The sequence below is a fragment of the Ursus maritimus genome, unplaced genomic scaffold (genome assembly GCF_017311325.1).
Source record: "Ursus maritimus isolate PB19 unplaced genomic scaffold, ASM1731132v1 scaffold_11, whole genome shotgun sequence".
Lineage (NCBI taxonomy): Eukaryota > Metazoa > Chordata > Mammalia > Carnivora > Ursidae > Ursus > Ursus maritimus.
This window is the reverse complement of record NW_024423453.1, coordinates 20,439,012-20,557,406: the sequence shown is the minus strand read 5'-3', so window position 1 is coordinate 20,557,406 and position 118,395 is coordinate 20,439,012. Positions and strand designations below refer to the sequence as shown.

General features: G+C 36.6%; 2 protein-coding genes across 2 annotated transcripts; both read right to left on the bottom strand.

Moving 5' to 3' along the window:
* Positions 1-6,247: 6,247 nt before the first annotated feature.
* SLC25A31 (solute carrier family 25 member 31) lies at positions 6,248-30,033 on the bottom strand. The gene is made up of 6 exons (XM_008684396.2): positions 29,790-30,033; positions 20,215-20,342; positions 14,531-14,648; positions 12,312-12,466; positions 10,620-10,745; positions 6,248-6,519 (listed from the first exon to the last, which is right to left on the bottom strand). Exons 1-6 carry the CDS (start codon positions 30,031-30,033, stop codon positions 6,319-6,321), a joined length of 972 nt encoding a protein of 323 aa, XP_008682618.2. The 3' UTR covers positions 6,248-6,318.
* Positions 30,034-35,736: 5,703 nt separating this feature from the next.
* INTU (inturned planar cell polarity protein) lies at positions 35,737-108,328 on the bottom strand. Its single transcript, XM_008684397.2, has 16 exons — positions 107,431-108,328; positions 95,913-96,451; positions 87,309-87,394; positions 77,663-77,866; positions 73,371-73,489; positions 67,193-67,282; positions 59,690-59,767; positions 56,178-56,367; positions 54,641-54,694; positions 49,477-49,539; positions 48,425-48,646; positions 47,304-47,786; positions 45,776-45,873; positions 42,078-42,267; positions 38,772-38,929; positions 35,737-35,848 (listed from the first exon to the last, which is right to left on the bottom strand). The coding sequence occupies exons 1-16, from the start codon at positions 107,574-107,576 to the stop codon at positions 35,737-35,739; spliced, it is 2,832 nt and encodes a 943-aa protein (XP_008682619.1). The 5' UTR covers positions 107,577-108,328.
* Positions 108,329-118,395: the final 10,067 nt, after the last annotated feature.

The following is a 118,395-nucleotide window of genomic DNA, read 5'->3' as shown; positions in this document are numbered from 1 at the left end:
GAAACTGGAATGTATGGTATTGTTTTGATTCCAGTCTTTCTATATTAAAAAATCCCATCTCGCTTCCATTTCACCAGCACACAGGAAGACGGGTAGCTCCTAGCTGACGCCGCCCTCGGTCCTCTTGGATGTGGCTAGACTGGGTGGAGGGGCCTCCCGGCACGCAGTGCGTCAGCAGAACAGGGATTGGGTACTGCTGCCCCCAACAGAACCCTGGGCACCCAGTCCTACTGGGTGCCTCATGGCCTCTAGCTTCCCTCCTCAGTTGCCTCTTCAGCCATCATCCTTTTGAGCCCGCCACCATCTAGATTTTTTACAGAATTATCCTTAAACTCTCCTAGGACCATTTATTTATCCATGCTTTCTGTCTGTAAAATTTGAGGGTGTGAGAGTGATGTTTCTACTAAAGAACGCTTAAAATATTAGGGTAAAAAGAAACAGTTGAGGTCAGGAGCAAGTGGTTATCACCGCATTCTTTACATAATTAAGGGGAGGAAATCAAAGAATCTAGTGGCTAAAAGCATGACAAGCTTTGGGGTCACATAGACTTGGGTTGTAGTCCCAGGCTCACTTAATTTATAGCAGTTGGACCTTTGCCAAATTGCTTAATTCACCAAGTCCCAGGTTCAAAGTCTGTTAAAATGATGATAAATATATTATCATCCTCTTTTTATGATTAAATAATGTAACAATAGTGCCTTACTTGCTGGCACTGAAAAGGCCAAAAAATGGTAGTTATGTCTGTTGCTAGAATATAGGAATTATATTGATTTATTTACATTGATCCATGTATACAGCAACCATGCTGTACTCTCATAAATTCTAGTATTTGTAGTTTCTTGAATTTTCTGTGTGTAGGATATGGTCTGGGAAATAACTAATTTTTTTTCATTTTTAATCCTTCTACTTCTCATTTTTTTATGTTCCCTAAACTCTCTGATGTTGAATATGAGCAGTAATGATGAGCATCTTGTCTTGTGCCTGACGTTAAATACTTGTTTATGATGTAAGAAATTAAAATTATCCTCTTTTCCTAATTTGCTAAGTTTTTCTCATAAGTGGACATTGAAACTTAACAAATGTTGTTTATCTATTGGTATGACCTTTTCTCCCTTAATCTATTAATGTGGTGAATATTAATAGATTTTTCTAATATCCTTGTGTTCCTGGGATAAACCAGTTAAGCCATGACATTCTGATTATTTTTAGATATGTTGGATTTGGCTTGTTATTTTATTTAGAATGTTTGCATTTATAAGTAAGATTAAATTTTCCTTTCTTTACTCATCTTGATGATATCAGGATTATATTAGCCTCCTAGAAGTTGAGAGGTTTTTCTTTTCTCTGGCAAAGTTTTGGTAAAATAAGCCTGTAAACATCTTGACCTGGAATTTAGGAGATTTATGACCACTGGTTAAGTTTTTTTAGTGGTTATAGTCTATGTTTTCTATTATTTCTTGAATCAGTATTGATTTATTTTTTTATTGACAATTTGCCATTTCATCTAAGTTTTCACATTTGTCGGCATAAAGTTGATTATTCACTTATGAGTTTTGAAACTCTCTTCTGTAGTTATAGATCCACTTTTTGATTCTTAATATTGTTTATTTGAATCTTTTTCTCTTGGTTCTTATTACTACTGCTTTGTTAGAAGAACCAGCTTTTGGTTTTCTTGCCTCCTTTATTATGGCTTTGTTTTCTATTTCATCTGCTCTTTATTATTTCCTTCTATTTTTTTATGTTAACTTTGTTTTTTTCCTAATTTTCTGAGTTTAAGACTTCGCTCATTAGTTTTCAGTCTTTCTTGTTTTTTTGTTTTTTTTTTTTTTAAAGATTTTGTTTATTTATTTGACAGAGATAGAGACAGCCAGCGAGAGAGGGAACACAAGCAGGGGGAGTGGGAGAGGAAGAAGCAGGCTCATAGCGGAGGAGCCTGATGTGGGACTCGATCCCACAATGCCGGGATCACGCCCTGAGCCGAAGGCAGCCGCTCAACCGCTGTGCCACCCAGGCGCCCCTTTCTTGTTTTCTAATACGTATATTTGTAACCACAAATTTCTTTCTAGATACCATTCTAATGTGAAGCATGGTATCTATAGTTGAATAATACTGTTATTGTATAATTGAAATTTGCCAAGAGAGTAGAACTTAAAAGTTTTCACCAAGAGAAGAAAAAGGTAAGCATGTGAGGAGATGCACATGTTAATATGTTAAGTAACTGCATGGGATAAATCCTTTTACGATGTATACATATATCAAATCACCACTTTACACTTAAAATATCTTATAATTTTATGTCAGTTATGCCTCAATAAAGCTGGATTTTAAAAATAAAATAAGAAAATACAGCACTTACAATCTATTTTTTAAATACATTTTATTTATTTATTAGGGAGAGAGAGGGCACGTAAGCACCAGCAGAGGGAGAGGGAGAAGCAGACTCCCTGCTGAGCAGGGAGCCCTAAGCGGGGTTGGATCCCAGGACCCGGGGATCATGACCTGAGCCAAAGGCAGACACTACCCAGGTGTCCCAGCACTTACTATTAGATCCTTCTACAGTAGGTAACCAGGCTTATCTCGCAAAAAGAAGCATAGGGCCCCCGGAGTAACAACTTGCATTGCTCCCTTCCACCGCAACCCCTCCGAAGAGCATTTATTGAAATTGGAGACTTTTCTCCAAGATTTCTAGGACCTTTACAGAGAAAAAGAGAATAGATGTTTTTCCAGCTTGAGACCTGTTCTGAACTTTCTTTTTATAGCTCAATAATACTTCCATTAATTTTTAATTTTCAATCTGATTTTTAAAATATTTGTTTTTCAGAGAGATCAATGGGGCACATCATTATCCTCTCACTTTATCTTTGGGCCACCAGAGGAGAGATCACCTTTACTCTCTTCATACTTCGCCTGGTTTTCCACCATCAAATGGCAGCACCCAGGGAGGCCTTTGCCAGATCCTCACTTGCTCTGACTTTCCTGTAGCATTTGGGGCCATTTCTTTTTTTAAAAGATTTTATTGATTGATTGATGATTGACTGATGGCTCTAAGTAACAGAGAACCCATGGCTATTCTCATGGCAAAGCTGAAAGAGGACATTTCCTGCTTCACGCTGCTTTTTGTTGGAGGCCTGGGGGAAGGAGAAAACAGGAGCCTTTTATTCTCTTCATACTTCGCCTGGTTTTAAATTTATGTATTTATATATAAAATACTTATATATAAAATATTTACATATATAATGTTATATATATATATATATATATAATGTTCATGGCATAAAATGGAAACCCTGTTCTAAGAGATTAGAGCAAAAAGCCTGAAGGAAGGTGGGTCTCTGAAGGAGTTTATAGAGCATACCCTGATATCTTAGACTGCTCACCTCCTATTACTTAAGAGAAAAACCTATCTTGCTTAAACCACTATATTTTTTAGTCTCTTTGTTACAGAAGCTTAGCCTTTACTCTCACTGAACTTACTAAAGTATCTTGCATGAGTGACAATGAATCCTCAAGGTAATGGCAGTAAAAATGGAAAGAAAAGAAAAATAAGAAACTTTTAGGAAGTAGAATTTACAAGAGCAAGTGATCTATTTGCTGTTTGAATGAATTAGAAGGTTGGGCCCCAGGCTTCTAGTGTGGGTGACTGGGTAGAATTGGTATATACTGCTAATCAAGGTAGGGGTTATGGAAAGAGAAGCCGGTCTGATTTGAGACAGTGAATAGGTTTTAGAAATGTTGGATTAGAGAAGTCTGTAGTACATAGAGAGAGAAAGGGGTGTAATAGTCAGAATTGCATCTGGAAACAGGAATCTGGGCCAGGCTAAAGAGAAATCTTGAGTGTAACTGGCATATAGATGGTATCTGAAACTAAAGGTATAGAAGAAATGAAGAAGGGAGCATATATAAAGTAAGAAGAGCTTAGGACTGGCCCCAGGAGAATACTAACATTTAACATAGAGTGGAAGAAAAGTAGCCCCTCTGAATTTACATTTAAGTCAATCAGCTAAAGAGAACAAAGGTATCATTTCTTATTTATATAGCACAATGTTCATTTGTGGACAAAAGAACTATTTCAGAAGTTTTATTCAAGCATACCAAAATTCTATTAATGAAAAGTACCAACCCAGAGCAGAAATATAAAATAGTAAAAATTTCTTCAGGGCTTTCTTAGTATAGATTCTTAGTATATATTTTTTGTTGCTTTTTTGCCTTTTTTTTGTTTTTTGTTTTTTTCCCTAGCAAAACTTGCTGTGAGAAAACCATGTAAAATTCGCCAAAATAAATGTAGTTTTATTAAGTATAAATGACTACAAACTTAAAAAATCTTTTTTTTATGGAGGATCTATTTTAATGAAATAAGTAAAGATGAGCTAAAAGAATGAAGCTCTAAGGATGAAATTTCAGGTATTGTTTGGGGATATGGTTTTAGGATGGGAAATTAAAACTCCAACCCAAGAAAATTCTACTCAAGAAGATGCAGCACTAGTAATTTAAGATGAAAAATTGCACACATTTTAAATATACTTTAGCTATGCATTTTCCCATCATTTGTGTTAACATTAAAAAAATTATTTCCTTATGAAATCTCCATTATGATTTTGCTTACTTTAATCTATAGTTAATAACAGCTTAACATAATATATGGTCTTAGCTCAGCCCAGGATACCGAGTACCATTTTACTTCCTTTTGTCCTAAGTATATATCTTTCAGACTTCAAAAATAGACTTTCTGGTCTAGTGATTTAATAATTAAATTCCCGTTTGCCCTCTATTCAAACCATTCAGGATTTTAAAGACCTCTTTCCTCTAAGCATGTCTCAGTACAAATTGAAAACTTTTACATTTTCTTAATCTTTTTTTTTTTAAGATTTTATTTATTTATTTGACAGAGAGACAGCCAGTGAGAGAGGGAACACAAGCAGAGGGAGTGGGAGAGGAAGAAGTAGGCTCACAGCAGAGCAGGGAGCCTGATGCGGGACTCGATTCCAAGACCCTGCCATCACGCCCTGAGCTGAAGGCAGACGCTTAATGACTGAGCCACCCAGGTGCCCCTCTTAGTTAATCTTTATATAGGAGACTATTATTTTAATTGTTTTTCTGTGGGCAAATATATCCTCCTTTTCTTATGGCAAATACAACTAACTATAGTATAGAAGGAAAGGAAATTATTTTTTATTTTGTTTCTGTAACTTTCTGTATTATGTTGACCACTGCAAAAACTCATGCTGAGAATTTTCAAGAGTTAATTTTTTTCCCTCATGATAACACTAATATATTAAAAAGTATAGTTTGGATTATTTGCCTTAAAATGTACTTTTGCCACTGTGCACCAGGAAGTTCACCTACTCCATTTCTGCTCCTTCACAGCCTCCAAAATCTCTGTATAGTTTACCCCTCTAGCTTAACGTTCCTTTACCTGCTAAAATGTTAAAATCTTGGGGATTTCAAATGTACTATCTTCTACAACATTTCTGAAAAACAAGACAAACTCTTGTATAAAACCTTGGAAACCCTGTTTTCTGTCTTTAAGTCAGTTCCAAAGTATGACAAAATTTTTTTTAGTTTCTGCTTATTAATGAAGTTAGAATCAAGGAAAAAAGCTCATATACAACAGTTTTAAACTTTATTATCAATACAGAGTACACAAACTAATTTTCAAAGGTATATTTTTTTGTTCCAAGATATATTCACATTAGCCAGATTTTATTTATTTTAAAAATAAAAGCAGACACACCATTCTACATCTTTTCCATCTACATGTTTATAGTGTTATAAAGTCATCAATTTTTTATGATCAGATCTAGAATCTGTGCTTATAACAGGTATATGATAACATAAACTATACATAGTAATATCTGAGCTGTCTTAATAGAGATGTTGTAGAAGAAAGTTTACTTCTGCCCATAAATATGATGACATCTCCTGATAAGCTTTTAAGAAATTATTTGTCATATCATATGATTTTAAAAGATGAGAAGGCAGTTATATTAAAAGAATAGCATTTAAAAAGAATATACTTTCATTTCTTAGATTTAGTATTATACATTTTAATTTTCCATCACAAAAGAAAAGGATTTTAAACTAATAGAAATAACACATACTACTTCTAAGTCAAATGTCTCATTAAAGTAAGTTTGAGTCCAAATGGGAAAGAAACCCACATTTATCTGATTTTTAGCATTTAAAATCCTTGAAAAAGCATATGCTTTATTACAGAATTAGGATTCCAAAAAATACTGACAGTAATAACACTCTATCAAATTGTATACAAATGGCAGCTATATAATTCGTATGTTTAACAAGTTAAATACATTTCTTAATTTAATCTCCTGATGAACTACCTCCAATATCAATATTAAGGAATTCTTTAATTTTATCATATAGTACCAACACCAAAGCACCCCCTGTACCACGAAGGATATTGGAGAAGGCACCACGAAAAAAGGCATTGATTCCCTCATGTTGGTATATCTTCATAAAGCAGTCTAAAGTTCCTTTATATTGCCGTTCAGCCTCACCACTCTATACAAAGGAAGACAAATAGTTTGTCATTATTTTAATATCTTTCATTCTAAGATAGATTTTTTTCAGCACTAAGGACAGATAAAATTAATACTGTGTTGAATAAGTATGTTGCATTAATGGGCATATATTGAATACTGTACCTCGTGGTTGAAGAATACTCATACTTCTCTGGCCCACTTGAAAACTGATCATATATTAGGTTTAACAAATTTCAAAAGATGGTCATCACATACTATGATTTACCCTCTCACTACATTGCAATTAAGTGAGAAACTGACAGCAAAAAAGATAACTAGAAAACTATCAACTGTTTGGATATTAAGAAAAACACGTCTTAGAAGATATTTAAAACCTAATAATAACCATGAAACTCCTTAACTAAATTTGTAAGATGCAACTTGAGTGGTAACTTATAAGGAAATTAATGACTTTGAAATATTAGAAAGGAAAAGCTGAAAATTAATGAGCAACCTAAACATTTTTAGAAAAGGAATAAACCTAAAAAAAGTAGAAATAAGAAAGTAGCCAGAAGAAATTATGGAATTAAGAAGTAGAAAATAAATACAACAGAAAGCATACAAAGTCAAAGTTAGTTATTTGAAATACTTTACTGACAAATTCCTAGAAACACTGTTTGAGGAAAAACAAGAAAAGGCCCCCAAATTATTAGAAACATCAAAGGTATTAATCATCACTGCAGATGATTCAGAGATTAAGAAAAAGCAAGGGGATATTACAAACAACTTCATGATACCTATTTTGAAAACTTAGAAGAAATGGAAAAATTCCTAAAAAAGTATAATTTACCAACAGAATAAAAAATAAAACATTAGAATAATATATGAAATTCACTAAAGCAATCTAATCAGTTGTTGAAAAATCTTTTATAGAAAACCATGTGTCCAGATGGCTTTATATGTGAGTCCTACTAAATATTCAATGAACATTTAATTCCAATCTTACAGAAGTTTTTCTAAAGAAGAGAAAAAGCAGAAGATTCCCCCATATATTTTACAAGGCTTACATAACCTTGATACCTAAATTAGACTAAGACAATTCAGGAAGGAAAAATTACAAACCAAAAGTCACTGAAACAATGCAAAACCCCTGAACAAAAACTAGCAAATCAAACTCAGCTAAAAACATAAAATACAATACATAATGACTAAGCTGCGTTCATACTAGACATACACGGTTGGTTTAGCTCTGGAAGACAGCTTAATGTAATATGTTAACATATGAAAAAAGAAAAATGAAATCATCTCAACAGATAGAGAAAAAACATGACCACCATTCATGATTAAAAACTGTTGTAACCCAAAACAGAAAGGAACAGCCATAATATGATAAAGGATAACTATAAAAACCCCACGGCTAACATTAATTTATGTAACTTTGAAGTCATTCCTATAAGATTAGCAAAAAAGGTTGCCAGTTTTTACTTCTTTAATACAACACTGAATCAGAGGTCTCAGCCAGTGCTGAGGCAAGAAAAGGAAATAAAAGGTATAAGAACTGATAGGAAAGGGAAAGAAACCTAGTATTATTCACAGATTATATACCTTTCTGTGTAAAAAAAAAAAAAAAACCCACACAACTTCAGAGTGTACATATAGATTAGCGTTTGTAATAGGGTTTAACAAAGTTGTTGGATATAAAATGAAAATACAAAAATTAAAGTACTATTATGGGTTTGCACTGTGTCCCCCCAGAATTCATATATTGAAGTCCCAATCCCCAGTACCTCAGAATGTTACTATATTTGGAGACAGGGTGTGTATGTACGTATATATGTATTTATGATGTTTTATTTGTTTCAGGGGTACAGGTCTGTGATTCATCAGTCTTACATAATACCCAGTATTCATTACAACACATACCCTCCCCAACGTCCATCACCCAGTTACCCTATCCCTGCACCCCCCTCCCCTCCAGCAACCCTCAGTTTGTTTCCTGTGATTAAGTGTCTCTTATGGTTTGTCTCCCTCTCTGGTTTCATCTAGTTTCATTTTTCCCTCTCTTCCATTATGATCCTCTGCCTTGTTTCTTAAATTCTCATAAATATCAGTGAGATCATATGATCATTGTCTTTCTCTGATTGACTTCTTTCACTTAGCAAAATACCCTCTAGTTCCATCCACATCGTTGCAAATGGCAAGATTTCATTTTTTTGATGATTGCATTATATTCCATTGTGTGTGTGTGTGTGTATATATATATATATACACACACACACACACATCTTCTTTATCCATTCATCAGACAGGGTCTTTATAAAGGTAATTAAGATTAAATGAGCTTGTTAGGGTAGGCCCTAATCCAATTTGGCTATCTTTATAAGAAGAGAAACAGAAAAAGGACCGTGGGAGAAGGACAAGGAAAAAGACAGCTATCTACAAGCCAAGGAGAGAAGCCATCAGAAGAAATCAACCCTGCTGGACACCCTGACTCAGATTTCTAGCCTCCAGAACTGTGAGAAAAAAATTTCTCTTGCTGAAGCCACCCAGTCTCTGATGCTTTGTTATGGCAGTCCTAGCAATACACACATATATCTAAAACCCCATACACTCCCAATTTTTTTTCTGAATTATTTTGATTGTAAGTTGCAGATTATCATGTTCCTTATCTTTAAACACTTCCATGTGCATTTTCTAAAAATAAGAAAATTTTCTTGCAAACCCAAAGTAGTTAGCAAAATCAGAAAATGTATATCAATACAGTACCATTTACCTAAATCCACAGTCTGTATGCAAATTAATTTTCCATTTAAAAATGTTTTTCAATGTATTAGACTAGAGCTAGATATAGATCAAGAGGAAACACACATGTAAAAGGAGTAACTTTAAAAATAGTCTACGAGTGAAATAATAATAGGTATGCTTTACCTTTTCAGGTGGCCTACAGGGCTCTCCCAGGACCAATTTGTAGACATAAAATGAGGTTGAGGATAATGATAGTAACTATACCTCACAGCTTTGTTTTGAGAATTAAATGAGTTAAAGTGCAAAATGCTTAGGACAATATCTGGAACACAATAAGCATTATATTACTATTCTAGCTTTCTGGCCTCATTATTTTCAATTGCCCTCATGAAACCTATCATCTAGGTATACTGAACTACCACTCAAGCCATACCTCTATGTATGTTTTTTCCCCTCTGCTAAGAACGTTCTCTCACTGTCCAGAGAAAAAAATCTATTTACAGAGATTTAGCTCTCCAAGGGGCCACATTTGATCACTTTAAGCATTTAGGTATCCTTCTTCTATTGCATTTCTGGAACCTATGCACATTTCCATTTAAACCATTAACTGTATGCATTCAATGCTATGCTATGAATTTGGAAGCAGATTCTACCTTATTTTGTGTTGCCATAACTTAGCATAGATTAAGCACTCAAATATTTGCTGAATAAATGAATATAACAAGTAACATCAATGAAGACTGAATGTACCAAAATTTTGATTTGGAGATTTATGTTTGTTTATTTATTTTGAAAGATTTTATTTATTTATTTGCCAGAGAGAGAGAGAGAAGGGAGGAGGGGCAGAGGGAGAGGGGAGAGACGTAAGCCCAACACAGAGCTCAAGCTCACAACCCTGAGATCATGACCTGAGCAGAAACAAAGAGTCAGACACTTAACCAACTGTGCCACCCAGGTGCCGTGGAGATTTATATAATTTTAAACAAGTTTTCATCCTTGGAGTTAAAAATTACTTACTTTTATTAAAATATACTACAACAAATAATGACATATGTCAGTGGCTTGTAACACAGTTTATTCTACTTAGCCTAATATTCATTTAGGATAGACATACTCACCCAATCCCTGCCACCCCCCTTCAGTTTTCAAACAATATGTTACAGGAGTGGAAGGCATTTCTATTCTGATAACAGAAGAGGAAGAAACTTTTGCTGGATGATGGCTGTTTTGGGATGGGAAAGGATATAAGACAGAGCACATCATGTATTTATTATTGTAAGTAAAACAGATGACTTGCCTTTCAGCCAAAATTTCTCTAAAATTTGAATAAATTATACTTAAATATCAAAGATATTGGAAAATTCAATTAAACTCACAAATAATAATATAAGATACCTGCATCATCATGCGTCTTCTAACTGTGTCAAAGGGATAAGAAAGAATTCCAGAGCATGTGGTCACAACTTGAGCAATGAAAAAGGAGACAAGAAATGGGGTTTCCTTTGGTTTGGGTAATAAGCCCTAGAAAAGAAAAACATGTCAAAAAACGACCTAAATTTCCAAAATATCTTAAATTTTTAAGTCAAAGGATAACTCCTATAATGAAAAGTGTTCAATTATACTTAAAATGCAATAAAACACAGTTGGTTTTAATGTGGAAAGATATAAAATAATATCAGATCAATAAGAAAGAAATATGCCACACATAGCTTTACTTTAAAAGCATATCTGAAAAAAGAAAGCATACTTGCTATTACCAGAGATTTGTTATTAATGGCAAACACTAGGGGAGATAGCTGTCAGTGACCAAAAAAGTTCTTAGCTCTTCTTCACAGAGTTAAAAAAATTAATGCCTGATCTTATTATCAACAGTTATTTGATAAGCATCTTTAAAGCTCTAAGCTAGTGAAGAAACACGCTTAAATTTCATAACTACTACGGAGGATAATAGAGGAAAACAGAGGGAGAGCATACATAAAATTTTCCATGACTAAATAAACATACATTAAAACTTCTTAATTTGCATTAACTTAAATCTGTCTAAAAAAACACAAAAGGAACTAAAAGTAACATGTCCAGACCACAATAAAAATGACCTTCAATTACATTTATACTAATGAGGGAAGGCAGAGACAATATATAAAACATATAAAATTTCCCTCAAGTTTTTATCTTATTTAGTAAGTAACACTGATATTAATTTCACTGCTTCCTTTTGGAAGTAACTGAGAGCATGAGATTTTTGTTTACCACTTAACACAAATTACTTAACTATTCCTAGGTTGCTTTAATATGGGGATATTAAAAGCTATCCTATCCTAACTGAGAGCATGAGATTTTTGTTTACCACTTAACACAAATTACTTAACTATTCCTAGGTTGCTTTAATATGGGGATATTAAAAGCTATCCTAGGATACTGCAAGGAAGTACTTAACAAAGGTCCTAGAACTAAGTAATAACTCAAAATATGGCAGCCATTATAACAATCTTCCTCTTTCTTACTTTATGGAAATGCTGTTAAAATCTGAAATTAAAAGGCAAATTGCAGAACAACCTGGAGAATACAATATAGAATCTAAGAATACCCAAAAGATAACTGAGCTGTAGTATCATTTATTACATTTTACTAATTAGTCATGCTTTGCCTACTTTCTAAAATGATGAGATAGTAAGCTGATTATCTGCATGTAAGAAAGTGATAATAAAGTGAATGTAATACCAGAAAAACTGTTAGAAGATGCCTTTCTATATGCTAAAGATTTGATTTGATGATGTAAGCCTAATTAGCATGTTTTCTATTTGCAACATGATGTATAGTGAGTCTTTCAGTTGCAAACAGCACAAAAACTTAATGTTTGGGTTTATGCTTTATATCTAAAGTCAGATCCATAATACAGTTATAATTCAATAAGGTTATGGCAAAGTCATGATTAAACAGGATTCTATAATGTCTCTTATTTCATCATTTATTTTGAGTTCTATAATTAAAGGCAAAAGTTCATATCTGCTGAACAAACTACTAATTAAAACAATAAAAAGAAACAAGCTATGTATTTAATATATACCAGTTAAAGCCCCAAATTACCTTAACTGTGTCATATGCTCCAAAATAGGAGGCTCGGTACACAATGATACCCTGAACTGAAACACCAAACCCTTGGTACAAACCAACAATTCCGTCTGATTTTGCTATTTTTATAATACAGTCACCTAAACCCTTGAATTGTCGCTCTTCAGGACCTAAAATAAAGCCATTTAAAATGTATTAGCAACATTATATATCAGATAAACACTTTAATCAAAGTAAATTAATCTTACAGATTTAAATATCTGAAACTGCCATTTAGAAATTTTTCTAATAAAAAAGGACACAAATCAAAATCCTCCCATTTCTTTAAAGAGAATTAAAGTTTCACAATAGATTTTAACTGAAAATATCAATCTCTTATAAAAACAATCTAATTCAAGCAATGTGACTGGCTTAAAACATTTCAATAAAATTACCAGAAGCTACTAATTGGGGTTCAGAAAATATTTGGGAATGAAAAATTCTATGACTTGCTTCAGTTGAAAGGCAGAAAGACAGATACAGTAAAAGGACCAAGTTAAAAACTAGCAACTTTAAGAATCATTAACACTTTAGATGAGTTATCATATTTTTCTAGTGTTTGCTGGTTTCGATTTTATTTCCCTTCACCTAGAACTCCTTGACAATATTTTTAAAATATTGTATATAGAATATAATCTTCAAAATGAACTAAATTCTTCCAATTCTGAGAGAAAAGAAAACTATAGAATGAAACTAAAAACAAGATACAGGAGTTTTTGTCACTTTCTTAACAATAACGAGAAAATTTGAACTGCCAGTTAAACATGTTAGATGGAATTCATTATTTTCATCTTTGCTCAAACCGCTATCCCTTCTGATGCATTTTCTCTAATCACTTATCTAAAATTGATGTCACTCCCTGCTCCTAAATATTTTTTCATGTCATTTATTGCTAAATGGCAGTGTATTTTGGTCATTCATTTCTTTATTACTTGTGTCTTCCCCTAGACCATAAGGTACATGAGCCATGAGCTCCACGTTTTATATGGGGTGTCTATGTGTATGTCTCTCATCTTATATCTGAGGCAGAGCCTGGGTCCCAGCAGGCAATCAATAAGTATTTGTTGAATAAATCTCTGTTTTCTTAAGAAATTCTACTAAAATGATAATAAAAGAACAAAACAGGTTTAAAGCCATATAGGTAAGAACAGTACAAGGCAGAGAATGAAATCCAAAATTTTTAGCAAGATGGAAAGGAGATGGAGGAGTGGTAACTCACTCAGAGCAGAAAAAGCTGAAACCTACATTCTTGCAGAGAGAAAAGCAAGCCGTTTTACCCCAATAACCTCAGAAAGACTTATAAATTAGAGGAACTAAGTATTGCTCTTATGGTGAAAGCAAAGTAGCATCTGGATGCTCAAAGCCTCATCCTTGAGCGGCCAAGTGACTTACTCCTCGGCCATACTCAGAACCGAACACAAGGCTCCAGACTGAAAGGGGCCAACTGAGTTACTTCCACAATTGATGAAAAAAGCCTCACACAAAGATACATCATTGTAAAATGTCAAGATCATCAGGGACATAAGGTAATTAAAAGAAAAAAAAGTCACATACAAAAGGATTAGCAGTTAGGAGATCAGTTTCTTAAGAGCAATATTAGAAACAAGAATCCAGAGAAGTGCTTTCAAAATCGTGAAACAAAGTAACTTTAAAGTAGAAATTTACAACTGGCCAAATATTAGGTAAAAGGGTAAGACAGAGACATTTTTAGACAGATCTCAATATGTCTCCTATCCACTCTTCTCAAAAAGTTCAGAAAGCTATTAAAGAACATAATCTACCAAAACAAGAGTAGAACAAAAACACAGGAAGATGTGATAAATAAAGTAAGTAAAGAGAGAGGCAAAGGGAATTTCTGGGATGAGAGCGGTGTATGTAACCTAGAGAGCAGCCATAGTTGAAACAGGAATAAATTCATGGAGGGATAGAAGAGGTAGCTCTCTAGGAAAAAACTGCAAGTAAGTTACAAGAAGTCTTTGTATTTGCTCTTTTGTTACTGCAGTGTTGGCCTTCCTCTTTCTTCTTTTGAGGGAAAAGAAAAAAGTAGTAATCTTTAGGCCCAATGCCTCTACCATTTGGTTGAGGGTAAGGTTTTTAGAATATTCCATGCTGTCTTTATAGCATAACTCTACAATAAATAATACTTCATTCAAAACACAAGGAAGGGAGAGTTAGTATTTTTGAAAATCCTCTACCTTTTCCAATATCAGCACCTAATCGGGTTCGGGCAAAGTCTAGCGGATAAACTACACATAAGGATGTTGCTCCAGCAGCTCCACCAGAAGCCAGGTTTGCCAAAAACCACCTCCAGAACTGAAACATATTAATTACAAAGTGGTTATTAAACTATAGAATCTGTTTAAAATTCTTATTTTTATAAAGGTTAAAAAGCCAGGTTTACAAACTGCTTTTATAAAGTAAGCTATACTTTACTATAAAAATGTGTATCATATTATCCAAAATATTTCCCTTATGTCCATGAAGCCTTTGTTTCTTTCCAGGCAGTCTGGGAGATACAGTTTAAATGCTATATACAGAAATTCCAAGATATTTTAATTGCCTCCAGCAAAACTAGCCCAAATTAGCAAATGAGGCCACATATGATAATCATCTCTTTAGACTATACAATTTTTTTGTTTATACTCGTGTTAGTTATGGTTAAAATGTCAGGCATCTATAGAGGCTCTAATTGTACCCTTTTTTTGGTATGGGGGCAATAATACTTCATAATGCCATAAGTTCACTTTGCAATTTTAGTAGATATTTAAACAGCTCAAAATTTAACAGCTCAAAAATATATTATTTTCAACTGCTGACATGAAAATTGGCAGAAATAAATTATAATATAGTTGAGCAGCATGTAAGTTAGGCCTTACTCATGAACCTCACATGGACTGTTGAGGTTCTTTCTGATAAATATTTTAAAATGTGCCCTGCTTAGGTCCAATAAACTGCTTTTCAACATCTAGAGCTTACTGGAGAAGAAAGGAATATTTGAATTGGAGTGGTTATAGAAAATCTAGGGTATGAGGCCACTGTAACCATTTAAAACACATTAAAATGAATAATATTCTAGTCAAGTTTAGTTTCTTGCTTTATTCTCTGGCTTTTATTTCTAACAATAGTTTTAAGTCTCAGATAGCTTTGGAACTCTCAATTTTCTCTTGGCCTAAAAGGACTTTCCTATTTTTTTTAAACAAAAAGTTACTGATTTATACTCTAATTCAAATTCTACTTCTTCTATGAAACCTCTGATCTCTAAACCTACCCAAAACTGTATATAATGATCTCTGTCCATAAATACTTCAGCTCCCAGAGAATTAAAGGTGAATCCTGTGACCAATATGTAAAATATGTCAACATGTTCCAGATTCTCATTTAAATAAAGTATTTATAATCACTTTCTACTTTCAATTTGTAACTATTTGTATATATGTCTTATCTTACATCGTACAGTCTATAAATTTCTTTTTCTTTTTTTTAAAGATTTTATTTATTTATTTGACAGAGAGAGAGAGACAGCCAGTGAGAGAGGGAACACAAGCAGGGGGAGTGGGAGAGGAAGAAGCAGGCTCCTAGCAGAGGAGCCTGATGTGGGGCTCGATCCCATAACGCCGGGATCATGCCCTGAGCCGAAGGCAGACGCTTAACCGCTGTGCCACCCAGGCACCCCCAGTCTATACATTTCTTAAAGTCAGAATTATTATTATTTATTTAAGAGTTTTACTGAGATATCTTTATATATCATACAATTTACTGATGTAAATTCATCATACAATTCAATGGATTGTTAGTATATTCAGACTGTGCAACCATCACCAGTTTCAGAACATTTTCATCACCCCCCCCTAAAGAGCCCTATACCCACTGGAGTGACCAGCAGTCACTCCACATCCTCCCCATTCCCCTGAGTCCTAGGTAACCATTAAGCCACTTTCTGTCCCTATAGATTTGCCTATTATGGACATTTCCTACACATGGAATAACACAGTATGTAATCTTTTGTGACTAGCTTTTTTCATTTAACAGAATATTTTCAAGATTCATCCACCTGGTAGCAGGTATTAGCATTTCATTCTTTTTATTGCCAAATAATATTCCATTACATGGATTTACCACCTGTTACTTACCCATTCATCAGTTTATGGACATTTTGGTTTTTGTACTTTTTTAAGGCCAAGATTCTTAATTCATCTGTTTATTTCACAAAACAAGTCATGGCCTTGCCCAGAATAATAGTAATGCATTCAATAAACATCTGTTTAATGAGGTACTAGTAATTCCACATACTATCCTAAGAATCTCATGGCTCCTTTTCAGTGAAACTCCTAGGTTTTGTATGGGTAGCCATGCTTCATAATCACCCAGGGATAATTAGATCAGGAGAGTGCATCTGACCCCAAGGTAGCTAATCCATAATCTAGTAGATAATCTGTAACCTGGTAGAAAAAGATAAGCTGGACCAGAGTCTATTTCTTGGGAATTTGACTCTAAAATTCTATGTCAATTAACAGTAAGGACAGAAATAGAGAAGATATTAATTAACTTTTTTAGGTCTCAGTCCTTTTTGAGACTGTTGCAAGCAACAGATCCTCTTCCAATAAAAATCATGTATGTAAAAACACAGTTTTAGTGGTTTAATGTATTCCTCAAACATGCATGGATCCCAGGAAGGCAGATGAATGACTTTCTCCATGGATGATCATATAATTTATTATTTAAACCATGACACTTCTGACAGTGGAAGTGGGGCTTTGGAAAAAATGACACAGGCAGGCAGAACATGTATAAGTAGTATGGTCAACCTTCTGATGGAAGAAAGGAAGGGAGAAGGAGGAAAGAATGAAGGGAGCAAGGAGAGGAAGAAAAGAAGTATCTATGTTGAATCATAATCTTGCAAGTGTTCGTAAACAAACAAAATCTATCTCTCCACAATTAAGCTTGAAAATAAAACAGACCAAGAGGAGGTGGTATATCAGTATAAACGAGAGTTTCAGTTATTAAAAGTCTGTCATTTCAGATTTTACTATATTGTAAAAGGAGAGGGCAAGGAGAGGAATCAGGGAGGGAGAGGAGGATGAAAAAATTTGAGGGTTTTGAAGGAAAATAATCTTGTTTATTTTCAACTGTAGACAAATAGATATTGTGTTAACAGACTCAATGAAGCACCAAAGAACAAATGCCCTAGAACCAAAGTTGTTTCTAACAAAGTTTGTCTCGGCATGAAAGAGAGCTGGGAGAAGTTCTAGTCTTCCTTGTCAAGGGTTGTACTGGAAGCTACTAAAAGGTGGCAGAGAAATATTTTGTGCCCAGGCTCAGCTAAGGTTCACTCAGTCTAGTCACCTCAGCTGACAGAGAAATAGAGTACAGTTGAAGGATCTGAGTTTGGGAGTTAGAAAGACCTGAACAAATGATTTGGTCAAGTGCTCTCACCTCTGATCTTGTTTTCCTTACCTTTACATTTAGGGTAAAAATTACTACCTCAAAGGGTTAGCTGAAAATTCAATGAAACAATATATAATAGGAATATAGCTTCCCATCACAGTTATTATTATTATTTAAAGTAGGCTCCGCGTTCAGCATGACCCAACACGGGGCTTGAACTCACGACCTTGAGATCAAGACCTGAACCAAGATCAGGAGTCTGATGCTTAACTGACTGAGCCACCCAGGTGCCCCCCCAAATGGTTATTTTTTAAAAATTTCTTATTTTGAAACAATTGCAGATTCACATGCATCCTAAGAAATGATACAAAAAGAACCCTCCAACTAATTTCCCCTAATATCTAGCATAACTATAGAGGAAATTAACACTGATAAAAACTTGTCTTATTCAGATTTCACCAATTTTACATGCATTCGTGTGTGTATTTAGATATATGCGGATTCATGTGCCCACCGCCACAGCCAACAGTTCCATGATAAAGATCCCTTGATGCTACCCTTTCACAGACATAACTACCTCCTTCTCTTCTGGCAACCACTACTATGTTTCATCTCAATGATTTTGACATTTTAAGAATGTTATACAAATGAAATCAGAAAGCAAATAACTTTTGAGATTGAGTTTTTTTCACCTAGCATCCAAAGTTGCTACACGTATCAAGTTTGTTCTTTAAAAAATTATAGAATATACATAACATAAAATTTACCATTTTCGTCATTAAAAAAAAAAGATTTACTTATTTATTTGAGAGAAAGAGCATGCAGGGGGAAGGCAAACGGAGAGGGAGAGAGAGAATCTCAAGCAGACTCCCCGCTGAGTTCGGTTGCCCAAACCCTTTATATACTGAGATCTTTAGGACCAGCCCTTGACCAGTTCCTTCAAGATAATGTCTAAGCCCTTGGAATATCCTACCTGGTAAGAGTCTCTTTGTATGCTGGAGGCTTTGGGCCATACCAGATTGTTTATGCTAACATGAGAATTTATGGTGAACACCTCTTTTGTATGCTTGGAACACTGAGCTAACTTATATATCAGTTTGATCTCTAGGTTAGGGGGCAGTGGCTGGAGTCTGAGTAGCTAAGGACAGTCACATTCCATGCCTACGTAACTAACTCCCAAAAGAATCCTGGACACCAATGTTCAAGTGAGCAACTCTGTTTGGTAACACATCATATGTATTCTCACACATCACTGCTGGGAGAATTAAGTGCTATCCATGTGACTCTACTAGGAGAACATAACTAGAAGCGTGCATCTAGTTTCTCCGGGACTCTGTCCCTATGTGCTTTTTCCCTTTGCTGATTTTAATATATAGCTTTTTTGCTGTAAAAAACCATGAATGTAGTAGTTTTTCTGACTTCTTTGAGTCCTAGTGAATCACTCAACATGAAGGTGATCTTGGGGACCTCTGATGAAGGTTCTGAGTCAAGAAAAGTTGCAATTATTACAGTTGTCAGCTAAAAAATACAGGAATATTTTTCCCAGTGCCTACCATAAAGCATAGTACTGTGATAAACACTTTACAAGTAATCTCATCTAAACGTCAAAAGCTTTTTTCAGATAAGAAAACTAAGGATCACTGAGGTGACTTTTAAAAAACTCACACAGCTAAATAACAGAGCACTAGGATCTGTTGCTAAAAAAATCCAGATCTTCTAAGTCTAAAGAATTTTCCTCATTACCTTTATATCTCCCACTACATAAGAGACAGTGCAAATTACTCATTAAACATTTGTTAATGAAATATAAATTGTGAAAAAATGGGAATAAAGGATATGAAAAGAAATTTAAACAGGCAGCAACAAAGAAATGTTCCAAAGACAGCTGCTTTTATAAAGAACCTCCTAGGACACCTCAGTTGGTTGGTTGGCTGGTCGGGGGGGGGGAAAGAGACAGAGAAAAGATAAAGGGGAAGAAAGACTTTGTAAGGGCAAAGGGAAGACTTTAAGAGTAACAGAGGTGGTATAATGTATATGGAAGCAACAAAACAAATAGAAACCAAAACAAATGACATATAGTTCATACAAACAGGAAATTTTGAAATCGAAATTCTGTAATCAAGGGAGTAATTACCTTGAAAAGAGAAAGTACTTTTTCAATAAAAAAAGAATCCTCCAACTTCAATTTACTGCTTTTCTGTTTTGTTTGATTTGATCTTCCTATGCACTTTCATCTCGGCTAAATGGAGCCTTAGTCATAAAAATGAAACCATGTACTTCTTTAGGAAATTAATTACCTCAGATATGTATGAATATAGATCCGTTAATTGCTTTTTTTGAACTTTCCTAGTGTAGTAGAATAGTGATTATAACATGTATTTGTTTAAATTATTATTTCTTCTACCACTTGGCACCTCCTCCCCAAATAAAATATCATAGGTGAAGGCAAATCCAACTATTTCTTAGAAAATAGTAGATATTAAAATGTACTTACCTGTTTTTCTTTATTAACTCCAGACATGAAAAGTTGTTTGTATTTGTCCTTAAAAGCAAAATTTAGAGCTTGTGTTGGAAAATATCGGATAACATTTGCCAAATTGCCACGCCAATAACTGAAAAAACCTACAGAAGAAAACATTAAATATAAACTTGTATTATTAAAAAATTCCTATAGTTTTAACAAACTTAGTTATTTGAGTTATCTAAAACTTACACCCTTTCTCATGAGAAAAAATTAAGTCTACATGTAAATCCACTGAAGAAAAAAGGCAGTGTTAACTTCATGTACCCCATTCCAATTTTGTTAATTTCCAGTAAAAAGCCTCAAATACCTTAAAATCTATGGAAAGTATCGTCATTTGAATATAAGGCTTTTTACTAGTAGAAAAACAGAGCTCCCTAATATTTGTCAGAGAAGCTAGTAACCCTTAGCCTCATTTACAAATCAGGATATGCAATTCCTATGGTTAGAACAAAACTGGTTTGTATATATACATATGCGAATGAGAAAGCGTTTAGTCTAAAGTGGGGGCTCCTGGGTGGCTCAGTCAGTTCAGTGTCTGACTCTTGATTTTGGCTCAAGTCATGATCTCAGGGTTGTAAGATCGAGCTGTGTGGGGGGTTCTGTGCTTAAGAGCCTGCTTAAGATTCTCTCTCTCCCTCTGCCCCTTCCCTCAGCTCCCTCTCTTTAAAAAAAAAAAAAAAAAAAAAGAGTCTAAAGTATATTTACCTTCTGGGACCTAGCCAGAAAGGGATCAATTTACAATTCAAGGCATTCTACAGAGGCCTGATGGAGACACTGGAGAAAACTTTCAAGTCAATAATCTTCCCATTTCAAATCTCCATGGATTGACCAATCCTTAAAATTCAGTCATTGTGTTACCCCTATAATTCAGCTACCTTTATAATCGAGCTGCTCTAGAATACAATAGGCTCTCTCTTCAGCAGCCACAGTTGTTTCTACTAGATTGCAAATTGTCCAATGGTTTGATCTGGCTACTCTGAATAGGATACGTCTAGTCCCAGCTTGGAAAATACCCAGAATCAGTCTTCTAAAGATAAAGATTCAAATGAAAATAATCTCAGTTGACTGGGCTGATGCTCAGAAACTGAAAGTTATATTTATTTGTTAAATAAAGTCTGCTTTGTGGAAAAAAAAACCACAGAATTTCGGTGAATCCCAAACTGGATGTAAAGCAATTGCACAAAGATAATTAAGAAGCATATTTAATAGCCAAGAAATAATCTCTGTACTCAAGTCTTTACTAGGACATGGAACATGGATGGAAATGCTACCATTTCCTGAGTGTTTAATATGTTCCAGGCACTGGCCGAAGACTATATTTCATTTAATCACCACATTATACTTATGATGTAGGTTCTTCTATAGTACCTATATTATCCATGCACAAACTGAAACTTTAAAAGTTTAAAAATTGTCTACAGGCATGGTTAATAAATAGCCAACCAGGATTTAGTCAGGTCTTGTTGTGTTGGACTCCAAAATTCTATTCCAGGTTTGGGTTTCTGGAGAAATAAATCTTAAAAGTCCTAAAATTATTAAAGTGTGGTAAATAAAGCTCTTTTTTAAAAAGGAAACTGATTATTATAAAAAAAACTTTTGAGGCAATATTAACAAAAACAACAATACTAAATTCTAGGAACTTCTTATTCATTCAATCCTCATAATCACCCATGAGGAAGGTATTATTAGTCTCTCCATTTTAAAGATGAGGGAATGAGTTAAAAAAAAACTTCTAAGGCAGAGGGAAGTTAAGTAACTTGCCCAAGTTCACTTAGAAAATTGTAGTTGTGGAATTCAAACCCAAGCAATCTGGTTCAATAATTAAGTTCCTTATCTACAACACTTTTCCATATATACTTTAATCAAGTGAATATTTTCTATACTAAGAAAGGTCAATTGTTTTGCTTCAATGGAAGCAAAATAAAAATCTTAAAAACATAAGAAACATAAGCAAATTATACAGGGATATTTCTTGCTAGTTATGGCCACATTGAATTATTATGGGAGATTGGTGAATCTAATTTTTGGAGGTATTTTTAGGGATTTTTAAGTTCTTCATTGTAAATGAAAACATTTAAGAAAGCATTTGTATTTCCTTTTTTTTTTCTTTTTTTTTTTTTTTTTAAAGATTTTATTTATTTACTTGACAGAGAAAGAGACAGCCAGCGAGAGAGGGAACACAAGCAGGGGGAGTGGGAGAGGAAGAAGCAGGCTCCTAGCAGAGGAGCCTGATGTGGGGCTCGATCCCAGAATGCTGGGATCACGCCCTGAGCCGAAGGCAGACGCTTAACGACTGAGCCACCCAGGCGCCCCGCATTTGTATTTTCTTAGAGGTTAGACCTCCGGAAGAGAAATATAGAGAATGAAATATGATTGCATCAATGATATTGAAGAATATGATTTGATTTTCTAGACTATGTTTTATAGTAACACAATGATGGGTTACTGGCAGAGGACAAAGTCAATTTTAAAAGGATGAAAAAGAACAAATTGGCTGGAAAATTGCCAATATGATCAAATGGGATTTAAGTTGCAAAAAATAATTTGTTTTAAAAAAATAAAGGGAGTAATTACCTTAAAAAATAAAGGAGGTCTAGAAAAAGTGCCATATATCAAAAGATATTAGAGGGGTGCCTAGGTGGGTCAGTCGTTAAGTGTTGGCCTTTGGCTCAGGTCATGATCCCATCGTCCTGGGATCGAGCTGGCACTGGGCTCCCTGCTCAGCGGGAAGCCTGCTTCTCCCTCTCCCCCTCCCCCTGCTTGTGTTCCCTCTCTTACTGCCAAATACATAAAATCTTAAAAAAAAATGATATTAGAATTTCCATTTTATACATAGCTCTTAAATATTAATAGTAGTTTTGGAAATGGCTTACTCAGCTGAATTGTACTGAGATATTATGGACTTAGATTATGAGTTATTAGTAATAATTCTGTAATTATGATTATAGTCCGAATCAATATTTATTTCGCAAAAGAGTGTCATAGAGGGGTGTGGGGATGGCTCCATCGGTTAAGCATCTGACTCTTGATTTCAGCTTAGGTCATATTCTTAGGGTTGTGAGATGCTCCATGCTCTGCAGGGAGTCTGCTTGAGATTTTCTCTCTCCCTCGCCACCCCCCCAAGGAAGCTTGCTTTCTCTCTCTCTAATAAATATATAAATCTTAAAAAAAAAAAAAAAAGAGTGTCATATATAAGAGCAGTATAAAGGTTTGTAATTTTGGCTAATTAATTAAGTATAAGGGAAGATTTTGATGACAAAAACATCTGGAAATTAACCTGAGACCGTGACAGAGTGCTGGATTTATGAGTCAAAGGGTTTGTGAGAGTTGGCTGAAGAATATATTCTTTTTAGCAAAAATACATTTGAATGAAAAAAACCTAAAAAATTCACCAAAACAAATGTCAATGTCTCAATGAAAATCTAGAAATAAATAAATCCCTAGAAATATAACAGGAAAACTGACAGCTTTTAATGGGTTATGTCTGAAAAAATATAATCTCACATACACAAAATACTTTTGCATATATTTCACAGAATTCATGGATTTCCTGAAGCTACAGAGTCAGGTTAAGAACTCCTCTTTTGAGGGGTCTGGGTGGCTCAGTTGGTTAAGCCTCTGCCTTCTGCTCAGTTTGTGATCCCGGGGTCTTGGGATAAAGCCCAGTGATGGGCTTCCTGCTCAGTGGGTAGCCTGCATCTCCCTCTCTCTCTGCCCTTCCCACCGCCTCCCCCCACCCCACTGCCGCTTGTGCTCTCCCTCTCTCTCTCTCAAATAAATCTTTTAAAAAACCCATTTTAATCTTTTTCCATAGATCACCCTTAATAAATTTATTCTTATTCCTTTCTTTGCATCTCACTGCTATACCATGCTTTTAGGGGCTTCGAGGTCCCTGCTAAGAGTGCAAAAAGAAAGGAACTTCCAAGTGAAATTCTGAATGTATTTTCTACAGGAATATTATTTCTGGGGGCCAGGTTTCAGGGTTTTATTCAACTATACTTTAGGTACACTATGTATCTATGTAGGTTGCCTCAGACAGACTACAAAAACCTATTCTATGTGTAATGCAAGTTTATCCCAAATATATTCATTTACAAATGCATATCAGGAATATATGTCTGTAAATTTAGGAAAGCATACATACAGATTAAAGAGTTAAAATTTATTGAGCACTAATTGCAACAGACACATGGTTGAATATTTTACAGGTATGACTTTGTTTAACCCTCACAACTACCATATTGGGTAGGTACTATTACTATACCCAGTATACAACTGAGGTGATTGAGGCTGACAGAGGTTAAATAAAATTGCTGAAGGTCAGAAGGTGAGGAAAAGGCTGGGACTTGATTCCAGAATCTGACTCCAGACCTAGAACTATTGAATCTCTACTGCCTCTCTATAAAAATCCACTCTGGGTAAAAACAATAGTATTCTTTGGTCAGTATAATCCATTCTGGAGGTGTCTAGGAGCCTATTTAAAAAAAGCAAGTAAAATCCATTCTGGATAAAAACAGTAGTATTTTTGGTCAGAATAAAACAAGGGAAAAGAGTGATGCATATGTAGGAGTATTTTGACTCTCTCTAGTCCATATAGAATAAAGGACAGTTTCCTAAGATATACTCACAAAATTGGTAGAGAAAACCATAGTGATTGTGGTGTCTTTCTCTGTTAATAACAAAATATCTAAGTTTTTTACTTAATTGCTATGAAAAAAAATAATCTCTTCAAAATCTAAGGCTGAGAAAAACTATTATGAACTTAATTCTGAGAAAATAATTAAGAATGAAAATAGAACAAACAAATGAATATGGGGGGGAAGAGAGAACGAGGTAAACCATAAAACAGACTCTTAAATATAGAGGAGGAGGAGAGGTGGGTGGGGGCATAGTTTAAATGGGTGATGGGTATTAAGGAGGGCACTTGTAGTGATGAGCACTGGGTGTTGTATGTAATTCTACACCTGAAACTAACATCACACTGTATGTTAACTAACTGGAATTTAAATAAAAAGTTGAAACTAAAAAAAAAAAAAAATTAAAATAGATCTAATGGGAAAATGAGAAAAAGTTACGGGGCCATTTACTGGTGAACTTATTTGCCAAGAATGAGAATGCTAAGCATTTCTGGGTATAAATATTCTAGACTGGTGGGGTACAACATGTTTTGACAATATGCCTATCTGTGAAAAATATGTAAGCATGACGTTCAAATACATATATATATATATATTTATATATATGTGTACACATTAAAAAACTATATACTTTTTCACTATACTACTCTCTTATGCACATTTGTAAAATATACCCAAAATAGAAATTAAAGGATGAAATAAAGAATTTTCATTTAAAAACCTCTTATTTGGTACCTAGTACATAGCAGACTTGCTGGGGATAGCATTAGGAACAAATTTCTTGGTCTTATAGAGCTTATATTTTGAGGGAGAGGTACCAGGGAGACAGACAATGAACTAATAAATATTTCAAGTGGCTATAAAAACAAAAATAGAGATGGAATGAGGAAGGGCTATTTAGATTGGGTGGTTGGGAAAAACTTCCGGCTAGAAATTAGAGTAAACTTAGCATTCATTTGAACAATTAAACAATATTTTTAGATATCTTGCTAATCATGATGTTCTCATACCATCATCTGCTATTATCTCAAGGCACCATTAGGGTAATGTTCATTCTTAAGAACAGTATACATGAATCTATATTTCAAATAGTCTTCTTCATAATTTCGAATATTCAAATAGTCTTCTTGCCTCTATAAATCCACTGAACAAACATAAACTATGTTTATTCTATAATAATTGAGGAAGGGTGCCTGTCATCCCCTCTCCACTGTGTAATTCATACTTTTTTCAGAATACCTTAGTGTCCCGTGATATATAATTCACATTTGGCCCAAGCATAGGTGCCAGTGCCAACTCATATACCAAATATCATAAAGCTTATTTTCCCATTTTATTTAAAGTGAATGCCTAATATTTTCTTTCCATACCCCAAAACACTGTTTTTAAGATATAAAAAAACCTCATGGCCAGAAACTCCTAAAAGAAGAGTTCTGGTAGGTGCTTAAAAATGAGCTGCATAGATCAGATCTTTAAAAGATTAGGTTTCCAATATATTAAATAAAACAATTATTTTAATTTAAAATAGTCTTACATATATGCATACTGTGTCCAGTGAAAAATTACTGCATAGACACCAAAATGTTAACTGTGGTGATTTTAGCAGTGATTTGTTTTACTTTCTGCTTCTTTATATTTTCTAACTTTCTATAATAAACATGCATTATTTGTGTAATAAAAGTTTAAAGAGCATTAAATTAAATGCACACAAAGTTGGAAGGTCCTACAACCAACTAAAGAATAGAATAAGTCTTTAAGAATAGCATCAGCCAAGATAAATCTAGAAGTTTTTATAAGCCAAGGAAGGCTTACAGAAAGTATGAAAGGTACCCAAAGAGATGTTTAAAGCCAAGTTCAGAGCTTTAAAATGAAGAGATTTATCTTTGGGGTAGAAAGAAAGCAGAGATAAGGTAAGAAGATAGTGAGAGAGCATCTGCTTGTGCCTAATGAGTTCATGTCTCTCAGGTTCATTTCATGTTGCCTAAAGAAAAGTTATCAGAAAATTAGAACAAACATGAAACACAAAAGAAACTTCAGAACACTTGAGATGGGAATGTGTCTTGATTTTCAAAAAAGCAACAGAAGGTAAATTCCAGAAAATAACAATTTCAGAACTTGATTGCCTAGTAAAGTTCCAGAATGATCTACCACAGTGATTCTCAAACTTACCGGGCTCAAGTCTTCTATACAGAATAAATATTTTACACTACCTCCTTTACTATCTAGAAATAGAATTCAAAGACTGTGACCTCTTCAACAATTTTTTATAAATCCATACTATTCCCTCTCTACTATACAGGAAGAGAAAATAAAGACATTTTGAATAAAATAGGTATTTTAATTAGTAAATTGGTGAGTCATAAACACACCATAGACAAAATAGTCAGATGTTTGCTTCTACTTAATAATGAATGTTATACTTAAGCTACCACTAACATTTCTTTTAAAAGGGCCTAATAAATATATTTGTGTATATGTATGTCCAATCATCATGAATGCAATAGTTAAGTGGTGACCATATATCACAAGAAGAATTGGTGAGTTTTCCCAATGGTGAACAACTCTCAGTACAATTTTTTTTGGGGGGGGGGCAGAGGAAGTGGGAGAGAGAGCATCTTAAGCAGGCTCCACGCCCACCCAGTGCAGAGCCCAGACACAGAGCCTGAGGCGGGGCTCCATCTCACTGCCCTGAAATCATGACCTGAGCAAAAATCAAGAGTCTGACACTCAATAGACTGAGCCACCCAGGTGCCCCTTAGTACAATTCTTAACAAAACAAAGTACAATATTCCCTCTACTTACATGGTAGCTACATTTCTGGAATCAGCGTGAATGGAAACTATGTCCCAGATAGTTTGTGTTTATAACTAAATCAGAGTTAGGTTCTAGGCTTAGAAAATCATAATCAGGTTTTACTGCTAAAAGAGTGTCCAGTGGGAGAACTAAGTCATTCAGGTTGCAAGTAAGTATTTGTCATGTAGGACTGGCCATGTGCAGCAGCAGGATGTTTATCATCCCTGGCTCTTGCCTTTTACATCATTGCAATTCAGGATTATACCCTTCTATCTTTGTGCTAAACAAAAATTCCCTACAAGTTTGTAAGAAATGCCCCTAGATGGCAATATTATCCCTGTTGTGAATTCTAATCTCTTAGCACAGGATATGCCATGATGTGTGTATTCATAACAAAGCCCTGTATGTAAGAATAGAAAACATCTTAAAGTTCTGTTTATGATCATCTCATTGGAAGGTAAAGAAAACAGGGACTGGGATACTATTCAGAATGATCTCAATTTACAAGAGCCATATTGAATATGTTTAGGTTTAAATATCATTTAAAACACATAAAATATAAAATAAATTAGTGCTGATCAGCATAATCAGACCAGGATATTTAACTTTACCTAAGTATTTAAAGCAGATTAGCTAAGAGTCCTTTACTTCTCTGAAGAGGTCCTAGAATATCAGCCAAGAAGAGGTAGTTCCCACTTTTCCTTTAAAAACTCTGGGGGAAATGGGAAGCTTACTCTGATAAAACAAATGCGAATGGAGAAATGTGAAGCACTATGAAAGATCTGAGCTCAGCTCCCAGGTGGGCATTCTAAATTTACAGCTTAGGTGATGCTTTAAGAGTTAACACTCAGGGGAGCCTGGGTGGCTCAGTAGGTTAAGCATCTGCCTTCAGCTCTGAGGCATAATCCTCATAACCTCATAATCTGAGGGTCCTGGAATTGAGCCCCACATCGGGCTCCTGGCTCAGCAGGAAGTCTGTTTCTCCCTCTGCCTGCTGGTCCCTCTGCTTGTGCTCTCTCTCTCAAATAAATCTTAAAAAAAAAAAATGAGTTACACTCCACCCTAAATACAACACTCAACAGCTCAAGAGGAGTTGTAACTACATATCTAGGGAGAGAATACTTTTTTCATTAAATAGTAACCACAGCCATAGGAGTGGAAGAAAGGATGGCACTGGAGTTGAAGCCACTTCACGTCTTGTTCAGAATACACAATAAGTAGGCCTATTTCCTTTTTTAAGTTCATATAGAGTTTTCAATTGAATACAACTACACGGGTGAATCATAGAAAATTATTGACAAATTTATCCTCTTATCCACTTAGCTAACTTAGGAGCAATTCTGCAACAGGAGGGTATTTAATGGTTAACAAAGCACTTTCATTATTTATTCCTTGAAATCATTTCAGTAATACTGGGAAAAAACCCTCCACGATGAAAAAAACCTCAAAATTTTAATTAAGGCAGGGCTGAAGCAAAATACTACTGTCTTTATTTAAAATTTTGATATTTTGCTCATCTTGGATTTTTCACATTTTCACTTGTATCATTTGTCTTTCCGAGTTTTGGGAGGCCCTCTACAAATTTGTATAGCGGTGAATGCCTCTTTAGTTTCAGCCCTGGTCTTCAGTAGTTCTCAAGAATAAACAGAACCTCTTTTCACCGAATAGAACTAGAGTACTGGGAGGCTCCGATGCTTTCATATTTGGAGTACTTCTCTTAAAAGTACTATTTCAACAAATATTTAAGCACCTTAAAGCACCTGTTAACATACAGCAAAGTACCTAACAGCAGTTCTCTCAATCCTGGGAAGTCAACCACTTTCCTTCTGAGCCAGGCACAAGTGCACCAAGGTGTAAATCCTGACGTTGAGGAGAAACTTAAGAGAAAGAGGATGTGGTGGTCTCTCCTACCCAGGACTGGTCACATAACAGGCCTTCTCGCCTCTAGGAAGCCTAGCCTCTTAAGACTGGTTAAGAAACTGATTTCTCAACGGTGAAGAAACTCATCACCGACAGATGCGGCTGTGGTGCAGTCCATCCCCTCTCGCTCCACCCCCTTCTCTGGAAAGCTGACCTAGAACAGGACCGGCTGGCACGGTGGCCTCCGGTACGCACCTTGCTCTCGGGGAATCCGCACCAGGCAGTCCACCATGCCTTTGTACTGCGCCTCGGCACTGATCTGCTTGGATGACGCCTGCACCTGCAGCAGCAGCTTCACCCGCTCAATGGGGGCCACCGCGGTCTTGGACACAGCCGCTGCGACCCCGCCTGCCAGCAGGTCCTTCCCGAAGGATGAGGGGTCAAAGAGCCGCTTTTCCGACTTCTTCTCTTGCTTCTTCTTCGGAGGTTCACGCTGCATCGTAGGACGATGGAGGTAAAAACAGGCAGTAGCCTGGGAAACACGCCTGAGAAGGACGACGAAGGGAAGTGGAAAACCGCTTCAGCGTCGTCCTGGCGGGAAAGCGGCGCTCAGGATGCCGGGATATCAGCGTGCAGGGCCAGGGTTCCCCGGAGCTGCGCAGGCGCCTCCAACCGCCTCCCGCCTTCTGGCACCAGCCACGTCACTCCCGACACGTGGCTCTTACACGCTGAGTGCTGTCTTGATAAATCTCGTTGTAATTTTTCCTTGCTGCCTGCTGGGTCTGCAGCCGTGGGTAACTGGATCGCAGAGGTGCAGGAAGGGAGTCGGGAGGGCTAGTCCAGTATAAGGATATTTAGGAGCTAAAACGAACGGAGTAGTAAGCCAACCACGTGGGTTAGCCAAGTTTAGTTTTAGTTACGAAGCCTATCTTTCCATTTTCTCTTTACAAATCGCCTCAACCTGTGCTCCTTAAATTTGTCAGAGATTGTTTATCTAGTCACGTTTTCAGTCTGCCTTTGTGGAGAGCACCCCAGTAGCTTAATTTAACATGTTCCTCTTTCTAATGTATTTTATTTAAATTGGTAGTTTTATCTGGAGCAGTGGTTCTCAATCCAGACTGACCGAAGAAGACAGGGCTATGCGGTTTTAACTAATGCTTGGGCTTAGAGAGTCTAATGTGCAAGGCTGAGAACCAATGACCTGTTCTAGAACAGTACTTCATAACCTTTTTATTTTATGACCCCTTTTCACTCTTAAAAAATTAGGACCACAAGGAAGCTTCTGTTTTTGTGTTAAACATATTGATACTGTTTCAGAAACTGAAACCGAAAATTTAAAAATATTAATTCACTTAAAATAACCCCGGATATAAATAACATTTTAAATAAAAAGTAACTTTTTCAAAACAACAACAAAAAAAGAGAATAGCCTTGTTTTGTGTTTTTGAAAATCTCTTTAATGCCTGACAATAGAAGACAGCTGGATTAACACGACTGCTTTTGTCCCCACTCTACTGCGATACCACACACCGTGTAGCTGCTGGAAAACTCCACTGCACACTGAGAGAATGAGAGCAAAACAAAGAGGTCTCAGTATTATTAAGAAAAGTTTTTCTCATGGTGTCTTAGAAGAGGTCTTGGTGACATCTGTACTTGACATCTACACCCATACCACACTTTGACAATTTATCTGGAAGCTTATCAGATTCAGGTCTGACTCTGGGCAAAAATACACACACAGATGTACATCTATCCTGCACATAATGTCTTGCTCTGTTTTCTTTCACCTTGCAATTTTTCACTTTGTACATCCTGGAGATCCTTCTGTAGTAGCATATAATATATTCCTGATTTCTTTTTATAGCTTGTTTGATGGTTTCTAATAAACAGAGATTCAGTTTTATCATCTCTTACTCTGTAGGACATGCAGTGTTGAAACACATCTACAAAACATGAGATGAGTTCTGTTTTTGAACTTGAGGTTCTAGTTTTTTATTATCTTAAGTGTGTTTTTACACTTTTAATACTACCTGTCACTAGGACAAAACCACATATTTAGGCCAGGATTCCAGAATGGGAATTTTGTTTAAATTTTGATGACCTCCTATAAAACCAGTTAGCAAGTCCTACTGGTACCATGTTTAGTGCTATCTTCCTTTCCATAGCAGCTTATTTGACTCTTAACTGGTTTTTCAGCTAAATCTCTCTCCATTTTACATGCTGTTGCCAGATTAATCTTTCTGAAGCAATTGCATTAATCATTATTTCTAGACTTAAAAGATTTAAAGTCTTCTCATTGCACGGACTTCAAAATCCTTTGTGAAATCCACTGCAAATTCAAGAAGTGATTGATGTTTTTTTTATCTGCAAAAATATGAATAATGAAAGGTTGCAGTCTCCTTTAAGGGAATTTGAAGTATTAACAAGCATACAGGGAGAAATTTAAGGGGACTGGGGGAATACTTGAGTCACGCTCCAGGCAAGACTCTTTTTAAGGTGCCAAAAGAGGTCAAAGGAACATCTCTGGTCACAGGGATCATGGACATCTCAGACAGAAAAAGCAAGTGTTCTGTTGCTCTCCAGGGAGATTTTCTCTTCCTTTCTTGCCTCCCTTTCCCCCCCAACCCCTTCTGACTATATAGTTGACAATGTTTATAGCATATTGCTTTATGATATCCTCAAGCTTATTTCTGACATATATTCATTCATAGAAGACAGCAAAAGTACTTAGAAATGTAGCTTTTTTTTTTTTTTTTTACCTTAAGAGCTATGAATCAGCTCTTTTCAATACACTGAGCTGAAAATGTTTAGCCACATTGCATTTTATTTACTGATTTAGGGAACAAAAAGAGTTCTGGTGATTTACATGTTGATATTAGAAGTACAGAGTCTCAGGGCCTTTGGGTTGTTCACTCTGCTTTCCTTAGAAATCAGCATGGTTAGTTTTCTTAGTTCAGGTCTAGAGTCATTTCAGCAACCCTTTTCCTGGCCACCTTATTTCTCACACTTCATATCCCATTTTCTTCCTTCACTTTTTTTTCCCCTCCTAGCTTTTATCAATATATTTTACTTGTCTTATTTGTGGCCTGCCTCTCCCACGGGAACATCAGGTCCATGAAGGCAGGAATTTTTAGCTGTTTTGTTCACTGCTCTATCCCCGGCTTCCAGAACAGTGCTTGGCACAGAGTAGAAAGTCAATTATTTGTTGGATGAAAGCATGAAAAGACAACACAACTACAAATTAACCTCCAAACCATCTTTATTAAAGACTATCAATATAAAAATAGCTTCAATTATATAGAATATAGAAACACAACTCTACAAAATTATTTTCACACAGTTTAGTGTATAAAGTTTTAGTAACATTTAATAATATATTTTAAAATATCCAAAGTATACATCCTTGTTCTCAAAAGTGTTTAGTGCTGAATATTTTTTCTCAGCTTCTTTCCAACATTTTGTACAGTAGCAGGTATGATTTAGCTGACACCTTGGTTTTTAGCCAATGGACATTTAATAATAATAAATGGTAGTAGTAGGAGTAGCTAACACTTTCAGAACACATAATATGTGCCAGGCACTATTTAGAGGGAACTTATAGGGACAACAATTATTCACAATATTATTTTCAAGAATGTTCAAAGCAGACAAACCTAGTAAACTGGTTTCACGACTTTTCCCATTTGTGTCAGAAATATTAAAAAAGCAGCCACTGCAAATTTACTATCTCGACAGTACGCATCATCATCAACAGTTCCTTGGCACAAATAAGAAACTCTCCCTTGCTAAGTACAGTTCTCAAACCTGACAAAAAGAAACAAGAGAACACTAAAGAAAGGGGAGGGAGGGAGAAGGGAGGAAGGTGTAGAATCTATAATGTAATTTTGGGGGACTAAAAGATATATGATGGTGATAAAACAGTACTTGGTATTTCCAAAAATGATAGTTCTATAATCTTTTGCATTAATAGTCCGGTAAAAGGGAATATGTGTAGAATGCTAATAAAATTCAACTTAAGAATGTTATCAGCCAAAGCACACCTCTGGGGTATCTGCACTGTCATGTTGTCCCCTTTTATTTAATAAAGTGACAGGTAGGCACTCATTGGCCAATAATTAAATTGATCTTTCAGATGTGAATCTGAACATATTTGGAAAAATGGGCAGCGAGGTTTAATTACAATGCTTACTTCAATATCCATTTAGAGATGACAACCATGATGTTTGGTTTTATTTCTTAAAAATGCAATGTCTCAAAAAAATGCCATTTCTCTGCAACATGGACATTATAGTATACATCTACAATACAGCAAATGATTTTCCTCTAAGATAAGTAGTCTATTTTGTCTTTTTATTTTTGTTATTGAATGGTGGTCTGAAGATGCTTTGACACCAGGAAAGTAGTTCAAAAGACCAAAATTTCAGTAAATGAAACAAAAAAGTCCCCTATAATAAAACCCCAGGTTTCAGTTCAGTCTGTTTGAAAATCTGAGGTGACTAATAGCTACATTTATTAATAAATCTCAGTACGGAAATAGCTCATGGTGTTTTGGGGGACATATTAAGAAATTTAAGACATTTAATAAATACTTTTAAACAAAGTACCTTATTACCCATATAGGTACACAAGCAGAGCTAAGGCAGTGGTTAAAAGTCTACCATTCTGACCAATATTAAGGGGAGGAGGATATTTCAAGACATTTTGTACATTTCAAGAACCAAAGTTTCTTGCTCTGATTTAAATGTTAAATTTAAGGCCCACAAATTACTAACAGGACAAATACAGTGGTTCGCATTTTAAATACCTGGGTGAAAATCTCTTGAACTGATTATATAGAGGTAACACTGCTTCTTCTAAGACCAAATGTTTCAAACGGTGCACCCACTGTGTTTTACAGTTAGTTCTAACCTGGAGGGCTCATGTTGCAGGTGCTGGGGGAGGGGGGGGCGGGCAATAGAGACTGACTTTAGATGTGCTGGCATAATTCGCCTTCCAAAGCTTAAGTCCTGAAGGAGAAAAAACCCAGTATTGTAGTCTCGGGGGCATCTGAGACTTCAGGAGGATCCACTCGGCAAATGTTAATTAAAAATGCAGTATTTGTTACGTTTTTCCTTCCTTCTCAATCCACCAAATTCTCACAGCCAGAGAAAATTCTAACCCCATTAGTTCACTCTCTACTAAAGGTCAAGTAAACTATTGTTCATTAAGATACCTTCCTTTGGGAAAACCCAATACATAATAAACCATATTTATAAGGCAAAAGTTAGTATTTTAACAGAAGAAGTCACCACAGGATTTCTTTAACCCAACTTTTTCAGTGTTTTTAACACGATTAGGTTTTTAGAAAAGATTTACGTATAGTTGTCCTTAAATTCATGAACTATATAAAATATGTGTGCAGACCTGAATATATTTCACTAGAAGAAAAATAATAAAAGTTTATGCATAAATAGTTTAAAAACTATATCCTAGTCAAAATAGAGCTGACCTGAAAGAGTAAAGAAAATCAAATAAATAGAAAAATAAGTTTAATCTTCATTCCTCAGTTCTTCTACCCCATGGTGAGGTATTTATTAAAACAGTTAAACTAAAGAAAAGTATTTGATCTAATAAGGAATCAGTACTTGGACATTATAAATTTAGGTACCGAGCAGTAGGCAAGAAGAAAAAAAACCTGTACGTACATTTTACTTAAGAGGGACTTTAGAAGTCTCAATACAGTCATCTCACTTGTAATGAAAATTCTGAACTCAGAGAGGTACAAAAACTTGCTCATGGTCCCAGCACTAATTAGTTACAGGACCTGGTCACACCCTCCTGATTTTGTGATTCTTTTACCAGATATCATCTTGAGAACAATACACAGTTTATGAATTATGAATTTCAAGATAAATATGTCCTCTATTAATTTTATATAAAACATTTCACATTATTTCAAACTAGTCAATAAATTAACATTATATACCAAAATGGAAATAAATTAAAAATCCCTTCTTCATATTTTGATTATCTTTTCAAAAGTCTCACTGCATAAGATTTAGTGCATCAAATCCAAGAGCGTATCATCTCAATATTTAACAATATTATGTTCAAAATTGAACAGTTAAGAGAAGCTAACCCTTATCTTCTTGTGTGTGGGTTTCAGCAGTTCCAACACCGCGCAATGTTCCGTGCACAGCTGCTGTGCATCAAGAAAGCACAGCTACAAGGTTAATCCAAAGAACAATTTAAAAGCCATTTCTATGGCAATTTCTGTGACTGAATCATGAAAACAGACATAAAGTTCTTGAAGTTTGGGATGAAGAAAGAGTCTCCTGTAGAGGAAAAGAACACACTCATTTCAGAAATTCAAAAAACAAAAATCAAAGGGAAAAAACTCCAACCTTTCAATTCATTTTATTTTAGTTTCTGACAGGATTCACAGTGAATTAAAAACCACCAATCTAAATCTATAGTAGAGGGAAATACAGCTAGATTTATTTTTAAGTAAATAATATATGCCTTAGGTAAATTATTTTTATTTTTCCAGAGTCTAAAAAGCCTATTTTATCAATATATATTACCATATACCTCAGTTTCAAAATAATAAATTTAGTCATTATTATTTCAATAAAGCTAACTGTGTTACCATCATTAAGTACAATAGCTATTAAACATTACCATTTACTTTCTAAATGTCAATTATTATTAAAACATTATATGTGAGGGTGCCTGGGTGGCTCAGTTGGGTAAGTGTCTGCTTTCTGCTCAGGTCATGATCCTAGGGTCCCGGGATTGAGTCCTGCATTGGGCTCCCTGCTTATGGGGGAGCCTGCTTCTCCCTCTCCTCCCTGCTCATGCTCTCTGTCGCTATCTCTATCTCTCTCAAACAAATAAGTAAAATCTTAAAAAAAAAAAAACCAACAACAACAATACAACATTTTATGATTGCTCTTTTTGCAGACAGTATTGAATTGGAAATACCACTGAAACTTTGATTTTTTAAAGAGTTAAAATTTTTATATATTTAGTCAACACTAGTATACATAAATCAGACAATTTAAATCAGGGATATTTTGTCTGACTTCCTTAAATTTCTCTATCTGATATAGATCTGCATCATCATAATTCAATACCTCGATTCTTTCTAGTCCAATTGTCATGAATGCGGTTCAGGCTCCACTATACACCTGCATGTATCCCTAACTGTTTTTATCTTTATTTCCTCTGTGTCCACACCACAGACCCTTCGCTGCTCCTAGCTTAATCTTGTAATAGCACATCTCTGATCACACTACACTGAGTTGAGCTTATGCTGATGACCCTCCCAAGCTTGGTTGGTTACACATCACAATCACAAGGCGCTTACTAAAAACACAGAGTCCCACTACCCTAGATTCTGTTAGTAGGTCTGGGGTGGGCCATAGGCATTTCTGATTTTAACAAGTGACTCAGGTGATTCTAAATCTATTGGACTAACACACAAGATTACTGCTTTGGATAATGCTTGTCCTATAGTTCAGTACTGCATGGTAGGTGTCTAGCAACACTGGTCTCACTTAACTGTGTCCCTTCCTCCACCAATTCTTTACCCCAATTCAAAGAACCTTCTGTGCCTCAACATTTCACTCAAAATTAAATTCCTCAGTCAGAAATTGAAGGCTCTCTGCAGTGGTCCTAACTTAGCTTTCCAGCCTGATCTTTCATTTTATCTTCACATATATCACTCCCTTATCATCCTGGCAAATCAGTCTACTCAACTGCTATGCCTTATGATTTCCTTTTTTTCAGTTTTGTTCATCCCATTCTTTTCCTAGAATGTTCTATCCAAATCTAATTCATTTTTGAACTAGATCGAAGGGAATCTATACGCTTTTTTTTTGTAATCCCAATGTAGATTTCTGCCCCTTCCTCAGAAGTCCCGTGGCATTTGGTTGTATCAACTAATTTATTCTCTCTAAAAAAAACTCTCTATCATATATATTTGAGCATATTTCATATTTCTTCTGGGGGGTTTAAGACTGTTGATGCAATGACTATGACTTCATCTTTGTGTTTGCCATACTACCCTCCCACCACAACTCCATTTACTAAATTGTTACATATTTATCAAGTGACTATGTGCCAGCTGCTGTTGCAGTTGCCAGTGGTGGACAAGCCAGATACATTCCTGACCTCATACAGCTAACTTTCAAGTGAAGGGGAGAAAGACCATAAACAAACAAGAAAATAAATAACAACTGAGATCCTGGATTCTCTTTTTGAGGCTAGCACTGATCTGAATATCAAGGAGCCAGACATACAAAGGTTAAGAGGCAGAACATTTCACACAGAAGGAATTGCAGGAAGAAGATTCAATGGATGCCAATGTGGCTGTGCACAGTGGATGGAGAAGGAATGATAAAAGATGGAAAGAAGTGGGCAAGGGCTAGGTCAGGCAGGATCTTGTAGTTGGTGGGTGGGAGTGGAGGGAAGAAGGAAGGGGTAAAGAGAAAGGGAAGAAAAGAAGGAAGGAGAGATGGAAGGAAGGCAATAGCCGTAAATTTGTGTAATCGTTGTCTTTTAGTGTATTACTACCATAATTTTATAAGGTAACTGAATCAGCTTTGTATTTTAATAGAAAAAGCCTTGCCAGTCAGAGAAAGCCAAATACCATATGATTTCACTCACATGTAGACATTAAGAAGCAAAACAAAGAAAAAGAGACAAACCAAAAACTAGACTCTTAAATACAGAGAACAAACTGGTGGTTACCAGAGGGGAAGTGGGTGGGGGGATAGGCGAAATATGTGATGGGGATTAAGGCGTGCACTTATCATGATGAGCACTGAGTAATATATAGAATTGCGGAATCATTATATTGTATAACTGACACTATTATAACACTGTATGTTAATTATACGTGACTTTAAAAATAAATAAAAAAAAGAAAAAGGAAGAAGAGAAAGACTTGAGAAGAATTTAAAGGAGATACTTAGTAAATAAGACAAAATTCTAAAATGTATTAAAATATTGTAGTAGTTAGAGGGGCTCCTGGCTGGCTCAGTTGGACGAGCATGCAACTCTTGATCTCGGGGTCATAAGTTCAAGCTCCACATTGGGGGTAGAGATTACTTAAATAAATAAATAAAAGCCTTAAAATATACATTGTAGTTAGATTAATAATTCCATGCCTAATTAAAATGCTTATCTCGTTTACTTTTCTTTCACTTTTCTAACATTTTACTTCACTTTCAAATACTTTTTTTTCCCACTTACCCCACTACCCAGTAAGCCATAACTGGTGGTGCTTTTCTCTGATCCGTCCACTTTTCAGGTGAGCATTCAAACAGCACACCATGTTCTTTCACAGGGTTAAGAGAAGATACACAATTTGTAGAACCTGAATGATCCCCACGATTTAGTGCTTTCTTTTTCTGTAAATTAATATGTATTATTAGTTTTAATTGGTATTAATACTGTTACTTTAAAGTGTTTTCACATACAGATTTGAATTGGCTGATCCTAATACCTAAGTGCCTGGAATGACACTCTTCTTAACTGGGAAAATTTCTATTCTTCCCATACTTAGTTTAAATATCACCTCCTAAAAGAGACTTCATGGATAAAGCGTCCTTGAAATCTCCCGGAAAACATTTTGTTCATAGCCCTATATTATTAGTATTTACGTTAATTATATTAGCAGTTTTATAGGTCTGTCTTCTCCAATAGATTATATTCATCTTTGTATGTTTTGAAGCAGCAGGGCCTGGTACATAGGAGGTGCTTAACAAATAATTACTAATGAGTAGGTTACTAAATTCATAGATGATTTTGTAATAAAATTAAAACACATATACTTAAAACAGTATTGACTCTTCCTTTCATGCATACTCTCTAAATTACCCACTGATTAAACTACTAGCAAAACAATGACTCATTTGGAATAAAAAGACTTTTTGTAGGCTCAGGCTAAAACTTGGTGGAGTGATCCTTGATTCTTTTCTCTCTCTCAAAATCCTTATCTAATCCGTCAACAAATCCTTTTTGCTCACCCTCCAAAATATATCTAGAACCCAGAAGCCACTATCATTTTTTGCTCTGAGAATTTCCACAGCCTCCTAACTGGTCCCTGCCTCCACCCTCGCTACCCTACAGAGGTTGTTCTTCACACAGTCGTAGCCTGAGTGATCCTTTCAAAAATGTAGGATCCTGTCCTTCCTCTGCTCAGAACCGTCCCAAGAGCTTCCCATCTACTTCAGAACAAACCCCCAATCTTTAAATCTATCAGGCCACGTGGTATCTGGCCCTGCCAACTTTCGCCACCTCAACTCCTAGCACTCTCCTCCCGCTGGCTGCGGCATTCTCAGTCACACTTCTGTGCTTTGCAGTTGAATTTGCTTTCCTGTCTGGAAGCCCTGCCTCCAGACTGCCACTTAATGTGCTTCCTTGCTTCATTCAGGTCCCTGTTCCAATATTATCCTATCTTATTATTCCTCTTGAAACTTACCTACCAGACATATTATAGTACTAGCCAGTTCATTAGTCTTCCCCGATAGAACATAGGCTTGATAGAGTACCCAGGTAGTTAGACATTGGCTGGAGGCAAAGGTGGTGATAAATAGGTGATACATTAGAAGCCTGAGGGCACAACATCCCGACTTGGTGACTTTTAACATCCTGGCCTACATTAAGGCTTCCAACAGCTCCGGGCTGACAGACCACGAGCCACAGGTGGAGAAGTGTGCTTTCCTCTTCAAACACTGCCCCAGGGTAACCAATAGCTTCATTATAATATATTTACATTGTGGTTTCAACCCTCTCCCCTCCATGGGGGAAAATGACCATGACAGTTCTGTCAAGAACCATGTAGGGCCAGTAGTTGGGAGTAGGACCTACTCCTAACTAGGAGTTCCTTAGATGACTGGAAACCACGGCAGTGGGAGACTGTCCCAGCTGTGACCCATAACCTATGCAAATATAAAAAGAAAAGATACCCTTAACCCTGGTGCAGTTGCCATCTCTGGGCCTGCCCGCTCTCTTACTTTGAGAGTGTACCGTCCTTAAAAAACTGCTTTATGCCTGCTACCTTCCTTCTGGCTTTTTTATTTAAGCACGGATCCTCACGTAAGTCTTTCATGGGGGAATCCAAGAACCCAGACCTCCATTCACACAATGCAGACTCTCCCACTGGTAGTAGCTTCATGAAGAAAGGGACTCTGTTCACTGCTATATTCCCAGCATCACAGTAGTGTCTGGTCCTTAGTGGATACCTCAATAGTTTAATAATATGGGAAAGGCTAATTTACGTTACTATTACTGAATAATTACATTACTACTACTAAACTATTAATGAAAGATTCCCTTATAGAATCTATCAGTTATTTTAAAAGGAAAGGAGGAGCATAAGACCACAAAGCACATAGAGATATATGGTTAGACATAACATTTTGCTGAATACCAATTTCTGAGAGCTCAAAGAAGAAATCCTGTAAGGGGAGCCTGGGTGGCTCTGTCAGTTAAGTGCCTGACTCTTGATTTTGGCTCAGGTCATGATCTAAGGGTGGTGAGATCTACCCCTGCGTCAGGTTCCACACTGAGCATGGAGCCTGCTTGGGATCCTCTCTCCCTCTCCCAATGCCCCTCCACCTGCTTGCGAGCACACTCTCTCAAAAAATAAAAAGAAAAGAAAAAAAAATAATCCTACAAGACACAGATTTTTATTGCTGAATGAGTTCTAAGATATTATTCAGCCCACTTACTTTATAGCTGAGGAAATAGGAAGAGTCGAGGTTCAGTCCAGGATTCCTTATTCCCAGCCCAATGTTCTTCTACCTTTAAACCCAAGTTCTTCACAATTTTAGCATTCTTAACACACATATTGCTATAAACATTACAGTCATCTTCAGAGAGGGGTTTTGTTTTTTTTGGTTTTGGCTGTCTGATGTTTGACCACTGACAAGTAAACGTCTGCATGTTTATGCTTTTCAAGAAATCAACACATACTTTTCCCTGCCATTAAGATAATCTAATTGATTTTTAAATTATATACAACATTACTACTAACCAGAGGTACAATATTAAATGCAACTTCATCCTGGATTAAAAAGCAAGCAAGCAAGAAATGAACTAAGTGGCTAAAAACATTTGCAACAGTATTGTGTCTATTTACCCTATTATTTACAAAATACCTTATCTTACTGACAGAACACTTAAAGAATTATCAGACTTAACAACTGGTAGATACTACTGTCCAAGTAATGGCTGACTCATAGATATCAAACATGGAGGCTAATTTACACCATAAACTGCCCATATTCTACTTTGCTATAGAAAAACACAGATCCATCATTTTCTGGAATAGCATTCCAGGAAATCAAAATCAGTATTATGAAACAAAGCTTTTAAGTTAAATATTGTGAGTATAATCCTTTTGGCACTCAAGTTAGATTGTATGCTCTAGCTGGATTGAACTGCTAAAAAAAATTTAAAGAAAAACTGTCATTGTTGGACATACTGATTAAAGAGCTTTTAGAGACAATATTTAGAAATCTGGAAACAAAACTGACAAAACTGTATTTATACCTCTTCTACCAATGTCTGTTGGAAAATTGCACGAATGGAGAGACAACACTGATGGAAATTTTTTATTAGTTGAGGGTGGATAGAGCCACTTAGCTGTGCCACCTCTTCATGGGTAGGAGTAATAAAGATCCCTTGCACAGTTTCTAAGGCAACATAGTGGAAAAGTGTGTTCTCAGGACCAGATGTCAACCTTGAAAAGAAGAAAAAAAGAAAAGATATTTAAGTAAACTTAAACATACTGCTTCACTTTGAATGGTGTAGACAAGCTTTTATCTCTAATATGATATCAGGAGTGTAATGAGGGCAGGGAAACTAGGTCAAACATTTAAGTCCCATTTCCTCCTTAACTAGAGTACAGGTTAGAGTTATCAATTTCTTAATACAGGCAATTATCACATGGTATGTAAGGATAAATATACACCAACTGCAGATAACTTTGCTAAACAACCCAAATTGGCTAAATCCTGCTTTTTCCATGGTTGGTAATAAATAACTCAGTTCCTAGCTGGCCCAGATACCTACAAGTCATAAATAAGGTATCAGCGTAGAGTTGACCACATACAAGAACATCTTCCAACAAAATAAGCACATTTAAATTAGTAGCCTAACAGTCAAACTGATGATCCTGAAGAAAAATAAGATTATTATTACTAACTGCAAAGCAGGTCAACATTCTGGAATATTATGGCAATTCTTTGTATTCTACTATTCATCATTACAGTCTTCCTTCCCTTCCATGTTCTCTTACTATTTTCATTTCTCTATTCTTCTTCTCCATCTTTTCTTCCCTTATTTAGGTCTCAGACAGGCCAGCACAATCTATAAATACTGCTTATTTCTACCAGTGATAAGAAGAACTAAAGAACAACAATAACAGCAACAACAAAATAATAATAGTTATCATATACGGACTGCCCTCTATGTGCTAGGGTAATGCTTTAACATACCTTGATCTTAATTCTCAATAATGACCCTGTGAGATGTTCAATAGTATTACTACCCTCATTTTAACCATGAGGGAATCAATCGTCAGAGATCTCAGATTAACTTGCTTGACTGAGGTCACACAGCTAAGCGGCAGAGTTTAGCTAACTCTGAAGCTTCTTCCACTAAACCTTGCTTTTTCCTCTCCATTGATGACTTCTGATTGGCAATCGTTAAACATATGACAACAATCCATCTGCATCTCAAACACTCAAGCTGCCCCCATTCTAATTCTAATATCTATTTAAAAGAAATCCCTCTGATTTTTTCCGCCGCAGCCTTAAGCACAGGGGCAAAGAAAATGCGTATTTCAGCTCTTACCCTAGAGACTGCCTCCATCATCCATGCTAGTTAAACTCCTGTTAAACTGTTAATTAGGCTGTATGATCAGAATAATTTCTCCTTATTAGTGACTTAAGGCCTGGTTCTCCTTTGAGACCAGGGTTAGACAGGGAAGGAGATCATCTACAAATTTTTCTCATACTTTTCCAGAAGGTAACTGGCTCATTAACAACTGGTGGCTGATATTTTTCAATTAATAAAAACTCAAATATTTATCAAGATAAAAGGAATTACTATTATTCAAAAAGGAAAATAATTTAAAACACATTTTAATCCAGAGGACTTCAAATTCAAGAAAACGTACAGAACAGAAATGATTCTTTAAAAAGAGCTATTAATAAGATTTCTTTTTAGGGAGGTTTAGAATGAACATTTTTGTTTTCTTTTTTTAACTTTCTCTCAAAAACAAAAAACCAAAAAAACAAAAAATGAAAAAAACCCACAACACAATGAGCAAAACCAGCTCCTGAAAATCATAAACTCAGAGTATATTATCTCAGTGTATACACCGGAAGTTTACAAATCATCAAATAAGCAATTACTCATTGGAAAGACACAATATATGTAAAAGTACAGATTAAGACAGATTTATTCTTTGGAAAGGTCATTCCTGCAGCAGAAAATGGATTCAGGGTAGGTTGGGAGTTGGGAGACTACTGTAGTCAAACCATGTTAGAGAATGGGAGCCTGATCTACGGTAGGAACAGTAAGGGTTAAATGGATTAAAGAATTATGAGAACGTAGATTAGACAGGATTCGGTCACTAAATGAACTGTTTTGTGGGTACTATTATTTTTAACATGTTATATGTTTTTATTTTACAAAAATATGTACATACAAATTAGGATAATATATACCGGTTTATGTCTCACTTTTAAAATTAACAACATAGTATGAACATCTTTCCATGTCAATAAAGAAAATAAATATGTATCAGTAGCATCTTTTTAAATAAATAGCCTATGATTGACATCAGAAATGTATTTATGTTTAAGCCACTGAACTTGGCTTTTACTTTCCTTTTACTAGAGATAAGGCCAAAAATAACATACATATAAAAAAATAAGATGTGGGGGTAATAAAATTTCAGAGCAGTAGTTTTTGTTAAATGGGAGACTAGGGTTTTGGGTGGTGCCGCAAAGCTCCAGAAAAGGTTTGATTTAGATTTGCTTAAAAAACATTTTTAACTATTAAAAAATTAACCATGATATTTGAAGGCATTAAATAATAAATTTAACACCTTAGACAAGTTATCTTGTTTTTGCCTTAACTTCCGGAAAAAAAAGCTGTTTCTGACAACTCTGTGACATATATATTTGAACTTATTTTAAAATGTTTCAATGATTAAGGAAGTCATAGTGCCGAACTTTTTTGTGTGATTTCTATTCGTACATGTCTGCTTGTTCAAATAAGTGTGCAACTGAGTTTGTTACACACTAATTGACCCCACATGATATAATTAAACATCATGTAAAGCTCAGACAGATCTGCTTGTCACCACATAATAGCTACACAGGAAGTGAATATGTAACATTTTATATTTTAATAACTATAAACAATTTAAGTTGCTGAAAATGCTCCTCTCACTCAGTTCCTTTTACTTTAGAATTCCCTACTTAATGTAAGTTTGAGGTTTCATCTCTTTCCTCAAATGAGAGACTCTGAAAGACATGCAGTGAGCAAGTTTATTAGGGAGAAAGAACTTTGGGGAACAACACCTGTGGAGGGAGGCGTGAAGGAAGCAGGATTGAGCAAAGGAGAAGCTGAACCACACTGCAGTCAAAACAAAGGTCAGCAGATAGTCTCAGCTTGGATGGCCTTTTAGAGTTGTCAAGTCTTTGTACTCACTATCTATTAGTTACTAGATGTGGGCGATTCCCAGGGAGATACTGTAATCTTGGCTGAGTCAAGAAACTTCCAAACAAAGCAAGGCCAGGGAGAGACTTAGTTGTGAGTACTTAATACTCGTTATCCCACCACCCCCAATACTGGGAAGGAGTACTCTGGGCTATGGAGTATCTGGGCAGCAGACCACAGAATCCACCAAAGTCTAAAAATAGTAAATACTGTAATTTAAAAATTAGACATACCAAAGGGAGGTTACCTGTGGGAAAGAGATAAAGGGGGGCTTTCAAATTTTGAAACATTACTGTTTTTTTAATCTTCTGTAATAGGAGTACATGTTCCCTATACGTGTAATGAACATCATCAGTGAATTAGCATAAACACTACCTTTAATAATGTTAAGATATATCATAACTACATTTTTTAATTAAATCTCTATATGGTATGGATTTGTACTTTCTAATTGTAAAATTTTCTCAAAGGCATGACATTTAAGTGAAAAAGAATATTATAAGGAAGTTTCTTACTTCATTGTGTTATATATTTCCAGTTCTTTTTCTGAAAGGTCCTTTTTCAAGTTCCCCAAATGAAATGGATTTGGAAGAGCAGCCTTCTTTTTAGTGACCTGAAAAATACAATTAAGTAGATCAATTTGTATCTAAGAATGGAATCAAACAGCAGAAATAGTGTAAAAACCGAAAATCCTTCTTAGAGAACTACTTACTATTTTGCAATGTTTCCTTTAAATATTTTTGATGCTAATCTGTACCTCTTGGCTTATCCTTTCCAACAGTGATCTCACGGCCATGTCTTAGGACGTGATAGTTCTTGCTGAAAACCTACCAGAGCCATTATCGAGTTTTGTTACATTTTATATGTATATGTACTTGTCTCCCTCTCTAGACTTTGTACTTCCCAAAGGCATGCGCTGTGTCTTATCCATCTTTGTATCTCCTCTATGTAGCATGGCCCCTGGCACAGAGTAGGTGTTCAATCAAATTTGTTGAATGGTTCAATCACAGAAATTAATTCAATTTCTCTTAGAAGCTATTCATGGCTCTTTAAATCTATTAACTCCTAAATTATGTCTCCTACCAATTTCACTGACTGGGATAATGAATATGGTAAGAATGTACTTCCTAAATACACCCACTTAGGGCTCCAAGAGTGCTGTATTGTTTAGAATTAGAAGATGGAATCTATGGCTATTTATGCCATGATACACAGAATCTCATATCTTATTTGTTCCCCTTCTCAGGTTCCTCCTTCTTCCTGCCTTGTCTGGCATTACCTCCCTCAACCCAAATGACAGTTTCAAAAATGTTTTGAAAGAGAAGCATCATTAGAATAAGTATAAGATCCCCCAGAGTGATTACTTTGATGACCCTTTGGATACATTATGCATGGTATTTTCATGGAGAAATTACATGGAAAAATGAAAAAAACAATCTGAAAAATGAACATTCTCTTTGCTTCATAATCACATTTTAAATTCTTGAGTATGGAGACCAGACCATCACAGATGCAGATAAAAACAAAACAAAATAAAACAAAAAACCCCTATAAAAACCTATGGAGTGACACATACACACACAAATATTTACACATACATACTTATATATACATTTTACATTTATATACTTATATGTATATACATTTTACATTTATATATTTATATATAAGTTTCTGATTTTCTTTCTGTTTCTGCTGAATATTTTATTGGTTATTTAGTCAGATCAGCCCTCTAAAATCCCCCACAACTAAGACGTTTTCGGTTAACACTGTGAATACAGAAGGAGATGAACAGGGAAAGCAGGATTAAGCAATTTCCCTACTTGTAAGTAGTGTCAAGCAGCTGATCTGGATGCTACTATTTTATTACTTGATATTTCTTTCTCTTTTTGGTTCTAAATCACTGGCTTGCCAATAGTAACCAAAAGAACCACGAGTTCAAATGAAGAATGATTTGCCATTAAAAACTTTCTTGCATTTATAAAATAAGAACTGGAAAGACAGCTTAGCTTCCAGAATGCACACACTTGAATGAACACACACCTTAAGCAAGGCCCCACTTTCTTCTGAACCATCAGAGCCCTGAGATTCTCTTTGTTTCCATAAGGCATCCGGTGTAGTGTGGGGGCTCAGGCCAACACGTTCTCCACCTTCACAGCCATTATCAGCTCCTCCACTGCTTTGGGAAGGACTGGGCTTACGTGTCTTTAAGGAATAGTCACCAAAAAGAATTCTTCTGCATGTTGGAGAGGTTACTACCTTGGAAGTACCTGGTAGCCTACTGAGGATAGGTGAGGTTGTCAAACTATCTAATTTTTCATGTGATCCAGTAAGGAACCAGTCAGCACAAGACAAACAGGGGCTTGGAGAAGATGTTAGTTGTTCACTGATGCGACAATCTATTCCCTCCAGTTGCTGAAGGGTTGTTTTGACCTGATCCACATAGATACAGTCTGGGCCGGGATTCGCAATAGCTTTGGATGCACAGCCTCCAGCTTCTAATAGCACACACAACATATAATGCTTCTATAAGAAAAAGATAGTAAAATTGGTTTAGCTACCTGAAAATGTTTATATGTAGCGTGCATGTATAAATTTATGAGTACTAAAAACATATGACATAATCATATGATTATTAAAAACTCCTGCCTCCCTTTCTTTGTTAATTATTCTCAATGCTTCTTGATCATCCTTGAAAACAGATCTTCATTCATACTGCCTTCTCCTCGTATACCATCAACTACCACTTTCTGGCACATGGCACAAGGTAGCTTTCAAAGAGCCACAACTATTGGAAGTCTTTTCATTTACAATCACATGTTTATTCTTATTCTATATCCTTTTCATGTCTCTATTTCCCAAGACAAACCAGAGGATAAAACCACTATAGAAATGAGAACAAAAGATCTTAAGAACCTGATAAAATCTTATTCTGGGTTTCATTAATATTTCTCCATGAGTATTAAATGGATGCAAAAGGAATAAGGGACATATAACATTTTCTTGAATACCGGTATCTAACATGCTCAGAATTTTAAATTATTATGTTTGTTTATGTATATATTTAGATAGTAAATGGCCAAAAAAACCCAACCCTAAAACACAGACACACACATGGACACATAGACACACAGACACACACAGAGAAACCAAGGTAAACTTACCAAGCCAACAATTAGCAAAAAATATCTCCCTTCAGGTTCCTGAAAGACTTCAGTGTTTGAGTCTGCAGAAGGTTGGAGGTGATGTCGAGGAAACACTTCTCTCCATATAACCAACTGACCAATTCTTTGTTTGGCTGCTAAAGGCAGTAGGCAGTAGTGGCGACAGTACACAGCGATATCAATAAGATCATCCTTTGGCAAATGACTGCATATCAAATAACCCTTGGATTTAACCACAAAGAACAAAAGTCAACTAGTGATATAAAGCAATAATGCCATAATATATTTCTAAGAGTTTCATAGGTACTTCAGTTGTCTTAAAATATTCCAGTTTCAAATGGAATAAAGACATAGTAAAAATAAATGTTTTTTTTTTTTTCCTGAGGTCAATTAGAGAGCCAAGATTTATGACAGGTTCAGTCTACAACAGGTAGACTTTAGCACAAAGCAAGATCACCTGAGTAGTATAAGCCTGAGTGTTTGGCAACATTAGAAAAGAACTAACTTCTGAGAATGAAAAGTGGAGAAAAGAAGCAAGAGGTAAGGTGAGGAAAGACTTACTTTTTACTGTGTACCACTCTGTACTGTCGGATTCTTTTTTACATATGTTTTAAATTGTGTTTAAAAATCTTCTTGAAATATGAAAACACTTAAATTCATTTGATGCTTAATTTGCTGTACATGGAAGTCAACTAAATGTTAGATTTATTAAAAAGATACATGGTTATGCCTGAAGATAAGGAAAAAAGTGCACTGCTGCAAAAATAAATCAAGAAAGTATCACTTTTCTCTCTTATGCTTTTGGTTCCTTGAGTATTGTTTCTCCTTTACATGTTAGCGAATGCTTTAGAATGTAATAAAATCAGAAATACTTATTGTATTTGTAAAATGTAGGTACCAGGTGTTTTTTTTAAGACCTTAATTTAATGGTAACTACATTCAAAGAAAAGGGATAAATGTATTTTTCATGTTTGTAGAAGTTTGAGAAAATTCACTTTAGGTCTATTCATATAGCAATTGGACATTTATAAAAATTTCAAGCTTCAACTTACCTTGTAAAATAGAGAAGACCCTAAAATTGTATACAGCCGCCTCATGTCATAGTAATCCTCAGACTGGGGAAGAAAAACCACAGTGGATTTACAGTCTTTGTTTTTTCATGATAAAAAAAAATCTTAGGCTACAATGTTAATGTTAAAACGGCAATTATATTGTTTAGTAACTGAACTTTTCATAGTGCCTTCTTTAGAAATGAATATGCTAGGGTATTAGGGTGAAAGATAATGTGCATTATTTTTGACTGAAAACAATTTTATTTTTTAATCTTATAAGATACTGTTGATTAAAGACATCTAAGAATACAACATAAGATTAGTTACTGCAAGAGGGATTAAAACATGTCTATTGAGACAAAAAGCTTCTACTATACATCATCTAAAATATCCCATATTACCAAATATTTTGAACGATTTTTTTAAATTTCCAAATAATATTTTTGAAAGTAAAATTTGATACAACCTATTTGGGAGCAACTGATTAGATATATATAAAAAATTAAATACATACACCCTTTGAGTAATTCCAGTCTAAAAATCTATAGAAATGCTCAAACCGGAAAAATCAAGATTTTTATATAAAAAGTTAATAGCAAAACTATTTGTGATATGCAAAAATTCGAGATAAAGTCAAGTGCAACAATGGAGAATGCTTATCAAAAGTAGGTATGTTCATACGATACGCTATCATAGGTCTGTTAAAAAAATAAGGTTGAGCTATATGAGCAGGCAGAAAAGGTTTTAGGGTATACTGTTGAGCAAAGAATGCAAGCTACGGAACAAAATATTCACTGTGATCTAATTTTTTAAAAAGAATAGCACCCTCAATGATATACATTTCTATGTATGACAAGTGCTGGTGTGTATGTACCTATGTACCTATGTCTATAGAAAAAAGTCTGGAAGAATAGGTTTCAAATTGTAACAAACTGTAGGAACAGTTACAATTAGGGATAGAACTGGGAGAGGGGGATGAGGTAGAAGGACATTTGTTTTTAATAATCACGCTTGCATTTTACCCAATATGCATGTATTACTTTTGTAATCTAAAAAAAAGCAACGAGGGATGCCTGGGTGGCTCAGTCGGTTAAGCGTCTGCCTTCCGCTCAGGTCATGATCCCAGGGTCCTGGGTTTGAGTCCCACATCAAGATCCTTGTTCAGCAGAGAGTCCGCTTTTCCCTCTGCTTGTGCTCACTCTCTTTCTCTCTCTGACAAATAAATAAAATCTCTAAAAAAAAGGCAATGAAACCTAAAGAAAACTAAAAAACCAGAAATAACCTAAATATTTCTCAGTTGGGAAATGGATAAACAGTGATACATTCATACAATGGAATACTACTCAGCAATAAAAAGGACGGAACTACAGATGTATACAATGGCATGAATGAATCTCAAATGCATTATGCTAAGTGAACGAAGTCAGGCCCCCCAAAATTACTTGTTAACTAATTCAATTGATAGGACATTTTAGAAAAGGTAAAACCCATGGGGACAAAAAACAAATCAGTAGTTGCCAAGGGCTAGAGGTAGGGAGAGGGGTTGACTATAAAGGGGCACAGAAGACTTTATTACCAAATATAAATTATACCTTAATAATAATTTTTAAAACTAAAGAAAACAAAATTAGGATATAAGATTAAATCTTAAATCTAATTTCACAGGAAGTTTAGATCTTTATTTTCATTTTTTAAGGTAAAATTCACTGTGAATTGTTCTGCCAGTTTTTAAAAAAGATTTATTTGAGAGACAGAGTGGGGGAAGGGCAGAGAGAGAGAGGGAGAGAATCCTCAGGCAGACTCCATGATGAGCGTGGAGCCCAATGCAGGGATGGGCTCGTGGATCCCAGGGTCTTGGGATCAGGACCTGAGCCAAAACCCTGAGTTGGCCACTTCACCAGCTGAACCACCCAGGTGCCCCTGTTCTGTCAGTCTCGACAAATGTGTATAGCTCTGTTAAGTGTCACCAAAATCAAGATATGTAACAATTCCATCAACACCCCTGCCAAGTTTTTTGCTGGGTAGTATTTCTTTGCAAGTTCATACCACGATTTGTCTGTCTATTAACCCACTGATGGACACTTGTGGTACTTGATTTGTTTCTAGTTTTTGGCTATTACAAATGAAGCTGTTATGGATATTTGTGTACAGTTCTTGTATTGACATAGGCTTTCATTTCTCTGGGGTAATTAGAAGAAGAGAATGGCTGAATCATATGGTAGGTGTACATTTAGGTTATTAAGAAACTGCCAAACTGTTTTCCAAAGCGTACCATCTTACATTCTCAATTTATCAATTTTCTTTTTTCTTTATAGATTGTGTCCTGATACTGTATCCAAGGAATCCCAATAGCTCTGTGTTTAACCATTGAAAATATTGTTAGTTCCACTGCTCTTTAAAGTGATGTTATATAAACCAGGAATTGGGAGTTTTAATGAAATCTATCAGACATAAGTTCCTAAAACCTGGATATTTAAATACTTTAAACTGTTCCTAATGCTTAGTGTCTATCTAAACATTCTCCATCAGTGAAAAGATTTATGACCTATGAGGAGTTCACCACTTTTAAGTTTCAATTATTTTTACAAACAAAATATGCTTCCATTTGCCCAGGATCTTAGCTAAGAATAAGGCACTCTTAGGGCACCTGGGTGGCTTAGAGGGTTAAGTGTCTGCCCTTGGCTCAGGTCGTGATCCTGGGGTCCTGGGATGGAGTCTACTTCTCCCTCTCCCTCTCCCTCTGCTGCTCCCCCTTGCTTGTGCTCTCTCGCTCTCTCTGTCAAATAAAGAAATAAAATCTTAAAAAAAAAAAAAAAAGACTAAGCTACTCTTTGAAGCAATCAAGATTTTACCAGCAAACTTCTTATGATCCAGCCCTCACTACTTCCACATCCTAATTTCTCATTTACTTTTTTTAAGGTTTATTTATTTATTTGAGAGAGAGAGAGAGAGAGAGCGCGTGCACAAACGGAGGGTGAGGTGCAGAAGAAGAGAGAGAGTCTTCAAGGAGACTCCCTGCTGAGTGCAGACCCTGAGGCAGGACTCCATCCCAGGACCCTGAGCTCAGGACCTGAGCTGAAATTAGGTCACGTAACCAAAATAACTTTTCTTCTTTTTGTAAAGTAGGCTCCATGCCCCACGTGGAGCCTAATGTGGGGCTTGAACTCACGACCCTGAGATCAAGACCTGAGCTGAGGCCAAGGGTTGGACGCTTAACTGACTGAGCCACCCAGGCGCCCCATAAAAGAACTTTTCTTACTGAAAATTTAGGCATATACAAAAATAGAATCATGTAATTAGCTCTTATCTACCCATGATCACCCAGCTTCAACTATGACCAGTACATGGCTAATCTTGTGGCATCAATATCCCTTTCTCCTTCTTCCCTCTCCCTGCTGAATTACTTCAAAACCAGGAACGGATGTTATATGATTTCATCTGTAAATACTTCAGGGTATATCTCTAAAACAGAAGGATTAAAAATATATATTTATGTGTGTGTGTGTGTGTATGTGTAATACCATTACCACATCTAAAGAATTATTCTCTCCAAATATCCAGTCTTCAGTGTTTGTATTTCCTTGAGTATCTCATAGATGTTTTTAAAAATTGTGTTTGTTTGAATCAGGATCCAAGTAAGGTCCATATATTAAAACTGGTTGGTATGTTTCTCAAGTCTCTTGTAACTGATAGGCTCTCTCAGTTTCTCCCTGCTCCCTTTTATTTGTTGAAGAAATTGTCTTACTGTGTTTCCCAGTTTGGACTTTGATGATTATAATTCCCCTCCCCCAAGTGGGGTCATCTAACATGTCCTTTTTTCCCTAGTATTTTCTATGTAGTCGTGGTTAGATCTCGAGACCTCATCAAGTATATTTTATAGGTAATTTGTATGCTTCCATCATGAACCACATACTACCCGGCTGTCTTTCTTTTTGTGATGGTAACAACTACTGATGATCTTTGCTTAGACCCATTAGTTCACTGCAAAAATTGCAATATGCTAATATTCCAGTTCTGTCATTCTTTCTTGGTATGTTAAGTAGAATACTTCCATAAAGAGAACTACCCCTCATCTCCATTTGGTAACCTTGAGGTATGGTTCAGATAGGAAGGGCAGATATGTGTTTGTTTCTTTCTCTTTGTTGCCAGTTTTTACAATAATGAATTGGTTCCCTGGCATCCTCCAAAGTTGACCAAGAAGTTTCTTTTTTTCTTTAGTGTAATTATGAACTCAAGGACTTCAACATATCTGATGCGTTTCAATCTGCTGCAGTTATTACACTTACAGAAGCTCAAGTGGGAGCCTCTTCAAGTTGTCTCCTAATTACTCGAACCCTACATTAACCTCAGCATTTTTTAAAGTTTACTGGATTTCTGAAATAACAAGATGTTGCCAGGCTCATCTTGCATATTTTCAGCCCCAAATTTGCAATCAGTCATTTCTCTTAGGAGGTTTTGTTCCTTTTAGTGAGAAGTATTATTTATATACTATAGCCTGGGTGCTAATGGCATTCATCACTATTGGGATGGATGACCGTTATCTGTAGGCCTTTTCACTGGACACAGCTAGGAAATACATTTTTTTAAAAATAGATAAAAAACCATACTGGTATTTCCAATTGAAATCCATAACTATAGGGTTTTTACTTATTTTAGTACTACAATTCAGTTATTTACTTTATTTATTTATTTTTTTAAAGATTTTATTTATTTATTCGACAGAGATAGAGGCAGCCAGCGAGAGAGGGAACACAAGCAGGGGGAGTGGGAGAGGAAGAAGCAGGCTCATAGCGGAGGAGCCTGATGTGGGGCTCGATCCCAGAACGCCGGGATCACGCCCTGAGCCGAAGGCAGAAGCTTAACCGCTGTGCCACCCAGGCGCCCCTACTTTACTTTAATATTAATGTTCATACTTTCTCTCAAAGCCCAGTTCTTAATGATTCTAAATGCAATTAATCATTGTGTATACATTATGTAACAAATATTTTTAACTGAGTAAAAAATTTAAAGGCAAGCAAAAGAGATTCTGTTCATATTGAAATAGAGACCCAATGCTACATATTTCAAGATTACATGCCCACTTGAAAAATATTTAGAATAATGGCTGATTTATAAAATATAAAATCAACATTGAGCCTTTCCCCAAATCCATTGGTTCTCTTACCAGTTCTGCAAAATCTGCAGCCTCCAAGTCACTCAGTGCTGTGTCTAGTTCCATCTACGTGAAAAGAAAAAAAAGTAACACGAACCATTTAACTCCTATTAGTTATTGTTTAGTAATGGCCTCATAAAAGTGCTTAATAATTAGTTGAAGAATTGAGTAAGCATCTTTCTCCTTTATGATACTTAAGAAATGTCCCAAAATAGAACATGTTGCATTTAAGCTTTGGAATTACAGAAAAAAATTTATTTAACATATAGTTATTTTTCAATTAAATCTTGATTATTGCAAAATGAGCTTCACTCTGTATTCAATACAAAATAATTTATGAGGTTAAAAAAATTGCTTTCCAGTTTTGAGTCAGAAAATTTTTGAACCTATTAAAATTCTTAAGAAGAAAATAATCAATCTTAATGTACCCAATCTATTTTGAGGTTTTTTTCCTTCCCTCTATTTCCTGTGTATTTCTCAACAGATTCTTTGAAAATATCAACATTCTTCCCTGTGTCTTTCATGAAAACGTTCTATATAAAAGGACTCTTAATCTTTATTTATGGATTAAAACATGAAGGCAAGTGTTCCCCTGGAATCTGGCACAGTTTAGCTTCCCTACGGAGTTATTAGAAAAATCTTACTTAGGATTTAGCTTTCGTTTCTATGGAAATTGCCTGAACTCTTTCATGTATTTGTTCCTTCATGAAGCATTCAAAATTTTATAACAGAATAAATTTAATCTGTAGTTTAATCTGTAATGCATATATATAAATTGAAAACTATTGGCAATTAAAGCTTGTAGCATAGACGCGATTTGTGGAAAAGAACCCTTTTTTTTTCTTTTCCTTTTTCTTTTAAAGGTCAAGGCACTCTGCAGGACTGTTTCACAAACTGTGTCTTACTGAGATGACTAAAGCTTTGGAAACATTAGTCATGCCTTTCAATGCTTTTCACACAGTATGACTTATTACTCATTTGTAACCTACATTTTTCTGCATCTAGCAAATATTTCACGAACTCCTTTTGGGGGCTATGGTTTCTCTTGTGAAAAACTAAAGGACAAAAAGAAAATTACCCGCTTGTGAATTTTGATCTCACAAATGTTAATGTTTACAGGTTGCTATTCCCACTCCTGAACTCTATAGGCTAATGTACAAGTTTACTGTAATTGTTTCTTCACATTCCTTAAGACAACAGACAAAGTATCTCTTAAATTACTCCAGTGTACCTTAGGAAAAATGACATTTAAAAAAAAGAACAACTGACAAAAAAAAAGCAAGACACACCACATAAGTATGATTTCTGAAAAGTATTATAAGTTTGGAAAAGGCTTAAATGTTAAAGTAAGATGAGACAGCTAATTCCTATTTAGAAAGAAATATTTATCTTTCTAAGTTCACTGTACTGGATCTCCTACTTCATTAACCAATGGCTTCCTTTAACTCTTACCCACAATCCTGAAAATAACAGAAAGTCTACAAAAGAGAGAAGATAAAAAATTATAAGGCAACTGGTTCTAATTTTTATGTATGACACCCGAGAGTACCTTGATTTCCCGTGGAAGTGTGAGCCATCGAACTCCAGGGAGACTGTCTAAAAGCACCGCACTGGAAGCATCATACTGTTGTGTGCTCGGACTGGCACTGGAGTGTAGTTTAGCAGGCTGAAGTGCTCTTTGAAAGAACAAGTTGAAAAAATGATCCAGACGGGGAACATTCTCAACCTGGCAAAAGGCACTGAAGAAACAAGAGCTGTAAGTCAGAACAATACGTGAAAATGGTGGTTATCTTTTGTATGCTCCTAAGGACACTAGATCTTTCCCAACTACATAGGCTCTCTTCCTTCCTCCTCTCTCTTACAAAGAATTACTGCTATAATATTACTGATGGAATGTGTTAAGAAATTCATCCTGTCAATATTTTTTTACCCAAAAACCTACTTTCAAATGTACTGAGTAGATGGTATTATGGAAGAACCACAGGGCTAACACAAATGGTAGGTATATCTATGACAGAATGGGCTGAAGTAACCTTCTTGTGCTTTTACCTTATCTCTTAACCATTTAAACTCCCAATATATTTCAGGCACTATAGAATAATAAAGAGATTTTGAGTTTTATAATAGAACATATCTGGCTTTATATCTTATCACTGCTTTTACTAGGTAGATATCTCAGGAAGATCATCTAACCTTTCTCTGAACTTTTGTTTCCATCTCTAAAAACGGGGATAATACAACCTGACTCACATATGAAGTACCTAGTACATAATAAGTACTTATTATGCTTATTACTTACTGAACACAGAAAGCACATAATTAGCCTAAGTAATTTCCCCCTCTTCACTAATGAAGGCAACACTATTAACGAACTCAGAGAGAGAGAGAGAGGAAGGAGAGACAGACTAAACATTTGGTTTTAGCCATGTAAGAATAATAGAGCATTGCCTGCAACCATTCATGATAACTAGTAATATATACACCATTAATACATCAGAATAGTATTCATGGATTGGATTCATTCAAAAAATAGCTTGAGTGCCACCTATGTTCTAGGCACTATTCTCACTGTTGGAGGTACAGTAGTAAAAATATCAAGACAAAAGACAAGGTCTTTACTTCCATGGAGTTCACATTCTAATGGAGAAAGACAGCAAATGAACAAACAGTAAAAACATGAACTCGTACAAAGGGCCATACAGAGAATAGGATCATGTGAATGGGTGATATGACTGGTTGGCTGATTTAGATCAAAAATTGGCGAAGAGTTTTTGAGAATGGGCATTTAAACTCAGATCCCAATGTCAAGAAGATCAAGTAAGAGGAAAAAGCACAAAAGCCCTACGGTGGGAACAAGTGGCCAGGATACCTGCAGAACAGCACAGAGGGGTGGCTGTGGTTTGAGATCTGAAATCAGAAAGGTATGTCGGAGCCAGATTATAATGTAAAAATATCACTTTAATTGCATTTGGAAATTTATTAAAGTGTCAAGAACGGAGGCAAGGAAACCAGTTAGACTGTTTTAGTAGTGAGAGATGCTGGTGGCTGGGCAGGGTAACTGTAAAGATGGAGAGAAATGAGTGGATTTGAGATATGTTTTAGAGACAGACTTTAGAATTTGCTAATAGTCTGGCTGGGAATAGTGAAGGAAACATATCTTTGATCAGAACACTAAACTTTGTCAATATTTCTATGCTTCACAGGGAACTAACCAGCTTACAACTTTAAAAAAATTAGTCTTCTTAGTCTTATCATAATTTTTCACAATGTGCCTTCAATATCTTCCATAATTAGAAAAAACTGCTATAAAATGACTACTAATAACATCTCGGATCCCTACTGCTTCTTGGTCTTAAGAACTCAATGGATCTTCACATTTACTCTCCTAGTTTGCCTTTCAAATTCTCACTAGAACAAGAAGAAACTAAAATTTGCTGCCAATTTGGCAGTACTTCCAAGTAAATGGAAGCTAAATTTCAGAATAAAATTCACAGAAATTAAGAGTCCCTCTGTCCCTAACCTAGTCCATTGCAATTTACAGAACAACCTCAATTGACTGTCTTCAATTGCAGGTATTTAATCTTTAATTATCTCTGGTTTTATGAAAACAGAAAGCTTTAATTAAGGTAAAACAGCAAGGTTTGCTTACACAGTGTAAATTTAAGAAGATAGTTTACAACCATATCCTTATTCTTCATTGGTTAAACACTTCCTTATTTAACAGAAGGTAAAAGCACTGTTTGTGGCTGCCTGGACTTTTGTAGTTCACACGTTTGGAAAATGCTAATTAATAATTGGGTTTGAGAGGGATATGTCTCCTCAGAGGCTCTTGGAGAATTCTACAGACTAGACAATCCCGATGGCACAGTCACTGAAAATTCTTTCGAGGCTGCTTTGAGAACAGCGATAACGAAGATCCACGATAGATAAACAGAGCTGACACCACTATGGTTTGGAAAAATGTATAAACGTTTTTGGATTTTTATACTGATATACTTTTAAGGCTTTGAAAGCAAAGGTATCATTTTAGCTCTCTGAAGTACTGGGACTTAGAAAAATCCCACAAACAGAAAAATCTATTTTTCATCTGTAATTTTATGGGTTCAAGTGTTGAAGTTACCTCAAATTGCCTCCTTCAGATCAAGAAAGATTCATCATATTTTACTGTAAGGTTAAAAAAGCAAGAAGCAGGAAAATATGCATAATATGCACCCACATATATTAAAAAAAGGAGTATGTAGACTGTATTCATGCTGCATAGAAAATATATAAAATGATACCCATGAAACTAGTCAATACCTTTTTTACTGTGTCATTTATTTATTTTGATAGTGCATTTTTTTTAACTAAAATTTTTTAAGTAAGAAGAATCACATTTTAGGATATTAAATTTGACAGTCCCCTTAAAAAAATCAGAGAAAAACACAAACAACTTATTTAAAATCTTCTTACTCTCTTCCGTATCTGTTTGAAATGCTCTTACATTTGCTTCTACAGAAATATATCAAATCAGAATATAATTGTGGTTGCATCACTATTTTACATTATTTCACTAAACTAACATGAGACCAAAAAAGAAAATGCAATGGATCAAGTGAAAAGCTGCCTAGAACTGTAAAGTAAAGCCAGTAATAAAGGATGACAAGTTAGACGAAGAAGAAAAAAGCCCAAATAACTAACTTGCCAACCAAGGAAAAGGATAAAGTACAAAAGGGATTTAGAATCATATACTTAAAACCTAAGATTCATTTGTACGAGCACTGATATCAATAATGAGCATTCGTTATTTTTAATATTATTTTTAATTAACTTTAAATTCCAGTATAGTTCGCATACAGTGTTATGTTAGTTTCAGGTGTACAATATGTAGTGACTCAACACTTCCACACATCACCCGGGGCTCATCACATCAAGTGCACTCCTTGATCCCCGTCACCTATTCCCCCATCCCCTCACCTACCTCCCCTTTGGTAACCATCAATTCACTCTCTGTGACGAAAAGTTTTTTTTAAACAAACAAACAAACAAACAACTTGAGATTCAATTCACAGAGGTACTTACCTATCTAAAGAACCATACATAAATTTTAAGGTTTGGGCAACATCTTCTATCATATTCCTTAGCTGAGGAAGAGGAACTCTAAAAAAAAAAGCAACAACGCATTTATAACATAACTAAGTGACACATATCTAAAAGAAGCAGAACATCTTTATATTTTATACGTAACGAATGTGAAAAGTCTGTGTGTCAGCTGCTAGCATGGCTGGGTAAAATGGTTGCTCGCTGCATTAGCAACTGAGACTCTGATGTCTAGATCTAGAGTTCTAGCATGGGTCTAGCAGGGACTTTTGGATCACCACATATACAGAAATTATGTCAGCCTCTTTAGGGTTTAGTTTCCTCATGTGCAAAGTGGGGCAATAATCACCAAGCCCTTCCCAGGTTCATTTTGAGGATTACATAAAATCAATGCATATAAAGTAGAACAGTAGTACTGGTCCCATAGGAAAAAAAGTCCTAAATTCTTGACACTTTTCAGTATTACCCCGATCTCAAGTGAACCTCCAACTCCTGTGACAAAAGACACCCCTAAAGCCTGATAAAAATTCTACAAAGGAGGTCTTATTATTCCTATTACACGATAGGTAACCTGAGGCCCAAGAAATTAAACAACTTGTGCAAAGACACAAAGGGAGTAGAACCTGCCTGTGGGCATCCACCTTCTCAGCTCTGAAGTTATTCTATTAGTTCACAAGGACTTCCTGTTTGGGTTCCCACTATTCACTGCAGCCATCACAGGAAGATGATCTCCCCCACCCCCACCCCGGAAAACACATGTTCCTGCATTATACACCCCACCCAATTCTCTGTGGGGTAGCACTTTTCTCATTTTGCTTATAAAAGGCATAGTGACAAACAGGGAGATGCACAGGTTGTGGCATTAAGACAAATGAGAGAAAAATCTCAGGGCTGCCACTTCAATTACAAACCACATGCACAGCACTGGAGGCACAAAGACCTATTAGTTGGCAATGAGGGGGTGCTTGTGCACGATCTCTCAATACTCTATTTCACAGTTTGAACAAATTAGAATAATAATTCCTATCTTTCACGGTTATGTGAAACAAGATGGAATGAGGAAAAGAATCTGGTACAGAGTGGAATAAAGGGGATCTTCAAATCCATTCCAATTTATCAAGCCATGTTCTCCAGGATAGGAATGACTAACATTTAGGGACACCCTCTATGCCCACCACCCAGTAATAAAGATTGGGAAATTGGCTAGAGCATCCCCTGTATAGCATAACCTGGATCCAGAGCTCAGCTGTGACAACCTGTTTTTGGCTTCAGGGTAAAACTCCTCCTGGAAACTGTCTCTATCTGCATACTTAATTTGGCTCGTAGCATGCGAATGTGGCGGAGCGGTCTCTGCTCAGTTCCTTAGCTGGGCCTTCCTTTCCCTAGTCTGTCTATACCACGTTTAGCATACCACTGCATTATCTGTTTTATTTCTTCCACCTTTTGGGCTACTATAAAAGTTGAAAGACAAATGTTTTACCCTGCCATTACATCCTAAAGTAACTTATAATGGGTTTTCTCCAATTCTTGTAAACCCATATTTTCAAAACAACTCAATTTTTATAATCCAACCCACTGGCATAAGGCAGTACCCTAGCAGGGTTCATCAGAGTCTCTTTTTAGACAGAAAAATACAAATTAGCTAGTTAAACAGAGATATCATGTAGTATACGTCACAGCACCATTATCCCTCACGTTAAACATTCTGAACCATAGAGGAAACACAGCAGACAAATGAAAATGAAAACACAATGGTCCAAAATCTTGGGGATGCAGCAAAAGCTGTTCTAAAAGGGAAGTTTATAGCAATACAGGCCTACCTCGATAAATTAAAAAGAGTATCAAATAAACAATCTAACCTTACCCTAAAGGAGCTAGAAAAAGAACAAAGCCCAAAGGCAATAGAAGGAAAAAAATAATAAAGATGAGAACAGAAACAAATAAAATTAAAAAAAATTTTGAACCACACATTCATGGTAGATCATCTCTCTTTCTGTCCAAAATTAGACACCTTTAAAACACAATTGTTTTGACATTTTTCACTGCAGCCTCCTTTGGAGTTCCTGTTAGTGGTATACAAATATGTCCACAAATTGTTCAGTACTCTCCCCCTCAAGAGGTACAGCTTAATTTCCCTACCCCTGAGTGTGGGCTGGGCTTAGTTAACTCACTTGTAACAAACAGTATATGGTGGAAATGTGTGCATTATTTCTAAGACTAAGTCAGCTTTCCCTCTTTCTCTGTTTTGAAGAAATCTATTTTTCTACTACTTGCTTTGGGGGAAGTTGGCCGACATGTTGTGAAGACACTCAAGCAGCTCTATGGAGAGATCCATGTGGCAAGGAATTAAGGCCTCCTGACAATGGCCATGTGTGTAAGTCACCTTGGAAGCAGATGCTCTGGCTCCAGTTAAGCCTTCAGATAACTGTATTCCTGGCCAACATTTTGACTGCAATGTTAAGACAGATCCTGAGCCAGGATCACCCAGCGAAGTTGCTCATGAATTCCTGACACACAAAAACACCTATGAGATAATAAATGTCTACTGTTTGAAGTCCCTAAGTTTTGGCGTAATTTGTTATCCAAGAATAGACAACTAATACACTGCTATATAATGAAAGAAATTTGGTTAACAAAATTAGCAATAGAAAATAGTCATATTTGTGTTCAGATTGGCTGTATAATGCATTTTATAATACTTTTTTCTTCCTTGGGAAGCTTAAAGCAACACCAAAAGAAAAGTTGTCTAAACAGGTATTCTCTAAAGTTGTGTCATTCACATACTCTAGTATTTATTTGGATATTTGATTATTATTTGGTAGACAATGTATGATTCTATGGACCAAAAGGTTAAAATTAAAATGCGTTTATAGGTTAACAGAAGTTGCCCAATTTTTTTTAAAGCAGGGAAGAGTCTAAATGACAAGTTTTAAAAAATCATTGAACAGGGACATAAGACTAGTGTAACATTAGCTAAATCCCTCTCCTTGGGGCTGTTCTCCATATTCCTATCCCATTTCCCCACCGCTTTTAATGTCTAATGACATTAGGGAAGCAATGTAGTAGAAAGAATTCAGAAAGACTCTCCTTCAATTTGCAATTCTGCTTCTTGCCAATTATGTGACCTTTGGCAAGTTATTTAATCTTCTCTTAGTTTTACTTTCCTCATTTATAAAATGGCTCCAGAGATCATGAAGTACATCTGGAGCTGATTTTGAAGATTAAATGAGATTAATGAATGTAAAGTACCTAATGCAGTCCCTGGGTTCACAGTCTGCTCATTATAAATGTCAACCCCGCTCTTACCTCCAACCATAAAAATAAGATATATTTCAAAATACTTATGAAAAGTTGAGAAGGAGAAAATGATATTATAAGACATATCATTGGAGAAGTCACTTTAAAGTTAAATATTCATTACAGCTGACCCTTGAACAATGCAGGGGCCAGGGGTCCCAATACCCCAGGCAGTCTGAAATCCAAGTATAACTTTTTAACTCCCCAAAACTTAAATACTAATATAGCCTACTGTTGACTGAAAGCCTTACTGATAACATAAACAGTTGCTTGACATATATTTTGTATGTTATGTGTATTATATACTATATTCTTATGATACAGTAAGTTAGAGGAAAGAAAATGTTAAGAAAATCATAAGAAGAGAAATCGATACCATAAGTATGTATCATCTGTTTACAAGATGAATCCTCTATTTGTTAGTACCTATGTCAACACTGTCTTATACAATACAAAACACTATGGATGTTACACGTGTTACTAACACTAAACATTCAAAATGAAAAGATAATGTTAAAAAGAAATTCATATTTATTTACAGACAATTCATGCATTGATAATGAAGAAGCAGCAATATGATGGCTTTTGGTAGCCGAGTGTAACTGGCAGTATTGCTTCATGGTAGCCTAACTCATACACTAGAGAATGAATCATTGCAACATTTTTAGGGCATGCCATATTATATTGATAATACAGTACTGGAAACACAGCTACTTTTTTTAAAAAATCACTTACCTGTGATGGCAGACTGATATGCAGTTTTCCCTCATTATAAGAAGGAGAGGCATATTGCATGATAATATAATTTTTTGAAAGTAAAGTTATAAACAGAAAACTAACACATTATCAGTTTTATATTAAATATCAATCGCCTTATGTCTAGGTAAGGATAGACTATCTCCTTCCACAAGAGTCTTGCACATGGTGTTCTACACAATCAATACTTAAGATGATGTTGATGATGACGATGACACGGTTCTTGCTGTACAATTACCAGATTTTCACATGAAGACACACATACACACAAGACATAAGTTTATTAGTGATATGGCACGATGATTATTTACTATTCATTAAGTGGAAGTGGGTCATCATAAAGATCTTCATCCCCATCATCTTCGTGTTGACTAGGCTGAGGACGAGCAGGGGTTGGTCTTGCTGTTTCAGGGGTGGCAGAGGCAGAAGATGTGGAGGTGGAAAGAGAAGGAAGAGAGGCGGGCACACTTGGTGTAACTTTACAGAAATATATGGTAATTTCTCTGCTTTTTCGTTTCTCTAAAAACATTCTTATATGGTATCAAACCTTCTTCCACCGTTTGTTTTATTATCAGTGCCCATATCATAGAAGGGTCCACGTCGTAAAAGTCAAAAGCAGTCCTGAATAATCAGGACCCTTCTTCCAGATTATCTAGTATCAATTTGTTTTCTGGTACTGCTTCTTCCTTATCATTTAGCACCGGTTCATCTTCCGTTCATCCCTCTGGTGTGGTATCTATTTAGCTCTTGAATTTCTCCAAGATCTCTATCTTGAAACCCTTCACTTCCCCTGCCCTGCCACCTTTCCGCCATATCCATGATTTGGCATGATTTCCTTGATTGGCTCTTTCACGATTTCTTTGATCGGCTCTGTCATAAATCCTGTGAAGTCATGCACAACATCTGGACACCATTTTCTCCAGCAGGAATTTATTGTTTCAGGCTTGATGGCTTTCATGGCCTTTTCTATAACAACAATGGCATCTTTAGTGGTGTAATCCTTCCAGACTTTCATGAGGTTCTATCGGGGTTCTCTTCTATAGTGTTGATAATCTTTCCATAGAGTACCATGTATAATGAGCCTTAGAGGCTGAATTAGAGATGCTGTGTTTGGGGGCAAGTAGATTGCCATCTTTGGTGTTGAACTCATGGGGTTCTGGGTGGCCAGGTGCATTGTCCAGTATCAAAAGAATTTTCAAAGGGACAAAGCATCAATGGAACCAATCCAGAAAAAGGGTTTTCAATGTCCAAGCCTTCTTGTTGTACAATCAAAAGACTGACAGCTGGTATTTATCTTTTTCCTTCAAGGTTTGGGGTTTATGAGCTTTATAGATAAGGGCAGTCCTGATCAAAAACCCAAATGCGTTGGCACAAAACAGTAGAGTTAGCCTATTCCTTCCTGCCTTAAAACCTGGTGCTCACTTTTCTTCTTTACTAATGTCCTATGCAACATTTTCCCCCCCAGAATAGGGCACTTTTGTCTGTATTAAAAACCTTGAGGCAAATATTCTTTCTCCTCACTGATTTTCTTAACGGCATCTGGGAACTCATCTGCTGTCTCTTAGCTGAATCTGCTTCTCCTGTTATCTTGACATTTTTTAAGCTAAACCTCCTTGTAAAATTGTCAAGCCATCCTTTGCTGGCATTAAATTCTCCCGCTTTAGATCCTTCACCTTCTTTTTGCCTTAAGTTGTCATATAATGACTGCTTTTTCTCAAATCATATTAGAGTCTATGGGTATGCCTTTCTTACAGCAATCCTACACCTACCTAAAAGCTGGATTTCCAATACATGATAAAAGGATATTTCACGAAAAGTGCAGTGTTTTTGCACCTGCTGGCAGAACTGCAGTGACAACCTCATGAATTTCCTTTTCTTTTTTACAATGGCCTGTATGCTGGATTTATTTATCTTGAAATGGCGGGCAACCGCAGTTGCAGACTTCAATCTATAGTACATATCAAGCAATTCAATTTTTTCTTGTAATGTCATAACTTTTCTCTGCTTTTTGGGAACACTTCCAGCATTACCAGTGCCACTTCATATGGGTCTCCTGGTGTTATTCAAGGTTTACAGTGTTGCACTAAACACGATGAAAAATATGCAAGAACTGTAAGAAATCACTTTTTACTGCAATATACATTTTACTGGAAAGACAAACTGCTCACACAGAGATGATTAATGTCACAGGGAGTTTTAAGCAGATAATCATAACATTTGAGCTCACTGCAATGGCAATAGGAGGTGGCTATGAATTAGTACAATAGTACAGTATGCACTATAGTTAATTTTATGCAGTTATTTTAAAACTGCATCTTTACATTTGTTTACATCTTCTCAACTATGAATTGCTCCATCCAAGTGTTTGTACGAGTTTTAATAAATTTTAACTCTTAATAAGACTTGTGTATATTTTACGGTAGTAATGATAAACCAGACTAGTATCTACATATATTTTATACATTCATGATATACCAAACTTTTTCTCATTTTTTCAATATTTCTAGGCTACACAGTTCATCTGCAAGTTTTTCATATTGTCAAAAATCTCCAAAAAATTTTCCAACATATTTATTGAAAAAAACCCACATTTATGTGGATCAATGCAATTCGAATCCATGTTGTTCAAGGGTCAACTGTATTTTGTCAAAGGTGCTCAACATCAGGGCCAAACACCTTTCTGCTTGACTTTAATTCTCTAAAATTTCCAACAGTAAAAAAACTGTGAACACAATCCAAACCATGAGCTTGTTAAAAGTTTGAGCAGAGAAGGTCAGCTCTCAGACATCTCTGTATTGGCCACATTTCAGAAGGAAGTATATTGAAAATCTTGCCCTTAACTAATTGTTCCCAGCACATTTCTGTTTTAGTTTCTCTAATTAATTAATTATTTATCTTGAGAGAGAGAGAGAGTCAGGGGAAAGGCTCAGCGCAGAGCCCAATGCAGGGATCAATTCCAGGGCCCTGAGATCATGACCTGAGCGAAATCAAGAGTTGGACGCTTAACCAACTGAGCCACCCAGGTGCCCCTTTTCTGTATTATTTTTTTTTTAAGATTTTATTTATTTATTTGACAGACAGAGAGAGACACTGAGAAAGGGAACACAAGCAGGGGGAGTGGGAGAAGGAGAAGCAGAAGCAGGCTTCCCGCTGAGCAGGGAGCCCGACGCAGGGCTCGAACCCAGGACAATGGGATCATGACTGAGCCAAGGGCAGACGGTTAACAACTGAGCCACCCAGGCGCCCCCCCTTTTCTGTATTTTTAATACCAAATTAACACGGTAACTATTACACCAGTGCAACAGATCTTTAAACTGTAAAACTGTTTGAAGGAGCTTGCTTTTGACAAAAATGTCATAATTTTTAATGAAACAGACTTTGTTAGCAGTATTTTAGAAATGATTTTAAGGTAAAAAAAAGATCTCAACTTACTCTTCAGCAGGCAGGCCAATTAGTAACAACTTATCAGATTCTTTCCAATAAGCCACATGGATTTGTTTTCCATTTAAAAGAAGGGATGAGCTAAGAAAAAGTAGAGTGAAAATAAAGTTAGAATATCTTTAAATGTCATAAAATTATAAACAGTCACTCATAAAAGATTACACATGGTATGATTTAAGAACTGCATGCTTAATAAGCAAATTTCTTGGCATATAACTTATTGCCACACAGAAAGGGCAAGTAATTATATAACAACAAAAATATATTCTGAAATATTTTTTCAAAACCTACAAAAAGCTCTAGGTCAAACAAAAGTAGACCTATTACAGCAAAAAGTATTGAAATTCTTTCACTAACGTTAAATGACTACATGCTTATTTTTTTCAAAAGAAAGCTTCCATTAGTATGCTAATTTAACAATCTTTTTCTCACTGCCTATTTATGAACATGATTTATTAAGAGAAATTACAAAAAAGGAAGACATGGTCCCAGCTCACAAGATAATAATTCAATATAGGACATAGGTACATAAGCAAGTAACCAAAATCTAAGTCAGATTTAAACATGTTCTCAAGGAAACGTTTAGAATAATGTATATATTCATTGTGGTGATGGTTTCAGGGTCTATACATCTCTGTTGAAACTGATCAGATTGTATATTTTACATATATGCAGTTACTATACTTTAATCAACTTGGAAAACAAATTAAGTGTCATCTAAAAAGAGATATAACAATGAACTATGAAAACACAGAGAGCATAATGAGTCTATCCTGTAGTGTGGGTAAGTTGTGGGAAGAAAATAAAATGAATATATATATTCAGTGGTTTTTTCCTTTAAACCAGAATACAGATATCAGTCTTTAACTGTTGAGTCCTTAGGATTTAATGTACCTTCTATACTGTAATAGATAAGTGTGTGGGATTTTAAACATGAATTGCTAAACAGATTTTTTTCAAAAAGAGTATTACTTTTGCCTTAATAAAGTTTAAAAATACATATGCTTTTTGACAAATATTAGATTCTTTTTATAGTCATACATTAATATCACTATAGTTTTAAAACAGTGTATACAGGACACACGTACTGCTAAGGAATATCTAAAATAATAATACCTTTCATATTTATTGTTTCACAAAAAAGTTTTTCTACCTACATTTACTGTTTTCCACATGTTTAACCCATATCTTATCATTAATAACAAGATCTAAATATCAAGTAAAATAATATCTATTCTTTAAAAAGAAAAAGATCAAATCCATATGGAGAAACTTAAAACAAATTTTCTTTCCAATAAGATTAAAAGGGAGGCCTGCACCTTGAAAACATTATGCTAAGAAGCATCACAAATAACCACATATTATGATTTCATTCACATGAAATGCCCAGTACAGGTGTTTGGTTTTTTTTGGGGGGGGATGTGATGAAAATCTTCCAAAATTGACTCTGGTGATGGTTGCACATATGTGCAAATATACGCTCACTGAACTGCACACTTTAAATGGGCAAACTGTATGATAAACTATATATCAATAAAGCTCTTTAAAAAAAATAAAGGAGGGGGCGCCTGGGTGGCACAGTGGTTAAGCGTCTGCCTTCGGCTCAGGGCGTGATCCCGGCATTATGGGATCGAGCCCCACATCAGGCTCCTCCGCTATGAGCCTGCTTCTTCCTCTCCCACTCCCCCTGCTTGTGTTCCCTCTCTTGCTGGCTGTCTCTATCTCTGTTAAATAAATAAATAAAATCTTTTAAAAAAATAAATAAATAAATAAAGGAGGCCCACAACATGCTTTTTCCCCCACATCATTTAAATTATTTCCTTTAATGCTTAATATGTATTATTTGTTATTGTTATTATTGTTATTTTTATTATAATCAAATGCACACTATTTGCTAGACATGATATTTTTAAAACTTTCTAACATCCTCTTCGGGCATTACCATCACTGTTTTTTAAAAATTGTTGTTAAGTTTTTACTTAAATTTCAGTTATTTAACATACAGTATAATATTAGTGTCAGGTGTACAATAGAGTGATTCAATACTTCCATACAACCCAGTGCTCATCACAAGTGTACTCCTTGATCCCCCATCACCTATTTAGCTCATGCCCCTAACCACCTTCCCCCTGGTAACCAGCAGTTTGTTCTCTATAGTTAAGAATCTGTTTCTTCATGGACGGCACTGGAGGAGATAATGCTAAATGAAATAAGTCAAGCAGAGAAAGACAATTATCATATGATTTCTCTCATCTATGGAACATAAGAACTAGGAAGATTGGTAGGGGAAGAAAGGGATAAAGAAAGGGGGGGTAATCAGAAGGGGGAATGAAACATGAGAGACTATGGACTATGAGAAACAAACTGAGGGCCTCAGAGGGGAGGGGGTGGGGGAATGGGATAGACTGGTGATGGGTAGTAAGGAGGGCACATATTGCATGGTGCACTGGGTGTTATACGCAACTAATGAATCATCGAACTTTACGTCGGAAACCGGGGATGTACTGTATGGTGACTAACATAATATAATAAAAAAACATTAAAATTAAATAAAAAAAGAATCTGTTTCTTTGTTTGCCTCCCTCTATCTTCCCTTTGCTCGCTTGCTTTGTTTCTTAAATTTCACATGTGAGTGAAATCACCTAGTGTTTGGCTTTCTCTGATTTATTTTGCTTAGCATAGTACTCTCTAGCTCCATCCATGTCATTGCAAAGATAAAGACTTCACTAAAAAAAGAGACATACAGGCCATTATCCCTGATGAACATAGACGCAAACATTTTCAATAAACTACTAGCAAATCAAATCCAACAATACATTAAAAAAATCATTCACCACGATTAAGAGGGATTTATTCCTGGGTTGCAAGGGTGGTTCAATATTTGCAAATCAATCAACGTGATGCATCACATTAAGAAAAGAAAGGATAAGAGCCATATTTCAATAGAAGCAGAGAATGAATTTGACAAAGTTTAACATTCACTCATGACAAAAATCCTCAACAAAGTAGGTTTATTTTATTTATTTATTTTTAAAGACTTTATTTATTTGAAGGGGGGGGATCACATCACGAATAGGGGGTAAGGGTAGAGGGAGAAGCACACTCTGTGCTGAGCAGGGAGCTTGATGCAGGATTCGATCCCAGGATCTTGGGATCATGACCTGAGCCAAAGGCAGACGCTTACCTGACTGAGCCACCCAGGCACCCAACAAAGTAGGTTTAGAGGGAACATACCTCAACATAATAAAGTCCATATATGAAAAACTCACAGCTAATATCATCATCAAAGGGGAAAAACTGAGAGCTTTTCCTGTATGGTCAGGAACAAGACAGGGATGTCCACTCTCATCACTGTTATTTAACACAGTACTGGAAGTCTTAGCCTCAGCAATCAGACAACGAAAAGAAATAAAAGGCATCCAAATTGACAAGCAAGAAGAAAACTTCCACTATTTGCAGATAACATCATACTCTGCACAGAAAATCCAAAAAACTCTACCAAAAAACTGCTACAACTGATATACAAATTCAGTAAAGTCAGAGGATACAAAATCACCTTACAAAAATCTGTTGCATTTCTCTACACCAATAATGAAGCAGAAGGAGAAATAAAGGAATCAATCCCGTTTACAACTGAACAAAAACCCATAAGATACCTAGGAATAAACCTAAACAAAAAGGTAAAAGACCTGTACTCTGAAAACTATAAAACATTGATGAAAGAAACTGAAGGGAACACAAAGAAATGGGAAGACATTCCATACTCATGGATGGAAAGAACAAATATTGTTAAAATGTCTATACTACCCAATGCAATGTACACATTTAATACAATCCCTATCAAAATACCACCAGCATTTTTCAAGAGCAATCAATCTTAAAATTTGTATGGAACCACAAAAGACCCTGCAATCTCGAAAAAGAAAGGCAAAGCTGGTGACATCACAATTCTGGACTTCAAGTTATATTACAAAGCTTTAGTGATCAAGGCAGTTTGATACTGCACAAAACAGACACATAGATCAGTGGAACAGAACAGAAAACACAGAAATGAACCCATAGCTATATGGTCAATTAATCTTCAACAAAGAGGAAAGAATATCCAAAAGGTAAAAGACAGTCTCTTCAACAAATGGTGTTGGGAAAACTGGTCAGCTACATGCAAAAGAATGAAACTGGACAACTTTCTTACACCATACACAAAAATAAACTCAAACTGGATTAAAGACCTAAATGTGAGACATGAAATCATTAAAATCCTAGAGGAGAACACAGGCAGTAACTTCTTTGACATTGCCCATAGCAACTTCCTTTCAGATATGTCTCCTGAGGCAAGGGAAACAAAACCAAAAATAAACTATTGGGACATCATCAAAATAAAAAGCTGCACAGCAAAGGAAACCATCAACAAAACTAAAAGGCAACATATGGAATGGGAGAAGATATTTGTAAATGACATATCGGATAAAGGGTTAGTCTCCAAAATCTATTAGGAACTCAAAATATTCAATGTTTAAAAACTGAATAATACAATTAAAAAATGAGCAGAAGACATGAATAGACATTTTCCCAAAGATGGCCAATAGCCACATAAAAAGATGCTTAACATCAATCACCAACAGGGAAATGCAAATCAAAACTACAAGGAGGTATCACCTCACACCTGTCAGAATGGCTAAAATCAACAATACAAGAACAATAGACACTGGTGGAGAAAGAGGAACCCTCTTACACTGTTGGTGGGAATGCAAACTGGTGCTGCCACTTTGGAAAACAGTATGGAGGTTCCTCAAAAAGTTGAAAATAGAGCTACCCTACGACCCAGGAATTGAACTACTAGGTATTTACCTGTAGAATACAAAAACACTAATTCAAAGGGGTACATACACCTTGATGTTTATAAGCTGCATTATCTATAATAGGTAAATTCTGGAAAGAGCCCAAATGTCCATTGTCTGATGAATGGATAGAAAAGATGTGGGGTGTGTGTGTGTGTGTGTGTGCATGCGTGTGTGTGTGTATGTATATATGTATGTACGTATGTATAAATAAGTAAATAATTACATAAATAGAATATTACTCAGCCATAAAATCTTGCCATTTGCAATGATGTAGATAGAGCTAGAGAGCATTATGCTAAGTGAAGTAAGTCAGAGAAAGACAAATACCATATGATTTCATTCAACACGTTTTTTTGAATGCAATTTTATACACAAAATGTAGCCTTAGTTACTAATGTTTTGAAAATGAGCTCCACAGTTAAATATAACTTCCGTTTAGAAAAACAAGGAAATTCTTCTTCCTATTGTCTTGCATATCTTATCTTTTAAAATCATAGAAGTGTCATTTTTACCAGAAAATGGGAAAAGTTAAAGCCTTAGAAAATCCAACTTTGTATTTTATATATTATGGGGCTCTTAAAATTTGAGATAAATGCTTTTTATAAAGTCTAAAATTGTTGAATTAAGGAAGAAAAATGGTTTGTAATCCCAAGATTTATTTTATTACAAAAAAAACCTCAAAAGTTTTGCGTATTCTTCTCCCATAAGTTAACTGTGGCATTTCGAAGTCAGGATTTAATAAATCAATGTGGAATGGGGTATGCGGCTCTATAACTGACTATATGGTGTATTTTGTTTTTAAAAAAATTATTTCACATAAGGCTTGCTTATCCATCATTGAATGAACTTGCACAGATGATACTGCATTCTGACTCCTTAAAGTGTATGTGTTTTCTATATTTTTCTGTCATAGTTGGAGAACACGAAAAATTCAGTGTTCATTCTTACCAACCACAGAAGTATTGCCTAGCAAGTTAATAATCAAAACAAAAACATGAAAAAGCCCAGACTCAACATAATGCCATGCTTAAGAGATACCACCTTCATGAATAAATAAAATTCTAAAAAGGTCATTAGTCCAACTCTGTTATTTTAAGTGCCAAAACACCCAGATCTACAGCTGTATTGAGAACCTACACCTGTACAGAGTGACTAGAAATAACTTGGGTGAGAAACAAAATACCTGCAGATATCATATCTGCTGTATTGATACGTACATTACAGAGACAAACACTTATTTAATAGATACTTGTATTAGTATTTTGTCAGAACCGAGGTACAGAACTTGAAAGAAATAGAATTAAAGCTAAATAAAAATCAATTCTTACCTAGTGACTTGTGTCCCAGTCACATTTTCCAACATGTCACAGAGTGTGAGAAATATCCCTCTCACACTTTTAAGTTTCTGAGATGCAGCAGATACTGGACAATGATACAGAATTTCCTGCTGTTAAATGAAAAGAAACAGAAATGATCAACCTCCCATATTTTCCAATCATTATTTGGTCATGGAAAGTTCAGAATTTACTTGTTAAGAAAAGAACAAAAAATGAGTCCTTTCAGCTGCAGAGGAAGTTTTACTCAAACACAAGGAGGGAAGTATGTCTGGAATTTTAATACATTACCTAGTATTTAAAGCACTGTACTTGAGAGTGAGTTACAGACTCTCAAAACTGGTCATAATACCAAAATACATAGAGTAGGACACTGAGTAGTTAGAGTAATTACGATTAATTTCACTGCTTTAAACTTTAATCCCTTTACAACAAATTCTAATAATGATATTTTATTATTTTTCATTATACAAATTTTCTTATCTCCTATAGTAGTATTTCTACACAGATACCACATGTAACTTGGAAGGGTCTTTAAATTTAATTACTTTCATTACTGACATTTAAAAGATAACCCCCATCATCTTTGGCAAAATCATCATTAAATCTTTATTTAAACCCAAGACAATAACTGCAATTAAATTTACAAAGTAAAAATACAAAATTATAGTAGCGCAGATAGAAAGAAAGCAGTATTATGATGTTATAAAATCTTATCTGTCTTAAATTTAAAAGGGTTTGCCCACCACAAATTAATCTGAATTCAAACTTTAAAACAAAGCACATTTTAAATCATGGGGAAAAAACCTAGATCTATAAGATAATTCACAAAATGCTTAATATTTTTTTTGTTTTCAAGAAGAGCATGTTCCCAGGAAACAGTTTTACAAAATAAATAAATTTCAAAACAGGATGTGCATTGTGCTAGAACTTTTACACAAAGGGATGAACCATTCCGTATCTCACTTTTTTATTGTGACTTAAAATAATATGCTATTTTTCTCACAAGGCAAATTAAAAATTTCTAGATAGAAACCCATAGAGAATTCAGAGGAGCTCCCAGTTATGCTATTTAATATTTAACATCCCTAAATATTAATATAGCTACTACTGAAAGCCCAAATTCCTAAAATATATCTTTTCTTTGGTTCTCTCTCTCTCCCCATCTTGTTTTGGTCTCTCTTCACAAGAAATAATTATGTGACTTAGTGTCCATGTCTCGGCAACTTCTACATTAGGTCATATATAAATAATGATAAACTGGACACATCTTTTTTTATACTTATTAAGCACATTCAGTATATGCAAATTGCTATAGAATATGTTAGCCAAATACACTCTGCCTAACACTCAAATTTTCTTGCAGTATTTCTAGTGTAAAAACACTTACAAAAATTTTATCCTTAGAAATTAAGTCAAACATCAGTTAAGCTCTGTTGTGCTTACTTAATAAATTTAAACCTTGACTAGTAAATACACATTGCATTTAGCTGAATACCCAACAACACTTGAAACAAATAACCATACAGTCTTTGATTAGGTGTTCGAAATTTCCAAATCTTATAACTTGAAGAAGACAAGTTTTTATTAAATATGTAACTTTCATGAAAACAAAGTAACCCTATGACATTTTATTGTAAAATAAGTCACACCAGTAAAACAGGTCATTTGAGAAGGTCTCTTTTTTCCAAATTTTGAAGCAAGCAGCCCAGAAAGCCTCACTATTAAGGACCTGGCAAACTCTCCAGTTCCTAACCAGTTTAATTAGCTGTATTTTAGGCACTTGTTCGTAGCATGCATTTGCAGCAGCTTCCACTCTGTTCGGTAAGAATAAAAAGCTTCTCCTAATTATAATGCTGATATAGGGCCGTCAATAGACAGAAACCTGTTCACTTGAGAAACATCTACACACTTTCCCATGGAAAGAAAGGCAATGATGACAAAAGGCCTCAGCCGGGATTCTACTCCAAGATGACCTAGAAAGTTTCAGGGTGCTACCATCCCAGAATTTTGTTGTGTGTTTTATATAATAAACAGTTAATTTTCTCATTTGCTTTAAGGTATAAAAGACTAGTAATACATACAAGAAGTCAGAATAATTAACTTTATGTCTCATGTTTTCAGAACAGAGAAGATTATAAAAAATACATATAAGTAAATCCCTTCTTTCCCATTTCAATTATTGACTAAATCTTGATCTATGAAGATGCAACACAAGGAAAATGCACCCCTTGGATAAAATGGCTTTGGCAAGCAGAATATAGCCTGCAAGGATTTCAACAGCAAAGAAATGTAAATTAGGTAACAACCTTTTAGATGGCACTTCTGCTTGAAGCACTGTGGTAAACTAGATGCTGTGAGAGACCCTTCTGCTGTAAAACAAGTAGAGCTACGGCTAGAACATAACTTGTTGAACTGCTGGATACATAAGGAGTAGAGAGGTTTCTAAGGACATCTTCTCCATACCCTTTCAATCCTCTCCCCCAGAACTGCAAAGCAAGCCAGGGCCTCAGCTGGCAGTGATGAGTGGTGGGCAGAAAGACAGAGGTAGGGCTGTCTCGAGGGCTGATGCCCACAAGACTGTCAATCGGGACACTGAGTGCTGGGCTAATGGCTAGCTAGGTAAGCTGAACCCAGGACCACTGCGTTAAACCCGGACTCCTGAGAAAGCCTGGTGTACCTGAGGTCAGTGGCAGAAGCAGAAGCAAATTCTCTCTGGAGGAAGGCATTCCCACTTTCACACCACAGGACTCCCAGAGATAAAATCAAGCAGTAAGTCTAGTCAGTGACCACCAAGGACACAAGCAGGCAAACCACCACATGTCAGAGCTCCCTTAGGACTTAGAGATGGTAGAATGGGCAGATACAAAATAGAGAACACAGAATATGTATGAAATACTTAGAGAAATAAAGTATAGAATCACTAAGACAAGCAAGAGACTACCAGGAATATCATGGCAGATTTGAAATGTAGATTAAAGATTTTTCAGGAACTCCTGAAAATAAAAATATGATTGTTTAAATAGAAAACACAAGACAGAGGTTAGGAACAGTTTGGACATAGCAGAAGCAAGAAATTAAACAAAGAAGGGGCGCCTGGGTGGCGCAGTCGTTAGGCGTCTGCCTTCAGCTCAGGGCGTGATCCCAGCGTTCTGGAATCGAGCCCCACATCAGGCTCCTCTGCTATGAGCCTGCTTCTTCCTCTCCCACTCCCCCTGCTTGTGTTCCCTCTCTCTCTGGCTGTCTCTATCTCTGTCGAATAAATAAATAAAATCTTTAAAAAAAAAAAAGAAATTAAACAAAGAAAATAAAAGATTCCTTACAAAGGAATGACTGACAGTAGACTTAACAGCAATTACCGAAGTCAGAAGACAAAGGAATACTATCTTCAAACAGATTAGAGAAAATAACTTTCTACCCGAATGACATAGGCAATACCACATGTTGACTTCATCTTCTTCCTCGCCACACAGGAAAACTGCATTTTCTTACCTCCTTGCATTGGGAGAGACCATATAACTAACTAGTTCTAGGCACTGGAACATGGGCAGTTAGGAGTCTGAACTGTCTCGTGGGATATTAGATGCCTTCTCTCATCTCTCATTGATGAACTAGATGCAAATGACCCAGCAGAGGACTCTGAAGCCTTTGGAAATCATGGAACCATTAGATGAAGGGCTCCAACCACTGAGCCACGTGAGCAGGAACATTTATATTGAAATGAGAAGTAAACTTCTATTATGTTAAGCCACTGAGACATCAGGGTTGTTACAGTGATTGGCCTATTCTGACTAATACAATGTAGAATTATAAAGCACCTTTCGAGAAAAGGTGAAAAAAACACCATCAGATAAATAACAACAAAAAGAATTTACCATCAAGAGACTTTCACTATAAAGAAATGCCTAAAATATATGTCTTAAGACAACTGTTTTGAAAAAAAGAGTTAAAGCAGTGTTATAGAATCTGCAAAGATATATACCATGATAAAATTTTAAGAGCAATCACTAAAAAAACAGAGTATACAGAAACCAATGATAGGTAAGAAAAATATTATGGAAAAAGTAGTTCAAATAGAAATCTTTAAAGAAGATGGCAGAAACAAATTCAAATATTTCAGTAATCTATACAAATGGACTCATTAGGCTTGTCAGAAGACTGCTGTGTGTAAGAGACATACCAAAACCATAAAGACACAGAATGACTGAAAAAATTGCTTATTATTCATTTGAAAGACTATAAAAGGGCCTTATTCTTTTCCTTTGCGCTTTCAAGAAGGCACTCACCTCTTCCTTGGATGTTTCCGAGTCGAGCTGCAGTGTGAGATACATAACGATGTGAGGAGTGTCTAGGATATTTTGCTGGATACCTTCAACCTCTTCTCCCCACAGGAGTTTGACTAAATCATTTGTGTTCGACTGTGCCTTTTTCTGTGTTGGTTGAGTTGTTTCCTTTTTCACAGCATATGCATTTTCAAATGTCAGTTTTACCTTTAACAAAACAATGTGTTGATTTTTCAACAAGGAAAGGTCGGCGGCAGTTTTCACAAAGAAGGGCCTGTACATGCACAGACATTTAGGTACACAGAGTATATCTAAAAATCATCCTAGAATATGAGCTCTTTGATGTCGAGGACTGTGTATTCTATTTACATTTGTATCTCCAGTTCCTAGCCTAGTTTTTGGAACATATTATTATAAATATTTATTGAGTAAGAATTTAGAATTCTCTGTACAAAAATTCATTTATTTAAACTTATTCACTGTATTCTAAGTTACTGATAACAAAGAAATACCATGGAAAAACAAAAATTCATATAATCTTATAATTTCAAAAAGAGCAACACCATAGTATGAATGCCGATAGCTCATCTGGGGAAGGGAAAAGGAGGAGACACAGGATTAAGAGGAACTGCATACAGGTTAGCTCTCCTTTCAAGTGTGGTGATATTCAAATATTTTTCTCTGAGACATTCTTTGTGGTCCTTTAAAATAAAGACCAAGGAGAGAAAAAAACTATTAACATGGTAGATCTGGGACCATGAGCCTGAGAAGATTATCTATCAGTTTTATCAAGATAGTTTTATTCTCACGGCCTGATGTCAGACAAGATTGGTAAGAATCCAGAATGTGGCCATTTTCCAGTCGTTGAAAGGTAGCCTCCATGTCTCAATTACTTTTACTTGAAAAAGGAGGTATGTGTCTAGATGCCACCTGGCCAAAGAGAACTTGTTCTTTTTTTTTTTTTTTTAAAGATTTTATTTATTTATTCGACAGAGATAGAGACAGCCAGCGAGAGAGGGAACACAAGCAGGGGGAGTGGGAGAGGAAGAAGCAGGCTCATAGCGGAGGAGCCTGACGTGGGGCTCGATCCCATAACGCCGGATCACGCCCTGAGCCAAAGGCAGACGCTTAACCGCTGTGCCACCCAGGCGCCCCAACTTGCTCATTTTAAAGAAGCTCCACTGTGTATCTTGACCAAAAGAAGTTTTCACTAGCTATAGCTAATTTGGTACAGTAAGAACATCATCATAAGCTGTATAACTACAAAGTATTCCTAATGTTTAAAATCTTATCAGAAGACAGATGAATAAAACTGGATATTCTAACTGTAATAATCCATAAAGTTTCAAATTTAAACATTAAAATGTAATGACTCTTCTAAAAATTAGATTAAGTTTTAAGTCAGAAAATAAATTCATGTTTGATCAAAAGTCTGCTCAATGTATGTATATTAAATCATCACACTGTACACTTTAAAAAAGTCATGTACAACCTAAATATATACAATTTTTATTTGTCAATCATACCTCAATAAAGCTGGGGGTGGGAAATGTCTAGCCAATATTTAAAAGCAGATAAAATTATACACATTAAGTTGCATTTGGGAGGAAAATCTTTTTTAAAGGTTATTATGAAGATAGGGGCACCTGGGTGGCTCAGTTGGTCAAGCATCTGATTCTTGATTTCGGCTCAGGCTCAAATAAATGAATAAATAAATCTTTTTAAAAAAGTTATCAAGATAGTAATAAATAACCCCTAATTTTTAATAATTATAAGAGAGAGTTTTTTTTTAAGATTTTATTTATTGGACAGAGAAAGAGAGCATACATGCAGGGGGAGAGGCAGGCAGAGGGAGAAGCAGGGAGCCTGATGCAGGACTTGATCCCAGGGACCCTGGTATATGTGCTGCCGAAGCGAGCACGATCCCAGGGACCCTGGGATCATGATCTGAGCCAAAGGCAGCCGCTTAACCGACTGAACCACCCAGGTGCCCAAGAAGTACCATTTTTAAGGACAACTTTAAATGTGATAAATACTAACACATAGAGTCACTCTTTTTAAAAATGAACTTTATATATTTATATTTTTTCATGAAAAAATATTAAACATATTATTTTTTAAAAATTCATTCATGGGGGCGCCTGGGTGGCTCAGTCGTTAAGCGTCTGCCTTTGGCTCAGGGCGTGATCCCAGAGTCCTGGGATCGAGCCCCACATCAGGCTCCTTCGCTGGGAGCCTGCTTCTTCCTCTCCCACTCCCCCTGCCTCTGTTCCTTTCTCTCGCTGGCTGTCTCTATCTCTGTCAAATGAATAAATAAAAATCTTAAAAAAAAAAAAAAATTCATTCATGATTCTACCAGCCCATCCAACTGCTGTTAGTATTATACTATAAAATAAATTTGTCCTGATGAATAAAACCTCCTAAAAGACAAATATCTAAATATTCTCTTTTGTTCACAAGGGGTGACTATTTATGGTTGTATTCAATTTTGCTTATCTGTAACTATCTGTGGCATCTTAAGGGCACTAAATCATCTCTGTCGACCTAAAGTGCATTAAGTTAAATAAACATCTTTTCTAAAATAAGTCTCAGATTTATTTTATTAACAAGTAGAAAAGAGACATGAGGGCTAAATTCATTAATATGTATATATTTGGAGTAAAGATAAACCAGGTCTAGATCAGCAGTAATCCGTATAGAAAGGAGGGGAGAAATTCTTCATAAAATTTTCCTGAGGCCTGATGATCATGTTTCCTTACAAAACATGTAATATTCAAATGGAAAAGTCAACCTTTACCGAATTTTTTATGTTTGCTATAAACCTATTGAAAAATGGGCCCTTAATATTACATCAAAAAAGACTGAGTAGAAAATTAGTGTATTTACGGGGGGAAATAATAAGCAAACTAAACAAAAATATAAAAAAGTAGAAATCCTATATGAGAACAATCAAGCATGATCTGATGAAACTTAAAATATAAGATTAAGGTGAGAGACAGCTGAAAAGACACTGTTTTAGAAATGATCTTAGAAGGATGTGAAAAAGAATATTTTGGTGTGAGGTTTTGACCCAATCGAACAACAGGTAAGCATTAGATGGCCTGAAAGACTACGTTCTGAGAGTTGCATCTGTTTTAGTGGGCAATGTTCAAAATATGTATACATAAATAGAAATACAAACACATAAGCAAAAGCATATAAAATCCTTGTACAAGGGTCTCATGAAGTGAATGGCTTGGTGGTTGAGGGCCCTTTTATCTAAGGATGAGAATTTAAAAGTGTCTAAAAGAAAACACATGGGTGGCACTCCTTGGTGGTGTTCCTTGAAAACATGAGAAATCTAAGAATTTGGGGAAATCTTGAACTCAGAGCTTATGACAGGTTAGATGGGAGCTCTGAGACTGTCCCCAGCATTGGGCTTTGGCGAGGAGCTATACATACGAGTGGAGGGGAGGGGGAGAAACATGACTGCAGGGAGCGTGAGATGAGTGATCCTAGGGAAGCAGACGTCACAGAGCCAGGCTGGGTCTGTTGCAGCGTCAGTTGAGAGCTGTGCATACCAGTGATGAACAAGGAGAAAGGTGGTCTTTGGAGAAAGAAATGTGTCTCAGAACAGGGAGGGCACTTTTTCAGCTGAGATTCCTGTGGGTAGAGAGGTCAAAAGACCAGCTGTGACTCACCAAAAATGACAAAAGGAAATGAGGTGGTAAACTCAAAATAAAAACTCACTAATTTTACTTTAGGCAGCAACAACAACCTAAAATTTAAGACTAGTTTGTTATGCTTAGTGAAAAATGACATACTTGAAAACTAACTAATGTTACACTTGGCAAACAACTGCACTTCTTTTCTGTGGTGTAAGGACATTTTCCCCTCACCATGTCAAAAACTCAAATACACACACCACAGAACCATCCATTAAAATTCTTTTAAGGACTATTTTAGCCACCATTCTTCTGATTTAAGTAAAGTTAGCTCCATTACGCAAAGATAACTACACTTTAGTAAGACATTTTGAAAAGCTTACATGTTAAGTAGCTATAAATTTCAGGATATCTGGTTGCCTTGATAAAATGATAACGGATGAGACAAATAACTAAATTAAGACTTATGTGCTATTTTTAAAAAGGGGTTGATATACATAAATATTAAGGATATACTTCATAGAAAAATTTTATTAAGAAACATCTAAGGGGCAGTGCCTGGGTGGTTCAGTCAGTTGAGCATCTGACTCTTTGATTTTAGCTCAGGTCATGATCTCAGGGTCATGGGGTGGAGGCCCATATCGGGCTCCATGCCTAGCACAGAGTCTGCTTGGGGTCTCTCTCTCCCTCTCCCTCTGCCCCTCCCCCAGCTTGTGCTCTCTAAATAAATAAATAAACAAACAAATAAACAAATAAATACATAAAATCTGAAAAAAAACCCATCTAATACAAAATAGCTTACATGAAACTTCTTATAGAAGGGGTTTCTGTTCCCCCATGGACATTAACCTGTGACATGTTTCATCTTTTCTCATTGTCTGTCTCTCTCAAAATATTTGTGTGTGTGTGTGTGTGTGTGTGTGTGTGTATGTATGTGTGTGTGTGTGTATGTGCAATTTGCCCATCCTTTCTTCCCTTCCTTCCAGTTCAGGAGATGATGTGCCTTTCCTCAGGTCCAAAGACACACTCTCCATAACTCATCACTTCCGAAATCTTGTTTAATTACCCTCTACTTCTGTCTTCAACCCTTCCACTTAACAAGCAACATCTCTTCAGCCTCTGTCAAACAAACAAGCAAATTCTTTCTTTCCGTCTCTTCGCAGATAAGAACCAGAGAATCTGAAGCAGTTCCGAGAGCTGACCAGTCTCTCACTGCTGCCTCACGGCCCTCGTGGGGCTCTCTCACAACACCTGTACTGCTATCTGCCTGTCTGATCCTTTCTCCGTTGCCTGGCAGATGCTTTGAATATTCCTCAGTCAAAATTCTGAAGAAAATGAGCCTATCTGACTCAGCAAATTCTCTCTCCTTAATCCTCTTCTCTTTTAGGCAATCTCACTGAGTTACTCAGGATGAAGCCTGGAAGGCACCTTGGCCTTCTCTTTATCCTGCAGGAAGTACGGTCCTCTTTGCTTCACATTACCTTAAATCTAATCTATTCCTTCCTCCATATCCACAGGCCTTTATCAGCTCTCTTCTGGACTGCTGTGAAGCCAATCACCTGGTTTCCCTACCTCCAGTCCCATTCCGAGTGAAATATTCCTAAAATGCAAATCTAATCAAGTCGGTCCTCCACTTTAAAATACCCAAACAGATGGTACTTCTGGGTTCTGAAAATAGAGAAGATTTACAATTTTTTAAAATTTTGCCAGTCTATTTCCTAATTTTTCCATGGCATATATATGACTTTTGTGTAACAAGGAAATAATAAAAGTTAAAACATTCCACCCAACCATCATCACCTTTAAAAAGACTTTTCCCCTCTCTTAGACCTAAGAAATACTTGAGAGGTAAGAGTCCAGGACTACTGTTCTACAGGCTAATCTCCTATAAAAGGAGTTGGCTTCCTCCAAAACTCCAGGAAAATGAGCTATGGTCCAGTACTTCATGCAATCAAACCTGGTCAATTGCAAAATTTGGACCCAAGCTCCCCGATCAAGCCAGAAAAGGGTGGCATTTACTATAATATATATGATTATGTGCTTATTGAATAAATGAGTGCATAGAGCTCCAGCAGTAAAGGTCACAAAGTCAGTAATTAGATGGATACTTGCACCTTTGTTCTTGTCATTTTATTTTTTTATTTTTTATTTTTTTTAAAGATTTTATTTATTTATGTGACAGACAGACAGCCAGCGAGAGAGGGAACACAGCAGGGAGAGTGGGAGAGGAAGAAGCAGGCCCACAGCGGAAGAGCCCGACGTGGGACTCGATCCCGGATCGCCAGGATCACGCCCTGAGCCGAAGGCAGACGCTTTTTTTTAACGACTGCGCCACCCAGGCGCCCCTGTTCTTGTCATTTTAAATACCGAAAACCTCTTTTTCTCAAACCCACAACTTATTTTTAAAAATTTCAAACCTACAAAAAAGTTGCAATAACATAATAATCACCCATGCATTATTCCTCACCCAGTTTCACCAATTGTTAACATTTTGTCACATTTGCTTTCTCCTTCTCTTCTCTGTCTCATTCCCCTTGGCTTCCATCCTCACCCCCACTTTATGTATTCAAAAAAACATTTGGCTGAATCACTTCAGAATTATCTGCTGACATCTTAATGCTTCATTGCTAAAACCCTGAGCACGTATCTCCTAAGGATAGGGGCTTTCTCCTACACAACCAAATATAATTATCACACTTAGGAATTTGAATATTAAATAGAATACTGTTCTCCAAGTCTTTTTCCAAATTTCCCCAATTGTCCCAATACAGCTGTTCCCCCACTGCAATCCAGGATCAATTAAGGATTAGCCACTACATTTAGTTATATGTCACTTCATTCTTCCTCAGTCTAGAACAATTCTCCAGCCTTTTTTTTTTCTTTCACGACAGAACATTTTTGGAGACTCTAAGACAACTATTTTTGCAGAATGTTAAAACCTGGCTTTAAAAGAAATGATCTGGGCTTTTTGTACCTCACCTAGCATATAGGCTTCAACTCTGGATTTCATTCTGAATCTATTTATAACAACTTATTTAAAAATCAAGCACAGAACTGCAGAATTGGAACTGGGCTCAGATATATTTGCTCAAATCTCCTCTGATTATAGATGAGAAAACTGAAACCCAGAACAGTCTGGCAATTTGCTCAGAGCAAGGTTTAAAATGGGAGCTCTGACCTCATTCCACCACATTACCACATCGTAGACAGCTTCCAGGCCATCTTCTGTCAGATGACAAGAAGCGTTCAGACCACTTTTACACACCGAGTAGAAGTTTAGAATATTGCCGTTAGATAGTTCCAAATTTCAATGTTCAAAAGTCTCCTATGGTATTCTTTATAAATCAGCATTCCTCTTCTCTTACTGCTTGAATAACTATTTCAGCTGCCATAGACACAAATCAGGTAAAACAACTTTTTCTGGGACAAGTCCGCCTCAGCGAGTTCTGGCCCAGCGAGAACAAAGCCCCACCCAGGTTGTGTGAGAGACGGAAGGATCATCTCTGGAGTCAGTTTCAGTTCCTTGAGTTATTAATTCTGCAGCCTTGGAGAAATCATTAAATCTCTCTTAGATTCTTTTTCGTCACGTACAAAACAGAAACACAATTATAGGTATCAGACTGTTAGGAGGAATAAACGAAATTACTAAAGGAAATGATACCAGCAAAGCACCAACATACTGCCTGGTACGTACCAACACTAGTTCCCTTCCCACTGCTACCCCGGTCCTCCCTGAGCCTCCTATGAGCCTCCTAGTTTACACAGCTGGTAGTGAGAAGCTTACACTTTACCCCCCTTTCAACACTAATGAGGTAAGAAAAATGTGGTTTACTGATAAAACATTACTTCTAGTTAAAGGAATTTTAACTATGTTCTAAACCATTATTAAAGATACATCATGCTAAACGCTGGTGCTTGCTTTTGAGTATGACACAGCTGTAATACTAAGTCTGCTAGTAAGACAAACAAATGCATACATGTTTATACTCAAGGGGTTAAACTAGAATAAAATATTCTGAAATATTAATCATGATTTTCCTCAGGTGATGGGATTTTAAAAGATTTTGTCCCTTACTTCTTCATATTTTCCAACTCTTACAATGAAACTTTATAATAAGAAGAAAGCTCATTTTCTTAAATTAAAGGTTTTAATAATATACATCTTATGATGGAGTTACATTCTCAAATTATATACTGTCAAAATCACTCTGAGCTTACGTTAGGAAGGAGAATGTGCTGGAGTATAACATACTCTCTCAATACGATAAATTCAAACAACTCAAAACAGTTTTTCTTCCATTTTCAAAACAAACTGCTGTTTCTTCATTTAGGCACAAGATGTACATATTGGCACATAAAAGCTGTGTGCTGTGTGTGTATTTAAATACAGAACCACACTTAATGTAGCAAGATGCTCGTGCCATAAAAGGCAAACTGGGCCAACAGCAGATACACGGACTCCTACTTCATACTTAACAAGGACATGTAAATGGTGGGTGGATTCGGACCAAAATATTTAAATCATTATTTCTTCCTCTTTTTTTTTTTTACTTCTGAGTGTGCATAGCTGTATTTGCAAATGTTAACTAAACGTAAATATAATGTGCCTCCACTATAAACACAATATTTTTGGAAGACAGAAGAGCCGTGGTTGAACTCTAGCTACACTGGCAGACACCTGCAACTGACAGAGGCAGGAGGGAGGAGCCCTGACCCGGGGCTGTTGTGCAGCCAGTTTGCTTGGGTGAAGCCGTTTCAGTTGTTAAAATACTGTAATTCTTCATTACTGATTGGTAAGTAGCTGCTGTCTGAGCCCCCTGAGGTGCCCTAATACCCTGGCTCACCCTACGACCTCTCTACACCTGACAACCAAAGGGGACAACAGTATACCCTATTTCAGCATTATGGCTGGTGTCTGCCCAACTGTTAATATTTCGAACACCACCCTGTCTCCATCGACATCTCCCTATCCATTCATAGGCACTGCTGGTCACTGGCTGCCATAGTTATTCTAGCACTTTCATTTTGCATTTGCACAAAGATAGCACTTTTACAGAGCATCCATGTGTGTCGTTGGGGTGTGTGTGTCCGTGTGTGTGTGTGTGTTTTAAGAGAAAGAAGTGAACATAGGAAGTGTTATTTCTTAGAAAATAAAGAATCTCATCATGGGTCCTATTATTTTGGAATCTCAAATCAGACGCAGGAAGATTCTGTTTTATCAGGGATTCTGTTCTTCATCCTGATCAATCCAGAAAGTGGTTCATCCTTTCATAGTCTGATGGAATATCTAACCTATCTAAAGCATATCATCCTCCCTACCCCTCAAAAGAGAGAAAGCTAATTCCTGATACTAACAAGAGCAGAGCATTCCTAAATAGAAAGTACAGCACTTTCAAAACACATCTAATGACCTAAAAATGTCACCTATGACACAAAATGTCAATGCTTAGACTATCAAAATAACTATTATGAAAGAGATTTATTTTTACCTACAAGGAATGAAAAATAATTCACTAAGTAGCTACATAAAGGCTCAGGAATAAGGCTAAATTAGATAACAGAAAAAAAATCAAGAAAATAGTATAACTAATTTTTAATATAAATAAAACCACACTAAAAAAACTTTATAGGAATTGTGATTTGAGTAAATCACAGAAAAGAAAATTTCATGACTGTTTAAAATGACTTCTCTAGGAACTGGATCTTCATCAACATTATAGTAATCATAATGGCACGATAGTCATTATATATATTTTTTAAATTACTGTCATTATTCCTGCTTTACATAGGAGGAGTTTTATTTATAGATATTTCTCTCTCTTTTTAGAATAATCTCCAAAAGCTAAAAATGTTAGCAGGAGCTAAAATTTTTTAAATAGTCAAGTATGTAAGTGTAACTCACCTTATACATGATGATTTTCAGAATCTTAAAAAAGAGAACAGTACATGTAGGATGTCTTTATTTTCTGTAGTTCATCATAAAATACAAAGAACACTGTTCATACCTGCATAGGTCCAGGAATGCAAGACAGAACTCTCTCTATGTTCTCAGAGGTCACATCAACATCATTCACAGCAACAAGCACATCACCTGAAAACAAAATAACAAAGGTCGTTTTATGAATATCCAAAAACAAAAAGACCTAGAATTAGAACATTAAAAAGCATCTATTCCAACCTCTTCAAAGTACTATGGAACTCATTATGTGTTATTATACAGCCCATAGCAGCAGAGCTAAGCTCCCACTCCACTCCTTTCTTATACTATAATACAGCCCAACGTTACGCCAGAACTAAGAGATGAATATTCTCATTTTGGATACAATTGGTAGAATTATGTAAACTCAAAGGACAAATAAAAAATTTGTAGCATAAACCAAGAACGGCACTTAGCAAAATTAAATCTAATCAGTTAAACCCACAGTAAAAAAAATTTGGCTGAAATTTTAATTAAATCCATGTGGTACATCATAACTCAATATGCTGTGGCATTCACCGCTATTATTGATCTGTGCCTACACACAGCTCTTTGTTTCAAAGGCCCCAACCATAACAAAACCCACATGTTTTGGTAAAAGCTCCATTTCCATGGCTTTTCTTTAAATGTGTATGTTTATCAAATTTGGTGGCTTTCATAAAATAAAGATCAGTGTTAAAATGGAAATTTACTTTTATAACATAGAGGTAATATCAAAATACTGTGAGTTTTACTAATAGAAATATATACATACCAAGGTTATGTATCCTAAATATATCATTAGGAAATGGACCAAATAATGAATATTCATCTAACAGATATTCACTGAGCACCTACTGTGTGCCATGCACTGTTCTAGGCACTATAGATAGAGAATTGAACAAAACAGACAAAAATCTCTACCGTCACGGAGCTTCATACTCTGGGGAAGACAGATTATAAACATGTATATAGATATCAGTGTTGGTAGACGATTCTCCATCAGTCTCTCGTGTTTTCGTACATCTTGCAAGGCAAAGTACTAAAAGTCCTTGTTCTGGATTACTTTTTCAAGGATGTTTGTGAACAGCCTTGGACAACAGAGGTAGTAACCATCTGTAGTACTACTGTAGGAAGTAACCATCTGAAAACATGTCTAACAAAGCTCTAAAAGTAAGAGACATACATGTATTGTCATAACAGATAAGAAAATGGATTTTAGAGCGAGTGTAGTATACATATTTTAAAATGTTTAGTGGAAAATTTTCTCTTTCTATAACAGAAGTGTTATATTTACTTCTCATTCTCCCACATATTTGTTTTCCTCAAGTTCTTGTCAGCAACTCTGTGACTCAGAAATGGCAGGCTTCCTGGACATCCTATCACTGCAGTGGGCAGAGTTCCTTCTCAGCAAGCACACAGGGGTCATTAGGATGCCCTGTCAAAGGCTGAAAGGAAATGAACTGCATGAAATTGTTTGAACTGTTAGGTAAGAAATGTGAATTACTGATGGAAAATTTTATCAAGGTACATTCAGGGTGGCCTGGATGGCTCAGTCATTAAGCGTCTGCCTTCGGCCCAGGGCGTGATCCCAGGGTCCCGGGATCGAGCCCCGCATCAGGCTCCCTGCTCCGCTGGGAGCCTGCTTCTTCCTCTCCCACTCCCCCTGCCTGTGTTCCTTCTCTCGCTGGCTGTCTCTCTCTGACAAATAAATAAATAAATAATCTTAAAAAAAAAAAAAGATACATTCAAAAGTCAAATGAAATAGAAAAAGGTGAAATCAGTTTATTACAGTACTCAATTCCTCAATGTAAAATTAATCATTTGAGAAAATCCATCAATGCATTCCTCAGCATCTGCTTAATATCAAATGTGTAACTGCAGGGCACCGAGGGCTATGAAAATATATGTCAAAGTTTGTTTACTACTCTATTAATACTATATACAAAATGAATATACAGTCCAAGAAATTATTTTTAAAACAAAACTATTACATATAAATGTAGAAAAAAGAAAAGACATCTATATCTGTATCTACGTAAAATGTTGCCTCTGGGTGTATGGGCTTTTTCTTTTTTTGCTTTATTTTCTAAACTGTCTACATTAAACAAATACTACTATTATAAAAACAAATTAAAACTCATTATTTTACAAAAAAAAAAAAAAACCCACTGTGGTAGGCAGATTAATGGTCCCCTAAAGTTGTCCACATCCTAATCACTGAAATCTGTGAATGTTACCTTACATGGCAAAAGGGACTTGGCAGAAGTAATTAAGTTAAGGATGTTGAGATCGGGAGATTATCTAAGTGGCCCAATATAATCACAGGGTATTTATAAGGAAGGAGGCAGGAGGTTCAGAGTCAGAGAAAAACTTAAAAATGCTACGCTGTTGGCTTTGAAGATACAGGAAGGGACCACAAGACAAGGAATTCAGGTGGCCTCCGAAAAGCTGGCCGAGGAAAGGGATTTCTACCCTAGAGAATCCATAAGGAATGCAGCCCTGTGGATACTTCGATTTTAGTGCAAGAGGGCACATTTTAGACTTCTAACTTCCAGAACTGCAAGATGATAAATTTCTGTCATTCTAAACCACTAAGTTTGGGGTAATTTGTCACAGCGGCTATAGAAAACGAATACACCTGCCTAACAATACAAAACGGTTTTGGCTAAGCGCCAAATGAGAATCAGGGACCATGAATGAAAAAGAACAGATCTGGATGTACAAGGTACAGAGAAGAAGTCACTGGAGAAAAAAAAAAGTCCATCTTGTTAGAAGAAGGGATTTATGCACAGAAGGACTAGGAAATATGTACGCGCCAGTGGGGTGGGAGCGGACTGTGAGTTTAAACTGGTCTTTTAAATTAAGCTGAATTTGACTTCAGGGGGAAGAAAATCTGGCTTTGAAACATAGTTACCATATTGCCATTTTATACCTTCAAGTTAATGCATTTACTGTCAAGGCATTTACTGAAAAATTCTTAAATTTTGAGAGAATTAACTTTATTATATATTTTTTGAATTCCAATTATCAATCCCTCATTTATAATATGCAGGCATAAGCAGAAAATTAAGGTCTCTCCTAACCTATCATTCTAGAAATCCTTGAATAATGGTGGCTCATATATTATAACTATCATTCAAAACATTTCATTAAGTAAAAGATCACATTCCCTGGTGATGCCGGATAAGAAACTGGTGCAAGGTTTTTATTTCTCATTAAAATAGAAAATAATACTACAGAAATGTTTGAAAAATTACTGATGACCCCGGCACTTATAGCCATAATTATTTTCGCAAATTATTTTTAGTCTTTACTTACATTGACACAAGTGAGGTATAAAGGAATTTCATCCTTTTAAACTTCTCAAGCAATAAGAATTTTTATGTTGGTACATAGTGTTTAGATGACAATTTTAATAGTCAAATAACAAATACATTTATCAAATTATAATTCAAATAACCATACTTCAGTTTGACATTGTCATGCTTTTTATTTTTTATCCTTACTTAAAAAATGCTTAAATAAATGTTTTCATGCACATAGTTTTCTTTCTTTTACATCTGGGGTCAGCAAGCTTTCTGTAAAGGGCCAGATAAGTAAATATTTCAGGCTCTGCAGGCCATATGGTTTTTGTTGCAGCAACTACTCAACTCTGCAACTGCAGCTCGAAAGCAGCCATAGACAATAAACACATGAATGTGGCTGTGCTCCAGTCCAGGTTTATTTCTGAACACTAACATGTGAATCTCACATAACTTTCATATGTAATAAAATATTAGTGTTTTGATTTTTTTTTTTTTAAATCACTGAAAAGGTAAAAATCATTCTCCGTTTTCAGACTACAAAAACGAGTGGTAGGCCTGATCTGACATACAGGTCATGGTTTACAGATCTGTTTTAGATGATTTCTTTTGGATAAGTGTCTCAAAATGGATTAAATGGGTGAAGTGGTACATTGTTGTATCCTAATCCTTATTTCCAAATTACATTTTGAAAGGATTAAATAATTTCTTTTCTTTTTGGCTTCAAAGAGAAATCCTTTGGCACTTTCCCCGCCCATTCAAGTGAGCACCACAGCAAGTGAAAGAGTTTTGTGAATAGAAATGAGAACTTGTAGGTCCCAGCTTTATCACCGACTGCCCTCTGTTCTTCAGTAAATCACATAATCCTTCTGGTACTCATCTGTAGAAGGAAGTAACTGCACCAGAAGCTCTCTAGGAAGGCCTAAAAACTCTAATTCTATCTTTCCAATGAAGTCACTGCTGGTTTCTTTCCTTTACTACTGGGTCAAGTACCACAGGTTAAATGTGGGAAAGAAATGATGTGAGGGAGGAGAGACAGACAAATACAGTAGAGTTACTTTCGTTAACAAAACTGAAATGTTGGGGCGCCTGGGTGGCTCAGTTGGGTAAGTGTGTGACTCTTGGTTTCAACTCAGGTCATGATCCTGGGTTGTGAGATCGAGCCCCACATCAGGTTCCATGCTCAGCTTGGAGTCTGCTTGAGATTCTCTCTGTCCCTCTCCCTCAGACCCTCCCCCAACTTGCTCTCACTCTCTCGCTCTAAAACTCTAGGAGAAGAAAACTGAAATGTTTTAAGTATTACAGAAAGTGAAAATAAAAATGTGTATCAAATAGCAACATGCAAAATTTTAGAGAATAAAACCATTCATTAGGTGCTCACAAAAAACCAAACCTATCTTTCTAAAAAAGTACTTCAAATGTTTTAACTGGAAACAACCAGAATGTCCATCAACAGTGAAATGGAGAAATGAATATACAGTGGAATACTACATAGAAACAGCCTGGATATTTTTCACAGATTATAAAATAAAGAAAATAAACGCAAGAGAATTCACACTATATACTTCTATTAAAGGAAGTTTAAGAAGAGGTGAAATTAAAAAAAAAAAGAAGAGGAGGAGGAAAAGTCACTCTGTTGATAGAAAACTTGACTTTCAGAGGGGAGAGGGTATTAACCGGGAGGAGGCACAATGGAGCCTTCTGGGTATTGGAAATGTTCTTTATCTTGATCTGGGTGGTAGTTACACAGGTATATACATACGTCAAAATTCGTTGAATGTACACTTAAGATTTGTTCATGCTTTGAATGTATGTTATACCTCAAAAAGATTTTTTAAAGGATTAAAAAAAACTTCAAAAAACTTAAAAAGAGAAATAGCACAAGTGTGTCATATAAAACAAAGTTATTCAGTTATCACAGGTGAGAACATTAGAAGTTACACAAAAAGCACTCAAAATAAAAACTTCGTTTTATTGTTGAGAAGAAACATTCTGCAGGGGTACGTTGTCTAGAACGTTGTGTGATTTCTTTAACCCTATCCTTTCCAATCCTTAAAAAACACCAAGTTAAAATGAGGAAAAATGGGTCATTGTGATGAAAAAAAAAAAATCACCAAGGCGATAGGCAGTTTCTAGGATGCAGGTCAAAAGAGGATTTGCTTTGGTCTAGGGATGGAGGCTGGCTATGGGTAGTCAGGGAGCAAATAGCTGACACTTTTTTTTTTTTTTTTAAGATTTATTTATTTGAGAGAGAGAGAGCACATGTGCTCACGTGCATGGGGGTGGGCAGGGGCAGGCAGGGGCACAGGGAGAGGGAAAGAGAGAATCTTAAGCAGACTCCAGGCCCAGTAAGGAGCCCAACACGGGGCTGAACTCCCGACCCTAAGATCATGACCTGAGCCGAAATCAAGAGTCAGCCACTTAACTGACTGAGCCACCCTGGCGCCCCTAACGGTCAAACTTTAAGAAAAACTCAGAAATAAAAAATAAAGATGCAAGTCAGCAGCAAGAACAGCAAAAATGGCACCAGAAAATGCAGCAAAACCCCCCAAATCCCAGCAAAGAAGAATCAGAATAGAATGGAGTTCTACCGCCGTGAAAGGAAAGAATGGGAAGAGTCCCCAGTCTCACTGTGTTGGCCAACGCACTTTAGTCAAAGGACGGCCATTCTCCAGCGAGAGGATGGCAGAAGTCACCCCAGCAAAGTGCATTACCAGGACAAAGTTTTCAAGATCCTCCTGCCTATGGGGTTACCTCACGGTTCAACTACAGACTTCAGTGTAAAATGGAACTATGAAAGAAACAAATGAGAAAATTCCATGCTGTGGGATTAGCAAAGTCACCATGACATTAAAATTGTCCATTATTTATTCCCAAAGTATGTAACTTTAAAAATATACATCACCATAAAATTAAAAATACGAAAAAAGATAAAACAAACCACCTATAATGTCTCTACACAAACCCAGCACTATTAGCATTTTGCTGTATTTGTGTTTACTTCCAATTGTTTTCCCTGTACATATTTTTCTACAGTTTGTGCATTTATTCAATAAATGCTTCTGAGGGCTTATTTATCAACCAAGCATTTTGCTATGCACCAAAGATGAAATAATCATTTTATTCTGACAAATCTTTTTTTTTTTTTTTACTTACTGGTAAATCATAAACTCTTCCATTATGAAACTGAAATCATGCACTTCATTTTTCTGCCTTTTCACTGCTATTCATACACATGCAGAAAAGTGCACAAACTATAGTAGTACAACAATAGATTATCAAAAAGTGAACATTCCCATGTAACCACACTCAGGTCAAAAAGTATACTACCAGCATCCTGTGTATCTTTAAATCATTTTAAAGATAAACAGGACTACATAGCAGTTTCTTCTTCTCTGTAGTTCATTCTCTTTCCTCCTATACAGATGGTGCAGAAAGAAGAGGTCTAGAGGTAAGTGGCGTTCCTAGAAGGCTCAGCAGACTGGAGTGAGGATCAGGGGAAAGGAAGCATGGAATAGGACACTCCTGATCATAACCACCTCTCCATTAGGTTTCAAGAGAAATGGGTAAAAAGAATTTAGAGATTTGTCTACAAATTAGTCCAATTACGTTCTGAGCAGAGGCCCCAGATAAATACAGGAGTCTCCCATCATGTTGTATCCTAAAATTATGGTGGGTGGCAACAACCAGGCAAGATTTCATAAGCATGAATTCTGGCATCTTCCGACAGAACGAAAAGAATAAGCCTGAGACATTTTACAAAAAAGGAAGTTGAGCGCCTGAGAAAACGTAAGCATGCATTAGCTTCTGTTCCAGCTATCCATTGCTGCATAACGAATGACCCCAAAACTTCAAAACAACAACCACCATTTTTTATCTTTCCTGGTTTTGGGGTTGACTGGGCTTAGCTGAGGTTCTCACTCGGGGTTTCCCACATGGTTGCAGCCAGATGTGGTTGGGGCTGGAATTTTCTGGAAGGCTTCTTCACTCATGTGTGGTAGCTGATGCTGCAGGGTGGCTGAAGCCTCAGCTGGGGTGATCAGCCAGAATAATACTCACAGCCTCTTCATGTGGACCGGCCTCGCTCACACAATGGCAACTGGGTTCCAAGAACACCAGGCAGAAGCTGTATCACCTTTTATGATCCCACCTCTGAAATCACATAGCACTACTTAAACTGTAGCCCAGGCCCACAGGGGTAGGGAAGGGAGGACACAAAAACTAAACTCTCCATAGGAGGAGTATCAACATTACATTGTAAGAAGGGAGTGCGGAGATCTTGCCGCAACCATTTGGAACACACACTGCATAGATGCTCTTCCTACGTGATGCGTTCTTGTAAACCCGATCACGGCACTTACCACACTATGTGAAACTGTCTGCCTATTTCTGACCCACCTCTCGCACCACAGTAGGAGCTTCTGAAGAGGAGTGAGTGCATCCTTAAGAGTAATCTTTGTATTCCTGACACTTAGCAGATGCTCCACAATTTTGTGGAATCGATGAATAAACAACTGCAATTCAGACTTAAAGAAGTGTTTTTAAATATTTCTAAGCAGTTATAAAAGTTCCTGTATCTAAATCTTGTAGGCTGAGTCAACTTAAAGGATTGTCAGCTTTTAGATTTGCTAATAACTTTTACATTTCACGAATAATATATTCTCACATTTGACTGATACAGCTTTTACCTAAGTAATAAAGTTGCTACTAACTCAAGCATTATACCAAACAGCTGAAAAAGTATCAGCAATACAAAATGCTCGCCTTAATATATATTCAGAATAACTTTTGGATTTATTTTTTTCCCTTCAAATTGATGAGATATTTTGTGACAAGCGCCCTTACAAGGAAATTTATGTATAACATCACCATTGCTAAATATGCCAAACGAAACAGTTTAAAACCACTCCAAGAACTTAGTGTCCTCAAGTGCAAACATACAATTTAAAAGTATTTTTATTCATAAATTACATATTTTTATATCATGCTAGTAGATATAGGTCATTCAAATCTAAATTATCACTGTAAAATTAACTTATTTTCTTTTCTTGTCAGCAAATATAACCAAGATGAAATAAAATGATATAACTCAAAACTCAAAAATTAGTTAAGCTACTCCTTGGCCCAAATGAGGCAAACACATATTCCACTCCCCAAAGTACTTATTTTAAGAACATCATGCCTTGTAGTACACCACGCTTACCAATTTCACTACTGCCCCAAATACCATCAAGCAGTCCTTAATCTGTTGAGACTTTGGATATAATTCTGTTTTGATCATGTCTCACAAGGCATCACTAATCATGAATCTCTGCAAACAAGAACTGATGTTCACCAGCAACACTTACCAATTAATATCTGACCACTCTTCATAGCAGAGCCTCCTGGCAGCAGGCCATGGACCACAAGTCTCTCTCCACTGCCCTGTTTTCCACTTCTTTTCCAGCTCCACTTGGTCTGATGGATAATCCCAACCAGGACTTCCAGAAGCTTGAGCTGCTCTTTGGCTTTGATCACAGTTAACTTTTTGGGGTTTACATAAACATTCACATCCTTGTACCGCTGTTGGACAACAACTCCTGTTTTCTGGTTGGACTGATGCTTTAGAATGGACACTGGCTCATTGTCATTACTGTTTTTTTTATTGTAGCGCTTGGGTAGAAGACTTTTACTTTTTAAAATTTTGGTAAACCGCTTGAGTTTAGGTTCATACTTTTTTCCTTCTTTGTAATCATCCTCTTCAATTATAATCTCATTTTCACTGAACCTGACATGGTTCACAGTAGGAGTCTCAGGAAGGAGGCTTTCTTCTTCATCCTCACTCAATTCCAAATAAAATAATTCTCCATTTTTCTGCACACTGTCCAGCCATTCAGGTTCAACATCACTGCGAAAAATAGAAAAGATACTCTGAATAGCAGCCAAACATAAGAAAAATAGTTATGTCTTTTGGCACCAGGGGTGCAGGGAGGTGGGAGGAGGTGAAAGTTCGTTGATTCTTTCAAAGTCTCCTTACTATTTCTGATTTATTATAAGCATCGACATTATTTTCTACGACACTTTTTAGGAGTCTTGAAGAAATGGGGTTGGAGGACAGGGTATGAAAAAACCATAGTGACAGAAAACAAATAAAAAAAGGAGATGGCCTCCTTCTAGAATCTAAGTTTTGTTGGTTTTTTTTTTTTTTTCATTTTAATTCAGTCCTTGTAAGGTTATTGCTCACTTTAGAAAATTTCATTGGACAATAATTTACATTAATAGTTGATTGTGCAATTATATCCAGACATAAGCTATTTGGAAACTGAACATAAAAACATCCTCTTTGCATAGAAACTATTCAGCATAGCTATCATGTTAAAATGAAAGCTAAAGCCTACCATTATTAATAAGATTTGTTTATATAATAAATTTTCAAAAAAGAAATATTCACTTCACCATAAACTAAAATCTTCGCTGAAAGCAACTAGTTTATAATCACAGTTAATAATGATTGCTTCTATAGCTTATAATTTCCATAAAACTCCTTTATATGAATAATTGTAGTAAGAAAAGTAAACCACATATTACATAATTCATCGTGTGATTGTTAAAAAAAACTTTTAACTGGGAAGTAGGCTACTGAAAAAAAAACAATATTGTTATTAAAATGACTGAAACAGCATTAAAAAACAAAATGCTCATCTTAGGTAACAAACCTAATCACAAACTCCACCCTGCCTGTTCAATGTTGTGAACACTTTACCTTTCAAACCACTATTTTCTAAAGCAAAACTGGTTACAGTGGAAAATATAATATGTTAAAAGAGTCTTTCAGAAACACCAGCTGTAATATTCTGACGTAAAAGGGTATAATTTGTGTTCTAATCATTCCATCAAATAGAAGACATTTCTGTTTTCTGCAGTGTTTATTAGCAACTCTGGTTCTTCTAACTTAAAAGTCAACTGTGTCTCTAGGGGTGCATGGGTGGCTCAGTCAGTTAAGTGTCTGATGCTTGAAGTCAGCTCAGGTCGTGAGATCCAGCCCCATGTTGGGCTCTGCACCAGGCTTGGAGCCTGCTTAAGATTCTCCCCCTCCCTCCATCCCATCTCTCCACCACATGTGCACATGTGCTCTCTCTCTCTCTCTTCCTAAAAAAAAAAAAAAAAAAAAATCAACTGTCTCTCTAAAAACTGTGAGAATTTTTAAAAATGCACTATTCTATTACTCAACTCTGAAATTAACCACTGATCTCATCTGTGGTTGGCAATTAATACAGAATTTTCAACTACATATTAATGGTTAAAAAGGCATACCTAGCCCCAAATATCAAAACTATTATTTCTTGGGCACTTGTTGGTTCCCAATATGTGGTATCATTTTAGCACCTCCTAGCACCAGGTATTACCATTTATCAGATGTTTCAACCACACTCATCTGTACCCACAGAAATTAGCATTTAATAACTCTGTAATCCTACTCTGAAGAATCTAAATAGCTGTCTCCAGTCATAAGAAATCTAGGTAACTATGTACCATAATTTAAAATGGCACAATGTACATATCATGATTATACACGATTACTTATGAAGATATCCATCAATTTAAACAATGAATGAAATTATTTGCTTTATAATCTGTCTTTTAATCTAGTATGTTATTTGTATTAGATACGTGACCCCAAAGAAATACTTTTCCCCCTATGCTAAACATAAAGATGTTTCATCTTAATCTCTAAAATTTGAATGAGAAGCCACTTTTTTTTTTTTAAAGATTTTATTTATTTATGTGACAGAGAGACAGCCAGCGAGAGAGGGAACACAGCAGGGGAGTGGGAGAGGAAGAAGCAGGCTCCCAGCGGAGGAGCCCGATGTGGGACTCGATCCCGGAACGCCGGGATCACGCCCTGAGCCGAAGGCAGACGCTTAACGACTGCGCCACCCAGGCGCCCCGAGAAGCCACTTTTTGGCTATGACTTAAAGAACTTTGAAGGGGGGGGGGCACAGGATATTCAATCATGGAGGAAATGAACAGTACCAGGTGCTTGGAAGGTACCAGAATTGTAATGATAAAAACATCAGGCCTTCCCTTGTCTAGGGGGGAAGAGAAAGTGAGAAAGAATTCACAATAATACACATGGTAAATGCAGGATAGAGGTCACCTAGTTTAGCCTGGGATTGAGGGTGAGGGCAGGGAGAATTTCTAGTAGAGGATACACAGAAGTAAGTTTTTAAAGAGTAAGTGGTTGGTGATGGGGATACGGAAGTGGAGGAGGAAAAGACAATTCCAAGCAGAAATAACCGCATAAGCAGAGGCCTTGAGGGAAGGTCTCTATGCCTATGTGGACAACTAAAACCAGTCTGGCCTACGTAGACAACTAAGGAAGGAACATACCTCAACATCATAAAGGCCATATATAAAAACCCACAGCTGATATCATCCTCAAAAGGGAAAAACAGAGTTTTTCCTCTAAGGTCAGGCACAAGACAGGGGTATCCACTCTCACCACTGTTATTTAACATAGTACTAGAAGTCCTAGCCTCAGCAATCAGACAACGAAAAGAAATAAAAGGCAATTGGCAAAGAAGTAAAACTTTCACCATGTGCAGACAACATGTATGTAGAAAACCCGAAAGACTCCACCAAAAAATTGCTACAACTGATAGACAAATTCAGTAAAGTCGCAGGACACAAAATCAACATACAATAATCTGTTGCATTCCTCTACACCAATAATGAAGCAGCAGAAAGAGAAATTAAGGAGTCGATCCCATTTACAATTACACCAAAAGCCATGAGATACTTAGGAATAAACCTAACCACAGAGGTGAAAGATCTGTACTCTGAAAACTATAAAACGCTGATGAAAGAAATTGAAGATGATACAAAGAAACGGAAAAACATTCCATACTCATAGATGGAAAGAAGAGATATTGTTAAAATGTCTGTACTACCCAAAGCAATCTACACATTTAATGTAATCCCTATCAAAATACCACCAGCAGTTTTCACAGAGCTAAACAATCAATCCTAAAATGTGTATGGAACCATAAAAGACCCCAAATAGTCAAAGCAATCTTGAAAAAGAAAGGCAAGACTGGTGACATCACAATTCCAGACTTCAAACTATATTACAGAGCGGTAGTGATCAAGACAGTATGGTATTGACGGAAAAACAGACACTTAGATCAACGGAACATTTTTATCCAAAGACTATACCAATTCACATTTCCATCAGCAATGAATTAGACCCATTTTCCTCACCTCTAAATTTAAAAAATACTTCATCTTAAGAGGAAGAAGAAATTAAAAGAAGGGAGATAAGGGGAACAGGAATAAAGACAGAGAAATGAATGTACGAGACTCACGAAAGAAGGAAACATGTATGGTAAAGAAAAAAAAAAAAGAAGAAGAAGAAATGAGAAGTCACAAAGACCTGGGTTTGAATTCTGTTCTATTGACATTTTTACTTTTCTAAGCTTTAGTTTTTCTCTTCTAGAAAACAGATTATAGGGGCGCCTGGGTGACACAGCAGTTAAGCGTCTGCCTTCGGCTCAGGGCGTGATCCTGGCGTTGTGGGATCGAGCCCCACATCAGGCTCTTCCGCTATGAGCCTGCTTCTTCCTCTCCCACTCCCCCTACTTGTGTTCCCTCTCTCGCTGGCTGTCTCTATCTCTGTCGAATAAATAAATAAAATCTTTAAAAAAAAAAAAAAGGAAAGAAAACATTATAGCTACCTCACATGGCTTTTAGCAACAGTAAATTAAAAAATGCGCTCGGTATGGTAAGTGTCAAATGTCAGTTCCTTTCCTCTTGCCCAAGAGTCAAAAATGTAGAGAAACTTAAAATTTTTTTAGATATAGCACTCAAATTTTTATATTCTTCCAATCCCTGGCAATCAATGAAGATGTCTCCAATTACCTCTACTTGCTAGGTTCCAGTGCTATTAACATAAGCAGCAAACTAGATGCGGCCTCTAAGGCTCCCACAGTATCCCTGGAAGGTTCCTTATTCCTACTCCAGATGATTAATTCCTATTTAGATAAGCATCAACAGCATAACTGATTAAGGTGTTAGAAAGTTTAACAGAGTTGTAAAGACTGTGGTCTCAAACTAGTTCTACTAGAAGGCGGCGTATTAAAGACAACTACGAAAAAACCAACCTTTCAGTGCAACTATTATTAATAACAAAATTAAATAAATTAATATTATATGTGGATACTACCTATTCCAGGAGATGGAGCTTAATCCTTCCTCCCCTTTAATGTGAACTGGACTTAGTGATGTGCTCCCAAAGAACAGAGTATGGAAAATGAGAAACAGTAACTTCACAGTGAAGAAACCGTGCAGACATTACCTTAACCAAGTGACCCAGGTTATGAAAAACAAGAAACAACTAAGAAACTATCACAGACCACAGGAAACTAGGGATACTTAATGACTAAATGCAATATGATATCCTGGATTAGATCCTAGAATAGAAAAAGGACATAAGTAGATAAATGGTAAAATTCAAATAAAGTCTGGAGTTTATTTAATAGTACTGTACTAATGTTAATTTCTCAGTTCTGGCAAACATACCATAGTTGTGTAAGATGTTAACATCAGGGGAAACTGGGTGAAGGATATACGGGAATTCTCTGTACTATGTTTGCAACTTTTCTGTAAATCTAAACTTATTCCAAAAGAAAATGTTTATTTTTAAAAAGGAATTAACTCTAGCAGCTTTAATTCGGATTTTTATAATACAGATTTTTGTAAGTGTTCTTTAATCTCTTTCCTGAGATCCTATGGTACAAACTGCAAAGTTGTCATTGTGTAAATGTCTTTCAATGAGATTATTTTGTTTATTCCACTTTTCTCTGAACAGAAATAATGGTATATTCATTGTCTACTTGCAAAGTTTGAGGACACTTTAATTGGTTTTCAAGGCTCTAACTGATGTAGTAAACATGAGCAGAGTTCTTCCCAAAGAAAGATTTGCTAATTTGCAAATAACCAAGTTCACTTACATAAACAGTAACATAACTATATTAAGGAAAATGAACTTCACATAATGCTAATAAGTTTCTTAATTCATATTCAAGAATTCTATGCTGAGGGGTGCCTGGGTGGCTCAGTAGGTTAAGCATCTGCCTTAGGCTGAGGTCATGATCCCCGGGTCCTGGGACTGACCCTTTATCAGTCTGCCTGCTCAGTGGGGAGCCTGCTTTTCTCTCACCCTCTCCCTCTGCCACTCCCCCCTGCTTGTTCTCTCTCGCTCTGCCAAATAAATAAATAAAATCTTTAAAAAAAAAGAATTCTACACTGATACTAATTTTTTTCTTCTAAATTATTGAATCTCTCAGGTCTTAGTTGACATTGTCAACATGTTTTATCAATTTAAATGGTATTAGGATCTTCTTGGCTACCACAAGAAAAGTTATGAATAGCCAGACCTACTGGTTCATTTCCTTAAGGAAAACATAATTTTGCTACTACTCCAAACCTGTTACAGTATACTTTGCTTTCCTTTTTAGTGGGCAAAAGCACCAAAGTGGCCAACACACATAGTTACATGGGGCGAATATGTACAACAGAACAATTCTAGGGACAGAGAAAAACCACACAATAAAAACATCATAACAAATAAATGTCTGGTGTTTGTTCAGTACTGGTCTGTCCAATGCTTTTCTGTGTTTGCTTTTCTGTGTTCTGTATACCAGCAATATCTAATTTTCATTCTTGAAATCTTTGGATTGTTTTCTAGAAGAAAGCCAGAGTTTTAATGGTTAAAAAATCTATGCTAGATGTTATGGCAGCTTGAGGGGTCGGGAACCTGGGATGGGCTGGTGTTCTTTCTAGCCTAGCCACAGTCACCACCGGAACAAATGTGAAGCATGTTAGAGAAAAGGAAGGGATCAGCCAGTAAACTACTGTGTACTCACTGCATGAAATAAAATTTTACATCAGGAACATGTTTCCATTAGAACTATGCTAATAATGACCCCAACCCCAGGACCACATTCCCTACCTCCACCCCCTTCAGTTAAATGGACCATGCTTAGATATAACTAAGTTCGGGATAAGATCTGACCCTAGCAAAACTGAAATCAGAGACCAGCAAAATATTTTGTGATAGGACATTTTTGTACTTCTAAAAATGTCAGATGGACAGAGGGCTCATCACCTAGCTAAAATGCAAGTTCTGAAAGTGAAGAACAAAAACTGCTATAGGAGAGCCAAGTTTGGAGAAAGTAAGTCTAAGAAGTGTCAAAAAAGGCTGTAGGAGAAGGTGCAGGAGAAGCACATAAGTGGGACATTGAATAATTTTGACAAGATAGGAAGAAAGGGTGTTTCAGAGAGAACAAAGTACATACGAGTGTACGTGTGAAACTACATGAGAGGTATGAGAATGGGTGTATATTTCAGTGTCATAATGTTAAGCACTAAATGTTTATGTCTCCCCAAAATGTGTATGTTGAAACCCTACCACTCAATCATGATGATATTAGGAGATGGGACCTTTGGGAAGCAATTAGGATTAGATGCGGCCACGAGGATGCTGCCCTGGTGAATGGGATTAGTGCCCTCATGAGAAAGCTTGCTTGTTCTCTCCACTCTCTGCCATGTAAGGATACAAAGAGAAGTCAGTAATCTACAACTTGGAGGAGGGTCTTCACCAGAGCCTGACCATGCTGGTACAGTGATCTTGAACTACCAGCCTTCAGAATTGTGAGAAATAAATTTCTGTTGTCTATAAGCTACTCAGTCTATGCTATTTTTTTATTTTATTTTATTTTATTTATTGTTTTGAGAGAGAAAGTGTGTGTGAGCAAGCAGGAGTGAGGGCGCATAGGGAGAAGGCGGGTGAGAGAGAGAGAAAATCTTAAGCAGGCTTCATGCCCAGTGCAGAGCCCGATGTGGGGCTCGATCCCAGGACCCTGCAATCATTACCCGAGCTGAAATCAAGAGTCAGATGCTTAATCAACTGAGCCACCCAGGCATCCTATACAATTTTAAATAGCACCCCGAGGTAGGACAAGTGGGAATAAAGAAGGCTTTAAAGAAGCAATATCATCAAAGATGAGATCAGAGAGACTAGGGACAGATCTGAAACAGATTTAATATCATCCTAAGGAATCTGGAATTTATTTGGGAGTACTTTTGAGTACCAAGCTTTTGAGTACTATAGAAAAATGATTTACTACACCTTTTCTTTTTTTAGAACAATTTTAGGTTCAAAGCAAAATTGAGCTGAAGGTACAGAGATTTCCAATATACTCCCTTCCTCCCACATGCAAATACACGTTACCTCTACCGTCACCTCCTTTTTGTCCTCTTGTCAATCCCTCACCATCAACTGTTCACAATTTTCCTGTTCCTGGGATTTAACAAACCTTCTCACAGTCAACAAAATTCAGAGTTAAGTAAATATTCTCATTCCCATTTTAACACGTGAAAACAGCCTTATAGAAGTCATGTGACTCATGTAAGGCCATATCGTTTGTGGCTGGGATAAAGAGAACACAGGTTGTCTGACCCCTACTCTTAATCCAATACTCATTACTCTGCACCAGGATGATTATTTCAGGCAACATTATAAAGAAATTCCATTGTAACTGAAGTGGCTGAATTCTTTCCAATACAACCATCAGCGATCAAGCCTGACATATTAGCTGTTTTTTAAATCTTAGCTTTCTCTTCCAGATCACAGGGATGACCTAGTTAAGTCCACAGATATTTGCTTCATTTTATTTAGCTTCACTGGTAATATTCCTTTTCGTAGTAGGTTCTCTAAGAGAAAAATGATTCAGAACTGTGCTCTAGAAAGCAAATTCTGGCAGCTGTATGGAAAAAAGGCTGGAGATAAAGAAGAGGCATCCAGATCAGTTAGAAGGCTACTCTACTCTTACATGGGAGAGGCCAATGCTTTAAGTCAGGCAGTGCCTCTGAAAGAAAAAAAAAAAGAAGGAGGGGTGGATATCAGAACAGGAAGTCAACAAGACTGGAGACTTATTAGATCTGAAGACATGAGCAAGGAGAGAGTGATGTCAGTAAGTAAGATGAGCAATGCTAGAGGAGAAACAAAGAAGATAATGAATTATCTTCAAATATGCTGATTTGGAAGTAGAGAGAAAGGTCAGCAAAGAATTGCCATTTCTCATCATAAACTACTTAGAGATACACAGTTTGAATTTTTAATCTATGTAATTTGATAAAAGAGAAATCAAATTAAAAGAAAAAAGTAGTCAGGGTTCAGAGCAGGAAAAGAAAAAGGGAATTATCCTAAATTGGATGTTAATACCGTATATGGCATCATGACTTTGAAATACTTTGATTCTTCAAGTATAACATTCTTACGTTAAAACCCAAGAAAAGGATAAATTTTGGTATATTCATACAATGGAATCATATTCAGAAGTTTTTTTTTAAAGATTATTTATTTATTTGACAGAGAGAGAGAGAGCCAGCGAGAGAGGGAACACAAGCAGGGGGAGTGGGGGAGGAAGAAGCAGGCTCCCTGCGGAGAAGCCCGATGTGGGGCTTGATCCCGGGACTCTGGGATCATGCCCTGAGCCGAAGGCAGACGCTTAACAACTGAGGACCCAGGCACCCCCATATTCAGAAGTTAAAAAAGAATGAACTATTTAGGCAACAACATGGGCAATTCCTATCTCTTAGCTTTGATAAGAAAGATTAGGTTCACATGTTCATATGTCCCTGTGCCCTTAATTAAGAAATGATCTTGTCCAGAGGTGCCTGGGTGGCTCAGTCGGTTGTGTCCCACAGTTAGTTTTGGATCAGGTCATGATCTCGGGTTCCACACTCAGTGCAGAGTCTGCTTGAGATTCTCCCTCTGCCCCTCCACTACCCTTCTCACATGCTCTCTCTCTCTCTCTAAATAAATAAAGTCTTTAAAAAAAAAAAAAAAAAGTACTTTTGTCCAAACTGGGAAGACCACTTCTGCGGTGGTGACTCGCAGGTTAGAGAGGTAAACAGGAACAGACCAGAACCTACCTGGTCAGATCAGCAAATCAATTCTCATGTCCTACACATGAAGAAGGGACAAACATAAAATCTGAATCTTGACAGGACTTGAAAATACAGACCAGCAGAACATTTTACAATAGAGATTTACTGTACTTTTACTATTAGGAGGATAAAGACACTGGGATATCTGGAGTAATGACTGAACGACTAATGTGGAAAGCTTAATGCCCTTTAAAAAAATATATATATATATATACATATAAAATATATAGAAATGTTGGTATATATGTATATATAAAATCCATATTTACATGTATTTTGAATCACAAAATGTTTTGAGGTAACAAGTTTTCCTAACACAAGATTGCTCATTTCCTAGGAAACTGGGCCAGTTCATTTACTTTCATTCCATTAAAATCAGGACACTCCATTTGCAGTCTGGCCTCCTAAATTCCTACACGGAAACACTCAGCTGTGTGACCATTGGTAAATTACAGATTCTCTCTGAGCTAAAAGTGTGTGTTTCTAAGATGCAGAGAAACCAAGTGCTTGAGTCTCACAAAGTCCATGACTCCCACAGCAAGACCAAATCAGGTTTCCTGTAACCCATACTCCATCCAGTGCCTCACTTGATAACCATAATTTTGTAATTATTTTTTAAATGACCACAGCAGCAGATTACACAAAATACTTGATAGTCTCTTCAAGAACGTAATCTGTCCTTATTGAGCCTCTAGAGTATATTAAGCTGTCATTAGTTTTCCCTTACCCTTTTAAAGATAATGGTAAAATTTTTTTACATACCCAAAGGTGAAAAGAATTGCCAAGTAATTTTTACTCCTAAACACATCAAATACTTGTAATCATTATTCCTAAATAATACACTTAAAATGTCATCCTAAAACTGACTATGCATAGCAGTCTATTATGGGATTGGTTGACCTTTCAGCACCTAAATCTTTTCACTGTTAGTCATTCATTTCAAACTAGGACTAATATATTTTTCAAAAAGGGTCTTAATTCATAGCAGTAAGAAATAGATTCCTTCAAAGTTGAAATAGCATTGGGTCCTATGAATCAAAATAACTATTTCAATATTATTAAGGATTAAAAAGTGAAAAATAACACTTAGATATTTTGTATTTTAAAAATTACATTATTGGGACACCTGGGTGGCTCAGTCAGTTAAGCATCTGCCCTCAGCTCCTGGTCATGATCCCAGGGTCCTGGAATCGAGTCCCACATCGGGCTCCTTGCTCAGCACAAGTCTACTTCTCCCTCTGCCTGTTCTGCCTGCTGCTCCCCCCTGCTTGTGCTCTCTCTCTCTGACAAATAAATAAAAATCTTTTAAAAAAATAAAAATTACATATAACACTAAGTAGAAAATAAGAAAACCATGAGAACGTATAGGAAAATACAGTAGAAATACCCCCAAATGTTGAGAAGTTGTTCTTGAAGGTGAAGACTATGGGTGGATTTTCTTTTATATATCCATTTTTATAACAGGAAAAAAATATCTGTATAATTTAAATAGTTCATTTATAAAACGTTTAGGCTATCCTTCCACTAAAATCACAAAGATCGTAACAGCAGAGAAGACACTGCGATAGGATCAAAGAGTTTTGTGAACATCCTAACAGACATACCCATAAATATTACGGAACCCGCCACAAAGGGGAGAAACTCCTCATCTGACAATCATAAAAAGCCCACAATAGCGAAGAATGGCACGTCATTGCGGCTCACAATACCGCACAACTGGAACGTGGCTCAAATAAAACCCACTGATTATAGAACCTCAAACACTCAATCCCAGCTACGCCAACACTCTAGCAAGACACCCCCTCCCCCCCAGCCCACGTGTACACTCTCTGGCTTGAACGGATGGATTTAATTGTCCCTCTTCAAGACTCTTACTCATCATCGCTACTCGCTGAGGAGTATGAACCCGAGTAGCTGACCCGATCTTCATAATCGCAATCCTCATCTTCTTGTGAAGAGAGGTCCCCAGGGAGCTCATCTGGGCTATGACGCGAGCCGCACGAAACTAGAGACGCCATCATCAGGAATGCAATAGCTACAGGTCGTGTAATTCAAATCTCGAAACTACGGCTCGCCGTAACCGCCATGTTGTCTCCGCTAGGGAAGGGGCAAAGGCCACGTGACCGCCAATCCTTGGCTGCAATTGGTGGCGGTTTGGGTTGCCAGGGAGACGAGGAAGCTTTCCCGAGAGCGCTAGAACTACTGAAAGAAGCCAATGAGGTGAAATTTGCAGTGGGGCGTCTCAGTTGGAGGAATTTAAGCAGCTCAAGCTTCACCGGTTAGACTCTCCTAAACGCACTCTTTTGGAGCAGCACAATTTATTAACAGCGGAGACCCTCTGTTTTTCCCCCGTCCCCCTTTCTTCCAGTTTGCACTTTGCCCTGTGTTTCTACGCGGAACAGCTGCCCGAAACCTTAGAGGCACTCAGTCTGGGGTTCCCTTTTGAGATTAAGGAAACTCCTCTCTACTTTTCCTCAGGGCCTCTGCCTCTGGGGCTGGGAAAGGACGCTTTTAAGCAACGCCCTCTAGGTGCCAATGTAAATACGCTCCATTGTTTCTTTGGTTTTCATAATTGTTTTCGCAATTGCAAACATTTTATAGTTTTCCCAAGCAGATATTGTAGAATGCTTCAAATGGGTGGCAGTGTTGTGAAATGAACTGCATGTTCATTTTGTAACGCAAACTTATAATTTGTTCTCATCACTGAGTTGAAAGTGTAAACTGATAAATTTTATCAGTAATTTACGAATACCTCCAACAAGTATTTTTTCTAAGTATAAATTAATAGCACTAATTGAGAATCAGCCATTTCTCAAATTGCTTGTTCTATTAGTATACTATGCTAAGTATTCACATACTATGAAGTAACTATCCTTATACTAAAATAAAGAAACTGAAGCTTAGGTTATTCATCTTAATGGTCAGTTGGTTAGAAGGCAACAAAGTCAAACAAAAATTGAACCTAAGTCATTAACTACTAGATTATAGTTCTTCCTCAGGACTCAGTAATTCATTATTACGATCTATTCTAAGAAAATAAAGGATGCAAAAATGTATAAAATTTGTGAAAGTAGAAAGCTGAAAGCAATCTAAATGTTCAACAATAGGGGAAAAGTTAATAACATGTGAAATACGAATATTATGAGAATAGAAATGTTTTCAAAGAGTAATGCATGGGGGAATATTCATGTTATAGCAAGTAAAAAAAGGATATAAAATTTTATGATCTCAGTGGATGGGTGCTGGAGATTCAACTTAAACTACGTGGGCAGATGGTGGAGACTGAAAGACAAATAGGCAATTTACAATATACAGTGATAAGTATCTTGATAAATGCGGAGTTCTAAGGAATACCCAACGGAAAACAGACTGGGGGTGTGGAGGGCCACAGCAAATTTCTTCGAGGAAGTCTAAACTTCTCTTATTATAATGGAGTATTACAATCCAAAAAGAGAAGAGTAGTGGGAAACGAATCCTCCCATGGCCCAAGGTGGTTATATGCATGGAGAATTTTTAAAAATCTGAGCAGGGGGCACCTGGGTGGCTTAGTTGGTTAAGCTTCTGTCTTTGGCTCAGGAAGCTATCCCAGGGTCCTGGGATCCAGAACCCCCCCCTGCTCAGCAGGGAGCCTGCTTGCTTCTCTTTCTCCCTCTGCCCCCCTTACACCCCTTGCTCTCTCTCTCTCAGATAAATAAATAAAAGAAAAAAAAAAAAACCCTAAGCAGTAGCAGGCTAGCAGTATTTAAACTTTAAAGATGCAATTTAGTTTCATTTGTCACATTAAACTATGTACATTTGAATATCCCAAGTTTTTTTGTTGTATAATTAATTTTTTTTAAGAATTTTTATTTATTTGACACAGAGAGAAAGAGCTCAAGCAGGCAGAGTAGCAGGTAGAGGGAGAAGCAGGTTCCCTGCCAAACTCGATCCTAGGACCCTAGGATCATGACCTGAGCCGAAGGCAGTTGCTTAACCAATTGAGCCACTCAGGCACCCCTTGTTGTGTAATTTCTGAATGTGCTTTTTCAGAGTTGTATACCAGCTATTGAATATTGTTTTGCAGTTTACTTTGAATTAATTTATAAAATTGTTTTTATCTTATATAAGAGCTATAGAGCACAGAGCTTATACTTGTTTATTTAAAATTATAATTTGAAAAAGTTTAAGTCATCCCTGGAAGTCCACAACAGTTTTTCCTTAAAAAAGATCTATATATCACTCAGATTAGAAAACAGGGGACTAGGGGCGCCTGGGTGGCACAGCGGTTAAGCGTCTGCCTTCGGCTCAGGGCGTGATCCCAGCGTTGTGGGATCGAGCCCCACGTCAGGCTCCTCCGCTATGAGCCTGCTTCTTCCTCTCCCACTCCCCCTGCATGTGTTCCCTCTCTCACTGGCTGTCTCTATCTCTGTCGAATAAATAAATAAATAAATAAATAAATAAATAAATAAATAAAATCTTTGAAAAAAAAAAAAAGAAAGAAAACAGGGGACTAGTTCCTAAAAGGATAATGGGGCAAAGAAGTTTCTTGAAGTAGCAGGAGAAGACGGCATCTTACACACAGATGGAGGGATGTGACCTTGCTGACATGTCTTCCTTAAAACTGGTTCCTAGGGGTGCCTGGGTGGCTTAGTCGGTTAAGCAGCTGCCTTTGGCTCAGGTCATGATCCCAGGGTCCTAGGATGGAGCCCCATATTGGGCTCCTTACTCAGCGGGGAGTCTGCTTCTTCCTCTGCCTGCCGCTCCCCCTGCTTGTGCACGCACTTTCTCTCTCTGACCAAAAAAAAAAAAAAAAAAAAAAAAAAAACCACAACAAAAAAAACCTTAAAAAAAAAAACCAAAACTGGTTCCTAGAGGAAGGTGCAGGTGTGGATTCTGACTTGCCGGTTTTGGTCAGGGAGCCGAAATACTCTCCATGTGATGGTGTTTATTTTCTCAGGTAAGTAGAAGGCAAACTTGCTAGCTGAAAATGATGAAGGAAGTAATGGGGTTAGAAGTTTGAAGAGAATGAATCCAGGAAGGAAGGGAAACAAGTATTGGCATCAGCACTGAGGTCCAAAAAAATGTATTACTTTTAAAATCAGAGGAACATTATTATAAAAAAAAAAGTTGGAACCACTATAACAGTTATATTATATGGGTTAAAACACACATACTTATTCTCACCACAATCTCAAATATTAAAAATTACTTAAGATTTCATTCCAAAGTAAAAAATGCTTGGGGTGCCTGGCTGGCTCAATTGGAAGAGATGTGACTTTTGATCTCGGGGTCCTCAGTTAGAGCCCCACATTGGGGGTAGACATTACTTAAGTAAATAAACTTTTAAAAAAATGCTTTCGGCACCTCTTTAAAAAGTTACACTTTTCTTATTTTAAAAGCATCTTACTGGAAGTAAAAAAAAAAAAGTTTAAATTTTAACAAAAAACACTTTTTCTTCAGATAAATAACACTCTGGAAATTAAGAAACAAAACAAATGAACATACGGGAAGGGAAGGAAAGATAAAATAAAAGAAAAACAGAGGCAAACCATAAGAGACTCTTAACTATAGGAAACAAACTGAGGGTTGCTGGAGGGGAGGTGGGTGGGGGATTATTTGGATGATGGGCATTGAGGAGGGCAGTTGATATCATGAGTACTGGGTGTTATAATCACTAAATTCTACCTCTGAAACTAATACTACACTCCATGTTAACTAAATTGAATTTAAAGAAAAATTTTAAAAAATAAAAAAAAGAACACTATTTTTCTCTATAAACGTCTAATAATTTCATACCCTACTCATAAACCCTCAATGCCACCCCATTAGAGAATAAACTCCAACTGTGTAGTCTCTTGACTACAAAAAAAAAAAAAAATTCCAATTCTACAAACAATTGAGCACCAATTAAGAATTAGATGCCTTATTTCCTGCATTAATCAAGTTAATCAAATGTGCCCAACTTGTCAGATCAAAATATCCCCTGGGGTTCTTGTTAAACAGATTTTAAGGCCTGCCCCACTTCAACAGGATCAGAATCTCCAGAGAAGTTGTCCCGGAAATCTCTATTTTAAGAAGTGTCCCTGCCCCTCAGTGATCCCTAGGTTAAGGTAAACTTGGGAAACACTGCCCTAAGCCTCCACTCATTCTAATGCTTCATACCTGCGGGCCCACTGACCATTTCCCCAGTAGGCTAGAATCCACTTCCACCTCCTGAATTTGAGCCTGGCAGACAGACTTCGCCCTGCTCCAGAACCTACCATCTATATAATCTTGAGCAAATCAACCTCTCCAAGCTGCATTTCTTTATCTGTGAATTTAGATATTGGTACAAACCTCACAGGGCTATTTAGAGTCCAGTAAGTTAATGCATGTACAATACCTAGCACATAAAGTGTCAATAAAACTTAAGCTATTTTATAAATCATTTACTCATGTAGTTCTTTCATTGAGGAATGCTACTTATCCAAAACAATCACATTTTATTCAAAACCTAATTCTAATAGTACCCTTTTTAAGAAGCCTTCCACATCTTTTCCTGTCTCAGTGACAATTCCTCTTTCCACCTTCCCCTCATAATCTATTCAATAAAGTTCTGTTATAACAAGTATCAGTCTGTGTGTATCTAAATTATTTAGGAATGTGTCTATCTTTGTTACCAAATGACAAATTCCTGGAAGATATGATTGGGTCTTTTTTGTTGTTTTTTTAATCTTTCATCTCATACAAGGTTGAACAGGAGAGGGAAGTACCACATAAAAGTGTCTTTTAAGAAATGTTCTTTACAATAGCTATGTTTCTGAGGAATGTTAACTTCCTTGGCTAGTCTTTTTTTCTTTTTTTTTTTAAGATTTTATTTATTTATTTGACAGAGAGACAGCCAGTGAGAGAGGGAACACAGCAGGGGGAGTGTGAGAGGAAGAAGCAGGCTCCTAGCAGAGGAGCCTGATGTGGGGCTCGATCCCAGAATGCCGGGATCACGCTGAGCCGAAGGCAGACGCTTAACGACTGCGCCACCCAGGTGCCCCTCGGTTAGTCTATTTCTATATGTTAGTTTAATAGACAAAATCTGCCCCACCCAAAAGGTTACCACTTTGCTTGATCTTTCGCAAAAGAAGAAATAATAGCAATTATTTTATATTCTTACATAAATTTTCAGGGTGATATTAACTAATCAGATTTCTAATTTTATATATCATATTTGTACTAACTAAATCAGTATCTAACAACTTTAGGTATACTAGAGGGGATGAAGAACAGAAAAGAATAACATGCTATTTTCAGGGCCTTTTAAAACATACTGACTGTTTTGGGGTACCTGGATGGCTTAGTCGGTTAAGCAGCTACCTTAGGCTTGGGTCATGATCGGGGGTCCTGGGACTGAGCCCTGCATTAGCCTCTCTGCTCGGCCGGGAGCCTGCTTCTTCCTCTCCCTCTGCCTGCTGCTCCCCCTGCTTGTGCTCTCTCTCTCTCTGTCAAATAAATAAATAAAATCTTAAAAAAAAATAGTTTCATAATTAGTAATTTCAGTAAGACTTAAAAGAAACTGGGGTATATTCTCAATTTCTATTTTCCACTACACAGATGGCCAGCCATCTTCCGGGACTAAATATGTTTGGTTTAATATATATGACATAGAGTCCTTACTTTTCATAGATTGCCGTCTCAATTAGGCAAACAATACAATTCTGACATAAAATACACCAGATAAGAACATAATTAAATATTTAGTGTCTTTAGCAGGTTTAAGAGCTCTCTGCTTAGTAGTAATGGAAGCTAGCAATGAGAAGTAAGTGAAAACAGGGCCACATGAGGTCACGTCCATGAAACAATTTTAATCTGCAAGGAAAAGTGCATGGAACTTGGCATTGTTAGAAACTAATTAATATTGTCTTAATTGTGAACAATGAAATAATTCATGAGCTATGTGGTAATACTGATAACCCCAATCATTTTAAACATCATGAATAAATAACTTGGTAGACCAGCAAAACAGCATTATAAAAACTGAGGCTTCACAATGTGAGATTCCTAAAATTTGGGATAGAGTCATATAAGAATAACGTTTCAGCAATCCTATGTTTATAGAATTGCATTATGATCGAAAATTCTAATTTTTCTATATAAAAATTGAATTACCTGTAAAAATGTATGGAACTTATTCCATAGAGATCATACATTCTTCATTTCAATAATAATGAAATACAGTTAAGGATACAGAGGTAAACATAAAAGTAACTGAAGCAGACAGCACCACACTCAAGCCCCAAAACCTTCATTTACTCCTACTTGTCCTTATTTTATATTCTCATCTACAGATTATAAAAAATGTGGTGAGACATTCTACTGCCGTAGATCAGTAGCTGCCCACCAGAAGGAAGGGAGGCCTCCTTAAAACAGAAATACAGCGGCAGAAATTGTCGGTGGCTAACAATCTGCCAATGAAGAGGAAAGCAGGAAACAAAAGCAGACACAAGAATTAAAAAAAAAAAAATCATAGCTTAAAAGTGAAATGCCAAGTGGCCTCAATAGCCCCTAAAAAAAGAAAAGAAAATTACTGCATCGTTGAACCCTACAGTCATTTGATAAGACTGTGAAAATGCTGGATCATTCCTAAGTGCCACGCATTCTCCAGTCAGAGAAGCCACATTCTCATCCTGATTCTGGCACTAATAACCGAGTGAATGTGGACAAAGTCAGTTTCATCATCTGAAGTCAGTAATAATAATCCCTCCCTACTGTACGGGGCTGCTAAGAACCAAATGAGATAACCCTTGGAATCTAAAGCCCTACACCTGAAGAAACAGATGAGTATGTGCTATGTTCAAATTTTTTTTTTATTTTATTATCTTTTTTTAGTACTTTTCCAGTTTAAAGGATATTTTATTCATTAGGAATATTATCTAATGGGGTACACCTTCATCCCCGAGACTTCTGGATATTCGAGGTATTTTAAGTATGCACATTTTTGCATTGGCAAAAGTATGAAGTTTAGGTCATCAAACATTCTCAGAGACTCACCTCTCACTCATTTTCTTTGCTGGCTTAGATGTCAGAACACACTACCTCTCTGGCCTGGACCAGCCCCATATATTAGCCATTAGGCTTTGGGCAAAAGTCACTTAGCCGAATTTTCTGAATCTTTAGGAATAGCTATCGTTCTGTGTTTTGTTTCAATTTTTTAGGACACTTGTTAATATCATCCTTTATATTTGACAGAACTTTAATTTTATTAAGCGCTTACTTATCTGAAATTCACACCACGACCCTGTGAGATGGGTATTATCCCTTTCTATTACAGAAAGAACAGGAAAATACAGATGTTAAAAATCTTGCAAATGACACAACTAATATGCAACAGAAATAGGACTCCAAGGGAATGATTAAACTGCAATAGCCTTGTGCATAGATTTTTTTTAAAAAGTCTTGCAAAATACTATTGAGGCCTAATATAATTATTTGGGTACTTCTTATAATCAAGATGACACAAATATGTGTTAATTTACTTAAGTAAAAGTAACTGAGAAACAACATTGAAGCTTTTCCATGACTCAGACAACCATATACAACTTCTAATCAAAAAGCAGGACAGCATTTTTGCCCCAGCTACTGTTATTCTTGTCTTGACCGTATTTTGTAGCTAACACCTCATGCAGAGAAAAGTTTGCAACTTTGCTCCAATTTTGGTTTGGCTGAAGTATCTTTTTCAAAAGCACAGCAATTTAATGCTTTACAGTTTTGAAAACCATATTCACAAGAGAAAATATACAAGTAATTAAAAAAACAGAAGACTTACCCTTTAAAATAAGATGAAAAGATAAAATAGAATAGTCTGCTATTTTCTCTTATCCATTAATTTTCTATAGCTCAAGACTATTGGTCTCTTTAATGAAATTGTCAAAGTTTTGTGGATATCTGACAAAGGATGTTTTAAAAGAAAAACATAAAAATTTTGTAAAACTGATACAAAAAAATAGCCTATCCTCTGGATTAGTCAGTGAGAGCTACAGTGAGTAGATGACTATGGTTTAAAAGTAATCTGGTTTCTCTAATTTCTATTATATTATATCTAAATTTATGTATACAAGTAAAAGACATTTGATAGGGGCGCCTGGGTGGCTCAGTTGGTTAAGTGTCTGACTTCGGCTCAGGTCATGATCTTGGGGTCCTGAGATCAAGCCCCTCATCAGGCTTCCTGCTCAGCAGGGGTCTGCTTCTCCCTCTCCCTCTAATCACCCTCTCCCCAGAACTCATGCTGTCTCTCTCTCTCTCAATAAATAAATAAAATATTTAAAAAAAAAAGACATTTGATGAAATAGGAACTTGTGTGAAAATATAGCTTCATTAAATGAAAGAGAAACCTCTATAGATGTCTCAATTTTTAATAAGTATGTTTGAAAACATTAAATAATAACCGCTAATATAAATGATACCTTGCCAAAGCAAAAAGACTTTCATATAATGTTAAAACCAAAACACTGTTAGCCATGATACTGACAAACACATTTATAGTTTCAGATTCCGTTGGTTCTTATAGCATGTGGGAGCAGTTATTTGTAATTCAGATAGAGTAGTTTTTCATATACCGAACAGGTTTATTCCAGAAACACTCCACTACTTACTTCTGAAATAATCATTTCAGTCTTGATGACTATAGATTAAACATATTATTTTGCCCTGGTTCATTCATACACATTTGTGCTTTGGATACGAAACCCTGCAGTGTTGATCAGTTTGGAATTTTTTGGCACCTGACATTTAAAATATGAAATTCTGTTGTAACAGGGTCATAAGCTTAAAACCCCTCCCAACTTCATCAAATCATGCTGTGAATGGTTTTTAGTTAATGTTTTGGGGGATTATTTCTGGACTGTAATTTTATCAAATGCAGGGGGATTTGTCTTTGGAAAGTTAGAACCCCCTTTAGCTACTTGTTTGACAATATTTTATTGTATATGGCAGGGGCTCTCTTGGGGGGAGGGGAAAAGGAAACCAACTGTGGAAAATTGCAGGTTTCAGAAGACAGCTTTTAAATCAGAGACCCACGTTCTTCCTTGCACAATGTCTTTTTATTTTACTCACACTTCCAACAGAACAGGGTTTCTATAGCTCATATGGTTTTGTACAAAGACTTAAAAGGGTCACTTGAAACGTTTACAGATGAGAGAACTCACATAAACCTCCCCGGACAGATATTTACTAAGGGCCACTTACTCTTTCTCACCACAAATGTATTCAAGACATACTTTTGATATATTTCTAAAAGTTTTTCCCATATTATGTCTTAAGAAGGCTGGGCTTTCCTAGACTTAAAGCAGCATTAACTGCCTGACATTTCATCCATCCCTTCTTAACTTAAAATGGAAAGAGAATTTGCTATCCATGTGGATTCTTATTTCTTTATTTTCTATAAACTCATAGTTACCATAGAATTTAATATTCGTAGGTCTATTTTGCATAAAGTATAAGGTTGGATGAAGGTACCAGAAGTAAATTAATCACCAGCAGTTTACGGAAAGTTGGGGTTTTCAACCTTCTTAGAGGAACTCTTAAATTTCTTTTGTGTAGTTATGCGTGTAGACCCGCGTGCGTGTGTTGTAGTGGGTGTGTGTGTGGCCTAGGTGTTTGTGTGTGTGTGTGTTAGAATTTAGATTTGTTAAAAAGTGGCTCATTCTAACTCCAATCACAACCAAAGTTCGAACAAAACTCTCAGCTATTTTTTCCTGGAGAAAGTCCAGAGGTGTTTAAAGAACAGCTTTACTTAATCGTTTTTAGCCTCTTTAGAAAGTGGTGTTCTCTGGAGGAGGGTGGATAACCCGGTCCCGCTAGGGGCCAGAGTCCCAGCGGCGAGACCGGGTGGATCCCGAGCATCCAACTCTGGAAAGGGTGGGGTGCAGGTCCCAACGCCCTCCCGCGGCGAGCACTACGCGGAGAATTCCAAGTAAGACTCTTCACGCAGGACCCCCGAAGGAAAGTTGCCCCTCCCCTCCCCATCATCCCCGGGAACAGAGGGCGGTCTTTCCCGGGACCCCGGCCCAGCACTGACCTGTGTAAGAGGACGCGCTGCACAGAGTCCAGGTCCTCCAGGTTCCGGGGGGCAGGTTTGGGGATGCTGGACCTGCCCACCTGAAACATGCCCACTTGAGACTCGCTGCAAAAGCGTACAACAGGTCACAGGCGGAAGGCCGAGGGGGCGCCGAGGGCTCTGCCGCAGCACTCGCAGCGCCGCCTGCCTCGGGCACAGATGGGGCCGCGGCTGGGGAACCCAGAGCTGAAAGAAAAGGCTGCCAGCTTTGGACACTCAAAAACCTGAGACTGAGGGCGGCGGTGTGCAGCGACGGCTGTCCCTGTCCTTCGCCCGCTTGCTAACCCGCGCGGATGTTGGAACCCCGAGGCGGGCAGCACGGCCACACCGGCGCGGGAGACGCCGGGGCAGGTGGGTGCTCTGTTGGCCGCCACCTCCGCCGGGGCTGGCTAAGCCCACAGTTCCCCTCTTCCACGTCCTGGTTCCCTCACCCCTCCAACTAGTCCGAACACGCTTCGAGGTCCCTTGCCCGCGCGATGAGCCGGCCAGTGCCTCCGGCCGGGCTGTCCGAGGCTGCGCTCTTTCGCCGCCTAGTGCTCCTCACTTTCCCTTCCTGGGCAGTACGGCTGTCCCGGGCAAGGGACACCGGTGTCCAGGCACCGCCCCCAGCGAAGGAAGCTTCCACCTGCAGCTTGGAGGGCCTCGAACAAGGGAGGAGTGGTGATGGCAATGAGGAGGCTCTGCGGGCCCTAGCTGCCCCAGGAAGGATAGGAGAGTGAGTCGGGAAGAGAGGAGAGTTAGGTTTCAGTTCTTGGTGGGAATTTAAATTCTGCCTA

Coding starts and splice junctions, on each gene's coding strand:
- INTU (XM_008684397.2), bottom strand. CDS start 107,576: ATGATGGCGTCTCTAGTTTCGTGCGGCTCGCGTCATAGCCCAGATGAG. Junction 96,452..107,430: donor TCAGCGAGTAGCGATGATGA/GTAAGAGTCTTG, acceptor TATTTTTCGCAG/TGATGTTGAACCTGAATGGC. Junction 47,787..48,424: donor TTTTGCTAATTGTTGGCTTG/GTAAGTTTACCT, acceptor TTTTTCTTATAG/AAGCATTATATGTTGTGTGT.
- SLC25A31 (XM_008684396.2), bottom strand. CDS start 30,033: ATGCAGCGTGAACCTCCGAAGAAGAAGCAAGAGAAGAAGTCGGAAAAG. Junction 12,467..14,530: donor AGGTGCTGATATTGGAAAAG/GTAGAGGATTTT, acceptor GCTTTATTTTAG/GTCCTGAAGAGCGACAATTC. Junction 10,746..12,311: donor GAGCATATGACACAGTTAAG/GTAATTTGGGGC, acceptor TTTCTTTTCTAG/GGCTTATTACCCAAACCAAA.